Source organism: Dendrobates tinctorius, unplaced genomic scaffold (assembly GCF_039654945.1).
Source record: "Dendrobates tinctorius isolate UK_male_01 unplaced genomic scaffold, ASM3965494v1 ptg000034l, whole genome shotgun sequence".
In the NCBI taxonomy this organism is placed as follows: Eukaryota; Metazoa; Chordata; class Amphibia; order Anura; family Dendrobatidae; genus Dendrobates; species Dendrobates tinctorius.
The window spans coordinates 10,655,254-10,799,432 of record NW_027361702.1 but is presented as its reverse complement, the minus strand read 5'-3'; the positions used below and the strand labels follow the sequence as shown (position 1 = coordinate 10,799,432).

At 44.3% G+C, this 144,179-nt stretch overlaps 1 protein-coding gene across 2 annotated transcripts; it reads left to right on the top strand.

The window, feature by feature from the left end:
- The first annotated feature begins 52,493 nt into the window (after positions 1 to 52,493).
- NOX1 (NADPH oxidase 1) lies at positions 52,494 to 143,940 on the top strand. Of its 2 annotated transcripts, none has more exons than XM_073573097.1 (13): positions 52,494 to 52,591; positions 78,217 to 78,312; positions 80,140 to 80,250; positions 89,898 to 89,982; positions 106,221 to 106,360; positions 109,683 to 109,864; positions 111,908 to 112,064; positions 119,564 to 119,656; positions 127,245 to 127,480; positions 127,564 to 127,726; positions 135,135 to 135,281; positions 138,573 to 138,697; positions 141,441 to 143,940. In XM_073573097.1, exons 1-13 carry the CDS (start codon positions 52,547 to 52,549, stop codon positions 141,565 to 141,567), a joined length of 1,707 nt encoding a protein of 568 aa, XP_073429198.1. In that variant the 5' UTR covers positions 52,494 to 52,546; the 3' UTR covers positions 141,568 to 143,940. The 2 variants fall into 2 exon arrangements, with proteins under 2 accessions (XP_073429198.1, XP_073429199.1); XM_073573098.1 differs by lacking the exon at positions 52,494 to 52,591 and adding an exon at positions 71,276 to 71,352.
- The last annotated feature ends 239 nt before the right edge of the window (positions 143,941 to 144,179 follow it).

Sequence of the window (144,179 nt, the reverse complement as noted above, 5' to 3'; positions counted from 1 at the left end):
CTCTCCTTTCTTTCTCTCTCTGTTTTCTTTTTTCTCTCTCTGTTTTCTCTCTTCCTTAGTGCCAGTCAGTGTGCCCATAATGCCACCCACTGTGCCCTCAGTACCAGTCAGTGTGATCAGCAGTGCTAAATGGGTGCGGTTGGGCATGGACATGGGTGTGACTAGTTGCGAAATGGATGTGGCCGGGGCGTGGCCTAAAATTCACCGCTGTCTTTCTCCCTCCCTTTATAAAAAGTCCTACATGTCCCTCAAACTACTCTGCTAAATCCCCTCTGGCTCTGTGGCGGATGGTTTGGGGTCCCTGATGGTTATTATTCATTTTGCAGCTATAATATAAGGTGAAGCCACAAGACCCCTGCAGCCTAGTGCTAAGACTGGCAGAGACCTCCGGAGCATCAGTGCTGGAGCTGCGGGGGATTTATCATTTCATGCTAGTTATTTTTACATGGCCCTACAGGACCTATATCAGTAAATAAATGACACTACACACTTTAATAATGGAAGAAAAGTGGCCGTGAGTTTATTTTGAGTTAATAATAAATAAATAACCAAACCGTTAAATAAATAATTCCATAAAATTATAAAATATTACCATACCAGAGAAAGAATCCGCCCCTTAACGGGCGATTTTCCCAAAAGCCAGGGCTCACTGAGACATGGCCCCCCCCCCCAAACCACTCAGCCACTTCTCTACCATAGAATGCAAATCCAAATTAAAAATGTCCAGTCCAAATGTCAGACAAATGAACCAAGTCCTGTCTATATAAGCCCGAAATAAAACCCTCAAGCTCTGTGTTCCGAAAAGAAAAACCATTAATCAATGGTAAAAATTTTTGAATGCCCCTGTTAACCCTTATACGTATCTTGTTCATGAAATATAAACCATTCCTCTTCCATAAAAGTCTGGGTATGATCTCCGAGAAAACGAAGTCCGTATTAGGAAAGGATTGTTTCAAAACCAAAGCATCCAATCTCATTAATGCGAGCAGGTCCAAAGTCTTCATTTTCTCTAGATCATTACCACCAATATAAAATATAACTAAATCAGGACATGCAAAAAACATAACATTTCTTAAACTCTAAAACAAAACTTGACCACTTCATTCCTCGAATGCTGTGGCAATAAATCTGAACTGAAGTAGGGCTGAATGATAAGTTCTCGGAATATTAGCGAAGCTTAGCCCTCTTCTGGGCCCAAAACACAAAGGAATGGCCGATGATCCAAACAACGAAAGGGCATAAATTAAATACAGTGTTAGAAATCATAAAACTCATGACGAATGTATAATTTAAATTTTTTTTAATCCCATCTACCCAAACTTTTTATTCTTGAATCTGAAAGGCCAGCCCTGGCCGCTTCTGTAGCGGCCCAAATTCTAAATGAGTGGGAGGTAATTCTTAAGTTCTCTTTTTCCAAAAAACGTAGACATTTCTTTAACAAAAAATTAAATTGGAAAATGGTAGCAGGGGAAAGATCTGAATGTAAAAATAAAGGACCTTCCACTTTAGGACGGATTTCAACCCATTTTTTTAAATTACTGACAGGGCATAGGACCGAGTCAGGGAAAATATCTGTCATGATCTCAGTGCAGGTTTGACTCACACACGTGGGGTTAATGTCTGGAACCAGTGCTGATGACTGGCATTTCTGGGGTTAAAGGTTGTGTTCCCAGTGCAGGCTTACCTGCACACCTGGGGCTATGGATATTGCTTTGGATTCTGCTTGGTACCTTCTATGTCTGTTTGGTTTTGACTTCTGCTTGGCCCTGACTATCCGTTCTGTCTCATCCCTGGTACTTTACTGATATCTCTGTGCATGACCTCCGTTTTGCCTGACTCTGAGTACTTCTGTATAGGGTCCTGCCATCTCTGAAAGCAGGACGCTAAGCCCCGCCCCCTTGCAGTCACATGACCGTAGGTCCTGTGACTGCTTTTTAAACTTCAGCGTCCACAGGTCCTGTGTATCTGTACTTTCTGGCTGTACCTGACCCCGGGCCCCCCTACAGTGTGGGTGAGTCCCTGCTCAGCGGAGGCTGCACACCGGCGCTGACAGGATCCTGACATTATAACTGACCATTAAGTTTTTGGGGTTTGTTTTTTCTTTCTCTACTGAGAAATATGGATCCCATACAATCTCTTGCTGAGCAAAAGAAAAATCTGAGTCAGATGTTTCAGGGTTTATCTCTGGAGCAGCAAGCTCTGGCTCATTCTCAGCAGCATGTTTCTGAGACAGTGCGGGGTGCTTTAGCTGCTGGGTCTCTGGGGGATGGGGCGAGTGATGTAGTTTCGGTGTCCCCAGAACCACCTGTTAAACTGCCTGATTTCTTTTCTGGGAGCAAAAAGGAGTTCAGGGCCTTCATGGAGGGGTGCAAACTCTTCTTTAGTTTGAGGCCACGTTCCTCTGGGGACGAAAGTCAGAAGGTTGGGGTCATTATGTCTCTGTTAATAGGGTCCCCACAAGCTTGGGCTTTCTCCCTTCCTCCCACTGCCCCTGAGAGAGTGTCTGTGAATGCGTTTTTTGAGGTCCTCGGGCACATATATGATGAGCCGGACTGAGTGCGATTGGCAGAGGACATGGTGATGACTGTCTGTCAAGGGAAACACTCGGCTGAGTGGTTTTGTACAGAATTCCGCCGCTGGGTCGCAGAGGTCTCTTGGGACGACGCCGCATTTGAGGACTCTTTCTCAGAGGCTTGTCTGAGCAGTTACAGGATGCCTTGGCATTACATCCCCCACCTAACTCACTCGAGGATGCCATGACCCTGGCCGTCTGGATGGACCGCAGGCTGCGGGCCAGGGGGATGATGCAGGCGGAGACTCCATTGTTCCCTAGTGGAAAAGAGACTGTTTCTGTGCCCATGGACGTAGGGGCTCTCTCCCTGAAGGAAAAGGAGAGACAACGCCAGAGACAAAAGCAGTTATGCTTCTACTGTGGTAAAACGGGACATTGGAAAAGGGAGTGTCCTGATTGTCCATCCTCAACCTGGTCGACGGGAAACGATTAGGTCTGGGTAATCAGCGGGGAGACTACTCAGACCCACAGGTACCCTTTTCCTCGTTTTCTAAGGTGTTGCTTCATGTGGAACTGTTAGTGGACGATTGTTGTTTTCCCTCTACAGCTTTCGTGGACTGCGGATCATCCATCAATCTCATTGACTCCCAATTGGTCACACGCTGTAAGATAGGGTCAGTTAGACTTAAGGTTCCGATTAAAGTGGTGGCCATTGACTCCTCCCCCTCACTAAGGAGGGAATTCTCTTTATGTCTGACTTGTTTTCGCTCAAAGTGGGTGCTACCCATGTGGAAAAATTAAGTTGTTTGGTTCTGGACAATCTACCAGCAGGATTGGTGTAGGGCATGCCCTGGTTACAACGCCATAACCCAGTCATTAACTGGAAAACGGGGGAGATTGTTCAGTGGGGGTTTAATGATTCGATGTTACGTGATAAGTCTGCACTATTGGTTGAACCTGTTAAATCTGTATCTGTGTCATCTGTCGAGCTGGAAGGTATTCCAGAGTACCTGAAAGAATTCGAAGATGTGTTCTCTAAAAGCGAGGCCGAGACGTTGCCGCCACATAGACCCTTTGACTGCGCTATCGAGTTAGTCCCGGGGGCTAAATTGCCTAAAGCCCGTCTGTTTAATTTATCTGGCCCTGAGCACTTGGCCATGAAAGATTACATTGCTGAGAGTCTTCGCAAAGGACACATACGTCCCTCAGGCTCACCTGTGGCGGCAGGTTTTTTTTGTAAAGAAAAAAGATGGTGGTTTACGTCCCTGCCTCGATTTTCGTGAGCTCAACAAGATTACTGTACGAAATACATACCCCCTTCCGTTGATTCCCGATTTGTGTAACCAACTTTCAGGGGCAAAATGGTTCTCCACACTGGATCTTCGGGGGCATATAATTTGATAAGGGTCCGGGAGGGGGATGAATGGAAAACTGCGTTCCTCACGACCGAGGGACTGTTTGAAAATTTAGTCATGCCGTTTGGTCTTACCAATGCCCCAGTCATATTTCAGAATTTCATCAACGTGGTATTCTCGGATCTCATTGGTCGTTTTGTTGTTATTTACTTAGACGATATTCTGATATACTCTCCCGACAGTCACTCATCTGAATCATGTATGAACCATTCTCCAAAGACTGAGGGAAAATCATCTGTATGCCAAATTGGAGAAATGTGTGTTTTTTGTTCAAGAATTGTCCTGTGAGGGTTTTCGCATGGACCCCAAGAAGGTGCAGGCCATTGCGGATTGGGTGCAACCCCGAGACCTTAAGGGTCTTCAGCGCTTCTTGGGGTTCGCCAATTATTACCGCAAATTTATTCAGGGGTTTTCACAGGTGGTCAAACCACTCACAGATCTTTCTTGTAAAGGTGCGGATGTGACGGGTATGACTCCTTTTTTGATCAATTATGGGTTCAGTCCTCATTTTGGTGAGTTTTCTCATCTGGATTCGGGGTGTCCTGGGGCTGAGGGCTCTGTTCAGCGATTACAGAATACGTTGGCAGAAGTTCAGTGGAGTATATCTAGATCTCAGAGCAGGTATAAGTTTTTCGCGGACAGGAAACGAACACCAGGGTCCACGTTTCAGGTTGGAGACAAGGTTTGGCTCTCCACGCGAAACATTAAGTTGAAGGTTCAGCCAAGTTGGGGCCCAAATTCATTGACCCATACAAGATTGTGGAAAAAAATCAATCCAGTGGCGTATAGGCTGTGCCTTCCACCCTCTTTCAAGATTCCTAACGTCTTCCACAAATCTCTACTGAAACCTTTTGAAGCAGTCCGGGGAGATTCCGATTCCGCTGCTCCTCCTGTTTTGGTCGAGAGGCAGGTGGAGTACGAGGTTGGTCATATCGTAGATTCCAGGTTGGTATGGCGGTCGGTACAGTACCTGGTTCATTGGAAGGGGTATGGACCGGAAGACAGGTCCTGGGTACCGGCCCGGTTGATGCATGCTGATCGCCTGGTGCGGGCTTTCCATGCTAAGTACCTGGGCAAGCCTGGGGTCCAGAGGCCCCCCGTTGAGAGGGGGTACTGTCATGATCTCAGTGCGGGTTTGACTCGCACATGTTGGGTTAATGTCTGAAACCAGTGCTGATGACTGGCATTTCTGGGGGTAAAGGTTGTGATCCCAGTGCAGGCTTACCTGCACACCTGGGGCTATGATTGTGGCCTCTCCCTGGTTCTGGAAGAGGCTTCTTATAGCCTCAGGACGCTCCCATCCCCGTCAGTTATACTTTCGCCCTTGGCATAGTGTGGTGACCCCTGAGTGTGTTTGTGCTGTGTTCTGGTTGCTTGATTCTCTGTGTATGACTCGGTCTGTTCTCTGGATATTGCTTTGGATTCTGCTTGGTACCTTCTATGTCTGTTTGGTTTTGACTTCTGCTTGGCCCTGACTATCCATTCTGTCTCATCCCTGGTACTTTACGGATATCTCTGTGTATGACCTCCGTTTTGCTTGACTCTGAGTATTTCTGTATAGGGTCCTGCCATCTCTGAAAGCAGGATACTAAGCCCCGCCCCCCTTGCAGTCACATGACCGTAGGTCCTGTGACTGCTTGCTAAACCTCAGCATCCACAGATCCTGTGTATCTGTACTTTCCGGCTGTACACAGGGTGAGTCCCTGCTCAGCGGAGGCTGCACGCCGGTGCTGACAGGATCCTGACAATATCAATCGTCAATCTAGCCCCCCTTCCCAATTGATCTGTTTTTGATTTTCTTATAAACAAAATTATATACAGCTCGTGAAGCTCAACATCAGAAATCATCAGCCCGGAAGGTTCCGACTTTTTTGAAGAAATTAACTCGCCTATACGCAAAGCACCAAAAAACGCAATTAAAAATGCTGTCGAAAAAAATGATGTTTCGTACGGATTCAAGCAAACTGAAGTAAGGGATAAGCATAGATTTTTTAACAATGGTAAAGAAATTGGACATCTCGCATCCAGCTTGAAATTATTTTTCCTAAATCCTTTCAAAAATTGCTTCAAAGGAAAGAAAGCTGTCAATGGTGGGGAGCCTAAGAGTTTGAGAAAGAATGAAACACCAGTGATCAATTTAGTTACTGCTGAATAGGACAATCCTTTAAGTACTAAATATTCAGCAAATTTTAAACCAGATACTGGATCCGAAGTTTTTGTATCCAAATCATATAAGTTACAAAAATTGTACCATTTTAACCATGCAGCCGAGTAATCGGCCCATGATCTTTCAGATAACGACTGTTGAATGAAATAAGGTATTAGATTGATATCAAGTCCCAAAATTCTTGAGGGCAAGGTGTTGCTTCGACAGCTGCCTCTGGAACCTGTTGGCAAAAAAATTACTCGATGACTTGTCAATGAGGATTCCGTAGCCTCTTTCCAATGACTAGAGCCAACATTTGCCTTAATCTAAATGTTAAATTTTAGGCAGAGGAGTGTCAATTGTCTCAAGATTATTGAAGCCCATCTATTCTTAGATGAAAGGGTGTTGACGGACAACAAAAGACCTTGATTTTCTGAAAGTAAAACAATCCTAGAATTCCGTATAAATCTTCCCCAAAGAAAAATACCTACTAGGACTGAAAATACTTCCAAAACCATGGAATTTTGATTCAAACCTATAGCTATCCATTGAGAGGGCAACCTCTGAACAGTCCATTGAGAGGAGAAAAGAATTGCACAACCCGCCGTGGGTGAACAGAAAAATTGAAAGGAAAAGAATCGGCAGATATAAAATCCAACTGCCAACAAGATTTTCCGTTAAAATCCGATAAAAATTTTTTGCCAAATCCTGGCATCTTCCTTCAACTCCGCACCCACTCAGATATGAGACTTGGGAGACGATAGACCTTTCGTAGCTTCGTAAAGGCGTCTTGAAAACGGCCTGCCTATGGGAATAATTCTGAGTGCAAAGTTCAGCAATCCTAATAAAGATTGCAACTCTTTTAGCGTAACCTTTTTCTTGCTAATAAATTTCAACAAAGCATCATGCAGTTTTGAAACCTTGTCCAAAGGGAGCCTTGATTCCATCATGGTAGAATCTAAAGTAATACCCAAAAATTCGATACATTTGGAAGGTAGTACCGTTTTTTCATGCGCAATTGGAACACCAAAAAATTCACATAGCTCTACAAAACCGGAAAGAGCATGTAAGCAATCTGGGGATGAAGCTGGTCCCACAAACAAAAAATCATCCAAATAATGTAGTATTCCTAAATTGCTAGTAGTAGATTCTAAGACCCTACATTGCTAGTAGTAGATTCTAAGACCCAATGTAAAAAAGAAGAAAATGTTTCAAAGTAAAAGCAAGACAGAGAAAAGCCCATAGGCAAACATTTGTCGAAGAAAAATTCATTATTGAAATAAAACCCTAAAGAGTTAAATCCCACTGGATGCACCGGAAAGAGTCTGAACGCAGATTTAATGTCAGATTTTGACATTAAAGCGTTCCGGCCAAATTTTTTTAGTAGGAGAATGGCTGAATCAAAAGAGGCATATGTATCTGAGTTCGCTGCCTTGTCAATTTGATCATTCAATGAATTACCATGTGGGTACGATAGGTGATGTATTAAACGGAAAGAGCCCTGCTCTTTCTTAGGAACAATGCCTAACGGATAAATCCAAAAATTTTTGAAAGGAGGAGAAGAAAAGGGACCGGCAAATCTACCTAGCGAGATCTCATTCAAAATTTTTTCACTTGCCACCTGTGGGTGCAACCTTATAGAAGGGAGATTGTTAACAATTGAACAGCCAACACCCTCAAAGGGCGGTACGTAAAACCCTTCTGAAAAACCGTCAAACAATAATTTGCTAATCTCCTTGTTTGGATAAATGCTTAGCCAATAGCGCATGTTTTCCACCTTCACCAGAGTCAAGGCCTTTTGTGTTAGCGTCCTTAGCAGTTGACAGCTGGGTTGACTGCTTTTTGAAACACTTTGAGGCGGGATGGGAATTCCCACAAAAAGAGCATTCATGTTTGAATTTACAGTTGTGACTCCACTTACAAAAGGAGTCATTGAATGCAAAACAAAATCCTTTTTTAACACCGGGGGTGGAAAATTGTCTGGAAAAAGCCTGTCTTTGGGGAAGCATCAAATTAATCCACAATCTGACATCCTTAATCCCCCAGTGAACTTCAGGGTGAACGGCCAGTTTCTGTCTAAATGCTTCATCGTAATGAAGCCAAGCTAATCCACCAAAATTTCTATATGCCTCAAGGATTATGTCCAAATGTTGAAAAAGACTACTACATAAATTTGGGTATTTCTCGCCAGCGACAGCAGAATAAATGGAAAATGCTTGGATCCAATTATTGAAGGACTTGACTGAGCCCTTCCTAGAGTCGTCTGACTCAAATTTGTCGTCTTTTTTTTCCAATTTATTTGGCTGTTCTCTGTGAGGAATAAGAGAGAATACATCGAAGCACTGTCCATACCAAATAAGTTCCTTAATAGCGGAACTTAAATGGAATCCAAGTGGTGATAATTCACAAACTAAAGCTTCTTTAAACGTATTCTTATTTGCATTGCCTCTCAAAGGGAGAGGATTATTAATTAAATCAATACTAGCTGGCGGCTGAGGAATTGGAGCGATAGCTCCGCCTAAAGCCTCTTCCAGAACATCTTCACCCTTTCCATGGTTTAAGGATGCTGTAGACTGTTCTGCTGTACAGCCTGCGCCTGAGCCCTCCATGTTGGGCGAGCGCAGCTGAGAGGTGCCTGCAGGTGAATCGTCCTCTTCTTCCTCAGATGATGTCGCTTGCTGCGCTGGGGGCAGTGTGGTAGCCGGCGCCGGGGCAATCTGCTTAGTGGCCGCCGCGGTGCTTTTACGACCGCAGCGCCCATCTGCCCTGCCGACGCAATCAGCTGACATACCCGGCCTTTGATGATGACGATGACCGGTGTCCCGCGTTGGGCTACGGGATTTCGTGGTAGGAGGATGGCGAGACTTCCTGGTTTGCTCCCTGACAGGAAGTCTGGAGTGCCGCGGTGAAGTAGTAGGAGAATAGGCTGCCGGGGGTCTCCTACTTCTCCCTACAGATGGGGGTGCCGCGGTTGAGGCTGGAGGCTGACCCGGAGTCTGGAGCTGGGTTCATGGAGCTGAGGTAGGAGAGGCAGCGTCAGGCCCTGCGGATGAAGGTCTAGTCGCCAGGCAGTTTTTTAGCCATTCCAGACCTCCCTCCTTGCCGACTCTTGCTAAAAGTTGCTGAAGAAGAGCTTCCATCTTTATAAGGAATCTTCTTTCTTCAGGAAAATGTTGTCTGAGGTAAATACTGCCAGTGCAGGTCTTTTTATAAACACAGAAAAACCGCCAAATTTCTCCAGCCAATCCTGGCCCGTTAATGCGTTGCCAAGGAAACCAGTCAGAAACCAGATATGCCCTTCTCCACAAACCATACTGAGGGCGCCCAGCCCACTTTAACCCTTTTTTTTTTTTTAATTAAAATTAAAACAATAAATAAATATTATTACAGCCCGTATGGCCATGGGACCCCCCCTTTATGTATTCCTTTATTGCGGAGGGGGGGCTGACATTCTCAGACAACCCCTATAGAGACTGTTCACAAGCACCATTTTTGCTGCAGATTGATCGTACAGTGTTGGCAGGAAATATTCAGCGTTTTTGCAGACTGTTCATTTGCATTTTTGTGTCCCATTCATTTGCATAGGGAAAAAACGGTGCAGAAACGCTGAAAGACGACAGCAACAGATTTATAAAAAAAAGTGTCTTCTGGCTGACGTCCGTGTCTGGCCTGTGTCTGTGTCTGGCCGGGGTCCATGTCTGGCTGCTGTACTGGGACAGTGCAGAATAGTATAGTAGACTGCTCTATTAAACACAATAGCATATTAAGCCCTGTTCACACTGTGCTTCTGCAGTGCATCCTGGGGCTTTACCTGAATCCCGCTAAAATAGGATTCATGTAAATCTCCAACGGGGCCACAGACGGCACTGACACAAGCAGAGGTCTAATGAATTTGTTTTTTTTCTGAAATTGACTGATTTATTTTCTTAGGCCGGGTGCACATGATCAGGAATTGCAGAAAAGCGGAAGGCTAGCACTCAACCCTCGTGGGTGTGACAGTGCTAGTGAACAGAGCCAAAGGTTCCATAGACAGTAGAGTATATAATCACTGCACTCGTACAATTTGAAAAAGTTTGCTTCAAGTGGATATTTTATTAAAGGTGACAGGTGAAGCGACAGGCAGATTGATAAAATATCCACTTGAAGCAAACTTTTTCAAATTGTACGAGTGCAGTGATTATATACTCCACGATCAGGAATTGGCAGCGCTTTGGACGCAGCACATGTCTGCTGCCGGCTATTGAACGCAGGTGACTCCACATGTGATCACTGAACCGTGCCGATTCCCTGCGTCCAATACATTGTACGGGTGAGATTTATCGCGTCTCCGCAAGATAAATAGACATGTTGCGATCAGGAGAGACGCACCGCATGTCTGTCTCTGCGGGTGAGCCACGGGCGTCTGTGGACACCCAGTGGGCATGGGATTTCTCGAGATCCCATCCACTATGCTGTAACATTTGGACACTGCACAAGTACGCAGCATCTAACCAGCAGCGATTATTGATCATGTGCACATACCCTCAGAGTTTGTGTTTTTTCGTCTAAAAGTGTCCACTTTTCTGTGGCTGTTGGAACACACAGACATATTCAGAAAAAAAACATCACATGTGGGATTCATGTGAGCTCCATTCCTGTCATTGCAGTCTATGGCTCTATACAGGATTCAGGCAGAACACACAGGAAGCAGTAAGGAAAGACAGTGTGAACAGGCCCTAATGTTATACACAGGCATTAGACATAAACTGCTGATCCCTATTTTGGCGACACTACAGTTGCAGAACTATATATGCAGCACATATACACAGATATACACTATACAAGTACATACATTATATATACTGTATAAATATAGAAATATACACTACATATTGTATATACAGACACATTGTGTTCAAGGACACACATAAACATTCAGTTTACATACAGTATATACAGTATGCTCACATACATATACACTTTATACATATATTTCACAATATACTGCACACATGCAGTATACATATATAATATGCACAGACACACATGCTACAGTCATATGTTAAAGTTTGTGCACCCCTATTAATGTTAACCTTTTTTCTTTATAACAATTTTGGTTTTTGCAACAGCTATTTCAGTTTCATATATCTAATAACTGATGGACTCAGTTATATTTTTGGATTCAAATGAGGTTTATTGTACTAACAGAAAATGTGCAATCTGCATTTAAACAAAATTTGACCAGTGCAAAAGTATGGGCACCTCAACATAAAAGTGACATTAATATTTCGTAGATCCTCCTTTTGCAAAAATAACAGCCTCTAGTCGCTTCCTGTAGCTATTAATGAGTTCCTGGATCCTGGATGAAGGTATTTGAGACCATTCCTGTTTACAAAACAATTCCAGTTCAGTTAAGTTTGATGGTCGCGGAGCATGGACAGCCCGCTTCAAATCATCCCACAGATGTTCAATGATATTCAGGTCTGGGGATTGGGATGGCCATTCCAGAACATTGTATTTGTTCCTCTGCATGAATGCCTGAGTAGATTTGGAGCGGTGTTTTGGATCATTGTCTTGCTGAAATATCCATCCCCTGCGTAACTTCAACTTCGTCACTGATTCTTGCACATTATTGTCAAGAATCTGCTGATACTGAGTTGAATCCATGCGACCCTCAATTTTAACAAGATTCCCGGTGCCGGCATTGGCCACACAGCCCCAAAGCATGATGGAACCTCCACCAAATTTTACTGTGGGTAGCAAGTGTTTTTCTTGGAATGCTGTGTTTTTTAGTCTCCATGTATAACGCCTTTTTGTATGACCAAACAACTCAATCTTTGTTTCATTAGTCTACAGGACCTTCTTCCAAAATCTAACTGGCTTGTCCAAATGTGCTTTTGCATACCTCAGGTGACTCTGTTTGTGGCGTGCTTGCAGAAACGGCTTCTTTCGCATCACTCTCCCATACAGCTTCTCCTTGTGCAAAGTGCGCTGTATTGTTGACCAATGCACAGTGACACCATCTGCAGCAAGATGATGCTGCAGGTCTTTGGAGGTGGTCTGTGGATTGTCCTTGACTGTTCTCACCATTCTTCTTCTCTGCCTTTCTGATATTTTTCTTGGCCTGCCACTTCTGGGCTTAACAAGAACTGTACCTGTGTTCTTCCATTTCCTTACTATGTTCCTCACAGTGGAAACTGACAGGTTAAATCTCTGAGACAACTTTTTGTATCCTTCCCCTGAAAAGCTATGTTGAATAATAATCTTTGTTTTCAGATCATTTGAGAGTTGTTTTGAGGAGCCCATGATGCCACTCTTCATAGGAGAATCAAATAGGAGAACTACTTGCAAGTGGCCACCTTAAATACCTTTTCTCATGATTTGATACACCTGGCTATGAAGTTCAAAGCTCAATGAGGTTACAAAACCAATTTAGTGCTTCAGGAAGTCAGTAAAAAGTAGTTAGGAGTGTTCAAATCAAGAAAATGATAAGGGTGCCCATACTTTTGCACCGGTTAAATTTTGTTTAAATGCAGACTGCACATTTTCTGTTAGTACAATAAACCTCATTTAAACTGAGTCCATCAGTTATTAGATATATGAAACTGAAATAGCTGTTGCAAAAACCAAAATTGTTATAAATAATAATAATAATAATACATTTTATTTTTATAGCGCCGACATATTCCGCAGCACTTTACATTTCAGAGGGGATTTGTACAGACAATAGACATTACAGCATAACAATAATCACATACAGTAGATTATAACAAATACCAGGAGGAGTGAGGGCCCTGCTCGCAAGCTTACAGTCTATGAGGAAAGAGGTAGACACGAAAGGTGGGTGGTAACAGTTGCTCTGATTGTATGGACCAGCCAAAATGTTAAGTGTGTAACAGTACAGACACAGAAGGCTAATGGATGCATAAAGCATGTGGGAACATGATGCTGGGAACCTGGTTATGGTAAAACTTTTGGCTCTGCCACACAGGGATAGGTTAGGTTAATGTGTTGAGGCGATAGGCCAGTCTGAATAAATGCGTTTTCAGGATACGCTTAAAATTGTGGGGATTGGGGAATAATCGTATTGACCAGGGAAGTGCATTCCAAAGAATTGGCGCGGCACGTGTAAAGTCTTGGAGACGGGAGTGGGAGGTTCTGACTATTGAGGATACTAACCTTAGGTCATCAGCAGAACGGAGGGCGCGGGTAGGGTGATATACTGAAACAAGGGAGGAGATGTAGGGTGGTGCTGAGCCATGGAGGGCTTTGTGGGTGAGGGTAATAAGTTTATACTGAATTCTGGAGTGGATGGGTAGCCAGTGTAATGACTGGCACAAGGTAGAGGCATCGGTGTAACGATTGGTGAGGAATATGATCCTGGCTGCAGCATTCAAGACAGATTGGAGAGGGGAGAGTTTGGTAAGAGGGAGACCGATTAGAAGAGAGTTACAATAGTCGAGACGAGAATGAATAAGAGAAACAGTAAGAGTTTTTGCAGAGTCAAAAGTAAGAAAAGGTCGAATTCTAGAAATGTTTTTGAGGTGCAGATGACAAGAGCGAGCCAGTGATCGAATGTGGGGGGCAAAGGAAGGCTCGGAATCAAGTATGACCCCAAGACAGCGGGCATGTTGCTGGGGAGTAATAGTGGAACCACACACAGAAATAGCAATGTCGGGTATAGGTACATTAGTAGCGGGAGGAAACACCAGGAGTTCAGTCTTTGACAGGTTCAGTTTCAGATATAGTGAGGACATGATATTAGACACAGCGTTTAGACAATCGCCAGTGTTTTCTAGAAAGGCTGGCGTGATGTCAGGAGAAGAAGTGTATAATTGGGTGTCATCAGCATAGAGATGGTACTGGAAACCAAATCTACTGATTGTTTGACCAATAGGGGCAGTGTACAAGGAGAAGAGGAGGGGGCCTAGAACCGATCCTTGAGGAACCCCAACAGTAAGGGGAAGGTGAGAGGAGGAGGAACCGGCAAAAGAAACAGTAAAGGAGCGGTTGGAGAGATAGGAGGAGAACCAGGAGAGAACGGTGTCCTTGAGGCCAATGGAATGGAGCATAGTGAGGAGGAGCTGATGATCCACAGTGTTGAATGCTGCAGAGAGATCCAAGAGAATTAGCATGGAGTAATGACCATTTGATTTAGCTGTTAGCAGATCATTAGAGACTTTAGTGAGGGCAGTTTCAGTGGAGTGTAAAGAGCGGAAACCGGATTGGAGAGGGTCGAGAAGAGAGTTTTCTGAGAGATAGCGGATAAGACGGGAGTGGACCAGGCGTTCCAGGAGTTTAGAGATGAAGGGAAGATTAGAGACAGGTCTATAGTTAGCGGCACAGTTTTGGTCGAGGGATGGTTTTTTAAGTAGTGGATGTATGATGGCATGCTTAAATGAGGAGGGAAAAATACCAGAAGAGAGAGAGAGGTTAAATATTTTAGTTAGGAGAGGGGTGACAGCAGGGGAAAGGGACTGGAGGAGATGTGACGGAAATGGGTCACTGGTGCAAGTAGTTGGGTGAGAAGATGCAAGGAGCCTGCTTACTTCTTCTTCTGTGACTGGTTCAAAATCAGAGAGTGAGTTAGATGCAGTGGGGGAGGGAGGACAGTGCATGGTATGAGGGGATTTGGAGATAATTTCCTGTCGGATCTGGTCAATTTTTTCTTTGAAGTAATTGGCCAGATCGTCAGCTCGGAGCTCCGTGGTTGGGGCCTGTACTCTTGGATTGAGTAGAGAATGAAAAGTGTCAAAGAGACGTTTCGGGTTATTGGACAGTGAGGTGATGAGGGTGTTGAAATAGGTTTGTTTGGAGAGGTGAAGGGCAGTGTTGTATGTTCTAAGCATAAACTTAAAATGGATGAAATCTTCGTGTAGATTGGATTTTCTCCACAGACGTTCGGCGCACCTCGAGCACCGCTGCAGGAAACGTGTTTGCACCATGTGCCAGGGTTGTCGCCGTCTGTGTTGTGTTGTTCTATTTATAGGGGGTGCAAATTCATCCAGGGCACTTTGAAGTGTTTCATTGTAATGCTTCAATGCAGAATCAGGACATGAGAGGGAGGAGACAGGGGCCAATGAAGACTGCAAGTTCTTCAGAAGTTTCTGGGTGTTAATGGCCTGTATGTTTCTATAAGTCTGGACATTGGGGGTGACCTGAGCAGCCTGGCAGTTCTTTATAGAGAATGAAAGAAGATTGTGGTCAGAGAGCGGGAGAGGGGAGTTTGCAAAATCATCCACTGCACAAAGCCGAGAGAAGACCAAGTCGAGGGAGTTTCCGTCTTCATGCGTTGGAGAATTTGTAAGCTGCGAAAGGCCAAATGAGGAGGTTAGAGATAAAAGGTGAGTAGCAGATGGGGAGAGGGGAAGAGCAATGGGGATGTTGAAATCTCCCATGATGAGGGTAGGGATGTCACAGGAGAGAAAATGTGGAAGCCAAGTGGCAAAATGATCCAGGAACTGATGGGAGGGGCCGGGAGGACGATACACCACCGCCACTCGCATGGAGAAGGGGGTGTAGAGTCTGACGGCATGGACCTCAAAAGAAAGGAAGACAAGTGAGGGTTATAAAGAAAAAAGGTTAACATTAATAGGGGTGCCCAAACTTTAACATATGACTGTATATACTGTATGTACATGCATATATATATATACACACACAAATGCACTACAGATATACACAATCATACTATATACTGTATATATGCACACACATACTATATACACATATACAGACACACACACACTGTATACTACCCATGTAAACACACAGATATACATATATATGTATACTTACCAGGTCCTGATGTCACTTGTGCAGATCTCAACCATGATGAGGAGGAGGTGACACACAGGGCTGCAGACATCCTGTCCTGCCCCAGGTCTGACCTCTGCTGTGCTGTGCCCCTCCCCCTCACTCTCTACTTCTAACCTGACACTGCACGGGAGATAGAGGGCGAACGGAGGGGGGTTAGGGAGAGAAGATCAAGGACTGCAGAGGATACACAGCGTTATTCACTGCAAGTAATGCTGTACAACCTTCTGGGCACTTCATAAAGGGGCTGCAGACACAGAGGGCCCCCTTTGTGGGTGAGAGCCCTAGGCAGCTGCCTTGTCTGCCTGCCCCAAACGCCGGCCCTGCCTATGTTATATGTGAGTGTATATTTTATGTGTGGAGTTTTCATTTTCCCTTGTCTTTGTCATCCTGTCTGTCAAGTTGGTGTACTGCGGGACACAGTAGTGCCTTTCTTCCCTGGATGGAGAAAGGGGACAGACAAAGGGCTGTTGTAGGAGATAAAGCTCATTTCAACGTAAAACCACCAATGGGACAATTTGTGAACAATCTTGTCAAAATACTGGTCCATACTCAGAACGGATCCCATATTATCCAAACATCTCCCCGAACTACCTATGATGACATCTAGGAAAAGCAGAAATCTTAGGGACATTCTTGTCAATAGCCACTATGTAGTAAAATCTTTGGACTGCTTCAGTGTAGGGAAACCAAGACTAGGCTTCTACCCATGTGGTGGTTGCCTAGCCTGCAAAAACCTGATGAGGTTCACATTGTTCACTTCAGTGGACAGCTCCGTGAGTTTAAAGGGAACCTGTCACCTCGTTTTTCCGCAATAAGCTGCGGCCACTGCCTTTCGGGGCTTATCTACAGCATTCTAGAATGCTGTAGATAAGCCCCCGGTTTGACCTGAAAGATAAGAAAAATAAGTTATATTATACTCACCTGGGGGCGGTCCAGTCCAATGGGCATCGCAGGTCCGGGTCCGATGCTCCCATCTTCATGTGATGTCATCATCTTCCTTGCTTCGTGCTGTGGCTCCTGCGCTAGCGTACTGATCTGCCCTGTTTAGGGTAGAGCCAAGTACTGCAGTGCGCAGGTGCCGGGAAAGGTCAGAGAGGCCCAGCGCCTGCGCACTGCAGTACTATGCTCTTCCCTCAACAGGGCCGATCAGTACGCCCGCACAGGAGCCACGACATGAAGCAAGGAAGATGACGACATTGCATGAAGATGGGAGGTGCAAGACCCGGACCTGCGACGCCCATCAGACCGGACCGCCCCCGGGTGAGTATAATATAACTTATTTTTCTTATCTTTCAGGTTAGATCAGGGGCTTATCTACAGCATTCTAGAATGCTGTAGATAAGCGCCAAAAGGCAGTGGCCACAGCTTATTGTGGAATACAAGGTGACAGGTTCCCTTTAAGATTAGAGAATACATCACGAGCAATGCAACTCATGTGCTATACTGCACCAAGTGCATCTGCAATCTGGTCTCTGTAGGACTCACATCACGGGAATTGCATGTCAGAACACGTGAACATGTGAGGGACATTGTAGTCGCCCGTGAAGTGAATGATGTGAGTATCCCGATGCACTTCAGAGATATGCACAATTGTAATCCCAAAGAACTAAGGATATGTGGCAATGACTGGATTTGTACTGGGATAAGAGGGGGCGATAGTAAGCGCCTACTAGCCCAAAGAGAATGTAGATGGATTACAGCTCTGGGAACCATGGCACCGGATTGTCTGAACCAAAAACTAAGCTTTGTCTCATATCTATAGCTATAGCTCTCTGGATTTGGCTTTTAATGTGTGTTATCTATCTGAGTTGTAATTTGTATCAATTATATTTTTTCTTTCATTATCTGTAGTTGTATTTTTGTGATTGATCTGTGACTGACTCTCCACCACTGACGCTGGATCTTTGATTTTAAGTTGAATTATCCTCTAAAAACGGTTTAACATATTCCATTCATTGGATCATCTATATTTGTTGAGAAAAAAGTTAAAGACTAACTATCTCCTCTCCCTAAATAGCAATTAGTAGTGATGGATCAATACATAATTTGTTATATGCAGGGGAATTACGTGTTGACGATATATGTATAGGAATATATGTGACTTATGGTTACTGACACCATGTGTTTGTGTATCTGGTCATTAGTGGTTAATATGGTGTTATTATTCACCACTTGACATTCATACTTCACTTATTGATATTATTCTTTCACTATATCCATGTCAGATCACTCTATTACCTATTATACTATTGTAATATTGCTAATCAATATGATTATATCTATTTCTATTGAGGTGGTCGGCCCTTTCTGGCTAAGCACTCATTGCTTGCACATTGCTCACTTTAAATGCACTTGTCACTTTGTCCTCCCCTTTCACCTTAAATGTCTACTTAAGGTTCTTCTGATTGATCTATTGCACTATGTACTGCATAGCAAAATCCATACGACTTATGTGTACTTGTGCATTAATTGATCCTGGAATGCCTTTCCAAATGGGACATGTGTGCATGCACCACAATCTTTGTCCCGATTCACAACACCTGAAGGGTGTATTTATAAGGTTGTGTAGACACACATGTTGTCATAGCCCCCTGAGGAAGCCCACACAAAACGCGCGTTGGGGCTGTGAACCTGGAGTCACAAAGGGATCTATATGGGTAAGAACTATTATTAAACCATTTAGTTTACAAAGATGCCTTTTACAGGTTAATTTTAGTGTATATGAACATGCATGAAGGTGTATTGCATCACAATGATCGATAGCCCTGACACTTGTCCTAATATATACACTTCTTAACTTTTTAAAGGTGTACACACATATTTACAATCGGGTATAGGAACTCCCTTCCTGATTCAGGAATACCATTTCCTCGATCCTTATATTACTATTTGTTGACCCTAAATTTGTATTACCCGTGTCCTTCATTAATGATATTGATGTTTCTATATTACTATCTATTCTTATTGATGTTTAAAAAGTGTTGTTATATGATGTAATGATGAAAAGATTTTTGTACATTTTATGGGAAAACTGATTTCACTCCATGTTTCTCAGTATTCAATGATATATACTGTATATAGGAGTGTTCTGTTGCTTATACGTTTCTATGTGGCTACTAGGCCCCGATTCACATCTTTTGTGATGATTGTTGTTCTAACATACAATATTTGTTTCAAAAGACTTTTTTAAGTAGTTCTTATTAAGGATTTTTTACATAAATGAAACTGAAACAGAGAAGATACAGATTAGATATTAGAAAACACTTTTTCACAGTGAGGGTTATCAATGAGTGGAAAAGGTTGCCACAAGAGGTGGTGAGTTCTCCTTCAATGGAATTCTTCAAGCAGAGAATGGACAGACATCTGTCTGAGATGGTTTAGTGAGTCCTGCATTGAGCAGGGGGTTGGACACGATGATTCTTGAGGTCCTGATGACTCTGGAGGTCCCGATAACCCTGGAGGTCCCTTCCAACTCTAACATTCTAGGATTCTATGATAAATGACACAGATCTGAAAATGGGACTCAGTCAGGAAAGCCAAAACTGGTTGTGGAAGGAAGGGGCTAACCCAGCAAAACCATAATGAATGAACCAATAACCACACTGGACAACTGCTGACATTGCCAGTAATACCCTTTACAACTCTAGACTACCAGGGTTATTACTTATTAACTTGTAGCCCAAGAGAGATATTACCAGGAAATCTCTGTTCGGCATAGTAAGTTCAATCTGTGCATAAAGCTTATCTTGTTGTCTCTGGCACAGGCCCCAATGAACACAACTGGAAAGTTTAGCAGGCAGAAAAAGGTTTTAAACTGAATTGATATGCAAATTGCTTCTTCAGAGAAAAAGAGGACTTGAACTCTGTAGCGATCCTACAAGTCACAATCAACCCTTTAACGAGTCTTGTAATATGACTTAGGATAAATGCCAAATCAGAATCTCAATTTGCAGACACAGTGTTTCGAGCTATTGGCTCTTGTCAGTGCAAAGTATGAGAACTGATTTGGCTAGGTGAGAGGCTCTGGACTGAATTAATAGTAAAGCAACCATTCTCCTTCTTGTCTTGAACTTGATGATCAATATAACAAAAGAAGTCCTAAAGGGAGTCTGTTCAAACCAAGCACCGCACCTTATAGAGGACATAGCCTGAATAAAAATTATTACCGTTAGTTTCCAAATCCTTTACTGTGATTGCAACAAATATTCAAATATGTTAATGTAGTGAGTAGTACACCCTGGGTCTGGACAAGCAGTTCAGTGTACTATCCGTTGTATTTGTTTTCCATCTATAGTGCTTTGAAAAAGGTTTCACACCCCGTGAACTTTTCCACATTTTTTCACTTTGCACTCTGAAATATAAATGTATTTTATGTGACATACCAACACAAAGTAGCAATTATTTGTGAAGTGCAAAGAAAATAAATTATATTTGGTTTTCTAAATATTTTAAAAATATAAATCTGAAAATTGTGTTGTGCATTTGTGTTCAGCTCCCTGTAGTCTGAATCCCCTAAAAAGTCCTGAGTGACCTATTGTCTCCAGAAGTCATTAGTAGAGTTGAGCGAAACGGGTCGAAAAAATTCAAAAGTCGACGACTTTTGGCAAAGTCGGGTTTCATGAAACGAAACCCGACCCTAGGATGAGGTCGGCCACGAGGTCGGCGACTTACGCGCCAAAGTCGCGTTTCAAAAGTTTGTTTTGCGCTCTTTTTCAGCCAATCAGGATCCACGGACACTGTGGGCAACGTGATGACCTAGGCACGGGTCACCACCATCTTTCAGAAGGGCATGCAAGTGATTGGCTTGCTTTGGTGGGCGTCACAGGGGGTATAAAAGGGCGTGCACGCCGACCGCCATCTTACTTCTGCCGATCTTAGTATAGGGAGAGGTTGCTGCTGATTCTGTAGGGAGAGCGTTAGGCAGGGAAGAAGACAAAAAAACTGCTTCTGCTGCTAGCGATTTGGCCTGCACAACACACAAGTCACTGTGTGTGCAGTGCAAGGGGAGGCTATATTGTGGTGTATCAGTGGTGTTGGTTGTTGGGCTGCATTTTAAGGCTTCCTGACACGCTGGCATTGCTGTTTACCCACTGCTCCGCAAACTGCTTTTTTAAAAGCAATCCAATCTCCCTTATCCTCTAGTCACTTTTGTCACAGCTGTGCCATCGAGCGTGTCACATAGCGCTCAGATATCAGTGGGCCTCACACAATCCACAAGTGTCCATTGTCCAAAAGTGTACGCAGAGATACAAAATCTCCATTATCCTCTCGTCACTTTGGTCACAGGCAGCTGTGCCATCGAGCGTGTCACATAGCGCTCAGATATCAGTGGGCCGCACACAATCCACAAGTGTCCAGTGTCCAAAAGTGTGCGCAGAGATTCAAAATCTCCATTATCCTCTCGTCACTTTGGTCACAGGCAGCTGTGCCATCGAGCGTGTCACATAGCGCTCAGATATCAGTGGGCCTCACACAATCTACAAGTGTCCAGTGTCCAAAAGTGTACGCAGAGATTCAAAATCTCCATTATCCTCTCGTCACTTTGGTCACAGGCAGCTGTGCCATCGAGCGTGTCACATAGCGCTCAGATATCAGTGGGCCTCACACAATCCACAAGTGTCCAGTGTCCAAAAGTGTATGCAGAGATTCAAAATCTCCATTATCCTCTCGTCACTTTGGTCACAGGCAGCTGTGCCATCGAGCGTGTCACATAGCGCTCAGATATCAGTGGGCCTCACACAATCTACAAGTGTCCAGTGTCCAAAAGTGTACGCAGAGATTCAAAATCTCCATTACCCTCTCGTCACTTTGGTCACAGGCAGCTGTGCCATCGAGCGTGTCACATAGCGCTCAGATATCAGTGGGCCTCACACAATCCACAAGTGTCCAGTGTCCAAAAGTGTACGCAGAGATTCAAAATCTCCATTATCCTCTCGTCACTTTGGTCACAGGCAGCTGTGCCATCGAGCGTGTCACATAGCGCTCAGATATCAGTGGGCCTCACACAATCCACAAGTGTCCAGTGTCCAAAAGTGTACGCAGAGATTCAAAATCTCCATTATCCTCTCGTCACTTTGGTCACAGGCAGCTGTGCCATCGAGCGTGTCACATAGCGCTCAGATATCAGTGGGCCTCACACAATCTACAAGTATCCAGTGTCCAAAAGTGTACGCAGAGATTCAAAATCTCCATTATCCTCTCGTCACTTTGGTCACAGGCAGCTGTGCCATCGAGCGTGTCACATAGCGCTCAGATATCAGTGGGCCTCACACAATCCACAAGTGTCCAGTGTCCAAAAGTGTACGCAGAGATTCAAAATCTCCATTATCCTCTCGTCACTTTGGTCACAGGCAGCTGTGCCATCGAGCGTGTCACATAGCGCTCAGATATCAGTGGGCCTCACACAATCTACAAGTGTCCAGTGTCCAAAAGTGTACGCAGAGATTCAAAATCTCCATTATGCTCTCGTCACTTTGGTCACAGGCAGCTGTGCCATCGAGCGTGTCACATAGCGCTCAGATATCAGTGGGCCTCACACAATCTACAAGTGTCCAGTGTCCAAAAGTGTACGCAGAGATTCAAAATCTCCATTATCTTCTCGTCACTTTGGTCACAGGCAGCTGTGCCATCGAGCGTGTCACATAGCGCTCAGATATCAGTGGGCCTCACACAATCCACAAGTGTCCAGTGTCCAAAAGTGTACGCAGAGATTCAAAATCTCCATTATCCTCTCGTCACTTTGGTCACAGGCAGCTGTGCCATCGAGCGTGTCACATAGCGCTCAGATATCAGTGGGCCTCACACAATCTACAAGTATCCAGTGTCCAAAAGTGTACGCAGAGATTCAAAATCTCCATTATCCTCTCGTCACTTTGGTCACAGGCAGCTGTGCCATCGAGCGTGTCACATAGCGCTCAGATATCAGTGGGCCTCACACAATCCACAAGTGTCCAGTGTCCAAAAGTGTACGCAGAGATTCAAAATCTCCATTATCCTCTCGTCACTTTGGTCACAGGCAGCTGTGCCATCGAGCGTGTCACATAGCGCTCAGATATCAGTGGGCCTCACACAATCTACAAGTGTCCAGTGTCCAAAAGTGTACGCAGAGATTCAAAATCTCCATTATGCTCTCGTCACTTTGGTCACAGGCAGCTGTGCCATCGAGCGTGTCACATAGCGCTCAGATATCAGTGGGCCTCACACAATCTACAAGTGTCCAGTGTCCAAAAGTGTACGCAGAGATTCAAAATCTCCATTATCTTCTCGTCACTTTGGTCACAGGCAGCTGTGCCATCGAGCGTGTCACATAGCGCTCAGATATCAGTGGGCCTCACACAATCCACAAGTGTCCAGTGTCCAAAAGTGTACGCAGAGATTCAAAATCTCCATTATCCTCTCGTCACTTTGGTCACAGGCAGCTGTGCCATCGAGCGTGTCACATAGCGCTCAGATATCAGTGGGCCTCACACAATCCACAAGTGTCCAGTGTCCAAAAGTGTACGCAGAGATTCAAAATCTCCATTATCCTCTCGTCACTTTGGTCACAGGCAGCTGTGCCATCGAGCGTGTCACATAGCGCTCAGATATCAGTGGGCCTCACACAATCCACAAGTGTCCAGTGTCCAAAAGTGTACGCAGAGATTCAAAATCTCCATTATCCTCTCGTCACTTTGGTCACAGGCAGCTGTGCCATCGAGCGTGTCACATAGCGCTCAGATATCAGTGGGCCTCACACAATCTACAAGTATCCAGTGTCCAAAAGTGTACGCAGAGATTCAAAATCTCCATTATCCTCTCGTCACTTTGGTCACAGGCAGCTGTGCCATCGAGCGTGTCACATAGCGCTCAGATATCAGTGGGCCTCACACAATCCACAAGTGTCCAGTGTCCAAAAGTGTACGCAGAGATTCAAAATCTCCATTATCCTCTCGTCACTTTGGTCACAGGCAGCTGTGCCATCGAGCGTGTCACATAGCGCTCAGATATCAGTGGGCCTCACACAATCCACAAGTGTCCAGTGTCCAAAAGTGTACGCAGAGATTCAAAATCTCCATTATCCTCTCGTCACTTTGGTCACAGGCAGCTGTGCCATCGAGCGTGTCACATAGCGCTCAGATATCAGTGGGCCTCACACAATCTACAAGTGTCCAGTGTCCAAAAGTGTACACAGAGATTCAAAATCTCCATTATCCTCTCGTCACTTTGGTCACAGGCAGCTGTGCCATCGAGCGTGTCACATAGCGCTCAGATATCAGTGGGCCTCACACAATCCACAAGTGTCCAGTGTCCAAAAGTGTACGCAGAGATTCAAAATCTCCATTATCCTCTCGTCACTTTGGTCACAGGCAGCTGTGCCATCGAGCGTGTCACATAGCGCTCAGATATCAGTGGGCCTCACACAATCCACAAGTGTCCAGTGTCCAAAAGTGTACGCAGAGATTCAAAATCTCCATTATCCTCTCGTCACTTTGGTCACAGGCAGCTGTGCCATCGAGCGTGTCACATAGCGCTCAGATATCAGTGGACCTCACACAATCTACAAGTGTCCAGTGTCCAAAAGTGTACGCAGAGATTCAAAATCTCCATTATCCTCTCGTCACTTTGGTCACAGGCAGCTGTGCCATCGAGCGTGTCACGTAGCGCTCAGATATCAGTGGGCCTCACACAATCCACAAGTGTCCAGTGTCCAAAAGTGTACGCAGAGATTCAAAATCTCCATTATCCTCTCGTCACTTTGGTCACAGGCAGCTGTGCCATCGAGCGTGTCACATAGCGCTCAGATATCAGTGGGCCTCACATAATCCACAAGTGTCCAGTGTCCAAAAGTGTATGCAGAGATTCAAAATCTCCATTATCCTCTCGTCACTTTGGTCACAGGCAGCTGTGCCATCGAGCGTGTCACATAGCGCTCAGATATCAGTGGGCCTCACACAATCCACAAGTGTCCAGTGTCCAAAAGTGTACGCAGAGATTCAAAATCTCCATTATCCTCTCGTCACTTTGGTCACAGGCAGCTGTGCCATCGAGCGTGTCACATAGCGCTCAGATATCAGTGGGCCTCACACAATCCACAAGTGTCCAGTGTCCAAAAGTGTACGCAGAGATTCAAAATCTCCATTATCCTCTCGTCACTTTGGTCACAGGCAGCTGTGCCATCGAGCGTGTCACATAGCGCTCAGATATCAGTGGGCCTCACACAATCTACAAGTGTCCAGTGTCCAAAAGTGTACGCAGAGATTCAAAATCTCCATTATCCTCTCGTCACTTTGGTCACAGGCAGCTGTGCCATCGAGTGTGTCACATAGCGCTCAGATATCAGTGGGCCTCACACAATCTACAAGTGTCCAGTGTCCAAAAGTGTACGCAGAGATTCAAAATCTCGATTATCCTCTCGTCACTTTGGTCACAGGCAGCAGTGCCATCGAGCGTGTCACATAGCGCTCAGATATCAGTGGGCCTCACACAATCTACAAGTGTCCAGTGTCCAAAAGTGTACGCAGAGATTCAAAATCTCGATTATCCTCTCGTCACTTTGGTCACAGGCAGCAGTGCCATCGAGCGTGTCACATAGCGCTCAGATATCAGTGGGCCTCACACAATCCACAAGTGTCCAGTGTCCAAAAGTGTACGCAGAGATTCAAAATCTCCATTATCCTCTCGTCATTTTGGTCACAGGCAGCTGTGCCATCGAGCGTGTCACATAGCGCTCAGATATCAGTGGGCCTCACACAATCCACAAGTGTCCAGTGTCCAAAAGTGTACGCAGAGATTCAAAATCTCCATTATCCTCTCGTCACTTTGGTCACAGGCAGCTGTGCCATCGAGCGTGTCACATAGCGCTCAGATATCAGTGGGCCTCACACAATCTACAAGTGTCCAGTGTCCAAAAGTGTACGCAGAGATTCAAAATCTCCATTATCCTCTCGTCACTTTGGTCACAGGCAGCTGTGCCATCGAGCGTGTCACATAGCGCTCAGATATCAGTGGGCCTCACACAATCTACAAGTGTCCAGTGTCCAAAAGTGTACGCAGAGATTCAAAATCTCCATTATCCTCTCGTCACTATGGTCACAGGCAGCTGTGCCATCGAGCGTGTCACATAGCGCTCAGATATCAGTGGGCCTCACACAATCCACAAGTGTCCAGTGTCCAAAATTGTACGCAGAGATTCAAAATCTCCATTATCCTCTCGTCACTTTGGTCACAGGCAGCTGTGCCATCGAGCGTGTCACATAGCGCTCAGATATCAGTGGGCCTCACACAATCCACAAGTGTCCAGTGTCCAAAAGTGTACGCAGAGATTCAAAATCTCCATTATCCTCTCGTCACTTTGGTCACAGGCAGCTGTGCCATCGAGCGTGTCACATAGCGCTCAGATATCAGTGGACCTCACACAATCTACAAGTGTCCAGTGTCCAAAAGTGTACGCAGAGATTCAAAATCTCCATTATCCTCTCGTCACTTTGGTCACAGGCAGCTGTGCCATCGAGCGTGTCACATAGCGCTCAGATATCAGTGGGCCTCACACAATCCACAAGTGTCCAGTGTCCAAAAGTGTACGCAGAGATTCAAAATCTCCATTATCCTCTCGTCACTTTGGTCACAGGCAGCTGTGCCATCGAGCGTGTCACATAGCGCTCAGATATCAGTGGGCCTCACACAATCTACAAGTGTCCAGTGTCCAAAAGTGTACGCAGAGATTCAAAATCTCGATTATCCTCTCGTCACTTTGGTCACAGGCAGCTGTGCCATCGAGCGTGTCACATAGCGCTCAGATATCAGTGGGCCTCACACAATCCACAAGTGTCCAGTGTCCAAAAGTGTACGCAGAGATTCAAAATCTCCATTATCCTCTCGTCACTTTGGTCACAGGCAGCTGTGCCATCGAGCGTGTCACATAGCGCTCAGATATCAGTGGGCCTCACACAATCCACAAGTGTCCAGTGTCCAAAAGTGTACGCAGAGATTCAAAATCTCCATTATCCTCTCGTCATTTTGGTCACAGGCAGCTGTGCCATCGAGCGTGTCACATAGCGCTCAGATATCAGTGGGCCTCACACAATCCACAAGTGTCCAGTGTCCAAAAGTGTACGCAGAGATTCAAAATCTCCATTATCCTCTCGTCACTTTGGTCACAGGCAGCTGTGCCATCGAGCGTGTCACATAGCGCTCAGATATCAGTGGGCCTCACACAATCTACAAGTGTCCAGTGTCCAAAAGTGTACGCAGAGATTCAAAATCTCCATTATCCTCTCGTCACTTTGGTCACAGGCAGCTGTGCCATCGAGCGTGTCACATAGTGCTCAGATATCAGTGGGCCTCACACAATCTACAAGTGTCCAGTGTCCAAAAGTGTACGCAGAGATTCAAAATCTCCATTATCCTCTCGTCACTATGGTCACAGGCAGCTGTGCCATCGAGCGTGTCACATAGCGCTCAGATATCAGTGGGCCTCACACAATCCACAAGTGTCCAGTGTCCAAAATTGTACGCAGAGATTCAAAATCTCCATTATCCTCTCGTCACTTTGGTCACAGGCAGCTGTGCCATCGAGCGTGTCACATAGCGCTCAGATATCAGTGGGCCTCACACAATCCACAAGTGTCCAGTGTCCAAAAGTGTACGCAGAGATTCAAAATCTCCATTATCCTCTCGTCACTTTGGTCACAGGCAGCTGTGCCATCGAGCGTGTCACATAGCGCTCAGATATCAGTGGACCTCACACAATCTACAAGTGTCCAGTGTCCAAAAGTGTACGCAGAGATTCAAAATCTCCATTATCCTCTCGTCACTTTGGTCACAGGCAGCTGTGCCATCGAGCGTGTCACATAGCGCTCAGATATCAGTGGGCCTCACACAATCCACAAGTGTCCAGTGTCCAAAAGTGTACGCAGAGATTCAAAATCTCCATTATCCTCTCGTCACTTTGGTCACAGGCAGCTGTGCCATCGAGCGTGTCACATAGCGCTCAGATATCAGTGGGCCTCACACAATCTACAAGTGTCCAGTGTCCAAAAGTGTACGCAGAGATTCAAAATCTCGATTATCCTCTCGTCACTTTGGTCACAGGCAGCTGTGCCATCGAGCGTGTCACATAGCGCTCAGATATCAGTGGGCCTCACACAATCCACAAGTGTCCAGTGTCCAAAAGTGTACGCAGAGATTCAAAATCTCCATTATCCTCTCGTCACTTTGGTCACAGGCAGCTGTGCCATCGAGCGTGTCACATAGCGCTCAGATATCAGTGGGCCTCACACAATCCACAAGTGTCCAGTGTCCAAAAGTGTACGCAGAGATTCAAAATCTCCATTATCCTCTCGTCACTTTGGTCACAGGCAGCTGTGCCATCGAGCGTGTCACATAGCGCTCAGATATCAGTGGGCCTCACACAATCTACAAGTGTCCAGTGTCCAAAAGTGTACGCAGAGATTCAAAATCTCCATTATCCTCTCGTCACTTTGGTCACAGGCAGCTGTGCCATCGAGCGTGTCACATAGCGCTCAGATATCAGTGGGCCTCACACAATCTACAAGTGTCCAGTGTCCAAAAGTGTACGCAGAGATTCAAAATCTCCATTATCCTCTCGTCACTTTGGTCACAGGCAGCTGTGCCATCGAGCGTGTCACATAGCGCTCAGATATCAGTGGGCCTCACACAATCTACAAGTGTCCAGTGTCCAAAAGTGTACGCAGAGATTCAAAATCTCCATTATCCTCTCGTCACTTTGGTCACAGGCAGCTGTGCCATCGAGCGTGTCACATAGCGCTCAGATATCAGTGGGCCTCACACAATCTACAAGTGTCCAGTGTCCAAAAGTGTACGCAGAGATTCAAAATCTCCATTATCCTCTCGTCACTTTGGTCACAGGCAGCTGTGCCATCGAGCGTGTCACATAGCGCTCAGATATCAGTGGGCCTCACACAATCTACAAGTGTCCAGTGTCCAAAAGTGTACGCAGAGATTCAAAATCTCCATTATCCTCTCGTCACTATGGTCACAGGCAGCTGTGCCATCGAGCGTGTCACATAGCGCTCAGATATCAGTGGGCCTCACACAATCCACAAGTGTCCAGTGTCCAAAATTGTACGCAGAGATTCAAAATCTCCATTATCCTCTCGTCACTTTGGTCACAGGCAGCTGTGCCATCGAGCGTGTCACATAGCGCTCAGATATCAGTGGGCCTCACACAATCCACAAGTGTCCAGTGTCCAAAAGTGTACGCAGAGATTCAAAATCTCCATTATCCTCTCGTCACTTTGGTCACAGGCAGCTGTGCCATCGAGCGTGTCACATAGCGCTCAGATATCAGTGGACCTCACACAATCTACAAGTGTCCAGTGTCCAAAAGTGTACGCAGAGATTCAAAATCTCCATTATCCTCTCGTCACTTTGGTCACAGGCAGCTGTGCCATCGAGCGTGTCACATAGCGCTCAGATATCAGTGGGCCTCACACAATCCACAAGTGTCCAGTGTCCAAAAGTGTACGCAGAGATTCAAAATCTCCATTATCCTCTCGTCACTTTGGTCACAGGCAGCTGTGCCATCGAGCGTGTCACATAGCGCTCAGATATCAGTGGGCCTCACACAATCTACAAGTGTCCAGTGTCCAAAAGTGTACGCAGAGATTCAAAATCTCCATTATCCTCTCGTCACTTTGGTCACAGGCAGCTGTGCCATCGAGCGTGTCACATAGCGCTCAGATATCAGTGGGCCTCACACAATCCACAAGTGTCCAGTGTCCAAAAGTGTACGCAGAGATTCAAAATCTCCATTATCCTCTCGTCACTTTGGTCACAGGCAGCTGTGCCATCGAGCGTGTCACATAGCGCTCAGATATCAGTGGGCCTCACACAATCCACAAGTGTCCAGTGTCCAAAAGTGTACGCAGAGATTCAAAATCTCCATTATCCTCTCGTCATTTTGGTCACAGGCAGCTGTGCCATCGAGCGTGTCACATAGCGCTCAGATATCAGTGGGCCTCACACAATCCACAAGTGTCCAGTGTCCAAAAGTGTACGCAGAGATTCAAAATCTCCATTATCCTCTCGTCACTTTGGTCACAGGCAGCTGTGCCATCGAGCGTGTCACATAGCGCTCAGATATCAGTGGGCCTCACACAATCTACAAGTGTCCAGTGTCCAAAAGTGTACGCAGAGATTCAAAATCTCCATTATCCTCTCGTCACTTTGGTCACAGGCAGCTGTGCCATCGAGCGTGTCACATAGCGCTCAGATATCAGTGGGCCTCACACAATCTACAAGTGTCCAGTGTCCAAAAGTGTACGCAGAGATTCAAAATCTCCATTATCCTCTTGTCACTTTGGTCACAGGCAGCTGTGCCATCGAGCGTGTCACATAGCGCTCAGATATCAGTGGGCCTCACACAATCTACAAGTATCCAGTGTCCAAAAGTGTACGCAGAGATTCAAAATCTCCATTATCCTCTCGTCACTTTGGTCACAGGCAGCTGTGCCATCGAGCGTGTCACATAGCGCTCAGATATCAGTGGGCCTCACACAATCCACAAGTGTCCAGTGTCCAAAAGTGTACGCAGAGATTCAAAATCTCCATTATCCTCTCGTCACTTTGGTCACAGGCAGCTGTGCCATCGAGCGTGTCACATAGCGCTCAGATATCAGTGGGCCTCACACAATCTACAAGTGTCCAGTGTCCAAAAGTGTACGCAGAGATTCAAAATCTCCATTATGCTCTCGTCACTTTGGTCACAGGCAGCTGTGCCATCGAGCATGTCACATAGCGCTCAGATATCAGTGGGCCTCACACAATCTACAAGTGTCCAGTGTCCAAAAGTGTACGCAGAGATTCAAAATCTCCATTATCCTCTCGTCACTTTGGTCACAGGCAGCTGTGCCATCGAGCGTGTCACATAGCGCTCAGATATCAGTGGGCCTCACACAATCCACAAGTGTCCAGTGTCCAAAAGTGTACGCAGAGATTCAAAATCTCCATTATCCTCTCGTCACTTTGGTCACAGGCAGCTGTGCCATCGAGCGTGTCACATAGCGCTCAGATATCAGTGGGCCTCACACAATCCACAAGTGTCCAGTGTCCAAAAGTGTACGCAGAGATTCAAAATCTCCATTATCCTCTCGTCACTTTGGTCACAGGCAGCTGTGCCATCGAGCGTGTCACATAGCGCTCAGATATCAGTGGGCCTTACACAATCCACAAGTGTCCAGTGTCCAAAAGTGTACGCAGAGATTCAAAATCTCCATTATCCTCTCGTCACTTTGGTCACAGGCAGCTGTGCCATCGAGCGTGTCACATAGCGCTCAGATATCAGTGGGCCTCACACAATCTACAAGTGTCCAGTGTCCAAAAGTGTACGCAGAGATTCAAAATCTCGATTATCCTCTCGTCACTTTGGTCACAGGCAGCAGTGCCATCGAGCGTGTCACATAGCGCTCAGATATCAGTGGGCCTCACACAACCTACAAGTGTCCAGTGTCCAAAAGTGTACGCAGAGATTCAAAATCTCGATTATCCTCTCGTCACTTTGGTCACAGGCAGCAGTGCCATCGAGCGTGTCACATAGCGCTCAGATATCAGTGGGCCTCACACAATCTACAAGTGTCCAGTGTCCAAAAGTGTACGCAGAGATTCAAAATCTCGATTATCCTCTCGTCACTTTGGTCACAGGCAGCAGTGCCATCGAGCGTGTCACATAGCGCTCAGATATCAGTGGGCCTCACACAATCCACAAGTGTCCAGTGTCCAAAAGTGTACGCAGAGATTCAAAATCTCCATTATCCTCTCGTCACTTTGGTCACAGGCAGCTGTGCCATCGAGCGTGTCACATAGCGCTCAGATATCAGTGGGCCTCACACAATCTACAAGTGTCCAGTGTCCAAAAGTGTACGCAGAGATTCAAAATCTCCATTATCCTCTCGTCACTATGGTCACAGGCAGCTGTGCCATCGAGCGTGTCACATAGCGCTCAGATATCAGTGGGCCTCACACAATCCACAAGTGTCCAGTGTCCAAAATTGTACGCAGAGATTCAAAATCTCCATTATCCTCTCGTCACTTTGGTCACAGGCAGCTGTGCCATCGAGCGTGTCACATAGCGCTCAGATATCAGTGGGCCTCACACAATCCACAAGTGTCCAGTGTCCAAAAGTGTACGCAGAGATTCAAAATCTCCATTATCCTCTCGTCACTTTGGTCACAGGCAGCTGTGCCATCGAGCGTGTCACATAGCGCTCAGATATCAGTGGACCTCACACAATCTACAAGTGTCCAGTGTCCAAAAGTGTACGCAGAGATTCAAAATCTCCATTATCCTCTCGTCACTTTGGTCACAGGCAGCTGTGCCATCGAGCGTGTCACATAGCGCTCAGATATCAGTGGGCCTCACACAATCCACAAGTGTCCAGTGTCCAAAAGTGTACGCAGAGATTCAAAATCTCCATTATCCTCTCGTCACTTTGGTCACAGGCAGCTGTGCCATCGAGCGTGTCACATAGCGCTCAGATATCAGTGGGCCTCACACAATCTACAAGTGTCCAGTGTCCAAAAGTGTACGCAGAGATTCAAAATCTCGATTATCCTCTCGTCACTTTGGTCACAGGCAGCTGTGCCATCGAGCGTGTCACATAGCGCTCAGATATCAGTGGGCCTCACACAATCCACAAGTGTCCAGTGTCCAAAAGTGTACGCAGAGATTCAAAATCTCCATTATCCTCTCGTCACTTTGGTCACAGGCAGCTGTGCCATCGAGCGTGTCACATAGCGCTCAGATATCAGTGGGCCTCACACAATCCACAAGTGTCCAGTGTCCAAAAGTGTACGCAGAGATTCAAAATCTCCATTATCCTCTCGTCATTTTGGTCACAGGCAGCTGTGCCATCGAGCGTGTCACATAGCGCTCAGATATCAGTGGGCCTCACACAATCCACAAGTGTCCAGTGTCCAAAAGTGTACGCAGAGATTCAAAATCTCCATTATCCTCTCGTCACTTTGGTCACAGGCAGCTGTGCCATCGAGCGTGTCACATAGCGCTCAGATATCAGTGGGCCTCACACAATCTACAAGTGTCCAGTGTCCAAAAGTGTACGCAGAGATTCAAAATCTCCATTATCCTCCCGTCACTTTGGTCACAGGCAGCTGTGCCATCGAGCGTGTCACATAGCGCTCAGATATCAGTGGGCCTCACACAATCTACAAGTGTCCAGTGTCCAAAAGTGTACGCAGAGATTCAAAATCTCCATTATCCTCTCGTCACTATGGTCACAGGCAGCTGTGCCATCGAGCGTGTCACATATCGCTCAGATATCAGTGGGCCTCACACAATCCACAAGTGTCCAGTGTCCAAAATTGTACGCAGAGATTCAAAATCTCCATTATCCTCTCGTCACTTTGGTCACAGGCAGCTGTGCCATCGAGCGTGTCACATAGCGCTCAGATATCAGTGGGCCTCACACAATCCACAAGTGTCCAGTGTCCAAAAGTGTACGCAGAGATTCAAAATCTCCATTATCCTCTCGTCACTTTGGTCACAGGCAGCTGTGCCATCGAGCGTGTCACATAGCGCTCAGATATCAGTGGACCTCACACAATCTACAAGTGTCCAGTGTCCAAAAGTGTACGCAGAGATTCAAAATCTCCATTATCCTCTCGTCACTTTGGTCACAGGCAGCTGTGCCATCGAGCGTGTCACATAGCGCTCAGATATCAGTGGGCCTCACACAATCCACAAGTGTCCAGTGTCCAAAAGTGTACGCAGAGATTCAAAATCTCCATTATCCTCTCGTCACTTTGGTCACAGGCAGCTGTGCCATCGAGCGTGTCACATAGCGCTCAGATATCAGTGGGCCTCACACAATCTACAAGTGTCCAGTGTCCAAAAGTGTACGCAGAGATTCAAAATCTCGATTATCCTCTCGTCACTTTGGTCACAGGCAGCTGTGCCATCGAGCGTGTCACATAGCGCTCAGATATCAGTGGGCCTCACACAATCCACAAGTGTCCAGTGTCCAAAAGTGTACGCAGAGATTCAAAATCTCCATTATCCTCTCGTCACTTTGGTCACAGGCAGCTGTGCCATCGAGCGTGTCACATAGCGCTCAGATATCAGTGGGCCTCACACAATCCACAAGTGTCCAGTGTCCAAAAGTGTACGCAGAGATTCAAAATCTCCATTATCCTCTCGTCACTTTGGTCACAGGCAGCTGTGCCATCGAGCGTGTCACATAGCGCTCAGATATCAGTGGGCCTCACACAATCTACAAGTGTCCAGTGTCCAAAAGTGTACGCAGAGATTCAAAATCTCCATTATCCTCTCGTCACTTTGGTCACAGGCAGCTGTGCCATCGAGCGTGTCACATAGCGCTCAGATATCAGTGGGCCTCACACAATCTACAAGTGTCCAGTGTCCAAAAGTGTACGCAGAGATTCAAAATCTCCATTATCCTCTCGTCACTTTGGTCACAGGCAGCTGTGCCATCGAGCGTGTCACATAGCGCTCAGATATCAGTGGGCCTCACACAATCTACAAGTGTCCAGTGTCCAAAAGTGTACGCAGAGATTCAAAATCTCCATTATCCTCTCGTCACTTTGGTCACAGGCAGCTGTGCCATCGAGCGTGTCACATAGCGCTCAGATATCAGTGGGCCTCACACAATCTACAAGTGTCCAGTGTCCAAAAGTGTACGCAGAGATTCAAAATCTCCATTATCCTCTCGTCACTTTGGTCACAGGCAGCTGTGCCATCGAGCGTGTCACATAGCGCTCAGATATCAGTGGGCCTCACACAATCTACAAGTGTCCAGTGTCCAAAAGTGTACGCAGAGATTCAAAATCTCCATTATCCTCTCGTCACTATGGTCACAGGCAGCTGTGCCATCGAGCGTGTCACATAGCGCTCAGATATCAGTGGGCCTCACACAATCCACAAGTGTCCAGTGTCCAAAATTGTACGCAGAGATTCAAAATCTCCATTATCCTCTCGTCACTTTGGTCACAGGCAGCTGTGCCATCGAGCGTGTCACATAGCGCTCAGATATCAGTGGGCCTCACACAATCCACAAGTGTCCAGTGTCCAAAAGTGTACGCAGAGATTCAAAATCTCCATTATCCTCTCATCACTTTGGTCACAGGCAGCTGTGCCATCGAGCGTGTCACATAGCGCTCAGATATCAGTGGACCTCACACAATCTACAAGTGTCCAGTGTCCAAAAGTGTACGCAGAGATTCAAAATCTCCATTATCCTCTCGTCACTTTGGTCACAGGCAGCTGTGCCATCGAGCGTGTCACATAGCGCTCAGATATCAGTGGGCCTCACACAATCCACAAGTGTCCAGTGTCCAAAAGTGTACGCAGAGATTCAAAATCTCGATTATCCTCTCGTCACTTTGGTCACAGGCAGCAGTGCCATCGAGCGTGTCACATAGCGCTCAGATATCAGTGGGCCTCACACAATCCACAAGTGTCCAGTGTCCAAAAGTGTACGCAGAGATTCAAAATCTCCATTATCCTCTCGTCACTTTGGTCACAGGCAGCTGTGCCATCGAGCGTGTCACATAGCGCTCAGATATCAGTGGGCCTCACACAATCTACAAGTGTCCAGTGTCCAAAAGTGTACGCAGAGATTCAAAATCTCCATTATCCTCTCGTCACTTTGGTCACAGGCAGCTGTGCCATCGAGCGTGTCACATAGCGCTCAGATATCAGTGGGCCTCACACAATCTACAAGTGTCCAGTGTCCAAAAGTGTACGCAGAGATTCAAAATCTCCATTATCCTCTCGTCACTATGGTCACAGGCAGCTGTGCCATCGAGCGTGTCACATAGCGCTCAGATATCAGTGGGCCTCACACAATCCACAAGTGTCCAGTGTCCAAAATTGTACGCAGAGATTCAAAATCTCCATTATCCTCTCGTCACTTTGGTCACAGGCAGCTGTGCCATCGAGCGTGTCACATAGCGCTCAGATATCAGTGGGCCTCACACAATCCACAAGTGTCCAGTGTCCAAAAGTGTACGCAGAGATTCAAAATCTCCATTATCCTCTCGTCACTTTGGTCACAGGCAGCTGTGCCATCGAGCGTGTCACATAGCGCTCAGATATCAGTGGGCCTCACACAATCCACAAGTGTCCAGTGTCCAAAAGTGTACGCAGAGATTCAAAATCTCCATTATCCTCTCGTCATTTTGGTCACAGGCAGCTGTGCCATCGAGCGTGTCACATAGCGCTCAGATATCAGTGGGCCTCACACAATCCACAAGTGTCCAGTGTCCAAAAGTGTACGCAGAGATTCAAAATCTCCATTATCCTCTCGTCACTTTGGTCACAGGCAGCTGTGCCATCGAGCGTGTCACATAGCGCTCAGATATCAGTGGGCCTCACACAATCTACAAGTGTCCAGTGTCCAAAAGTGTACGCAGAGATTCAAAATCTCCATTATCCTCCCGTCACTTTGGTCACAGGCAGCTGTGCCATCGAGCGTGTCACATAGCGCTCAGATATCAGTGGGCCTCACACAATCTACAAGTGTCCAGTGTCCAAAAGTGTACGCAGAGATTCAAAATCTCCATTATCCTCTCGTCACTATGGTCACAGGCAGCTGTGCCATCGAGCGTGTCACATAGCGCTCAGATATCAGTGGGCCTCACACAATCCACAAGTGTCCAGTGTCCAAAATTGTACGCAGAGATTCAAAATCTCCATTATCCTCTCGTCACTTTGGTCACAGGCAGCTGTGCCATCGAGCGTGTCACATAGCGCTCAGATATCAGTGGGCCTCACACAATCCACAAGTGTCCAGTGTCCAAAAGTGTACGCAGAGATTCAAAATCTCCATTATCCTCTCGTCACTTTGGTCACAGGCAGCTGTGCCATCGAGCGTGTCACATAGCGCTCAGATATCAGTGGACCTCACACAATCTACAAGTGTCCAGTGTCCAAAAGTGTACGCAGAGATTCAAAATCTCCATTATCCTCTCGTCACTTTGGTCACAGGCAGCTGTGCCATCGAGCGTGTCACATAGCGCTCAGATATCAGTGGGCCTCACACAATCCACAAGTGTCCAGTGTCCAAAAGTGTACGCAGAGATTCAAAATCTCCATTATCCTCTCGTCACTTTGGTCACAGGCAGCTGTGCCATCGAGCGTGTCACATAGCGCTCAGATATCAGTGGGCCTCACACAATCTACAAGTGTCCAGTGTCCAAAAGTGTACGCAGAGATTCAAAATCTCGATTATCCTCTCGTCACTTTGGTCACAGGCAGCTGTGCCATCGAGCGTGTCACATAGCGCTCAGATATCAGTGGGCCTCACACAATCCACAAGTGTCCAGTGTCCAAAAGTGTACGCAGAGATTCAAAATCTCCATTATCCTCTCGTCACTTTGGTCACAGGCAGCTGTGCCATCGAGCGTGTCACATAGCGCTCAGATATCAGTGGGCCTCACACAATCCACAAGTGTCCAGTGTCCAAAAGTGTACGCAGAGATTCAAAATCTCCATTATCCTCTCGTCACTTTGGTCACAGGCAGCTGTGCCATCGAGCGTGTCACATAGCGCTCAGATATCAGTGGGCCTCACACAATCTACAAGTGTCCAGTGTCCAAAAGTGTACGCAGAGATTCAAAATCTCCATTATCCTCTCGTCACTTTGGTCACAGGCAGCTGTGCCATCGAGCGTGTCACATAGCGCTCAGATATCAGTGGGCCTCACACAATCTACAAGTGTCCAGTGTCCAAAAGTGTACGCAGAGATTCAAAATCTCCATTATCCTCTCGTCACTTTGGTCACAGGCAGCTGTGCCATCGAGCGTGTCACATAGCGCTCAGATATCAGTGGGCCTCACACAATCTACAAGTGTCCAGTGTCCAAAAGTGTACGCAGAGATTCAAAATCTCCATTATCCTCTCGTCACTTTGGTCACAGGCAGCTGTGCCATCGAGCGTGTCACATAGCGCTCAGATATCAGTGGGCCTCACACAATCTACAAGTGTCCAGTGTCCAAAAGTGTACGCAGAGATTCAAAATCTCCATTATCCTCTCGTCACTTTGGTCACAGGCAGCTGTGCCATCGAGCGTGTCACATAGCGCTCAGATATCAGTGGGCCTCACACAATCTACAAGTGTCCAGTGTCCAAAAGTGTACGCAGAGATTCAAAATCTCCATTATCCTCTCGTCACTATGGTCACAGGCAGCTGTGCCATCGAGCGTGTCACATAGCGCTCAGATATCAGTGGGCCTCACACAATCCACAAGTGTCCAGTGTCCAAAATTGTACGCAGAGATTCAAAATCTCCATTATCCTCTCGTCACTTTGCTCACAGGCAGCTGTGCCATCGAGCGTGTCACATAGCGCTCAGATATCAGTGGGCCTCACACAATCCACAAGTGTCCAGTGTCCAAAAGTGTACGCAGAGATTCAAAATCTCCATTATCCTCTCATCACTTTGGTCACAGGCAGCTGTGCCATCGAGCGTGTCACATAGCGCTCAGATATCAGTGGACCTCACACAATCTACAAGTGTCCAGTGTCCAAAAGTGTACGCAGAGATTCAAAATCTCCATTATCCTCTCGTCACTTTGGTCACAGGCAGCTGTGCCATCGAGCGTGTCACATAGCGCTCAGATATCAGTGGGCCTCACACAATCCACAAGTGTCCAGTGTCCAAAAGTGTACGCAGAGATTCAAAATCTCCATTATCCTCTCGTCACTTTGGTCACAGGCAGCTGTGCCATCGAGCGTGTCACATAGCGCTCAGATATCAGTGGGCCTCACACAATCTACAAGTGTCCAGTGTCCAAAAGTGTACGCAGAGATTCAAAATCTCGATTATCCTCTCGTCACTTTGGTCACAGGCAGCTGTGCCATCGAGCGTGTCACATAGCGCTCAGATATCAGTGGGCCTCACACAATCCACAAGTGTCCAGTGTCCAAAAGTGTACGCAGAGATTCAAAATCTCCATTATCCTCTCGTCACTTTGGTCACAGGCAGCTGTGCCATCGAGCGTGTCACATAGCGCTCAGATATCAGTGGGCCTCACACAATCCACAAGTGTCCAGTGTCCAAAAGTGTACGCAGAGATTCAAAATCTCCATTATCCTCTCGTCACTTTGGTCACAGGCAGCTGTGCCATCGAGCGTGTCACATAGCGCTCAGATATCAGTGGACCTCACACAATCTACAAGTGTCCAGTGTCCAAAAGTGTACGCAGAGATTCAAAATCTCCATTATCCTCTCGTCACTTTGGTCACAGGCAGCTGTGCCATCGAGCGTGTCACATAGCGCTCAGATATCAGTGGGCCTCACACAATCTACAAGTGTCCAGTGTCCAAAAGTGTACGCAGAGATTCAAAATCTCCATTATCCTCTCGTCACTTTGGTCACAGGCAGCTGTGCCATCGAGCGTGTCACATAGCGCTCAGATATCAGTGGGCCTCACACAATCTACAAGTGTCCAGTGTCCAAAAGTGTACGCAGAGATTCAAAATCTCCATTATCCTCTCGTCACTTTGGTCACAGGCAGCTGTGCCATCGAGCGTGTCACATAGCGCTCAGATATCAGTGGGCCTCACACAATCTACAAGTGTCCAGTGTCCAAAAGTGTACGCAGAGATTCAAAATCTCCATTATCCTCTCGTCACTTTGGTCACAGGCAGCTGTGCCATCGAGCGTGTCACATAGCGCTCAGATATCAGTGGGCCTCACACAATCTACAAGTGTCCAGTGTCCAAAAGTGTACGCAGAGATTCAAAATCTCCATTATCCTCTCGTCACTATGGTCACAGGCAGCTGTGCCATCGAGCGTGTCACATAGCGCTCAGATATCAGTGGGCCTCACACAATCCACAAGTGTCCAGTGTCCAAAATTGTACGCAGAGATTCAAAATCTCCATTATCCTCTCGTCACTTTGGTCACAGGCAGCTGTGCCATCGAGCGTGTCACATAGCGCTCAGATATCAGTGGGCCTCACACAATCCACAAGTGTCCAGTGTCCAAAAGTGTACGCAGAGATTCAAAATCTCCATTATCCTCTCGTCACTTTGGTCACAGGCAGCTGTGCCATCGAGCGTGTCACATAGCGCTCAGATATCAGTGGACCTCACACAATCTACAAGTGTCCAGTGTCCAAAAGTGTACGCAGAGATTCAAAATCTCCATTATCCTCTCGTCACTTTGGTCACAGGCAGCTGTGCCATCGAGCGTGTCACATAGCGCTCAGATATCAGTGGGCCTCACACAATCCACAAGTGTCCAGTGTCCAAAAGTGTACGCAGAGATTCAAAATCTCCATTATCCTCTCGTCACTTTGGTCACAGGCAGCTGTGCCATCGAGCGTGTCACATAGCGCTCAGATATCAGTGGGCCTCACACAATCTACAAGTGTCCAGTGTCCAAAAGTGTACGCAGAGATTCAAAATCTCGATTATCCTCTCGTCACTTTGGTCACAGGCAGCTGTGCCATCGAGCGTGTCACATAGCGCTCAGATATCAGTGGGCCTCACACAATCCACAAGTGTCCAGTGTCCAAAAGTGTACGCAGAGATTCAAAATCTCCATTATCCTCTTGTCACTTTGGTCACAGGCAGCTGTGCCATCGAGCGTGTCACATAGCGCTCAGATATCAGTGGGCCTCACACAATCCACAAGTGTCCAGTGTCCAAAAGTGTACGCAGAGATTCAAAATCTCCATTATCCTCTCGTCATTTTGGTCACAGGCAGCTGTGCCATCGAGCGTGTCACATAGCGCTCAGATATCAGTGGGCCTCACACAATCCACAAGTGTCCAGTGTCCAAAAGTGTACGCAGAGATTCAAAATCTCCATTATCCTCTCGTCACTTTGGTCACAGGCAGCTGTGCCATCGAGCGTGTCACATAGCGCTCAGATATCAGTGGGCCTCACACAATCTACAAGTGTCCAGTGTCCAAAAGTGTACGCAGAGATTCAAAATCTCCATTATCCTCTCGTCACTTTGGTCACAGGCAGCTGTGCCATCGAGCGTGTCACATAGCGCTCAGATATCAGTGGGCCTCACACAATCTACAAGTGTCCAGTGTCCAAAAGTGTACGCAGAGATTCAAAATCTCCATTATCCTCTCGTCACTATGGTCACAGGCAGCTGTGCCATCGAGCGTGTCACATAGCGCTCAGATATCAGTGGGCCTCACACAATCCACAAGTGTCCAGTGTCCAAAATTGTACGCAGAGATTCAAAATCTCCATTATCCTCTCGTCACTTTGGTCACAGGCAGCTGTGCCATCGAGCGTGTCACATAGCGCTCAGATATCAGTGGGCCTCACACAATCCACAAGTGTCCAGTGTCCAAAAGTGTACGCAGAGATTCAAAATCTCCATTATCCTCTCGTCACTTTGGTCACAGGCAGCTGTGCCATCGAGCGTGTCACATAGCGCTCAGATATCAGTGGACCTCACACAATCTACAAGTGTCCAGTGTCCAAAAGTGTACGCAGAGATTCAAAATCTCCATTATCCTCTCGTCACTTTGGTCACAGGCAGCTGTGCCATCGAGCGTGTCACATAGCGCTCAGATATCAGTGGGCCTCACACAATCCACAAGTGTCCAGTGTCCAAAAGTGTACGCAGAGATTCAAAATCTCCATTATCCTCTCGTCACTTTGGTCACAGGCAGCTGTGCCATCGAGCGTGTCACATAGCGCTCAGATATCAGTGGGCCTCACACAATCTACAAGTGTCCAGTGTCCAAAAGTGTACGCAGAGATTCAAAATCTCGATTATCCTCTCGTCACTTTGGTCACAGGCAGCTGTGCCATCGAGCGTGTCACATAGCGCTCAGATATCAGTGGGCCTCACACAATCCACAAGTGTCCAGTGTCCAAAAGTGTACGCAGAGATTCAAAATCTCCATTATCCTCTCGTCACTTTGGTCACAGGCAGCTGTGCCATCGAGCGTGTCACATAGCGCTCAGATATCAGTGGGCCTCACACAATCCACAAGTGTCCAGTGTCCAAAAGTGTACGCAGAGATTCAAAATCTCCATTATCCTCTCGTCACTTTGGTCACAGGCAGCTGTGCCATCGAGCGTGTCACATAGCGCTCAGATATCAGTGGGCCTCACACAATCTACAAGTGTCCAGTGTCCAAAAGTGTACGCAGAGATTCAAAATCTCCATTATCCTCTCGTCACTTTGGTCACAGGCAGCTGTGCCATCGAGCGTGTCACATAGCGCTCAGATATCAGTGGGCCTCACACAATCTACAAGTGTCCAGTGTCCAAAAGTGTACGCAGAGATTCAAAATCTCCATTATCCTCTCGTCACTTTGGTCACAGGCAGCTGTGCCATCGAGCGTGTCACATAGCGCTCAGATATCAGTGGGCCTCACACAATCCTCAAGTGTCCAGTGTCCAAAAGTGTACGCAGAGATTCAAAATCTCCATTATCCTCTCGTCACTTTGGTCACAGGCAGCTGTGCCATCGAGCGTGTCACATAGCGCTCAGATATCAGTGGGCCTCACACAATCCACAAGTGTCCAGTGTCCAAAAGTGTACGCAGAGATTCAAAATCTCCATTATCCTCTCGTCACTTTGGTCACAGGCAGCTGTGCCATCGAGCGTGTCACATAGCGCTCAGATATCAGTGGGCCTCACACAATCTACAAGTGTCCAGTGTCCAAAATTGTACGCAGAGATTCAAAATCTCCATTATCCTCTCGTCACTTTGGTCACAGGCAGCTGTGCCATCGAACGTGTCACATAGCGCTCAGATATCAGTGGGCCTCACACAATCTACAAGTGTCCAGTGTCCAAAAGTGTACGCAGAGATTCAAAATCTCCATTATCCTCTCGTCACTTTGGTCACAGGCAGCTGTGCCATCGAGCGTGTCACATAGCGCTCAGATATCAGTGGGCCTCACACAATCCAAAAGTGTCCACTGTCCACAAGTGTGTGCAGAAATTCTAAATATCCCCTGTCCTATAGACACCTTGTACCTTGTTTTACATTACTATATAGTTTGTTGGATTTTGTCTACATTTCTACCAAAAATGAGGAAGGCTGGTGGAAGAGGCCGTGGAATTGGGCGGGGGTTGGCAGCTGGTAATGATGGTGTTGGTGGTGGATCTGATGGTAGTGGCAAGAGCAAAATAGGACCGAATGCAGGAGGTGCTGACCCTGCGTCATCGTCTGGCTACATAAGGCCTCGAACGCTTAGTTTTCTAGGAGTTGGCAAACCGCTTTTAAAGGCAGAGCATGAGGAAAAAGTTTTGTCTTACATTGCTGACTCAGCCTCCAGCTCTATCGCCTCCTCTTCTTCAGTTGTAAAAAGTAAAAGCACTGAGTCGTCATTGGAGGCTCATGTTCATGAACCACACCTTTCCTTGTGTCCTTCACCCCAACCAAGATTGAAGGATGAAGCAGGCCATACTACTGATTACTCCATGGAGCTGTTTTCACATACCATGCCTGGATTATCAAGTCAAATGGTGAATTACCCAGGCCAAGATGAATCTGACATGGAGTGCACTGATGCACAGCCGCTGATGGATGATTCTGCTGGTACATTCACTCAGAGCACTACATTGTCCTCGCAGTGTACAGAGCCAGATTTTGACCCTGATGAGACTCAGGTGCCCCTTCCCACACACTATACCACCATACACGGTGACACAGAGAAAGGTGCACATGACATAGAAGAGGAGGTGATGGATGACCCAGTTGTTGACCCAGATTGGCATCCATTGGGGGAAGAGGGTGCTGCTTCCAATAGCTCAGATGAGGAGCATCCACAGCAGACATCGACATCGCAACAGCTGTTATCTGGCAGGCCCGGAGCACTCCAAAGACAGGTTCCAAACATCAAAAGAGTTGCTGGACAGCTTGTCCAGAGGGTCAAAAGATCACAGCGTGCTAGGCCGCAAAATGTCTGCCAAAGTAGGAAGAGTGCAGTGTGGCACTTTTTTGAACAAAATCCTCATGATCAGGCCAAGGTTATCTGTAAGAAGTGCGCAAAGACCTTTAGCCGAGGGAAAAATCTGAAAAATTTGAATACCAGTTGCATGCTTAGACATTTAACCAGCATGCACTTGCAAGCGTGGACACAACACCAAACCTCAAGTGCCACATGTGCAACTGATCACAACTAAGGTAGTCAGCAACGCTACATTGTTTCCCCCACTGTAAGCCCACCGGTTAGCACAGCAGCAAATGTTGAGGTGTCGTTGCAAGGCCACAGCAGTCAGGGAATCCCACTGTTATATCAACGAAAGACTGATTCTAGGCCATCAGAAAGAACACCAACTCCATCACCATCATCAACCCTCTCTCAGTCCGCCCTGTCCACCGCTACTTCCACCATATGCAGCTCTCAAGTCCAACTCACCCTCCCAGACACTAAGAGTAGGTCAAGAAAGTACTCAGTCTCTCATCCGCGCACACTGGGTTTGAACGCCCACATTGCCAAACTAATCTCGTTTGAGATGATGCCCTTTCGGTTGGTGGAAAGCACAGCTTTCCGCGAACTCATGGCCTATGCAGTACCACGCTATGACCTACCCAGTCGCCACTTCTTCTCTCGCAAAGCCATCCCAGCCCTCCACCATCATGTGAAAGACCGCATTGTCCATGCACTCAAGCAGTCAGTGAGCGGAAAGGTGCACCTCACAACTGATGCATGGTCCAGTCGGCATGGCCAGGGCCGTTACGTGTCCATCACTGCGCACTGGGTTAATGTGGTGGATGCAGGGTCCACAGGGGACAGTGGTGGTGGGACAGTGCTGCCTAGCCCACGGTATAGGAAACAGTTGGCTGTAGGTGTTCGACCCTCCTCCTCCTCCTCCTCCTCCAGAAGCGAAAGCTCGTCCACAGAGCGCAGTCGTACGAGCACTCCATCTGCAGCTGCCACTGTTGCACACGATGTGTCCCCCTATCGAGCAGCTAGTGGAAAGCATCAGCAGGCTGTGTTGCAGATGATGTGTTTGGGCGACAGACACACCGCCGAGGTGCTGGCCGAGTACTTGAAGCGACAAACTGAGTCATGGCTGGGCAGTGTACATCTTGAGGCAGGCAAGGTAGTTAGTGATAACGGCCGTAATTTTGTGGCAGCCATAGCCCTTTCAAAACTCAGCCACATACCTTGCTTGGCTCACACCTTGAACCTGGTGGTGCAGTGCTTCCTCAAAAATTATCCGGAGTTAACAGCCCTGCTCCAGAAGGTGCGAAGACTGTGCGCGCACATCCGCCGGTCGCCTGTACACTCCGTTCGTATGCAGAAGCTGCAGAGATTGCTCCACCTTCCCAACCACCGCCTCATTATCGACATTGCAACAAGGTGGAACTCCACCCTGCACATGGTGGAGCGGCTGTGCGAGCAGAGGCAGGCCATAATGCATTTGTGGGAGGATACACGGCCAGGCACTTTGAGAGCAGACATGGAGTTGACAGGCGTGCAGTGGTCGAAGCTGAAAGACCTTTGTAAAGTCCTTCAGTGTTTTGAGGAATGCACACGGCTGGAAAGCGCAGACGACGCCATCCTAAGCATGAGCATCCCACTTATGCGTCTGCTCATGCAAACTTTGACGCACCTTAAGGAGCAGGCGTCTGCAGCCAATGTTGATGAGGAGGAAGAGGAGGAGGGAATCCTTGATGACATTCAGCCATTGTCTGCTCAGGGACCTCTCCTGGACGAGGTGGAGGAAGAAGAGGAGGAGGAGGAGGAGGATGATGGGGATGATTACTTAGGGGAGGAGGATGCATCTCGTGGGGCAAGTGAAAATGTTGGCGTGGCAAGGTCTGGTACAGGGTTTGTGCGTGACTGGAGGGATGTGGATTTGCCAGAAAGTGCTCCTCCACCCAGCACTCGCAGTGCATCATTGACACCGGGAACATTGGCCCACATGTCAGATTATGCCTTGCGGATCCTAAAAAGGGACCCCCGCATTGCCAAAATGATGAACGATGACGACTACTGGTTGGCCAGCATCCTGGATCCACGCTATAAAGGCAAATTACAAAACATCATGCCACAGGAGAACCTTGACCTAATATTGGCTAATAAACAAGCAACTCTGGTAAATCGGTTGCTTGAGGCATTCCCAGCACACAGCAGCGGTGATGGTTCTCACACGAGCCGTACGGGCCGGGGGCAGCTTGGCAGAGGTGTTCGTGGTGCACACAGCAGAAGTGGCGTTGGAGACAGGGGTTTCATGACAATGTTGTGGACTGATTTTTCAAATACCGCTCACACAACTGGTAATACTGCATCGATGGAAAGTGACAGGAGACAGCAGTTGTCAACTATGGTTACAAACTACTTTTCCTCCCATATCGATGTTCTCCCACACAGGTCATTCCCCTTTGACTATTGGGCCGCTAAACTGGACACCTGGCCTGAATTGGCCCAATATGCCTTACAGGAGCTCGCTTGCCCAGCTGCAAGTGTGCTATCGGAAAGAGTCTTCAGTGCAGCTGGATCAATCCTGACAGAAAAAAGGACCCGTCTGTCAACCCAAAATGTGGATGATCTAACCTTCATTAAAATGAACCACGCATGGGTTTCCAAGGATTTTGTCCCACCTTCCCCTGATGACACATAGGGTGACAGAAAAATGGCTTGCTTTGGTCCACCTCTTCCTGGTACTTCACCTATTTCGCCTTTTGCATCAGCTGAATGTCCAACATCAACATATGCCACTTTCTAAAACTCCCTAACTGTGCTGCCTCCCCCCCATGGCCGGGGTAACCACCTAGCGCACGACACCGTGCGAGTGCCGTTGCCCTGGACAGGTGGGTAGGCCGACTCTTGGGCGCGGGCACTGGCACAGGGTCCCTCATAGTGCAATCAAGTATCTCTGACGGTGGTGGTGCACACCCGCCGTCAGACACACCGCTGTACTATGAGGGGCCCAGTGCCAGTACCGACGCCCAAGAGTGGGACCCCTTGCTTGGGCAGGGCCCCAGCATTTGCAATCTTTACCTCTCCCTGCTCCTCCGCTGTGTAATCTGGGCCATCAAATCCATACTGTGCCTGACACCGTCTGAGCCTGCCTCCTGAGACATATATTTTGAATGTGTACGCTATCCATACATGTTATCCAGGGATACGGTACCCTTTCTAACCTTTGTGCAATGACGTGCAATCCATACTGGGCCTAACACCGTCTGAGCCTGCCTCATGCTGTATAGACATATATTTTGAATGTGTACGCTATCCATACATGTTATCCGGGGATACGGTACCCTTTCTAACCTTTGTGCAATGACGTGCAATCCATACTGGGCCTAACACCGTCTGAGCCTGCCTCATGCTGTATAGACATATATTTTGAATGTGTACGCTATCCATACATGTTATCCGGGGATACAGTACCCTTTCTAACCTTTGTGCAATGACGTGCAATCCATACTGGGCCTAACACCGTCTGAGCCTGCCTCATGCTGTATAGACATATATTTTGAATGTGTACGCTATCCATACATGTTATCCGGGGATACGGTACCCTTTCTAACCTTTGTGCAATGACGTGCAATCCATACTGGGCCTAACACCGTCTGAGCCTGCCTCATGCTGTATAGACATATATTTTGAATGTGTACGCTATCCATACATGTTATCCAGGGATACGGTACCCTTTCTAACCTTTGTGCAATGACGTGCAATCCATACTGGGCCTAGCACCGTCTGAGCCTGCCTCATGCTGTATAGACATATATTTTGAATGTGTACGCTATCCATACATGTTATCCGGGGATACGGTACCCTTTCTAACCTTTGTGCAATCACGTGCAATCCATACTGGGCCTAACACCGTCTGAGCCTGCCTCATGCTGTATAGACATATATTTTGAATGTGTACGCTATCCATACATGTTATCCGGGGATACGGTACCCTTTCTAACCTTTGTGCAATGACGTGCAATCCATACTGGGCCTAACACCGTCTGAGCATTCCTCATGCTGTATAGACATATATTTTGAATGTGTACGCTATCCATACATGTTATCCAGGGATACGGTACCCTTTCTAACCTTTGTGCAATGACGTGCAATCCATACTGGGCCTAACACCGTCTGAGCCTGCCTCATGCTGTATAGACATATATTTTGAATGTGTACGCTATCCATACATGTTATCCAGGGATACGGTACCCTTTCTAACCTTTGTGCAATCACGTGCAATCCATACTGGGCGTGAGAACGGCTGGCGAGCTGTTAAGCAAGCTACAGCACCTGTCCAGACAAGTACAGGGATTCCCTAGCGAGGAGACTTATTTCATTGTTTTCAATGTTGGGACAGCAATTTTTGGGGAGCACTATACTCTGGAGAATGATAGATGGGGCCCACCATACACTGGAACATTCCAAAGGTGGACATCAGACACTGGAGCAGCATTTACAGGGCCCATTATACACTAGAGCATTAGAAATGGGGCCCATTATGTTTGGAGCATTATTTGGGCCCATAAGACAGTGGAGCTTCATCCATGGGGACCATCATATACTGTAGCATTATGTGGAGCTCATCATATACTGTTTCAAACATTATATGGGACCAATGATTCTGTATGGAGAAATAGATGGGCCTCGTCATGAGATGTAAAAAGTGAGGTATTTTTCATTGTACTATACCGCTATTTCTCTGCCGTATCGGAGCATGATGAGTTGTGGTATGTGTTAAAGGGGCGCTCTTTCGCCCAGGGCACATGAAAACCTGCAGCCAGCCCTCCCCCCCCACAACTTTAGCCAAATAACTTCCATTTTTCAGTGCGTAACTTATATTATGAAGTTAGTTAAGGTTGACAAGCTTAAGTAAGAAGAATTGATGCTTTTGGCATTCAAATGGGCACTGTTGGTGTGTTTCCTGTCCTCCTCTCACTGCCGACTTTTATTCCCCATTGACTTACATTGGGTTTCGTGTTTCGGGACGACCCCGACTTTTCCCTATAATCGGACGATCTAGCTCGACCCGACTTTTGGAAAAGTCGGGTTTCACGAAACGAAACGCGACCCTAAAAAACCAAAAAGTCGCTCAACTCTAGTCATTAGTAAACTGAGTCCACCTGTGTGTAATTTCTTCTAAGTATAACTGCAGCTGTACTGTGAAGATTGTGAACAATAAGGATCAAACAGCATCATGAAAACCAAGGAGCCCAACAGACAGGTCAGGCATAAAGTTGTGGAGAAAAGTAAAGCGAGGTTAGATTTAAAAAAAAATAGCCCAAGCTCGGAACATCTCACGGAGCACTGTTCAATACATCATCCAAAACTGGAAGGAGTATGGCACAACTGCAAACCTATCAAGACATAGCTGTCCACCTAAACTGACATCCCAAGCAAGGAGAGCACTAGTTAGAGAAGTAGCCAAGAGACATATGGACACTAGAGGAGCTACAGAGATCCACAGCTCAGGTGGTAAAATTTGTCCTCAGAACTACTATTAATCGCATACTCCACAAATATGGCATTTATGGAATAGTGGCAAGAAGAAACACATTTTTGAAAGCAAACCATAAGAAGTCCTGTTCGCAGTTTACAAAAAGCCATATCGAGGATACAGTTAGAATGTGGAAGATGGTGCTGTGGTAAGATAAGACTAAAGGAGAAGTTTCGGGGCTAAATGCAAAAAGCTATGTGAGTGAGAAATCTAATACTACATATCCCCTTAAAAACACCATTCCCATCATCATCACCACCATGGTGGTGGCAGCTTCATGCTATGGGGATGTTTTTCTTCAGCAGGGACAGGAAAGTTGATGGGCAGATGGATGGTTCTAGATACAGGCAGTCCTTGAGGAAAACTTGCTAGATGCTGCAAAAGACTTGAGACTGTAGTGTAAGTTCACATTCCAGGAGGACAACAACTCTAAACATCCTGCCAGAGCTACAATGGATGGTTTACACCAAAGCATATACATGTGTGTGAATGGTGCAGTCTGGTGTCACGAACTACTGCACTGGTTAGAAGTACTTCACCATCTGCTAGCAGTGCAAGAGTTAATCTGTTCAGCTGAAACTCCTGGAGTTTTCCTACCTGGATTGTCTCAGCTGTTCAGTGTTGGCCACTCCCCTCTCTATATATTCACCTCTGGCACTTGGGAATTTCCAGTGTTAGTTCTTGCTACTTGGTATGGTATAGGAGGTGTAGTTTCTGGTTGTAGTTGGCGTTTGTAGATTTATTCAGGAGTTTTGTGCATATCCTCATCCTGTCCTATTTTGTTTCTCCTTTTTTTACTTCCTGTGTTCCACTATGTTGTTTGGTGAGTATATTTTGTATGATTGTTATTTTCATTTATCCTTGTCCATCTTATCTTGTTTGGTATACTATATACTTTGTCTTCCCATGTCCTTGGGTGGGAGAGGGGACAGATCAGGGTTAATATAGGAGTATAGCAAGGCACTTGAACCTGGTGTCTCTACCTTCAGGAGTAATCCGGGAGACAGGGATAGACTAGGGCACCCCTATTTCTAGGGACCTGGTGGTGCCCACAGTTCCTAGGCACTGCATGACAGTGGTTCTACAAAGTGTGGACTCGGGGAGCCGAATATAAATGCATGTCACAATTTTCAGATTTATATTTAAAATATCTAGAAAACCATGTATCATTTCATTTACACTTCTCAAATACTTGTTACGTTGTGTTGGTATCACACAAAATGGCAATAACATACATTTAAGTTTGTGGGTGTAACATGAAAAAATGTGGAAAAGTTCACGGGAATGAAGACTGTGGAAAAGTTCACGGGGTATGAAGACTTTTCCAATGCACTGTGTTTTCATCCTCGTCTAGCGCCTCCAAAGCCAGAGCTGTCAATCAAGGAAGATGAGGGTGGAAATAAATGGAAAGCTAGTAGATGGGAAGGTGCAATGAACTGCTCAACCTTAACAAGGGGTTCCTCATTATCATATATAAATAAACAAGGATTTCTGGCGAATGCTGAAACAGATTTGGACACTGAAGGTACAATATTTCATTAGTACTTGCTGTATGTCCACTAGATGCAGGGGCGGACACTGACAGCTTGGGGCCCCTGTGCAAGAAATGTGTCTGGGCCCCCTTCCTTTTACGGCGTCAAATATCTATCTATCTATCTATCTATATATATATATATATGTATATATATATATATATATATACACATTGCCACGGAAGGTTCAGATATCGGTCAGGTGTCGGAGAAGGCCTGGGCTGTGAGGAAGAGTTGTTCTCTGTGCCAGTAGAAGACTGCAAGCAGCTCCAGGCTTGGTAGACAGTCCGGCTGTAGCAGAGGACCATTCCTGTGGGCCATTTCTTCCACTGCAGGCGTACGGTACAGAGTATGGGCTGGGGCTGTGCCTCATGGTACGGCGATGGCCAGTGTATATCCTGTGACTCGCATATCTAGGACTTGGGGCCTAGCGGGAAATACCGGTGACCCCCACTAGGGCCAGTGTAACGATCACAGGAGCTCATGGAGACTGATGGGGACAGGCCTAGTACTGAGAGTGACACCCGTCAACACGTAAAGGCATAAACAGCCATTTAACTGCTAGAAAATAAGACCATTCAGAACAGTGTATATAATAGAACACAGTGTCGGACTGGGGTGCTAAGGGCCCACCAGTAACATTGACTTTGGGGGCCCACTTTTTACCTGCATACAAATATTACATGACCTTGGTTCACAAATTTACCTATATCTCTAAATAATAATAAACTGGGCAGTTTGGTTAATGTATGATGAGATGCTGCTTTTTTCTGAACAGAGTCAATAAAGTGAATTATGACAAGTCCAGCCCATACAGTAAGGTTGGGGGCCCTGATTTGCACAGGGGCCCCTGTTACCCTATGGGCCAGTCCGAGCCTGATAGAACGTGTCATAGATGTTATAGTGCTGTGCAATAATATACATACATACACATACACACACACATCCATACATACACACACATACATACACACACATCCATACACACATACAGTACATACACACATCCATACACACACACATCCATACATACATACAGACACACATACATACATACACACACACACATACATACACACACACATACATACATACACACACACAGTGACAGCACCTGTCCCCAGCATCTCCGCCTCCGACTGCTTCGGCTTCCTCGCTCTCGCACAGTGGCCGCTGAATGATGACGTCATTCAGCGGCGCTGCTCTCAGAGACAGGAAGCACTGGCTCCTGCTTCCTGCCCGCCGCACATGAGGGCAATCTGGCCAGGGGCCCCCCGGAGCCTTAGGCCCAGAGAAACCGGCCAGATTGCCCTCATCATTAGCCACCCTGCAGGGGCCCCCTAGAGCCTCTGGGCCCCAGTGCACTGTATCAGTTGAACCGGCAGTATGTCCGCCCATGTCTAGATGTGCTTGTTTTGAACACTGATTTTTTTGTGCAGAAAAACTTGCGAGATCGAAGGGGTTACATTTTTCAAGTTTAAAGTATTTTTGCTGAAGCTCCAAATCATTTCTCAAGCTATGAAACGAGGAAAGGCTGGGTTTTGGGAATATCAGATTCATGCAATACTGGGTTGATTGTTTCCTCATTCCTATGAGATACACTGGGAATTTACCTGTTACAGACAAAGGAGTGACTAATATATACAACGTAATAAAGACAGAGCCCAACAAATGCAAATATTCTGAGTGCAACTGAAGGAGAGGAAAGGATACGACAGTTACAACCACAAAGACAGGCACTAAAATGGGAAACTGGGTGGCTAATCACTGGTTCTCCGCCGTAGTTCTGGTAAGACGCTTTATTTACATGATTCTTAGGTGAATAGATGTTAGTTAAATTGAAAATCTGTCACTTGTCTTCTTGAAATCGCAATATTTTTAGCAATACAGACAATAATACAATATATACAGCATGTAAAAAATGCATTCCAAATACAATGTTTTTTGTAGTTAGTCTAAACCATTAATTAATTAAAACTTATCAATTCTTTTAAGTTGCTACATATTAGGAAAAACCTGAGTAAATACAGTATACTGCCAATGAATCAAATATTGCATTTGTAGCAGGACAAATCTACAATAAAATCATAGGATAGAACTGAATTAAAAAAGCTGCAGGTGTGAATGAGAAAGTTGTAATCAATTCTATATGTAAATTCATTAGTATGCAAAAAATGCAAATCAAGTGTTTGATTCTAAAGATTGTAACATAGGTCTCGTTCTAGAGGTAAACAATTTGTTGGCGGCTACAATGTAAGGCTGGAGTCACACATCTGTCTATTATCATGTGAGATCAACGTGGTTTCTTTCTCAGGGGTCTTCCTATCGCTTCAGTATTTTTGTCACTGTCAGTAGACTAAACTTTTATTATTCATTGATTCTTATCAATGAATCAGTTAAAAATGGATGAGACTTGGGTGGAAGTGCAAAGTCTGTCCTCCTAGCTAGAGATGAGCGAATTTGTTTGGATTCGGTTCCAAATACAATTGTACTCGAAAATTGCTTTTGCAATGTTCATCGAACACAGCCGAATGTCATTAGAGTCAATGGGAGTAGAAATCGAATATGTTCGTAACCAATCATAAGACAAACATTTGGCACAAATAGTGTTCGGATATTGCTCGAATGTGTCAAAATCAGATTTGGGGCCAAAATCTGATCAAATTTGCTCATCTCTGCTCATAGGTACATCCGTGTCTCACAGATCCTCATAGGTGTTAATGGCCGAGTCTGAGCAGCAAAACGGATGAGGATAGGACTTGCTCGGAGTCTCACGGACCGGAGACATTGACTGATGCATGATGTATGTATGGCTCAATGAGACTCTATGGATCAGAGTGCTGTTTGGGAAAAGGACAGCACAACGAATAGAGGATTGTAGCCTGACTCTGAACCTTTTAGCAAAAAAAATTGATGAAAAAAATGAACCTTTTGTGATGACTCTGGAGAGGCTGAGTATCAATGGTAATGATGTGTGGTTTTCCTCTTTTAATCTAAAGTAACACACTGTAGTGATGATGATGAGCCTGATATAATCATGAGATGGTCATAGTATTCACCCCCTGCCTGTGATTGACAGGTGGAACTGATAGATGGTCCCTAACTATGATATGTCCCCCTCTCCATGTGCCAAACCAGCCTCATGTGAATAATAAGGAAACCAGTCATAGCTCGAAATTACTGGTATAAAGATTGGTGGATGAGGGCGCTGAGCCCTGGTTTCCTTTCCACTCCCCATTGCTGGGGAATTGAAGAGCCAGAACTATGGTGATCACCGGATCAGCTGTCATATTAAAAGTTCTTTATTTGAAACAGAACTTTTAAATTAAGATGTCCTGAAATAATTACTAGATATAACCATCATTTACCTATGACCAAGCTCTAAAATTATTATTATTATTATTATTTATTGTTATAGCGCCATTTATTCCATGGCGCTTTACATGTGAGGGGGGTATACATAAAAACAAGTACAATAATCTTAAACAATACAAGTCATAACTGGTACAGGAGGAGAGAGGACCCTGCCCGCGAGGGCTCACAATCTTCAAGGGATGGGTGATAATACAGTAGGCGAGGGTAGAGCTGGTCGTGCAGCGGTTTGGTCGATCGGTGGTTACTGCAGGTTATAGGCTTGTCGGAAGAGGTGGGTCTTCAGGCTCTTTTTGAAGGTTTCGATGGTAGGTGAGAGTCTGATATGTTGTGGTAGAGAGTTCCAGAGTAGGGGTGATGCACGAGAGAAATCTTGTATGCGATTGTGGGAAGAGGAGATAAGAGGGGAGTAGAGAAGGAGATCTTGTGAGGATCGGAGGTTGCGTGCAGGAAAGTACCGGGAGACGAGGTCACAGATGTATGGAGGAGACAAGTTGTGGATGGCTTTGTATGTCATGGTTAGGGTTTTGTAATGGAGTCTCTGGGCAATTGGGAGCCAGTGAAGGGATTGACAGAGGGGAGAAGCTGGGGAATAGTGGGGGGACAGGTGGATTAGCCGGGCAGCAGAGTTTAGAATAGATTGGAGGGGTGCGAGAGTGTTTGAGGGGAGGCCGCAGAGCATGAGGTTGCAGTAGTCAAGGCGAGAGATGATGAGGGCATGGACTAGGGTTTTTGCAGATTCTTGGGTGAGGAATGAACGGATGCGTGAAATATTTTTGAGTTGAAGTCGGCAGGAAGTGGAAAGGGTTTGGATATGTGGTTTGAAGGAGAGATCAGCATCAAGGATTACTCCGAGGCAGCGAGCTTGTGGGACTGGGGAGAGTGGGCAGTCATTTACTGTAATTGATAGGTTCGTAGGGGGGGTCACGTGAGATGGGGGAAAGATGATGAATTCTGTTTTGTCCATGTTGAGTTTCAGATATCTAGTGGAGAAGAAGGATGAAATAGTGGACAGACATTGAGGGATTCTGGTTAGTAGGGAGGTGATATCTGGTCCAGAGATGTAGATCTGTGTGTCATCAGCATAAAGATGATACTGAAAGCCATGAGATTCTATGAGCTGTCCCAGGCCAAAGGTGTAAATAGAGAACAGCAGGGGCCCTAGGACTGAACCTTGTGGGACTCTGACAGATAGGGGGCGAGGTGAGGAGGTGGTGTGTGAGTGGGAGACGCTGAATGTCCGGTCTGTTAGGTATGATGAGATCCAGGAGAGGGCCAAGTCTGTGATGCCGAGGGATGAGAGGGTCTGTAATAATAGGGAATGGTCCACTGTGTCAAAGGCAGCCGACAGGTCCAGGAGGAGGAGGACAGAGTAGTGTCGCTTGCTCTTGGCAGTTAAGAGGTCGTTGGTGACCTTAGTAAGGGCAGTTTCAGTGGAGTGGTGTGACCGGAAGCCAGATTGTAAGCGGTCGAAGAGGGAGCAAGAAGAGAGATGGGAGGACAGTTCAAGGTAGACGTGTTGTTCCAGTAGCTTGGAGGCGTATGGGAGAAGTGATATAGGGCGATAGCTAGATGCAGAGGATGGGTCAAGAGAGGGCTTTTTGAGGATAGGTGTGATGGAGGCATGTTTAAAGCTTGAGGGGAAAACACCAGTTGTTAGTGATAGGTTGAAGAGATAGGTTAGGGTTGGGATGAAGACTGTGGTGAGGTTTGGGATGAAGTGGGATGGGATCGGGTCGAGTGCACAGGTGGTGAGATGTGATCTTGAGAGTAGAGTGGAGAGTCGATCTTCTGTAATGGTGGAGAAGTTGGTTTTGAAGGTGGAGGGCTGGGAAGTCGGGAGGAAGGGCTCTGGGGGTTGTTGACCAAAACTGTCCCTGATGTTATCAATTTTCTGCTTGAAAAATGAGGCAAAGTCTTCAGCTGAGATGAGTGGGGAGGGAGGAGGTGCTGGGGGGCGGAGGAGAGAATTGAAGGTGTTGAATAACTGTTTAGGGTTGTGAGACAGGGAGGATATGAGAGATGAGAAGTAGGTTTGTTTAGCTGTGGCGAGTGTGGTCTTGAAAGTAGTGAGGGACTGTTTGAATGCGATGAAATGCTCGTTGGAGTGGGATCTTTTCCATCTGCGCTCAGCAGCCCTGGAAGCTCGCCTCAGCTCTTTGGTCAGGCTGGTGTGCCAGGGCTGTCTGTTGATTTTGCGAGTTTTGGTATGTGTAAGTGGGGCAGCGGATTCCAAAGCTACAGCTATTGTGGTGTTATATAGAGCGGCAGCGTCATCCGCATTGTGTAAGGAACTTATATCTGTAAGAGGGAGGAGGGATTCGGAGAATGAGTGTAGGTCAAGGTGTTTAAGATTCCTGCGAGGGTGTGAAAGTTTGTGGGGTGGGGATTGTAGACATGGAGTGAAGAGGGAAGAGAATGTGAGCAGGTTGTGGTCAGAGAGAGGAAGAGGTGAGTTAGAGAGGTTAGATAGGGAGCAGAGGCGGGTGAAGATGAGGTCCAGTGTGTGGCCATCTTTGTGGGTGGCTGTAGAAGACCATTGAGTGAGGCCGAAGGAGGAAGTGAGAGATAGAAGTTTAGTGGCAGCTGAGAGGGAAGTGTCAATGGGGATGTTGAAGTCGCCCATGATGATAGTAGGGATGTCCGCGGAAAGGAAATGAAGTAACCAGGTGGTGAAGTGGTCAAAGAAGGTGGTGGCTGGTCCTGGGGGGCGGTAGATGACAGCCAGTTGGAGGTTGGAGGGGGAGTAGATGCGCACAGAGTGCACCTCAAAGGAAGGGAGGGTAACAGAGGGTGGCAGTGGGATTGGGGTGAAGGAGCAGGTATCTGACAGGAGAAAACCAACTCCTCCACCATGTTTGCTGCTGGGGCGGGGGGTGTGAGAAAGGTGGAAGCCGCCATACGAAAGTGCAGCAGGAGAGGCTGTGTCAGAAGGGGTGAGCCAGGTTTCGGTGATGGCGAGGAAGGAGAGTTTGGTAGTAACAAAAAGATCATGGATGTAGGAAAGCTTGTTGCAGACAGAGCGAGCGTTCCACAGAGCTCCTGTTAGTGGGACTGGGGAAGCGGGGGCTGGGTGAATGGGTATAAGGTTGGAGAGGTTACGGAAGGTTGTGATAGAGCGTGGATGGGAGGTAGAAATGACTGTGGGAATATGGTGAGGAGGACCAGGATTTGGAGAGATATCACCAGCAGTGAGAAGGAGCAGAGAAAGTGTTAGCAGGTGGGAGCAGGAGAGGGCATGAGGGGGCTGTCTGTGTTTGGAGACAGAGGATTGTATGTTAAGGAACAGTTTTGAGGCGGAGGTGAGGTGGATGGGGAGGATTGAAGAAGAGATGAACAGTTCCTTACTAGGAGTAGGGATTAGGGGAATTAGCAGAAAGTGAAGGATTATTGGGGTGAAAGTGAAAACAAACAGAAACATTGTTTACAGTGACTGTGTCCAGTTACCTTCAGTTCCCTTCTGGTTCCATTCTGGTTTTAATTCTTAAATTAATCTTCACACTTCTAGCACACACTTATAGCAATCACAATGCAGACTGAAGTCTATGCAGACTTGTACTCTGCAATATATGTACAACTAAGTGCAGTCAGGTGTGAAGCAGAGAGGAGTGGTCTCTGCTCATCTTGGCCAGACAATTAAGAGTGGACCAGATGTATATGATCAAGCCAGAGTAAACAAGGTCATAAATAACACTGGGGTAAGCTGGGGTTAGCTGAAAGGCATACCATGTGAATGCTAGGTGCAGAGGCAAGTCTATGTGCAAAGCTGGGTGACGCACTGTGTGTCCTTCATAGACAGACAGCAGGAGAGCAGGAGAGCTGGGTGGATGGACATACCATGTGAATGCTAGGTGCAGAGGCAAGTCTATGTGCAAAGCTGGGTGACGCACTGTGTGTCCTTCATAGACAGACAGCAGGAGAGCAGGAGAGCTGGGTGGATGGACATACCATGTGAATGCTAGGTGCAGAGGCAAGTCTATGTGCAAAGCTGGGTGACGCACTGTGTGTCCTTCATAGACAGACAGCAGGAGAGCAGGAGAGCTGGGTGGATGGACATACCTGTCGGAAGAATAGAGATGCTTGTTAGAGTGCGATGGTGGCAGGTAGCAGGGCACAGTCTGTATTCATCCTTCTGGTTTTAATTCTTAAATTAATCTTCACACTTCTAGCACACACTTATAGCAATCACAATGCAGACTGAAGTCTATGCAGACTTGTACTCTGCAATATATGTACAACTAAGTGCAGTCAGGTGTGAAGCAGAGAGGAGTGGTCTCTGCTCATCTTGGCCAGACAATTAAGAGTGGACCAGATGTATATGATCAAGCCAGAGTAAACAAGGTCATAAATAACACTGGGGTAAGCTGGGGTTAGCTGAAAGGCATACCATGTGAATGCTAGGTGCAGAGGCAAGTCTATGTGCAAAGCTGGGTGACGCACTGTGTGTCCTTCATAGACAGACAGCAGGAGAGCAGGAGAGCTGGGTGGATGGACATACCTGTCGGAAGAATAGAGATGCTTGTTAGAGTGCGATGGTGGCAGGTAGCAGGGCACAGTCTGTATTCATCCTTCTGGTTTTAATTCTTAAATTAATCTTCACACTTCTAGCACACACTTATAGCAATCACAATGCAGACATGAAAGCTGACCACGCACATCAGACTGCCGTTGGCCAATTGCTCATTCGTCCAACAACCTTGTCATTACGGAGCTCCTCTGAAACCATGTCGGTTTCCGGGCTGCAAAGGGAAAGCGTGATTTTTTATTATATGCAGCGATGTTGGGATATTGCTGTATATAGCATAATTGATAAGACGATTGCAGCATTAAATTCCCTAAGGGGACAGTCAAAAGGTTAAAAAAAAGTTTTCAAAAAATAAAAAAAATATAAAAACTCAAATCACCCACTTTTCCCCCCATTAAAAATAAAGATATTAAAAAAATAAAAAAATACACATATATGATATCGAGTTCAGAATAGTCCGATCTATCAAAATAAAAAAATAATTAACCCGATCTGTAAACACCATAAATAAAAAAAAAAATCAAGAATAACCAAATTACGTTTTTCCACAAAAAAATGCTATAACAAGCAATCATAAAGTCACATCTATCCCAAAATGGTATCAATAAAAACGCTGTCTCGCCCCACAAAAAAATAAGCCATCACACAGCTCCATTGGCTGAAAAATAAAAACTCAGGTCTCGGAAAATGGAGACACAATCCACCAATTTTTTGTTGCAAATTTCAGTTGTTTTTTTCACCACTAAAATAATAAAAAAGTGGACATGTTGGGTATCGCCATAATCGTACTGATGAGCATCATCTTATTTCAAGATCTTTTTTACCACTAAAAGTACACCTTAAAAAACATTCCCAAAAAACAATGTCAGAATTATATTTTTTTTTTACAATTGCACCCCACTTGGAATTTTTTTTTAGTTTTCCAGTGCACTATTTGGTAAAAGTAAATGACGTCATTCAATAGTACATCTCATCCCGCAAAAAAAACTTGTATACAAAATTTCCCATGTTTTCAGTTGTGCACATTACTACAAATTCCCCTTTAAAACTCATGCATGCTCAGTGAAGCCAAGCATGCACGTGTATGGGGGAGTCAGCAAAGATTGCTGTCGGCCAACCACTAGCTACAGTTATTGGCATCTTGAGGCTATGTGCACACTTGCAGAATTGCCACGGAAATTTCCACGGCAATTCCGCAACTCCCTGCCGCGGGAAATACACATGCGGAATTCCAGCAAAATACTAGCGTTTTGCAAGTGTAATTAGCTTGCAGAATGCTAGCCTTTTCCAAGCGATCTGTAGCATCGCTTGGAAAACTGATTGACAGGTTGGTCACACTCGTCAAACATAGTACTTGACAAGTGTGACCAACTTTTTACCTATGCGGCATCAATAGTAAAAGATAGAATGTTAAAAATAATAAAAAAAATAAAAAATCGTGATATTCTCACCTTTCGGCGGCCCCTGCACCCTTCCCCATCCATCACGCGAGACCGCTACGTCATCACAGGTCATTGTCGCAAGGCATCACTGGGGAACGGGAGTTGGCAGGAGCATCGGTAAGGACCGGGATGGGTGCGGGGGCCGCTGGAAGGTGAGAATATCACAATTTTTTATTTTAATTCTTTTTTTAACAGGGATATGGTACCCAGGGCCTGGAGGAGAATCTCCTCTCCTCCAGACCCTGGGTACCATCCGCACATTTTCCGCTTACTTTGCGCATGGTGGGCATAGTCACATGCGGAAAGTAAGCGGATCAATGCATTCCTATGTGTGTGGAATTCCCGCGATTTCGCAAAAAGAATGAGTATGCTGCGTATTTCTCCGTGATGTGATTCCGACACAGAAAAATAAGCAGCATTAGCACAGCATTGCGGAATGCCATTAAATTCAATGGGTTGCATTATGCAAGCGTTTTTGCGGCGAAAAAGCGGCAAAAGCGCTAAAAATCCGCAACGTGTGCACATAGCCTGAGTCATGCCTCCTTATTACAGTCTGACAGGTCATGAACGGAAGGGACTTGCAAATTAACTTGTTTCCAAATCTGTACACACCCATTACGTCAATGAAAAAAACTACATAAGTTACCAAACTAGTTTCACTATAAAGTGCAGAATAAGTCGTCGTTATACAAAGCTGCAAATATTTGTTCTTTGATTTATAGTATAACTAGGTTTGAATAGGCAAAGTGTATAATTCTAATAAAATGCTGAAATTCTCCATTTTAAATGCTGAATTGATATTGAACACACATTTTATTGAAAGTACCAGAAACATAAGTAGCTACACGTTCTGCATGTGTGGTGGGTGCAGGGGTGAGGTGGGTATGGAACACATGAGTAGGGCCCCAAACGTACAGATGACAATAGAGCAGTGGGCAGCTCAGCAGATACCCCTGAATACCGTACTTATGAAAAAATTATTGTCATTACTTAAATTAACCCAAAAATATACTACAAAACAGACAAAAACCCTGAAAAGGAAAGTGTCCACTGAGTGAACACCAGAAAGTAAGAAAGCAATAGTACCAACTTTTTGCCCTTATGCAACCCTAAGTTCTCTTCATTGAAAGTAATAATGCCCCCTTTAACAAAGTAATTATGGCCCTTTAGAAAGTAATGCCCACTTATTGCTCTTCTAAAAAAGTTAAAATGCCACATTAGTGCCCACTATTGATGAGCGAGCATGCTCGGATAATGCGTTACCTGAACATGTTTGGGTGCATGTCTTGCGGTTGTTAGACAGCCGCAACACATGCAGTAATTGCCAGGGAAGGAGCGCCGTTTGACTTTTTAGTGCAAAATTGGCTGGAATTGAGATCAGACGCCATGTCGCTTTTGGAGAGCCCCTGATGTGCCTAAACAGTGGAAATCCACCACAAATGACACCATTTTGGAAACTAGACCCCCTAAGGAACTTATATAGATGTGTGGTGAGCACTTTGAACCACCAAGGGCTTCGCAGACGTTTATAACGTAGAGCCGTAAAATTAAAATATCATATTTTTTCCAAAAAAATGATCTTTTCACCCTCAATTTTGTATTTTCCCAAGCATAACAGGATAAATTGGACCCAAAAGCAATTGTGGAGTAAACCAAAAGTTGTCCAATTTGTCCTGAGTATGCAGGTACCCCATATGTGGGAGAAAACTACTGTTTGGGCGCATAGCAGAGCTCGTAAGGGATGTAGTGATGTTTTGGAATGTAGACTTTGATGGAATGGTCTGGGCCCTGGGGGTGTCATGTAGTTTTTGGAGAGCCCCTAATGTGCCTAAACAGTGTCAATACCCAACAAGGGCCCCCTTTTTGGAACTAATCTACTGTTTCCTGGTATGTGAATTTTATAAGTGACCCTGGATCTCACCGCAGCTCAGCCTGGCTGGGAACAGAGCTCAGTGAGATCCCTGCTAGCGCCGTGAGCGCTCACGGTTCTAGCAGGGATATTACCGGATCTCACCGTAGCTCAGTCCGGATGGCAACGGAGCCCAGTGACCGGAGGTAACCTCTATGATGTCACCCCTGGTTACTGATGGTGCATTCCCAGCAGCTCATTCACCAGTGATTCTCAGCGTGGACGTCCGCATCTTGTCACCGTCCAGGTTGAAAACTAATGTTTTTATGCTTGGCTGCTGTCACACGCTAAAAGACGCTTTCTATTGCAAAAAATACCGTATATTCTATCTCTAAATAAATATTTGAATGAAAAAAAAATAAAAGTACACATAGTTGGTATTAGAGTTGAGCTAAACGGGTCGGCCAAATTCAGAATCCGACGACTTTTGCTAAAGTCGGGTTTCGCCGATCGAAACCCAACCATAGCATGAGGTCGGCCATGAGGTCGCCGACGAGCGCCAAAGTCGCATTTCAAATAATGCTTCCAGCACCTTTTCTCTGCCAATCATCAAGGACACACACTGTGGGCAACGCGATTACGTTTGCAGCGGCCCCCACCATGTTAGAGAAGGGCATGCAAGTGATTGGCTGGCTTTGTGTGGCGTCACAGTGCCTATAAAAGGCCGTGACCGCCAACCGCCATCTTACTTCTGCCGATCTTAGAATAGGGAGAGGTGCTGATGATTATTCTGAACAGGGAGAGTAAAAAAAAAAAGCACTCCAACTTTTATTATTTTGTTCTGCTCAGTTACCGAGCATTCATTTTTTCACACACCGTATAGCGGTGTACGCTCCTCACACACTGCCATGTACCGGCTAGTATCACGGACAAATACAAGCTATCTGTGTGTGACTCTGGAAAAACAAACAGAGGAGATTTTCCATTTTTCCAGACCTACACCGCATAGAGCTGTCCGCTTTTCAAACAGTGAAGCTATCTGTGTGTGACTCTGGAAAAACAAACAGAGGAGATTTTCCATTTTTCCAGACCTACACCGTATAGAGCTGTCCGCTTTTCAAACAGTATCGTATATCTGATGTTTGATTACGGTCAAATCTATACAGAGACAGCGTGTGTCACTCCGTATAAAAATAGATGGAGATTTACAATTGTCCATACAGACACTGTATAGAGCTGTCCGATTCTCAAACAGTATTGTATATCTGCCATTCGCATTTCGGTCACATCTATACAGAGTCAGCGTGTGTGTGTGACACTCCGTAAATACATATACGGACATTTCCATTTCTCCATACACCGTATTGAGCTGTCCGATTCTCAAACAGTGTTGTATATCTGCTGTTCGCATTAAAGTCACATCTATACAGAGTCAGCGTGTGTTTGTGACACTCCGTAAATACATATACGGACATTTCCATCTCTCCATACACCGTATTGAGCTGTCCGATTCTCAAACAGTATTGTATATCTGCTGTTCGCATTACAGTCACATCTATACAGAGTCAGCGTGTGTGACACTCCGTAAATACATATACAGATATTGCTAGTTTCACTAAAATCGTATAGAGCTGTACACTTCTGATACAGTACCGTATATCTGCTTGTTGGATTACGGTCAAATACATACTGGTGGAGGGTCTGTGACTAACAAAACATATACGGAGATTTAGTTTTTTTAATACACCTTACACAGCTGTACGCTCCTCATACAGTACCATCTCTCTTCTGGTATTTTTTGGTACATTTTCCCAAACATGAGGAAGTATGGTGGAAGAGGCCGCGGATGTGGGCAGGGGGGCACAGCTGGTACTGATGGTAGTGGTGCATCGGTTGCTTCTGGCAAAAGCACAATAGCAGCTAAGGCAGGAGGTGTTGAGCCTGTGTCATCGTCTGGCACAAGAAGGCCTTTAAGGTTCCCTTTTCTGGGAGTAGGTAAACCACTTTTAAAGCCGGAGCATCAGGAACAGGTTTTGGCTTACATTGCCGAAACAGCCTCCAGCTCTATTGCTTCCTCTTCTGAAGTTACAAAAACTGCAAGCGCAGAGTCGTCAGTGCAGGCCTCTGGTCAGGAACAACACCTTTTGTTGCATCCTTCACCCACACCAAAAGTGAAGGATGCTGCAGCACACACTTCAGATTACTCCATGGAGCTCTTTTCACATACCATTCCTGGGTTATCAAGTCAAATCCTGAATTCCCCAGTCCAAGATGAATCTGACATGGAGTGCACTGATGCACAGCCACTGCTAGATGAATCTGCTGGTACATTCACCCACAGCACTACATTGCCCTCGCAGTCTACTGAGCCCGAATCAGACCCTGATGAAACTCAGGTGCCCCTTCCCACATACTATACTACCTTACACGGTGACACAGAGGAAGGTACAGATGACATTGAAAACGAGGTCATGGATGACCCAGTTGTTGACCCGGATTGGCATCCATTGGGGGAAGAGGGTGCTGGTGACAATAGGTCAGAACAGGAGAAGGATCCGCAGCAGGCATCGTCATCGCAGCAACGGTTATCCGGCAGGCCCGTAGCTGTCAAAAAACTTGGCAAGAAAACTAAAAGAGTTGCAGGACAGCTTGGCCAGACTGTAAAATTAGCGCAGCGTGCAAGCCCTGAAAATTTGTACCATAGTAGGAAGAGTGCAGTGTGGCACTTTTTTGAACAAAATCCTATTGATGACGCAAAGGTTATCTGTAATAAGTGCCAAAGGACCTTTAGCAGAGGGAAAAAAGAAATTTGAATACCAGTTGCATGCTTAGACATTTAACCAACATACCAACATGCACTTGCAAGCGTGGACGGACTACAAAGCTCAGGTAGCACATGTGCACCTGCTCCGACTGAAGTTAGCCAGCAACGCTCCATCGCTTCCCCCACTGTAAGGCCACCACTAAGCACACCACCATCAAGAAATGTTGAGGTGTCGTCGCTAGGCCAAACCAGTCAGGCAATCACAATATTTTCGCGAGGAAACACTGAATCAAGGCCATCAACAACCTCACCATCACCAACCCCTTCTCGGTCCGTCATGTCCAATGCTAGTTCCCCCATATGCAGCTCTCAAGTCCAGCTCACCCTACCAGACACTCTAAGTAGGGCAAGAAAGTACTCATCCTCTCATCCGCATACACTGGCTTTGAACGCCTACATTGCCAAACTGATCTCATTAGAGATGATGCCCTTCTGTTTGGTAGAAAACGAAGCTTTCTGAAAGCTCATGGCCTACGCTGTCCCACGCTATGACCTACCCATTCGGCACTTCTTTTCTCGAAAAGCCATCCCTGCCATCCACCGGCATGTGAAAGACCGCATTGTCCATGCACTAAAACAATCAGTGAGTGGAAAGGTGCACCTCACAACAGATGCATAGACCAGTAGGCATGGCCAGGGCCATTACGTGTCCATCACTGCGCACTGGGTTAATGTGGTGGATGCAGGCTCCACAGGGGACAGCGGCGGTGGAACAGTGCTGCCTAGCCCATGGTATAGGAAACAGTTGGCTGTAGGCATTCGACCCTCCTCCTCCTCCAGAAGCGAAAGCTAGTCGACAGAGCGCAGTCGCACAAGCACGCCATCCACATCTGTCAGTGTTGCACACGAGGTGTCCCACTTCCCATGCCCCAAGGACTCCTTCCTTCCAGTCTATGAGCTTGGACAAGATTTTTCTCTCTCTTCTCTGACCCTCAGCCCTCTCACAGCAATCCTGCTCTTACTCTGTCCTGTCACGACTGACAACTCTCTAGAAAGATCCATTTACCTCTGACTAGCTACACCCATCAACTGTCAGCTTGCTCTCTCTAATTGGATGCCCACAATCACTCCACTACCTAAGCTCCTCCCACTGTACCTACCTTCCACACTAACGCCCAACACCCTTTCCTAGTCAGTCTGGGATGAGGCCATCCTCCCGCCGGGTACACCCAGAAAGCACTGACTAATTAGTGTGTGTGTTGAGTGCAGGGTTTAGAGTCCTGAGTGGCCCTGAGTGGTGATCCCTCCTTACCTGAGGGTGGGATACCACACCTTTGGATGAGGTGCAGTACCTCTGTGGTGACCGTACCCTCAGGGGCGCCATAGTACCCTTTCTCAACTTTCGATATAGTTATCAGATCCATACTGGGCCTGAGAGCGTCTGTGTTTGCCTCCTGAAATGTATATGGAGATTCAGTATGTTTAAACTATACTATGTATACCTTGTATCTAGTGATACTGTACCCTTTTGCAAATTTTTAGATTATTGTCTAATCCATACTGAGCCTGTGACCATCAGTGTCTGACTATGAAATATATACAGAGATTTGCAATTATCCCTAGACTGTATAGAGCTGTCCACTTCTGAAACAGTACCATATATCTGCTGGTATTTTTAGTCCATTTTCACAAAAATTATTACGTATGATGGAAGAGGCAGCGGACGTGGGTGTGGGGGGGCCAGCTGGTACTTGTGGTGGAGGTGGTGCATCTGCTGGTATTACCAAAAGCACAATAGCAGCTAAGGCAGGAGGTGTTGAGCCTGCATCATCAGCTGGCACAAGAAGGCCTTTAAGGCTCCCTTTTCTGGGATTAGGTAAACTGCTTTTAAAGCCGGAGCATCAGGAACAGGTTTTGGCTTACATTGCAGAAACAGCCTCCAGCTCTATTGCCTCCTCTTCTGAAGTTACAAAAACTGCAAGCACAGAGTCGTCAGTGCAGGCTTCTGGTCAGGAACCACCCCTTTCCTTGTCTCCTTCACCCCCACAAAAAGTGAAGGATGCGGCAGCCCACACTTCAGATTACTCCATGGAGCTCTTTTCACAGGCCATGCCTGTGTTATCAAGTGAAATTCTGAATTCCCCAGTCCAACATGAATCGGAGATGGAGTGCACTGATGAACAGCCTCTGCTAGATGATTCCTCTGGTACATTCACCCACAGCACTACATTCCTCTCGCACTCTATAGAGCCAGAATGTGACACTGATGAAACTCAGGTGCCCCTTCCCGCATACTATACCAATTTACACGGTGACACAGAGGAAGGTGCAGATGAAAGTGCCGGTTCCCTGAGCAGGTGGGGGGGTCCTACTCGTGGACGACGACAGTGGCACAGGGTCCCTCATAGTAAGCAAAAGTGTCTCTGCCGGTGGGAGGGCCCACTTGCCGTCAGACATACCATCGTACTATGAGGGGCCCTGTGCCAGTGTCGTCGCCCATGAGTGGGGACCCCCCATGCTTGGTCAGGGCCACAGCACTTGCAATACTTACCTCTCCCTACTCCACCACCGTGACGTCTTCCGCCTTTCGTGACAGTGACATTCAGGTTACAGAGCGCGATGACATCACGTCTGTATGCCCTCTACCGAAACAGTACAAGTGCAGAGAGCTTTAAAGTGGCAATGCTGAGGAGTCCAGAGTAAAGCAGTGCCCAGCGAGGAGAGGTATCATCCATTTGGCCCATCATATACTGGAGCATTCCAAATGGGGGACATCAGACACTGGAGCAGCATTTAAGGGGCCCATTATACACTGGATGATTAGAAATGGGACCCATTATATATGAGCATAATTTGTGCCCATAACACACTGGAGCATCGTCCATGGGGACCAACATATACTGGAGCATTCCAAATGGGGGACATCAGACACTGGAGCAGCATTTACGGGGCCCATTATACACTGGAGCATTAAAAATGGGGCCCATTATATATGGAGCATTATTTGGGCCCATAACACACTGGAGCATCGTCCATGGGGACCAACATATACTGGAGCATTCCAAATGGGGGACATCAGACACTGGAGCAGCATTTACGGGGCCCATTATACACTAGAGCATTAGAAATGGGGCCCATTATATATGGACTCTATGGAGCATTATTTGGGCCCATAAGACAATGGACCATCATCCATGGGGACCAACATATACTGTAGCATTATGTGGAGCTCATCATATACTGTATGGAACATTATGTGGGACCAATTACGGTATTCTGTATGGAGAAATATATGGGGCTCATTATTCTGTATGGTGCACTAGGTGGTGTCCAAAATACTGTATGGAGTAATATACTGTCCGTTTTTTGAGCTATTGTAGAATTTAAAATAGATAATATCAGTCATGTCATGTAAGCAGTGAAGTATTTTTCATTGTACTATACCTATATTTCTGTGCCGTATCGGAGCATTATGAATTGCTGTTTGTGTTAAAAGGGCGCACTTTAACTCTTTGGCCCGGGGCACACGAAAACCTGTAGCCAGCCCTACCCCCCCACAACTTTAGCCAAATAACCCCCAGTTTCAATGCGTAAACTATTATTATAAAGTATATTAAGGTTGCCAAGCTTAAGTAATAAGAATTGATGTCGGTGGCTTTGAAATGGGCACAGTAGGTGTGTTTACTGTACTCCACTCCCTGCCGACTTTGCTTCTCCATTGACTTGCATTGGGTTTCGTGTTTCAGTCGGACCCCGACTTTTCCCTATAGTCGGCCGATTTCATTCGACCCGACTTTTTAGAAAGTCGGATTTCATGAAACCCGACTGGACCCAAAAAAGGGCAAAGTCGCTCATCTCTCTTTGGTATCGCCATGTCCATAACGTCCCGAACAATTAAAGTGTTCCATTAGTTAACCCCTTTATGAAAACACCATAAAAAAACAAGGCAAAAAACGATACTTTACCATCATAACACTGAACAAAAAGTGGAATAACACGCAATGAAAAAGACGGATATAAATAAACATGGTACCGTTGAAAACATCAAACAAAATACAAGCCACTATACAGCTTCATAAGCGGAAAAATAAAAAAGATTTAGCTCTCAGAATAAAGTGATGCAAAAACAATAATTTTTTTTTTAAAAATCGTTTTTATTGTATGAAATGCCAAAACATAAAAAAGATATAAATGAGGTATCGCTGTAATCGTACTGACGCTAAGTATAAAACTGCCTTATCAATTTGACCACACACGGAACAGTATTAAACCACCCCAAAAAGAAATTCATGAATTGCAGGTTTTTGTTCGTTCTGTCTCCCAAAAATCGGAATAGAAAGCGATCAAAAAATATCATGTGCCCGAAGATGGTACCAATAAAAACGTCAGCTTGTCCCACAAAAAACAAGCCCTCACATGACTCTAGGGGCCAAAATATGGAAAAATTGTAGCTCTCAAAATGTGGTGATGCAAAAGCTAGGGTATATTGTATTTTATTATTATTTTTAATTTTGTTATATATTTTTACAATTATTTAACTTTTTTTATACTTTTTTTCTAAATTTTACACTTTGTCTCACTATGGGACAATCATTTTGTGCAGGTTGACTGCTTCAATGGCAGGCAGATGAAGCAGCATCTGCATGCCATATAAGCTGTCAGCGCTACACTGACAGAGAGAGATTTGCTGATCATGCACTGCACATGAGCAGCAAGTTTACTTAGCTCTGGTGACCCGGATGTCGTCATGACAACATCCGTCTTACCATGGCAACGATCGGGACCCAGCGTCACACCGCAGGGTCTCCGATCCAAAGGCAGAGGGGCTGTCAGCCCCTGTGCTGGCTCCTGAATGCTGTGATCTTGTTAGATCGCAGTATTTTGGGGATCAAAGTGTCAAGAGCGATCTGTGACCGCTCCTGACACCTAGTGACGGGTGTCAGCTGTCAGAATCAGCTGACACCCAGGCACGATCGGCCATGCTCCCCCCGTGAGCGCAGCCGATCACTTAAACCTACTATTCCGTCCATGGTCAAATTGTGACAGGTCACATGGACAGAATAGTACGTCTGATGTCAGAAAGGGGTTGATATAGTTATGTTTTCATCATGAAATGTTCTCTGTGCCATTGGCTGCAACACAACTCCAAAGCATGATTGATTCACCCCCATGATTAATGGTTGGCGAGATGTTCTTTTCCAGAAATTCTGTGCCTTTTTTTCTTCACAAATTGTGATCAAAGAGTCCTATTTTAACCTTATCGGTCCACAGGACTTGTTTTCAAAATGCAATGCTTGTTTAGATGTTCTTTAGCATAATTCTGACCCTGAATTTTGTGGCGAGGATGCAGGAGAAGTTTTCTTCTGATAACTCTTCCAAGAAGGCCATATTTGTGCAGGTGTCTCTGAACAGTAGAACAATGTACCACAACTACAGAGTCAGATAAATATTTCTGAAGATCTTTTGGAGTCAAGCAGGGGATCTGATTTAACTCTCCAACAATCCTATGAGCACCTCTCACTGAAATTTTGCTTGGTCTTCTAGACCTCCACCATTCATGTTAACTACCATTTCTTACATTTCAAACAGGAAAAGGCAGCTAGCCTTCTCATTTTTTCTGGGCCTCCACCATTTTCATTTTCAGAGTGCTAGGCAGCTGGTTAGAAGAACCCCTGACTGCTGTTTTTTGGAACAATGTTAAATGAGCTTTTTTTTTTATAAAGCTGGGAAATGTCCATCACCTGACCTTTCCTAACGATGATCGTGATCAAGCCATAACCCGAACAGGCTAATTAAGGTCTGAAAACTTGGTAAAGCAATTTTCTTTTTTGTAATTTTTAAAATGTAAAATGTAGAAAACGACAATTGTCCTAGAAAACATTAAGATCCATAAAACATCTCAAGTGAGGGGGCATCCCCCCTCTTCTCTAGCACAAAATTTAAAGGAGGAAGAGCTGGCAATCTAAGAGACTCTATGAAATAGAATTGCACAGTTGACATATGGGAAGTGAGGAAATTACATATAGCTGAGAAGTGACAAAGCTAATTAAAACTTTTTTTGAAGCTCATACTCCTTGCAGTGCACAGGTAACTGGAAAAGGATATCTATTGTAGGGAAACGGCCATTGAGTCTAAGATTTGAACAGAAGGGAAGCAAATATCTAACAACTTTAGAAGTAACTAGGATGTCTGCAACTAATCGGTTCAGTGCTGATTATAGGAATATTGGGGTGTGTATCGACCCGATATTTATGAGATATAGATTTTCAGTGTCATTGCGAGAGTTCACTAAAATCATTCCAATTAATTAAATGCCTGATACATGTTGTAAACTGGGTCATGTTTGGTCTCTGTTTGACGATAAAATTATGATAAAATATATTATGGTAATATATCCTGCCTGTGATCTTCAGGGACGGAAATATACTGACCAGCCCTGTTTTGAGTCATCAAGGGGAGGTGTGAGGTGTAGCTTAGGTGCTGATAAAAGGACAAGGCAAATTATGATCTGTGTTCTCGCAAAGAGATACATAATAGTGTACTCATGATTTCCATTCATTGGACATTTCCAATCAAAGTGCTCTCCTTCACTAGCTAGGTGAGCCATCTCTGTGACCAGTGTAGTAAGTTTCTTTTGTACTCCTTTTATTTTATGCTATTGTATATGCTGCATTGTTTTGTCCCCTTTGTAAATGTTTTTCTATATTTTTTTATAAATACTGCCTATTGTTCTGGATTAAATATAGAATTTAATAGTTCTGTACCTTTTGTTCTGTAAACCACACTCCTGAAAGCTATACTTTACCAGTCACCAGGTGTCTGATCGGCCTGTAAAAAAGATTGGTGGTGGTATTGAGTTGTTGTTGGGTTATCGTGGAATTAGCGTTGACCGTACCATGTGTGGTATGGCGACTGGTCATGTGGTTAATGGGCGGTATGTATCACAGAGGTGTATGGCCCTGTGATGGAAGCCTGAGCTTGTTTTCTCAGCAGATCTACTGCTGAGGGTTTATTATACATTGGGACGGCTTCCAGGTGACTCGGAGAGATGGGTGGATCCAGTCACCTACATTCCTCACCCCAAGGGGTGTTTCTCAACACCCAAGATGGATCCTGTGTGTTTGTGCACGGGCGGCAGTGCTGGCTAGTCTGAGCTAGAGTGAGGAGTGTTTTGGAGGATGCTTCTGAGGATAAGAGGTATCCAGGGACCTGTGCGGACATCGCTGACAGTTAACGAACATTAATCCGTATTAGGTATTTATGTTAGAGTAAGACTTGCAAAAGTGGGGACCATTGACGTGGGTTGCAAGCTTACAGATTTTGGCCAGAATATTAACTAATACCTCACATATATTGCTATGTGTTTTTTGCACTTTATATTTTTCGGGGTACAATTGGGCCCAGATGGCTCTGTAAACTGCGTAAGTGAAAAAACGTTGGCACAACTCAAGGATAGGTGGTGCACAAGTAGGGGCCCAATCCGTAATCACTGATATATAAACTTGGCACACACACGTCTGTTGTGGACACGAGAAGTGGTATTTTAATAAGGTATAGTACATACAGTTAATGACGTTTCGGTCTTATGACCTTCATCAAAGTACTGAAAGTAAATAGATATCGATTGTTTACCAAAAAATAAAGTATATACAACAGAATACTGGGTACATGAACAGATATAGTAATGTATGCCGTAAAACATCATACAACAACATAGCACGCGGGCAGTGAAAAACCATATAATGCTGAGGATTACAATGAAAAGAGCAGGTAATAAGAAAAATGCACATACCCCTGTATTGTACTGAACGCCTTGAGTGTGTGAGCAAAAGCCTGTGAGGACAGATCAGTGAAGCTGTGGTAAATATCATCACTAGTGCCAGAATATGTGAAAAGGTAATGTGCAAGCCTTACCACAAAAATATGCAATGGAATGCTTATAGCCACTCTCCTGAGGGTATAAAAAAGGACCACATTGTTACATGCAGTGCCCCTGGAATTGTGAAAAATGCCGCAAAGGAATGAAGCGGTGTCTTACCGATCCTTAGGTGCACAGTGCGTGTCTGAGCTGTGAACGAGGCGTCCGCCGTTTGTTCTATGTGCTGGCTGAAGCATGGTCCGTGGTTTCTTATATAGAGAGAGGCAGGGCGGCAGGTGAGGTCGGGCGTGCGTGTCACCGCCGCCATCTTGCGTTCCACCAGCCCTAGAGTGTTATGGGAACGGGGCGATGCAATGAGCGTCATGTGTGTGAGTCGGATGACACCCTAGTGGGCGTGTCTATACCTGCCTCTGTGCCGTCCTATTTAGTGATGGGAGAGGGGAGGAGATCCTCTAAGAGGCAGAGCCACAGTGTCATGCATAATATCAGCTAGTGCTCAAGTGAAGGCAGCGGCATTCAAGGTTGCGGATTCTGAAATGGAGAATATATGCATAAGTATCATATACATACATGAGGGCATATTGCCTAGAGAAGGAAAGAGGGGTATGTTAGTACATCATAAAAGATTGGATGTCATAATCTCTGTTTAACCCCTTGGGTGTCATAGTATTCAGTTCATGGATCCAATACGCCTCTCTCTTTTTGAGGAGGTAAACACGATTGCCCCCTCTACGGGGAGGGTGGACCTGTTCGATTATTTGGAATTTTAATTGAGCAATGGTGTGTCCTGCACTAACAAAATGGAAAGGGATTGGCAGCAATGTTGCGACCTATTTTCTATTATCCTAACCAAAAATTTTTTTCTATTTGAGGATAAATACTATTTGCAAATAAAAGGGACCGCTATGGGCTCAAATGCCGCATGCCCATACGCAAATTGTTATGTATCGGATTTTGAGGAGAGCCTCATTTATCACAATGACCTCTTCCGCACACACGTCTTACTGTGGAAGAGGTATATTGATGATGTTTTCTGCATCTGGGGGGGCCCCTTAGACACTCTGGATAAGTTTTTCTCCTTCCTGAGATCCTCCTGGCCAGGTTTGGATTTTACAATGACACATGACACTAAACAAATCAATTTCCTTGACACCCTCGTTTATCAAGGATGATGAGGGACATTTGAGGACTGACATCTATACAAAACCTACGGACCGTAACAGCCTATTGCACTATGAGAGCTTTCATCCCACAAGGATGAAGGATTCTATTCCAAAATCCCAAATGAAGAGAGTAGAAAGAATAGTCTCAGACATTGGAACTAGGGATATACGTATGGAAGAGATGCGCAAGAAATTTAAGGAAAGGGGCTATCCCCCCCATACATTGAAGGTACCTAGAGCAACTGTCCCCTCCATACCTAAAGTAAGTAAGCGAATCCCTTTTGTCCATAACTACCACCCATTGGCTTATAGATTACACACTACCATACGCCGACACTGGCAGATTTTACAGACAGCGCACCCACACATTGAAGAATTTACAGTACCATTCCTCCCTTGCTTTAGACGACCACGGAATATCAGGGATCTCTTGGTGAAAGCAGATATCGGCCCTTCTCGGCCCTCTACATCTCAACGTTTTCTTTCAACCCCCAAATTTGGGACATTCCCCTGTCTACAGTGTGTGCAATGCAATAATGTCCAAAAGGGCAGTTCTTTCAGTCACCCCTATACGGGAAAGAAATATACCATTAAGGATTACTTTACTTGCAATACATCCTTTGTAGTATATTTAATCAAATGCCCATGCGGATTACTTTACGTAGGGGAGACTACGCAACCAATACGTGATCGCATTTCGAAACATAAATCTACTATAAGATGCAAAAACTTGTTGGTATTAATTATTTGGAGTGTTGAAACCATTAAAAATAAATCATAGTATACAGTGGCCTAAGCTCCAGAGAGTTAGGAGCTGAAGGAACACTCTTAGAAAGGTAACTACGGGACAAAGTTACCAAGGGGCATAGACAGGGACATAAACCAGATCAGGTCGGGGTCAAAACATGAGATAGCACAACAATAAACAATACCAAAGGATTGGACAGAACGGATAGTCAGGACATAGCAAGAGATCAGTAAACCAGAACAGGCAATAGACGGTACAATAGGGACAAACTGTAACGGATTAACAATAGCCAAGCCAGGAGGTCAGAACCGGAGAAGAGAATAATACCAAAACGTGAGACAGAGAACAGAGTGAGCAGACAGAACAGGTCATAAATGGGAGGCAAACAAGCAATGCAGTATACGTGCACACCAGGGGGTCAGACACACAGCCAGAACAACAGTATAACTGACAGGGAATCCTAGTCTGGAGTGAGTATAAATACCCCTCTCAGTTAACCCTGAGAGAGCAGGACATTAACCATGTCCTATACCATGACACCAGATGCTCTGCATCCTTTGTGTGTGAACAGTGCCGCATACAGATTGTATTTGTTTGCACTGGTGTACCAAGCGGCCAATCCCTGATTGTACACTGGCTGTCTCATCGGCATTACTGCGCCTGTGTATTCGCCATCTTTATTTGGGTCCGCTGCACCCTGATAGTGCATTTGTCTTGAGGCCTAGACAGGTAAGCATCTTTGCCTGTTTTTTGGTGTGTTTTTTTTCTAGATTATTGGAGGATTTTCTAGTCCTCTTTTTGTGGCTTTGTTGTTAGTTTTAAACCACTCTGCATGTTTAAAAAAAAAGGGGGAGCACAACTTTAGTGAATACTAGCTGAAGAGCCTGGCGCTGCCGGGCATAGTAACTAACTACGGTTAGTTATAACAAATTATAATGATTATATCTATATATATAAAGCTGAGTGCAGAGCCCCGCCCACTCCGCATAGCCACATTCACTATAATATCCCACATCATCCTGTCAGCCAGAGCCAACGGACTAGTACCCCTAATATACCACATCATCCTGTCAGCCAGAGCCACCGGACTACTACTCCTAATATCCCACATATTCCCATCAGCCAGAGACACCGGACTACTGCCCCTAATATCCCACATCATCCCGTCAGAGTCACCAGACTACTCCCCCTAATATCCCACATCATCCCTTCAGCCAGAGCCACCGGACTACTACCACTAATATCCCACATCATCCTGTCAGCCAGAGCCACCGGACTACTACCACTAATATCCCACATCATCCCGTCACAGACACCGGACTACTCCCCCTAATATCCCACATCATCCCTTCAGCCAGGGCCACCGGACTACTACCACTAATATCCCACATCATCCCGTCAGCCAGAGCCACCGGACTACTACCACTAATATCCCACATCATCCCATCAGCCAGTGCCACCGGACTACTCCCCCTAATATCCCACATCATCCCGTCAGCCAAAGATACCGGACTACTACCACTAATATCCCACATCATTCCATCAGTCAGAACCACCGGACTACTACCCCTAATATCCCACATCATCCCATCAGCCAGAGCCACCGGACTACTACCCCTAATATCTCACATCATCCCGTCAGCCTGGGGTCAGAACCAGAGCTCTGAGTGGAACGGTCCTAACTTCCATACTGGGGATCCCTTTAAGAGAGGTCTGGGGTCAGAACAAGAGTGCTGAGTGGATTTGTCCTGACTTCCATACCAATGATCCCTTTAATAGAAGCCTGGGGTGAGAATCAGAGCGTTGAGGAATTTACCCCAACTTCCTTTCCGGAGATCCCTTTAAGAGAGGCCTGGGGTCAGTACCAAAGCGCAGAGTGGATTTGCCCTCACTTCCATACTGGGGACCCCTTTAAGAGAGACTGGGAACAGAACCAGAGCGCTGAGTGGATTTGCCTTGACTTGCATACCAGTGATCCCTTTAATAGAACCCTGGGGTCAGAATCAGAGCGTTGAGGGATTTGCCCTAACTTCCAAACAGGAGATCTCTTTAAGAGAACCTGGGGTCAGAACCAAAGCGCTGGATGGATTTGCCCTGACTTCCATACCGGAGATCCCTTTAAAAAAGGCCTGGGGTCAGTACCAAAGCACAGAGTGGATTTGCCCTAACTTCCATACCAATGATCCCTTTAAGAGACCCTAGGGTCATAACCACAGAGCTGAGTGGAACGGTCCTAACTTCCATACCAGGGATCCCTTTAAGAGAGGCCTGGGGTCAAAACCAAAGCCCTGGATGGATTTGATCTGACTTCCATACCAATGATCCTTTAAGAGGGAAGATGTGCCTACGGGATGGAGGATGTGTGATGGGGAAATGGGCAGGGAGGGGGGGATTTATTTCTGTCATGTGCTCTCTGCTCCTTTTAGGGGGGCAGACAATGACTGGGAGCTTATGTTCCCAGGGATGCTAGATTTCTCCCACCATGTCAATGTCTGCTGAGGTGTTGTCAAGTGGGAAAACTTGCTCATAGCAACCAATCACAGCTCAGCTACTTTTAACCAGCTCTGGTGAAATGAGAGATGCTTAGTGATTGGTTGCAAGGAAAACTGTTGCTCATAGCAACCAATCACAGCTCAGCTTCTTTTGAACAGCTCTGGTAAAATGAAAGATACTTCGTGATTGGTTGGTGATACACACATACATACATACATTCACTTTTATATATAGAGATGGTATAATTTACAAATACACGTAATCACACACCCCTTCTTAGACACTTTGTAAAAATATGAAATCAGGAAGTAAAAAGTATTTAAAACTATTGCAAATTTTCAAGAAATATCTGAGGTTGCACTGTTTTAGTCATTTGGCTGCCTCAGCCAATCACAGACTTCTGGTGTTGGCGCTGACCTCTGGAGTGGCCTGCGTTGGATCCCCGGAGGTTATAGTAGGACAGTATGGCTCTATTTGTTATTTTCACTACATTCATGTCCCCTGTAATGTTTTTATTTATCCTGGAAAACCTCTTTAATGTCCAGTTTACTGTGTCCATTAATCAGTTTATAAGCTGCACCAAGATTCACAAGATTCCAGTTTCAGCACTGATATCATGCTGGTGTAAAATGTTCATACCGGTAAGTCTTTTGCCAAAGATGGAGAAGGCTGTAAAGTTGTTGTTTCTAAAACTTCCTGAAAATGTGGACATTTAAAGTGAACATTTTATGTATATATGTATCAGTCTTTTTTTATATAATGATCCTATTACGCAAGTCTCTCGCCTCAATACCCAGCACTGCCGCCAGCGGTTCGGACAGGAACGTTCAGCTGCATAGAAAGACATGCAGCCACACACTCTAGTCCCGAGTGCCAGTGGCAGTGTCGGGTAATGATGCGAGAGACTCACGTGAGTTTCTCGCATTGAATTTGCCTAATAATGTGTCGGGTTTTCCACTCTTTTCTTGTATTTTGGTCATCTTTTATTTCACATTTATATCCACAGATGGTTTTAAACTGCAGTTTCCTTTTAAAAATATATGTAACTGGGGAACTTTTGTGTTCTATATTTTTTATGTAATTTAGGTTCTTTTTTTTAACGTTTTGTTTCATTTTTACACCTTATGAGATTTTTATCTCTTCGCCTTTATCTAAAACTTTTTTCTTGATGTCTTTCAGATTGCCTGGCTTGGACTAAACATTTTCTTATTTATTTATTACTTTATGTTTTATCAAAACCAGAAACAATATGCCTATACGAGAGTTCTATTGGGAGTAAGTATTCACCAATACTATGTATATTAAAGAAATATAGCACATCGCTTACTGTATACATTGTATACTGGTGACCCAATGTTTGCTATGTATGATCCCATATGACACTGCTGACATACTTATCTCTCACATGTAAATCCTATGGACTCTGTATGCCACCATGCTCCACTGTGTGTTCAATATGGAAGACATTGTCACTTAGAAGCAGTCTTCATAATATGAAACATGATGGAGCATGGCTCAATTTCCTTCAATTTAACATTTTTAGATTTCAAAAGTAACAAAAAACATAAAATATAATAATCAATTTCACAATCCAAACTCCGTAGATTATTAAATAGATCTCTTAGACCAGAGGAGGATGGTGTACCTACTTTGGAAAGCCATGTTAGGCCGGGTCACACTAACGTATGTCATCCGATGCTAGCGCATCGGATGCGATATGCTAATGACCCTCGGCTCTTGCTCTGCTGCGAGCGGGAGTCAAGTGTCATGCATTGAAAATTTCATCCGATCCCTCTCACCCGGGACACTCCTCATTCCAACTGCTCCCTTCAGGACGTCGCTTCAGAGTCCCCAAATGCAGCACCAACCGCCATATGAACAGCTTCTATCCACTCTCTGTTCAACAATTAAATCGTCATGTGTAGACTATATACTGTATCTGTCTTGTTAGATGTTACTTGTTGTATCTGTTGTTATATATTATGTTGCCTCTTTGCCACAAAGAATTCCTTGTATATATGTAATATGTACTTGGCGATAATAAATTTGATTGATTGATTGATTGATGCAAATGGCCTCCGAGCCTCTCGCAGAGAGAGGATCAGAGCATCGTTGCGGAGGAGGCGGAGAAACTAATTTCTCCATCCCCTCCATTGCCGGGGTCAGCATATATCGCACAGCACTTTCTCCGAGTGATGTGCGGTGTGTCACTCGCACCCATAGACTTATATGGGTGCGAGTGAGCAGAGACTCGGCCGACTGTCGGTGACAATCAAAGCATGCTGCAAATTCACTTGCACATAGAATATGGCCGAGGAAAAAACGCTGATGGGAGCCGCCCCATAGATGAATACTGGTCCGAGTGCGATGCAATGTTTTATCGCATAACACTCGTCCTTTTTCATTGCTAGTGTGACCCCGGCCTTAGAATGATTGTATAATCCCCATGAATTTTATGAGTCCAGCTAAGTGAGGACTCATAAAATGCTCATTTTTATTTTAGGCAGAGATATTTTCACAAATGGTTATACAGCCTTTTTTTAAGGGCTTTAATTGTGGAACCCACCTGAAAATCAGCCGCAAAAAGTAAGCATAATGTGCAGCAATATAAAAGTGATATTGCTGTGTGCATGCTCAGTCTTTTATTGCTTCAGGGTTCAGAAACCGAATGTTCATTTTTTGTGCGGCTTCGGCTAGGAGGGTTTAAAATGTAGAAAAAAGGCACCGGCAAATCTAAAGCAAAAGCGACGGGAAAGCTGTCTGTTCAGGAAAACGACCACCAGCTTTGTTCTGAAGAGGCTTCACCTATGAAGCCTCGTCCAAAAAAGTCGCTGTGTGCAGATACCCTAAAGCTACCGGATAGGCAAAGTTATCATGAAATTTAAAAAAAAAGACTTAAAAAGGAAGACAACTTAAAAAGTGATGCAAACAATGATGGAGACTACAAAAAGCCACTAATACTGAGCAAATTACTCCAGAAAACTACAGAAAAAACAATGATGAATTGGGGCCATAGTATTTTTGATGCCGACTTTTCACTATTTACCTGAACTGTAGGTATCTGTTTAAACTGAACTTTCATTTTTTTCTGTTTCCTTTCAGCCAGCACTTGCCTGGGCCCGAGGATCTGCTGCTTGCCTTAATTTTAATTGCTTGTTAATTTTGTTACCTGTCTGTCGAAACCTTCTGTCCTTTTTACGTGGAACCTGTTCAGTAAGTGAAACTGTTATTTTTACTAAGTGAGAAACTAATGAAAATACCCTAAGTCTGCATTTCATGTGGATTCTGTAACTTTGTTGAAAACTTTTTAATATATATTTGATGAAGAAAAAAAGGAAAAATAGGTGTGGTGGAGTATAGTTGGCAAAGAATACCAGTTTTATATACAAGAAGTGAACCACTTTGTACAGCGAGGGATGAAACTCAGAAACAGAGGATCATAATTTAATTAGGGATCTAATTTTAACCAGATTGACATTTATTTAGTGATAAAAAAGAGAGAACCAATATTGAAAAGGAAATGGAAAAATTTACAAATCCTAGGTATCATAATATATTATGAGTAGAGGAGGGGTAGTTGGAGAAAAAAGTATACCCTATAATTTCCTTAAACAGAAGTGGGTGAATAGAAAATTGAGTATTCCTTATAATTTCATTAAATAATGAACTGGTACTTGTAGAAAAAAATTGAGTTAAATACCATGTAAAGATCCATGAGCTTCCCTGATTCTGCCGCTCTTTTCCGTTTTTTGTTGCGTCGTTCCATTGCAGAGATATTCACATTTGTTTCTTCTGGAGCACAATATGTGGAATCTCTACTTTCAGTACAACTGGGCGTTTATTCAGAGCCTTCTCAGGGGTGTGCGCTGTCACCTCTCCCTCCCAGATGCTGCCAATCACACCTCAGCAGCTGATCTTGCGGTATAGCAGTCTCAGACAATGCCGAGCTGTGATTGGCAGCATAGAGGTTAAAGCACACGCCCAAGAGAAGACTCTGAAGAAACGACCAGTTTCACTGCAAGAAGAGATTTCACATACCGCGCTCCAAAAGGAACAAATGTGAATATCTCTGTAATGGAGCGACGAAGCCAAAACAGAATAAAGCGGTAGAATTAGGGGAGCTCGGTGATTTTTACAAAGCCTCTAACATTTGTTTCTGCAGGAGACCGACCTTCTTTAGACAAAGAGATACCATATTACAAGTAGGATTTACAGTTGTGATCTTGATTTCTTTCAACAAGTATTGTAAATTCAATTTATTAGCAAAATTTACAAACTTACTATCGTTTCCAAAAATCTAATTAACCCCTTCCTGCCATCCGACGTACTATCCTGTCCATGGGACCTGGGCCCCTATGCCCATGGATGGGATAGTACATCTCAGCGATCAGCAGTGCCCACGTGGTGAGCGCCGCTGATCGCGGCCGGGTGTCAGCTGATTATCACAGCTGACACCTGGCACAATGTGTCAGGAGCGGTCACGGACCGCCCCGACACGTTAACCCCTTGCACAACGCGATCAAACATGATCGCGGTGTACCGGGAGTTAAAGGGAAGCATCGGCAGGGAAGGGGCTCCCTCCATGCTTCCCTGAGCCCCCCACGGCAGCGCAATGTGCAGCGCTGCAGCGGGGGGCTCCTTTCCTGCAGGCCCCCGAATCCAAGATGGTGACGGGGGCCTTCGGGGGCCTGCAGGAAGCTGGCTTCCTCAGTGCCTGCAAAGCGCAGGCATGAGGAAGCCTTCGGAACTGCCTGTGACAGATCGCTGAACTGTCACAGTGATCTGTGATGTGAGAGATCAGCGATCTGTCACAGGACAGTGATGTCCCACCTGGGACTATGTAATAAAGTAAAATAAAATAAAAAAAAGTGTAAAAATAATTTTTAAAAAATCGCCAAATAAATTAGTAAAAAGAAAAAAAATATTCCCCAATAAATTCATTTTTTGAAAAAAAAAAACAATAAAAGTACACATATTAGGTATCGCCGCGTCCGTAACGACCCGCCCTATAAAACTGTCCCATTAGTTAACCCCTTTAGCAAACCCCTTAAAAAAAAAAAAAAAAACGAAGCAAAAAATAATGATTTATTATCATACCGCCAAACAAAAAGTGTAATAACGCGCAATCAAAAAGACGCATATAAATATCCATGGTACCGCTGAAAACGTCAACTTGTCCCGCAAAAAACGAGCCACCACACAGCATCATCAGCGAAAAAATAACAAAGTTATAGCTCGCAGAATAAAGCGATGCAAAAATAATAATTTTTTTATATAAAATAGTTTTCATTGCATAAAACCGACAAAACATAAAAAAACGACCTAAATGAGGTATCGCTGTAACCGTACTGACCCGAAGAAAAAAACCGCTTTATCAATTTTACCGCACGCGGAACGGTGTAAACGCACTCCCCCAAAAGAAATTCATGAAATGCTGGTTTTTGTTCATTCTGCGTCCCAAAAATCGGAATAAAAAGCGATCAAAAAATGTCACGTGCCCGAAAATGGTACCGATAAAAACGTCAACTCGTCCCGCAAAAAATAAGACCTCACATGACTTGGTGGGTCAAAATACGGAAAAATTATAGCTCTCAATATGTGGTGATGCAAAAACTATTTTTACAATAAAAAGCGTCTTTTAGCGTGCGACAGCTGCCAAACATATAAACCGCCATAAATAGTAAATCAAACCCCCCATTATCACCCCCCTTAGTTAGGGAAAAATAATAAAATAAAAAAAAATGTATTTATTTCCATTTTTCCATTAGGGTTAGGGTTAGGGCTAGGGTTAGGGCTAGGGTTAGGGCTAGGGTTAGGGCTAGGGTTAGGGTTAGGGCTAGGGTTAGGGTTAGGGCTAGGGTTAGGGCTTGGGTTAGGGTTAGGGCTGAGATTAGGGTTAGGGTTAGGGCTGAGATTAGGGTTAGGGGTGTGTTGGGGTTCGGGTTGGAGTTAGAATTGGGGGTTTCCACTGTTTGGGCACATCAGAGGCTCTCCGAATGCAACATTGTGTCTGATCTCAATTCCAGCCAATTCTGAGTTGAAAAAGTCATATGGTGCTCCTTCCCTTCCAATCTCTGCCATGCGCCCAAACAGTGTTTTACCCCCACATGTAGGGTATCAGCCTACTCAGGACAAATTGCAAAACAATTTTTGGGGTCCAATTTCTCCTGTTACCCTTAAGAAAATAAAAAATTGGGGGCAAAAATATCATTTTTGTGGAAAAAAATGATTTTTTTATTTTCACGTCCGAGCGTTATAAACTTCTGTGAAGCACTTGGGGGTTCAAAGTGCTCACCACACATCTAGATAAGTTCTGTGGGGGGGTCTAGTGTCCAAAATGGGGTCACTTGTGGGGAGTTTCAATAGTTTAGGTACATCAGGGGCTCTCCAAACGCACATGACACCCGCAGACCATTCCATCAAAGTCTGCATTCCAAAACGTCACTGCTTCCCTTCCGAGCCCCGACGTGTGTCCATACAGTAGTTTTCTCCCACATATGGGGTGTCAGCGTACTCATGACAAATTGGACAACAACTTTTGGGGTCCAATTTCTCCTGTTACCCTTGGGAAAATGAAAAAATTGGGGACTAATTGATCATGTTTGTGGAAAAAATACGATTTTTTTATTTTCATGCCAGGGCATTATAAACTTCTGTGAAGCCCTTGGGGGTTCAAAGTGCTCACCACACATCTAGATAAGTTCCTTAGGGGTTCTCGTTTCCAAAATGGGGTCATTTGTGGGTTTTTCCACTGTTTAGGTACATTAGGGGCTCTACAAAGGCAACATGACACCCGCAGACCATTCCATCAATGTCTGCATTCCAAAACGTCACTACTTCCCTTCCGTACCCTGACGTGTGTCCATACAGTAGTTTTCTCCCACATATGGGGTGTCAGCGTACTCAGGACAAATTGGACAACAACTTTTGGGGTTCAATTTCTCCTGTTACCCTTGGGAAAATAAAAAAATTGGGGACTAATTGATCATGTTTGTGGAAAAAATACAATTTTTTTATTTTCATGCCCAGACATTATAAACTTCTGTGAAGCCCTTGGGGGTTCAAAGTGCTCACCTCACATCTAGATAAGTTCCTTGGGGGGTCTAGTTTTCAAAATGGGGTTACTTGTGGGGGGTTTCCGCTGTTTAGGTACATTAGGGGCTCTCCAAAGGCAACATGACACCCGCAGACCATTCCATCAATGTCTGCATTCCAAAACGTCACTACTTCCCTTCCGAGCCCCGACGTGTGCCCATACAGTAGTTTTCTCCCACATATGGGGAATCAGGATACTCAGGACAAATTGGACAACAACTTTTGGGGTCCAATTTCTCCTGTTACCCTTGGGAAAATAAAAAAAATGGTGACAAAAAGATCATGTTTGTGGAAAAAATACGAATTTTTTATTTTCACGCCCGGGCGTTATAAACTTCTGTGAAGCACTGGGGGGTTCAAAGTGCTCACCACACATCTAGATAAGTTCCTTGGGGGGTCTAGTTTACAAAATGGTGTCATTTGTGGGGGGTTTCCACTGTTTAGGTACATCAGGGGTTTTCCAATTGCGACATGGTGCCCGATCTCAATTCCAGCCAAAAACGTCAAATGGCGCTGCTTCCCTTCCGAGCTCTGCCATGCGCCCAAATAGTGGTTTACCCCCACATGTGGGGTGTCAGCGTACTCAGGACAAATTGCACAATAACTTTTAGGGTGCTGTTACCCTTGGAAAAATAAGAATTGAGGGTGAAAAGATCATTTTTGTGGAAAAAATATGATTTTTTAATTGTACGGCTTTATGTTATAAACTTCTGTGAAGCCCTTGGGGGTTCAAAGTTCTCACCACACATCTAGATAAGTTCCTTAGGGGGTCTAGTTTCCAAAATGGTGTCATTTGTGGGGGGTTTCCACTGTTTAGGTACATCAGGGGTTTTCCAATCGCGACATGATGTCCGATCTCAATTCCAGCCAAAAACGTCAAATGGCGCTGCTTCCCTTCCGAGCTCTGCCATGCGCCCAAATAGTGGTTTACCCCCACATGTGGGGTATCAGCATACTCAGGACAAATTGCACAATAACTTTTAGGGTCCTGTTACCCTTGGAAAATAAAAATTGGGGTGAAAAGATCATTTTTGTGGAAAAAATATGATTTTTTAATTGTACCGCTGTACGTTATAAACTTCTGTAAAGCCCTTGTGGGTTCAAAGTTCTCACCACATATCTAGATAAGTTCCTTAGGGGGTCTAGTTTCCAAAATGGTGTCATTTGTCGGGGGTTTCCACTGTTTAGGTACATCAGGGGTTTTCCAATCGTGACATGGTGTCCGATCTCAATTCCAGCCAAAAACGTCAAATGGCGCTGCTTCCCTTCCGAGCTCTGCCATGCGCCCAAATAGTGGTTTACCCCCACATGTGGGGTATCAGCGTACTCAGGACAAATTGCACAATAACTTTTAGGGTGCTGTTACCCTTGGAAAAATAAGAATCGAGGGTGAAAAGATCATCTTTGTGGAAAAAATATGATTTTTTAATTGTACGGCTTTATGTTATAAACTTCTGTGAAGCCCTTGGGGGTTCAAAGTTCTCACCACACATCTAGATAAGTTCCTTAGGGGGTCTAGTTTCCAAAATGGTGTCATTTGTGGGGGGTTTCCACTGTTTAGGTACATCAGGGGTTTTCCAATCGCGACATGATGTCCGATCTCAATTCCAGCCAAAAACGTCAAATGGCGCTGCTTCCCTTCCGAGCTCTGCCATGCGCCCAAATAGTGGTTTACCCCCACATGTGGGGTATCAGCATACTCAGGACAAATTGCACAATAACTTTTAGGGTCCTGTTACCCTTGGAAAATAAAAATTGGGGTGAAAAGATCATTTTTGTGGAAAAAATATGATTTTTTAATTGTACCGCTGTACGTTATAAACTTCTGTAAAGCCCTTGTGGGTTCAAAGTTCTCACCACATATCTAGATAAGTTCCTTAGGGGGTCTAGTTTCCAAAATGGTGTCATTTGTCGGGGGTTTCCACTGTTTAGGTACATCAGGGGTTTTCCAATCGTGACATGGTGTCCGATCTCAATTCCAGCCAAAAACGTCAAATGGCGCTGCTTCCCTTCCGAGCTCTGCCATGCGCCCAAATAGTGGTTTACCCCCACATGTGGGGTATCAGCGTACTCAGGACAAATTGCACAATAACTTTTAGGGTGCTGTTACCCTTGGAAAAATAAGAATTGAGGGTGAAAAGATCATCTTTGTGGAAAAAATATGATTTTTTAATTGTACGGCTTTATGTTATAAACTTCTGTGAAGCCCTTGGGGGTTCAAAGTTCTCACCACACATCTAGATAAGTTCCTTAGGGGGTCTAGTTTCCAAAATGGTGTCATTTGTGGGGGGTTTCCACTGTTTTGGTACATCAGGGGTTTTCCAATCGTGACATGGTGTCCGATCTCAATTCCAGCCAAAAACGTCAAATGACGCTTCTTCCCTTCCGAGCTCTGCCATGCGCCCAAATAGTGGTTTACCCCCACATGTGGGGTATCAGCATACTCAGGACAAATTGCACAATAACTTTTAGGGTCCTGTTATCATTTTTGTGGAAAAAATATGATTTTTTAATTGTACCGCTGTACGTTATAAACTTCTGTAAATCCCTTGTGGGTTCAAAGTTCTCACCACATATCTAGATAAGTTCCTTGGGGGGTCTATTTTCCAAAATGGGGTCACTTGTAGGGGGTTTCCACTGTATAGGTACATCAGGGACTCTCCAAACGTGACATGGCGTCCGATCTGAATTCCAGCCAATTTTGCATTGAAAAAGTCAAACGGCGCTCCTTCCATTCTGAGCTCTGCCATGCGCCGAAACAGTCATTCCCCCCCACATATCAGGTATCAGCGTACTCAGGACAAATTGCACAATAACTTTTGCAGTCCAATTTCTCCTGTTACCCTTGGTAAAATAAAAAAAATTGAACCTGAAGTATTTTCTTTGTGAAAAAAAGTTAGATGTTCATTTTTTTTAAATATTCAAAAAAATTCCTGTGCTGCACCTAAAGGGTTAATAAACTTCTTGAATGTTGTTTTGAGCACCTTAAGGGGTGCAGTTTTTAGAATGGTGTCACTTTTGGGTAGTTTCTATCATATAGACCCCTCAAAGTGACCTCAAATGTGATGTGGTCCTAAAAATAAAATGGTGTTGTAAAAATGAGAAATCGCTGGTCAACTTTTAACCCTTATAACTTCCTAACAAAAAAAAATTTTTGGTTCCAAAATTGTGCTGATGTAAAGTAAACATGTGGGAAATGTTAGTTATCAAGTTTTTTGTGTGCCGTATCTCTGTGATTTAAGGGCATAAAAATTCAAAGTTGGAAAATTGCGAAATTTTCAAAATTTTTGCCAAATTTTCATTTTTTTCACAAATAAACGCAAGTTATTTGAATGAAATGTTACCACTAACATGAAGTACAATATGTCACGAGAAAACAATGTCAGAATCACCAGGATTCATGGAAGCGTTCCAGAGTTATGACCTCATAAAGGTACAGTGGTCAGAATTGTAAAAATTGGCCCGGTCATGAACGTGCAAACCACCCTTGGGGGTGAAGGGGTTAAACAATAATAATTCAAACTAAGTGACACAACTAAACTGGAAACAGGTTTTTGCTCAATCCATCATGAAGTGCCACTTTTACTCATTGTAGAATTATTCAACCCCTTTGTGACAAGTATCTTTAGTACTTATCAGGGGACTGCTAGCTGTTATGACCTGCTGTAAAAGTGATGCGTAGCCAGACACCAGACACCTGGTGCCTTTTCCTCGTGGACAGTGTTCTTTGGTTCACTATTCTTAGGTTTGTGTACAGCTACCGTCTTCTCCACCAATTTCTACTGGGTAAAAACAGGCAGCTGTGAACCTATCAGCCACTCCAGAATCTATTCCACATTTCCAGCAGCACAAATTCCCAACCTATACAAACTCCCCATCATACGGCTACTTCCAGTTTCTGCCCACTTCTGCCCCATTTTCTCAATCACTGCAGCTTTTGTTTGCCACTGTGATCATAATATTTGCAAAATTTCATCATTATTATAATTACCCCCTTATAATTATTACCATATATACTCGAGTAAAAGCCGACCCGAGTATAAGTCGATCCCCCTAATTTTGCCACAAAAAACTGGGAAAACTTATTGACTCGAGTATAAGCTTAGGGTGGAAAATGCAGCAGCTACTGGTAAATTTCAAAAATAAAAATAGATACCAATAAAAGTAAAATTAATTGAGACATCAGTAGGATAAATGTTTTTGAATAGCCATATTGAATCAGGAGCCCCATATAATGCTCCATACAGTTCATGATCGCCCCGTAAGATGCTCCATACAAAATACACCCCATATAATGCTGCACAAAGGTTAATAATGGCCCCATAAGATGCTTCATAGATTATGCCCCATATGCTGCTCCATAAAGGTTATGGCCCCATAAAATGCCCCATAGAATATGCCCCCATATGCTGCTCCATAAGATGATCCATAGATTATGCCCCCATATGCTGCTCCCATATGCTGCTCCATGGATTATGCCCCCATATGTTCCTCCATTTATTATGCCCCATATGGTGCCCCCATAAGATGCTCCATACATTATACCCCCATATGCTGCTCCATAGATTATGCCCCCATATGCTGCTCATTATATTATGCCCCCATATGCTGCTCCATGGATTATGCTCCCATATGTTGCTCCATTTATTATGCCCCCATATGGTGCCCCCATAAGATGCTCCATAGATTATGCCCCCATATGCTGCTCCATAGATTATGCCCCCATATGCTGCCCCCATAAGATGCTCCATATATCATGCCCCCATATGCTGCCCCCATAAGATGCTCCATATATCATGCCCCCATATGCTACCCCCATAAGATGCTCCACACATTATGCCCCCATATGTTGCCACTGCTGGTGCTGCAAATAAAAATAAAAAAATGACATACTGTCGGTGTCATCGCTGGCTCAGGACCCGGCACCTGACATATTCACCTGTCCTGCGTCCATCGCTGCTGCTCACTGCTATCTGTCATGTCATCTGTCAGTGACGTTCAGGCAGCATGGGGCACGGCACGCACTAACAACGTCACCGCGCCCTCTGCTGTCTGAATGTCACTGAGCGGGGACAGGTCAATATAGCCATCCTGGCGTGATCTCTGCAGCTCCATTCTCCCACTGTCTCCCTTCCTGTCTTCAGCGGTCACGTGGTAACGCTCATTAAACTCATGAATATGCGCATATTCATGAGTTTAAAGAGCAGTACCACGTAACCGCTGAAGGAAGGAAGAGAGACCGTGGGACAAGCAGGGGGGCTGTAGAGACCGCGCCAGGAGGGGTAAGTATGACCTGACACCCCCGCTCCTCCTCCCCCTCCGACCCCCTGGCGTATATGATTCGAATATAAGCCGAGAGGGCGACTTTCAGCCCCAAAAAATGGGCTGAAAATCTCGGCTTATATTCGAGTGTATACGGTACTTTATCAACAAAGTTTTCTTCTCGGCCAAACAGACATGTTATTTCTGTGGAATGACAGTGCACACCTGATCTTGGGTGAAAAAAAGGGTGTATTTAAATATGCAAATTTAGTGAGATTTTCTAATGTTCAAAACATTCTTGAACCACAGCATGTAGGACTTGAATCTTGGATTACTCCATAGGCGAAAACAAAAGACAATCAACAAGTCCCTATCAAATCAATGTGGCTAAATTACGAATAACTAATTTTAGGTCCATAATTCTGTGCTGACTAACCACATCATTAGTCTACATATAAAATGTTTATCATTTATGTAAATAATTGCAATTTGTTTTCTTACAGTGTTGTCGGCGCTCAGTTAGGAAACAGCTTGATCACAATCTGGCCTTTCACAAGATTCTGGGTTATACAATCGCCTTATTGACAAGTAACATTACAGTCTTTTTTATATTTTTTCTTTCATTTCATGTTTCCTTAAAAAATGTATCTTTTATGAACCTATTGTCAAAAAGCATTCCTATGAGGCAGGATTCCTCCTGTAACTGGGGTTAGTATACCAGCCCCAGTTACAGAAGCAATCTGGTAAAAAATTTTTTACTTAAATGTTGAATTGACAACGAGCACAAATTATGAGAAAAATGGAATTTAAAAAGATAAAGAAAATAAAAAAATGAAAAGCAGGAAAAAAATAAAAATAAATTAAAAGAAGCGGCTGACATTCTAAATGGTTGTTACTAGCCTCGCCATCATTTTAAAAAGAAACATGTCCGATCTATAAAATAAACTTGAACAAATTTTAAAATGCATTTCAGTGGCCCTATGTGAAATAAAATGTGAAAAACATATACATTTATTTATCCACTGATATTGCGCAGTACTTGAAAAAAATTAGAATTAGCCGAAGACAAGACACCTGATTAGCACATGAGCATGCTCCGATAACACCTTATTCACAAATTCACTCATCACTACAGGTTAACCAGTTCAATATCGGGCAATTTACGCTCGTCAATATTAACCAGGTATTCTACTTCCGCTATGGTGATGTTATATTTTTTATACGCTGCTGTTTATCCACCAGTATTTCGACCTCCCCATCCCATTACTATCTTTTTCACATTTCTTTTTGTTCTTGTGCCATCACCTTTAATCCCTTGCATTTGGCATTCTCTTGTCACTGGCCTATCCGCCCCCTCACATTGTTGTTTTGGCTCCTTGTCATGTCATTCTTGTGCACATTTGGTTGAATATTTCGCATACTTCCACGCTCTCACATCCACTTCCCACACACTTCTCACCTCACAACCTTCTTTCAGCGCATTCCCTTGTGCTAGATACAATAACATTACTTATACCACCACTCAGAGGCGTATCTAGGCTTTCTGGCACCCGGGGCAAGAATTTGGTTCGGCGTCCCCCCCAAGTACATATGTGACTTGCACAGTTAGTCATGTACCCACGAGCTGCTCTCCTTTATCCTCTCAATGTTCAGTAAAAAACTGAAAGCAGGAAGAGAAGCTCGTTGTCACAGGACCATAACTATGAAAATCGCATATGAGTGAAGTGTCCATGTGATGACTACTGGAACCTGCAGAGCTGAATCCTGACACTGCAGCTTCTGAATTCTCACAACGAATGCCCTGCACACTTTTAGGATTCTCCCTTGCCGGTGTACAGTCATGTCAGCACAAGTATGTGATTTTTATACTTCTGGCCACATTCCGACTAGACGTGCCTGGCCTCGCTCCGTTCATTTTCATTGAGTGAGGTCACACATGTCTAGTCAGCATGTGACCGCATGTATGTAAATTACCGGCACGAGAGAATCCTGACAGCGTTCAGTGAGCACTGTGAGAATTCAGACGTCTGCAGTCACATAGAATGACTGCAGACTCATCACAGACCTGGACAACCCCTTTAATGTTCCTAATAAAAACATGAGAATTAGTTAGTATCACAAATAATATTTACATCCAGGTACCTTATAGATGATGTTGTCTCTGCAGTCGGTCTCCTTTTCTTCTTCTTGTCCACACCCCATGATGAGTTTTCTCATCCACAGCTGTCTCTGTAGACGTCCATCTTCTCCGGTCTTCTGCAGCAAATCTCCACACGATGCCCTTAAAGATAGAAGTGTCATTATAATGCTCCTAAATAAAAATGTCTGCAATATACTGTCGCCTCACACTATTCCCCTCCCTCCTCATACTGTCTCCTCTAACATCCCACCTGTTAACCATACTGTCTCCTCATATATTTACCCCCTCACTCTCTATACTGTCTGCTCACACATACCCCCGACTCCCCATACTGTGTCTGCACACATCCCATCACCCTCACTCCCCAAACTGTGTCCACATACATTAACCCGTTCGCTCCCTATACTGTCTGCACCCATCCCCCATACTGTTTCCTCATACATACTCTTCATTTTGTGTCCTCAAATCTCCCCACACACATTAAATCCCCCATCCCTCACACACATTAAAACCCCCCCATCCCCACTCCAAATCCCCACACACACATTAAATCCCCATCCCCACTCCAAATCCCTCACACATTAAATAACCCCCCATCCCCACTCCAAATCCCCCCACACATTAAATAACCCCCCATCCCCACTCCAAATCCCTCACACACATTAAATAACCCCCCATCCCCACTCCAAATCCCTTATACACATTAAATAACCCCCCATCCCCACTCCAAATCCCCCACACACATTAAATAACCCCCATCCCCACTCCAAATCCCCCACACACACATAAAATAACCCCCCATCCCCACTCCAAATCCCCCCCACATTAAATAACCCCCCAACCCCACTCCAAATCCCCCCACATATTAAATAACCCCCCATCCCTATTCAAAACCCCCCCATCCCTACTCCCAAATCCCCCCACACATTATGTACCCCCCACTCCAAATCCCCCCACACATTAACCCCATCCCCTCTCCAAATCCCCCCACACATTAAGTATCCCCCATCCCCACTCATTAACCCCCCACACATTAACCCCCCACACATTAGCCCCCATCCCCACTCATTAACCCCCCATCCCTACTCCCAAATCCCCCCACACATTATGTACCCCCACTCCAAATCCCCCCACATTAACCCCAACCCCACTCCAAATCCCCCCACACATTAAGTATCCCCCATCCCCACTCATTAACCCCCCACACATTAACCCCCATCCCCACTCATTAACCCCCGAACATTAACCCTCATCCCCACTCATTAACCCCCCACACATTAACCCCCATCCCCACTCATTAACCCCCCACACACATTAACCCCCATCCCCACTCAATAACCCTCCATCCCTACTCCCAAATCCCCCCACACATTATGTACCCCCCACTCCAAATCCCCCCACACATTAACCCCATCCCCACTCCAAATCCCCCACACATTAAGTATCCCCCATCCCCACTCATTAACCCCCCACACATTAACCCCATCCCCACTCATTAACCCCCCACACATTAACCCCCATCCCCACTCATTAACCCCCCACACACTAACCCCCATCCCCACTCATTAACCCCCCATTCATTAACCCCCATCCCCACTCATTAACCCCCATCCCCACTCATTAACTCCCCCACACACATTAACCCCCTCACACACATTAACCCCCACACACATTAACCCCATCCTCACTCAACCCCCCCACACATTAACCCCCATCCCCACTCATTAACCCCCTTCCCCACATTAACCCCCATCCCTACTCATTAACACCCCCCATCTTCGGTGTCTTCAGCTCCACAGTGGAGCACTTACCACCAGCGTTCGCTCTGGGCGCCGGGAGTGACGTCAGCAGCGTGATCACATGACCTGATCATGCTGCTGACGTCACTTTGGCCCAGCGGTCAGAGCTTCAATTGTACTGGCGTCTGTATAGACGCCAGTACAATTGTTCTCTGGGAACCGGCACATGCACCTTCTCTGCGCCAGCTGTCATCTTGACAGCTGACATAGAGAACCGCTGACTCTCAGGCCGGGGGGCGGCAGAACACAGCAGTCAGGGAGGACACTGTGGACCGCTGCGTTAGGCGGCCCGACTGCGCCCCCAGCCGGCTGCGCCCGGGGCAACTGCCCCCCCTAGATACGCCCCTGCCACCACTGTACTTACACATAATACTTCTCAGTCCTTTATTCTTAGGAAGTTTACAAGATAGTGACTTTTTATGTTGATAGTATGAATTATTTTTGCATTATAAGTAATGGTGATATTTCCAAATATGATACCGTAGTGACTTGGTGATTTTTGTTGTAACTTGCTACTGTGTTATCAATCAATGATTTTTATGAATTACTGTCATATTATCATACAGGAAAGATATATATCTTGGTACCGGGTTAGCCAGTAGATAGAAGAATATTTAGAATTGAGAGTCCTGAGTGGTTGATACCTTTAAATGGCTAACTGAAAAGATGGTAACACATTGCAAGCTTTCCAGACAACTCAGGTCTCTTCATCAGGCATAGACTAATACAAAATCTGAAGAATCACTCAGTGCAGGAATGAATGTGTTGCCTGGATTTATGTCTTTTTACATTAATTAAGGAATTTGCTCCTAGGACCTTGTGAGGGCATCTCAACACAGAACCAGACCCCAATCAGAGTACAATAACACTTTCACACTCCTTATCTATGAACTGTTCCAATATCTATGGCCCCAACTGTTTATCACTCTCCCATAATGATAGTTCTGCTTCACGTCACTTGTCTTATCTATTACATTATTTCTGTGCTGTGTTGTGTATAAATATGTGACTCTTCAGATTTTGTATTAGTCAATGCCTGATTAAGAGACCTGAGTAGTCTGGAAAGCTTGCAATTTGTTACCATCTTTTCATTTAGCCATTAAAAGGTATCAACCACTGAGGACTCTCAATTCTGAATATTTTTCTCATATTATCATTCATGTCTTTACATGTGCTGTATATTTCCTTTTCATTTTTCTATTTATATTTTCCTACATTATTTCTTTTTGGGTTATTCTCACTGCGCCCTTTTCTTTATTCTGTACTTCCTGTGATCATTACATCTTTTTTGCAGGCCCGACTCTTTGAAGAATCACATTTTACATACTATTGATGTTTTCTATAGCAGTAGGTACCATACAATCCACCTCTTTTTAGGGTGTAGGCTCATTTATTTGTTATTTTTGTGTTTTTGAAGTTTTTTATATAGACTTTTAATAACTATCATATTTTTATAGTGTCTTTCTGTTCTTGTGTTCATGCTTTGTAGATAGATGCGGTATGCTCAGTAGTGGACACATATAGAAGAGGCTCCCATGGAAGAGCAATATGGGGATCCTTTGCAGTCCAATAGCTCTTTATAATACACAGTTCCATCTGCTTTGGAGGTGATAGTGGCCCCCTTATCTCTTGGGCCCTGTGCAGCCACACAGGTTTCACCAATATTATGTCCACCCTAGGTATATTGGTTATAGATTAGACCAGTGTATAGCTTTCTGGACATGGTTGGCATTACTGTCCACTGATAGACAAAAATGGAAAAGCTAATTTCAAGGCTGGACTTGCCAAAGAAGAAATCACAACTGGCGGACGAATCATCGACAATCTTAAATACGCAGACGATGCAACATTGACGGCAACAAGCGTAGATGGAATGAAGACCTTATTATGGAGTGTCAAGATGGAAAGCTCGAAGATGGGACTGCTACTCAACGCAAATATATTGACTACTGCTAGGTGCATCTGGGGCACATCTTAGATGGACGGTGATGAACTGGAAGCTGTAAAGGACATCAACCTACTCGGATCAATAATCACTCATGATGCAGCAAAGACACCGGACGTCAGTAGGAGAATAGCTATGAGCTAATCTACAATGATATCACTGGACAAGGTCTTCAAATGGAGAAACATTTCACTAGCGAAGAATTCATAGCTCCTACATAGCTTAGTCTTTTCTGTAGTAACATATGGATGTGAAGCCTGGACAATAAAGAAACAAGACAGAAGAAGAATCTATGCCTCAAAATGTAATGTTGGAGAAGGATGCTATGAATACCATGGATGGCAAGAAGAGCAAACAAATCACTTTTGGAACAAATCTAGCCAGACGTCACTGGAAGCAAGGATCACCAAGCTACGACTTGTCTACTTTGGACACGAGGAGAGCAATCACTGGAGAAGGACATCATGGCTGGAAGAACGGAAGGAACAAGACGAAGAGAAAGACCAGCAACCCGATAGCTTGATACTATCAGGATAACGGTGGAGAAGACCCTAGTGGACCTATCTAGGCTAGTGTAAGGAGATGGACATATTGCCTTGCTCCCCCTCGAAGACATCACCGCTGTATATAATGTGATGTATAATCTGAGTAATGTCCTGACGACCTGAGGATTGAGCCGGGTCAGGACTGTGTTAATTGCACCCTTGTCTTAAAAGACAGATGAGGGACTGTATGGACTGTGCTCCAAAACTACTGTAGCTGTTGCTGTGTTGGCCAGTGGGCCTGTGATTAAAAGGAATTTAGACATGTGGTATCAGTCTCGACACTGGCGAAACCAGGGCCAATGTTAACCCGAAGGATTGTTGCCAGGTTAAAGAGACTTGGGCAGTTGTAGTTCCATGGTCCTAATTGAGTAGGGCGGTTCCATGTCACTACGGAAGAAAGAAGGACAAAGACATCATGTTGGCTAAAATGTTATGCTATGTGTGGTATAGTGCATTGGTGTTTTCCAGGTGTTTTGGATGGTCAAGGACAACCATCATTAAAGATGGGAGGTGGATGTAGGGAGATGGACATATTGCCCTGCTCCCCCTTGACGACATCACCACTCTATATAATGTGATGTGTAATCTGAGTAATGTCCTGTGTCTTGTATATATCTTATGTCATGTGAAGTGTAAGGTATTTGCCTATGTAATGTGCTAATATAAGGTATTATAATGCATAGTGATGTGATGCATGAAAGACATAAGTTAGGACATAAGGTAGTGTTTGCATAGACTGTAGGGGAAGGGGTTTCCCCAGCAACAGACACAGGTGGAGGGCTTAGTGCTAGGACAAGTGACCTGCTTCCTGATGTTAGTCAGAGCAGAGTTAGAGTCTAAAGAGACAGAGCGCAGAGCTGCCGAGTGGGTGAACTACAGCAAAGGAGATGACGAGATGATGAGGCAGCGTGACTAGGAACTGACGGAAGAGGCAGAGTGGCCTTCTACCTTAAAGGGGTTCTTGAATAGGACGACGTGTCACGAGAAACCCTGGTCTTAATAAACACCGAAGGTACGGACCTAAAGAGGACTGAGACTGTGGGACTAGTGAGGGTCGATCCAGGGCATCCATAGCGATAGGATGCAGAACCGCTGAGCAGGTGAAGAGACCTCGCTAAACTGTACTGTCGTGACAAGCTAGGCTGTGATGAAGTATAGCCCTGGAGTAGACTACAGTGGAAGGATGATGTCAGTGAGAAGGCTTCTTGCTGTGGATGAAAAATGCTTAAGACTGTGTACCTGCTATCCCCTGTATATAACCCTCATCAAGTTCAGTAAAGTTCCCATGTTTGAACAGATGTCTCCTTTGCTAATTTGTGGAACTCGTGGTCCTGGCCAGCCAATACTATCAGCTACCGGTGGCCTGCACGGGCACAAGGCTCTCACAACACTAACACCCAACCAGGACCCACAATTGTCTGTAGGATGCTAAAGCAAGTGGGGACAGAAGCTCGCCTACGACTACCTCGCTTGGGCATCTTACACTAGCACAAGATCGATCTTCCTACAGAGTGTTCATGTATCAAGGCGCCATGGCTCGAGATCAAGATGAATACCATTAAAAAAAAGACGAATAAGAGTTGTGTTGGACTTTGCTCATGACACCAGTGACAGGTTCTGATGGGATTGCCTTGAGTCCTTATTTACTATAGACGTCAAAATAGGTTGAAGGTGATATGTGATCATGTAAACTTTAAGGTTCATTAAAGGGATTGTCCTTGCAAAAGGTTCTTATTACCTGGAATTTGGATTCTGTCCACATAATAAAATAAATCATACTCACCTGCTGTCACCCTCCGTGGACTGCGCTGCCACCAGAACCGAAGACTGAACATTCAACCAACCACAAGACTACTGCGGCTTGTGATACTGCAGCGGTCAGGTAACTTAAACAGCACGTCATCAAAAAAAACATCCAATGAAGTGTGGCACAAATCACCTTACCTTATAGTCAACAGTTTTTTGCCTTGTTTATCGGTGCCTTGATTGCTTCTGCTGTCGGGGTAGAGAAAGTGGCAGTCTCTACTGGATCAAGGAGGCTGACAGCAAAAGAGTATAATTTATTTAGTATTTTTTACACAATCAACTTTAAAGAAATGACCGCACTGGGTTTGGTCCTTCACTAGTTTTGGAAGTGCTTAAATTGAATCTGTCAGCGGGTTTTTGTTATATAATCTGAGGGCAGCCTGAGATAGGGGCTGAGGCATTAATTTCAGCAATGTGGCACTTATTAGGCTGTGTTCTGTTGTTTCAAAATAATGAGTGTTTTATCAGCAGGAGATTATCACTGCCCTGACTAGTTCCTCTGTCCAACTCCGCCGCCTCCTCTGATTAGCAGCTCACTCACTCATTAGCATCCGGTTTTGAGATATACAGTGGGGGAAATAAATATTTGATCCCTTGCTGATTTTGTAAGATTGCCTGCTGACAAACACATGAACAGTCTATCATTTTAAGGGTAGGTTAATTTTAACATTTAGAGGTAGCATATCAAAAATAATATCCAGAAAATCACCTTGTATAGATTATATAAATTTATTTGCATTTTGCAGTGAGAAATAAGTATTTGATCCCTCTGGCAAACAAGACTTAATACTTGGTGGCAAAACCCTTGTTGGCAAGCCCAGCAGTCAGACATTTTTTGTAGTTGATGATGAGGTTTGCACACATGTTAGGAGGAATTTTGGTCCACTCCTCTGCAGATCATCTCTAAATCATTAAGATTTTGACGCTGTCGCTTGACAACTTGGAGCTTCAACTCCCTCCATAAGTTTTCTATGAGATTAAGGTCTGGAGATTAGCTAGGCCACTCCATGACCTTAATGTGCTTCTTTTTGAGCCACTCCTTTATTGCCTTGGCTGTTTTGGGTCATTGTTTTGCTGTAAGATCCAGCCTTGACCCATGTTTAACGTCCTGGTGGAGGGAAGGATGTTATCACTCAGGATTTTACAGTACATGGCTCCATCTGACCTGTCGCAAAATGTCGGCAGAGCCCCAGGCAGCCCCGAACACACATGCAGCACCACTGGACACTGGAGACACCCGCAGCACTAGCCAGCAACTGCCGGACACCCGGACACCCCCTGATCGCGGCCTATGGTAAGGCATGTACACTTTGTAAGACGCAACCTCATTTTCCCCCCAAATTTGGGGGGAAGAGTGCATCTAACAAAGCGAAAAATACATAGTTATTCTAAGGTGAAAGGGATAAATTTTATGACTGGACTTGTTTCTCGTTGGGGCTAACAATCTGCCATCAATAAATTAATATAAATCTCTGCAAAGTTTAATGTAAGGTGAATCTGTCACCAGATTTCACAATAGAAACTTTGCACTATATGAAATAAATCTATTAGACCTGACGAGGCTGATGTACTTACTCTGAAAACATGTCAAAACAGCTTTATAATTTGAGTTTTTTTTAAGTTTGCAAATGAAAATGAACAGAGCTGAACTCATAAAATGTTCACTTTAATATCAGGATTTTGGAAACATTTTGAAATAATGTAAAATTACCACAGAATAATCTATATATATAAAAATGAATGTATATATGTGTGTATCACCAACCAATCACAAAGCATCTTTCATTTCACCAGAGATGTTCAAAAGAAACTGAGCTGTGATTGGTTGCTATGAGCAACAGTTTTCCTTGCAACCAATCACTAAGCATCTTTCATTTCATCAGAGCTGGTTAAAAGAAGCTGAGCTGTGACTGGTTGCTATGAGCAACAGTTTTCCCACTCGACATCACCTCAGCAGACACTGACATGGTGGGAGAAATCTAGCATCCCTGGGAACATAAGTTCTCAGCCATTGTCTGCCCACCAAGAAAGGAGCAGAGAGCATATGACAGAAATGAATGCCCCCTCCCGTGCCCATATACACATCACACATCCTCCATACTATAGGGACATCTTCCCTCTTAAAGGGATTTTCGGTATGGAAGTTAGGGCAAATCCTCCTGCACTCTGATTCTGACCCCAGGCCTCTATAAATGGATCATTGGTATGGAAGTCAGGGCAAATCCATCCAGTGCTTTGGTTTTGACCCCAGGCCTTTCTTAAAGGGATCCCCGGTATGGAAGTTAGGACCGTTCCACTCAGCTCTGTGGTTCTGACAACAGGGTCTCTTAAATCATTGGTATGGAAGTTAGGGCAAATCCACTCTGTGCTTTGTTTCTGACCTCAGGCCTTTCTTAAAGGGATCTCCGGTATGGAAGTCAGGGCAAATCCAACCAGCGCTTTGGTTCTGACCCCAGGCCTCTCTTAAAGGGATCTCCGGTATGGAAGTCAGGGTAATTGCCTTGAAGTGCTCTGGTACTGACCCCAGGCTCTCTTAAAAGTATCTCCTGTATGGAAGTTAGGGCAAATCCCTCAGCACTCTGATTCTGACCCCAGGATTCTATTAAAGGGGTCATTGGTATGCAAGTCAGGGCAAATCCACTGAATGCTGTGGTTCTGATCCCAGGCCTCTCTTAAAGGGATCCCGGTATGGAAGTTAGGGCAGTTCTACTCAGCGCTCTGGTTCTAACAACAGGACCCTCTTAAAAAGATCCCCGGTATGGAAGTGAGGGCAAATCCACTCTGCGCTTTGGTTCTGACACCAGGCTGATGGGATGATGTGGGATATTAGGGGTAGTAGTCCGGTGGCTCTGGCTGACGGGATGATGTGGGATATTAGTGGTAGTAGTCCGGTGGCTCTGGCTGATGGGATGATGTGGGATATTAGAGGTAGTAGTCCGGTGGCTCTGGCGGACGGGATAATGTGGGATATTAGGGGGAGTAGTCCGGTGGCTCTGGCTGATGGGATGATGTGGGATTTTAGGGTTAGTAGTCCAGTGGCTCTGGCTTCTTGAGGATGTGGGATATTAGGGGTTGTAGTCTGGTAGCTCTGGCTGACGGGATGATGTGGGAACATAGGGGTAGTAGTCCAGTGGCTCTGGCTGACGGGACGATGTGGGATATTATAGTGAATGTGGCAATGTGGAGTGGGCGGGGCTATACACTCAGCTTTATATACTGTATATAGATATAATCATTAAAAAACAAATCTGAACTGAGAAAAGTAAGTTAATGTGTATGCACAATGTAAGTGCATATTAACACATGACCATTAACCAGAGAAAACAAAAAACACAAATATCCTGAACTAAAAAGTAAAAAATATACTGCAAATAATGCATAAAGGTAATAATAATAATAATAATAAGGGTATTTAGTAAACATAATTTTGATCAAAATAATGTACAAGCCATCCCGCCACGTCACAGCAACCCTTGTGGGACAGTTCCTACTCTAGTATTTAAAACCTTTTCACTTGCCAAGTGGCGTGAATGTGAACAAGGGTCGAGCGGCTGAACCACTAGTAACAGCTTAGGCCAGACTGGATGGCTTTCCCAGCTCAGAAAGAGGGCGGTCACACCCATATATAATCATTATAATTTGTTATAACTAACCGTAGTTAGATACTATGCCCAGGCAGCGCCGGGCTCTTCAGCTAGTATATACAGTGGGGCAAAAAAGTATTTAGTCAGTCAGCAATAGTGCAAGTTCCACCACTTAAAAAGATGAGAGGCGTCTGTAATTTACATCATAGGTAGACCTCAACTATGGGAGACAAACTGAGAAAAAAAAATCCAGAAAATCACATTGTCTGTTTTTTTTTCATTTTATTTGCATATTATGGTGGAAAATAAGTATTTGGTCAGAAACAAGCAATCAAGATTTCTGGCTCTCACAGACCTGTAACTTCTTCTTTAAGAGTCTCCTCTTTCCTCCACTCATTACCTGTAGTAATGGCACCTGTTTAAACTTGTTATCAGTATAAAAAGACACCTGTGCACACCCTCAAACAGTCTGACTCCAAACTCCACTATGGTGAAGACCAAAGAGCTGTCAAAGGACACCAGAAACAAAATTGTAGCCCTGCACCAGGCTGGGAAGACTGAATCTGCAATAGCCAACCAGCTTGGAGTGAAGAAATCAACTGTGGGAGCAATAATTAGAAAATGGATGACAAACAAGACCACTGATAATCACCCTCGATCTGGTGCTCCACGCAAATTCCACCCCGTGGGGTCAGAATGATCACAAGAACGGTGAGCAAAAATCCCAGAACCACGCGGGGGGACCTAGTGAATGAACTGCAGAGAGCTGGGAACAATGTAACAAGGCCTACCATAAGTAACACACTAAGCCACCATGGACTCAGATCCTGCAGTGCCAGACGTGTCCCACTGCTTAAGCCTGTACATGTCCGGGCCCGTCTGAAGTTTGCTAGAGAGCATTTGGATGATCCAGAGGAGTTTTGGGAGAATGTCCTATGGTCTGATGAAACCAAACTGGAACTGTTTGGTAGAAACACAACTTGTCGTGTTTGGAGGAAAAAGCATACTGAGTTGCATCCATCAAACACCATACCTACTGTAAAGCATGGTGGTGGAAACATCATGCTTTGGGGCTGTTTCTCTGCAAAGGGGCCAGGACGACTGATCCGGGTACATGAAAGAATGAATGGGGCCATGTATCGTGAGATTTTGAGTGCAAACCTCCTTCCATCAGCAAGGGCATTGAAGATGAAACGTGGCTGGGTCTTTCAACATGACAATGATCCAAAGCACACCGCCAGGGCAACGAAGGAGTGGCTTCGTAAGAAGCATTTCAAGGTCCTGGAGTGGCCTAGCCAGTCTCCAGATCTCAACCCTATAGAAAACCTTTGGAGGGAGTTGAAAGTCCGTGTTGCCAAGCGAAAAGCCAAAAACATCACTGCTCTAGAGGAGATCTGCATGGAGGAATGGGCCAACATACCAACAACAGTGTGTGGCAACCTTGTGAAGACTTACAGAAAATGTTTGACCTCTGTCATTGCCAACAAAGGATATATCACAAAGTATTGAGATGAAATTTTGTTTCTGACCAAATACTTATTTTCCACCATAATATGCAAATAAAATGAAAAAAAAACAGACAATGTGATTTTCTGGATTTTTTTTTCTCAGTTTGTCTCCCATAGTTGAGGTCTACCTATGATGTAAATTACAGACGCCTCTCATCTTTTTAAGTGGTGGAACTTGCACTATTGCTGACTGACTAAATACTTTTTTGCCCCACTGTATATAAATGAGTGTATATATATGTGTGTGTATCAGCCACGCCCACTCCACATAGCAACCAATCACGAAGCATCTTTCATTTCACCAGAGCTGTTTAAAAGAAGCTGAGCTGTTATTGGTTACTAAGAGCAACAGTTTTCCTTGTAGTCAGTTGTGGTAACTGAGGCCTATTATTCTTATCATTTCTACTAGATGGTGGCCCGATTCGAATGCATCGGGTATTCTAGAGTGTCTCTCTCTCTCCCTCCCCCTCCCTTGCCGCAAATCTCCCAATGGAGGCGTGCCTTGTTCGAATGCGCTGATTGGTGGCGGCCGGGCACGACCAATCAAAGCCGCGGGATTTCCATTACAGACAGACAGACAGAATTAGACGATCATATGGTAGATGTTATTATCGTCCTTCTGTAAAGCTGGAAATAACACAATTTATTACCATGCCGACATAGACCACCCTCTGACACAGACTGCAGGGGGAGCCCAGTATCACACAGGATAGGATTAGATACACGGCTCAGCAGATAGTATCACAGAGGATAGGATTAGATACACAGCTCAGCAGTCAGTATTACACAGGATAGGATTAAATGCATGGCTCAGCAGACAGTATCACACAGGATAGGATTAGATACACAGCTCAGCAGACAGTATCACACAGGATAGGATTAGATACACTGCTCAGCAGATAGTATAACACAGGATAGGATTAGATACACAGCTCAGTAGACAGTATCACACAGGATATGATTAGATACACAGTTCAGCAGACAGTATCACACAGGATAGGATTAGATACATGGCTCAGCAGACAGTATTACACAGGATAGGATTAGATACATGGCTCAGCAGACAGTATCACACAGGATAGGATTAGATACACGGCTCAGCAGTCAGTATCACATAGGATAGGATTAGACACATGGCTCAGCAGTCAGTATCACACAGGATAGGATTAGATACATGGCTTAGCAGACTGTATCACACAGGATAGGATTAGATACATGGCTCAGCAGATAGTATCACAGAGGATAGGATTAGATACACAGCTCAGCAGTCAGTATTACACAGGATAGGATTAGATACACAGCTCAGCAGACAGTATCACACAGGATAGGATTAGATACACAGCTCAGCAGACAGTATGACACAGGATAAGATTAGATACACTGCTCAGCAGACATTATTACACAGGATAGTGATACACAGTTCAGCAGAGAGTATCACACAGGAGAGGATTAGATACACAGCTCAGCAGACATTATCACACAGGATAGGATTAGATACACAGCTCAGTAGACAGTATCACACAGGACAAGATTAGATACACAGCTCAGCAGACAGTATCACAAAGGATAGGATTAGATACATGGCTCAGCAGACAGTATTACACAGGATAGTATTAGATACATGGCTCAGCAGACAGTATCACACAGGATAGGATTAGATACACAGGTCAGCAGAATGTATCGCACAGGATAGGATTAGATACACAGCTCAGCAGACAGTATCACACAGGATAGGATTAGATACACCGATCAGCAGACAGTATTACACAGGATAGGATTAGATACATGGCTCAGCAGACGGTATCACACAGGATAGGATTAGATACACAGCTCAGCAGACAGTATCACAAAGGATAGGATTAGATACACAGCTCAGCAGACAGTATCACACAGGATAGGATTAGATACATGGCTCAGCAGACAGTATTACACAGGATAGGATTAGATACATGGCTCAGCAGACAGTATCACACAGGATAAGATTAGATACACCGGTCAGCAGTCAGTATCACAGAGGATAGGATTAGATACACCGATCAGCAGACAATAACACACAGGAGAGTATTAGCTACACAGCTCGGCAGACAGTATCACACAGGATAGGATTAGGTACACAGCTCAGGAGACAGTAGCCCACAGGATATAGTTAGATACACAGCTCAGCAAACAGTATCACACAGGACAGGACTAGATACACAGCTCAGCAGATGGTATCATGCAGGATAGGATTAGATACACAGCTCAGCAACAGGATGTGCCAAAAGAGAGGACATTATCATTCCAAGAATTCCACTCATTCCATCTTATTTGCCTTTTGATTTTAAACGCCTCCAGTTTCCACTTCGACTGGCATTTGCAATGTCCATTAACAAGGCTCAGTGACAGTCCTTGAAAGTAGTAGGGATCGATTTGCAATCTCCATGCTTTTCTCATGGTCAACTTTATGTGGCCTGTTCAAGAGTTGGAACTGCCAAAAATCTGTTCATCTTTGCACAGAAAGTAAAAATCAAAAATGTCGTTTATCAAAAGGCTCTTGAATGAGTTAACTTGGGTAATCGTTTAGTTTAATTTGTGTTGCAAATCTGTAGTGTTGAGTATATGATGTGAAATGTTTTTATGTGCAATATAATCATTATAATTTGTTATAACTAACCACAGTTAGTCATAATGCCTCGGCATTAAAATAAAATAATAAATAATAACTTAAAATAATGTAGAAAACAAAATAATATAAATATAATATAAACATAATATAAAATTAATACAGTCTAATATAATGTATTATTAATAAAAATAATATCATGAAAAATATATAAATAATATAAATATAATATAACATTTATACAGTAAAGGTAATATAATATTCATAAAATAATATAATGTAAAAAATAACTGAAAATAAATATAGTATAAAATAATATAATGTAAAAATAACATAAATATAATATAAAATTAATACAGTATAATATATTAATAAAAATAATATAATGTAAATATCTAAAAATAGTATAAATACAATATAAAATTAATACAGTGTAATGTAATATTTATAAAAATAATATAATGTAAAATAAATAACAATAATATAAAATTAATGCAGTATAATACAATATAATATTAATAATATAAATATAACATAATATAAAAATAATACATTTAATATGCAGTTTGTACTGCAAAATCTTGTGCGAGATCGGCTTTGGTGTGTTATTGATGAATAAGGTTTTCATTCCTGGTTGAATTGCAAATATGAGTAGAAAACTTTCTCTGCAGCCAGGCAATGGGTCTTATAATAAGAATTAGAAGCCATTGTTATTTGTTATGACGCCTCCAAACCTATGGTATAGTTAATCCTATAGGAGCAAGAAAAATATTACTGCTGCTCACAAAGGGCTGTAGAACCATCAGGAGTGCCGCAATGGAAGCCAGACTGGTCCCTGAGCTTCTCTAGGCTTCCTGGTGGTGTTTGATGTGATACATTGCATCTCGTCTCTTTCAGCCATCCACACCATTGCACACTTAGTTAATGTTGAAAGATATTATGATGGCGCGCAGTCCGCAAATAACACTCTAAAAGGAATCTTATCAAGCATGGGTGACGATGGAGATTGGGTCAACCCAATAAGATCCAAAAGTGAGGTAAGACATTGTGACAGTGTTACAAGTATAGTCAAAGTGAAAGCCGTTTTCTTTATTATTATTTTTATTGTTCTGTTGGTTTTGTGGACACCTGAGATATATGGGGTATACTGCTTACTCCAGCTGCCGCTATGTTCTTTCAAAGACAGCAAAACAATTGTCTATTGAATTGTGTCCAGTATTATAACTCGGCTCCAATGAAATAAATGGTGTTAACCTGAAGTACCACACACTACCTGAAGACCTGTTGGGCGCTGTTTTAAAAAAACTAGCAGCCATGTTTTTCGAATTGTGGACAACTCTATTAAAGAAAAGCTGTCATCAGGTTTTTGCTCCTCTATCTTAGAGCAGTATAATTTAGAGGCAGAGACCCTGATTACAATGATGTATCACTTACTGGGCAGCTAGCTGTAATTTAGATAAAATCCCTGTTTTATCTGCTGCAGATCTAGCAGATCTTTGAATGCTGAGCTCTGTATAACCCCGCCCACACCACTGATTGGCTGCTTTCTGTGTATACTGAGCATAGGCTGAAAGCAGCCAATCAGTGATGGGGGCGTGGTTGGACTACATGGCAGCAAGTCTACTAGTCCTCTATTGATAATCTCCTGCCGATAAAACAATGATTTTATTAAAACTACAGGAAGCAGCCCAGTAAGTGACACATTGCAGGAATATGTTTCTTTCTCTCTACATAATGCTGTTCTCAGCTTAGGTGGCAAAAATCTGTTGACAGATTCACCTTAAGGTTATTATTATTTTACAGTGAAACCAAGACTATGCTCCCGAGGACTGTTCTTCAGTTACACAATTAGTTATTTTGCATGCTGTGGGTATACTAATCACAAAAAGGAAATAATTGGAATTCTGTAATTGACAGAACAAATGTAGCAATAAAAGATACACAAAAATATTTTCATACTGACTATTATAATACAGTTTACACGAAACTAGGTCAAAACATAAGTATAACCAGTAGTCCAACCACAAACTAGACCGCCTTCTCTTGGCTCATGCAGTCCGCTTAGAGTTTGGACTCCCCGTACGGAGCCAATCTCATTCTTTCTGCACATGGCCATGAATAGATTGATGGCCGCTGTGTAATACTTGATCCCCTTGTGTGGGCCAGATGAAATCCCAACATTAACAAGTGATAGAACCGCAACTGGACCCCATCGATCAGACGATTGCTAGAAGCCTTAGAAGCTACCAAGGATGCCCTCCGCCACCTAAAAGTAACTCCTTAGCTGCTGCAGAACCTCTTTTTGAAGACTAAGTGGGAAACTACTGTCCACTAACTGATTCAAAGAGTGAAGCAAAAATCCTCATTTTTATATTTACATTTGATGTAATTCATTTGGGGCAAAAAAACAAAATTTCAATGTGTAAATTTAAGTTGCTTTATGAAACCCCCATATGTTCTCCATCTGAGAAAAAACGCTCATGTATGATCATCAGACTGGGATCCAATTTTCTCAGATGTGGAGAATAAAAAAAAATATTCTCCATGCTGTCAGTCTTTGGAAATCAGATGTCACCCAGGTGTGATCCAGTTTTTTTCCTGGATCCATAGACATGAATGGCGGCGTGTGATACGATTATTAGTGGAAAACTGTACATGAACTGGTGTAAAAACACTTTAATAAGTTGCAATATTTTGCACAAAAATATAGCAACTTTTGGGCAACTAAGTAAAAATGGATGGAGCCGAGTATGAGCCAGGGCAGGATGGGGTGTGACATTGCCTGCCCTTCAAATTCAATAATAGTGGCGCCAAAAATGGTACTGCGGTACCTGACTGGAGTAGCATCTCTGGTGAGACGCAAACCACTGAGAAGATGCACCATGGGTCTCTTAATGGATTCACAGCATCCTACCCCAGCATGCCCGTTCATGAAGACCGGCGTGTAGATGTCACATGTAATGAGTGCTGAAGGATGAGTGCAGTCTACAGCTGAATATTTACAGAGATGAGGACTCTCTTCCAAGGTGTCCTGCTAGTCGCTATCTGGAAGGGACATGTGATCCCACTGTCCCTGACAAGACTTTTTGGGTGAGAGGCTCCACTATGCAAAGGGCAATCATCATATAATGCCAGCAGTTTTAACATCCTCGTTAGATAATGCAGGAGCCTAAAAGTGGTATAGTGACAATTTAGGAATCATAATTCTCGGCAATATATGAAAAAAGTGAACTCAGGTTCTTTATAGGGCTACGTTCACATGAGCATTAAAAATCTGTTTTTCTGTTCAAGAAATATAGAATTCATGATTTGGACTTATCCATCAAAGGATGAACACAAACATAATCTGAGCCACCCAATTGACCATGATGCGATTGGGTTTGACCATGACGCAATTGGGTTTGACCATGACGTAATTGGGTTTGATCATGATGCAATTGGGTTTGACCATGACGCAATTGGGTTTGACCATGATGCAATTGGGTTTGACCATGATGCGATTGGGTTTGACCTTGACGCAATTGGGTTTCACCATGACGCAATTGGGTTTGATCATGATGCAATTGGGTTTGACCATGATGCAATTGGGTTTGACCATGACGTAATTGGGTTTGATCATGATGCAATTGGGTTTGACCATGACGCAATTGGGTTTGACCATGATGCAATTGGGTTTGACCATGATGCAATTGGGTTTGACCATGATGCGATTGGGTTTGACCTTGACGCAATTGGGTTTCACCATGACGCAATTGGGTTTGATCATGATGCGATTGGGTTTGACCATGACGCAATTGGGTTTGACCATGACGTAATTGGGTTTGATCATGATGCAATTGGGTTTGACCATGACGCAATTGGGTTTGACCATGATGCAATTGGGTTTGACCATGATGCGATTGGGTTTGACCTTGACGCAATTGGGTTTCACCATGACGCAATTGGGTTTGATCATGATGCAATTGGGTTTGACCAAGACGCAATTGGGTTTGACCATGATGCAATTGGGTTTAACCATGGTGCTATTGGGTTTGACCATAACGCAGTTGGGTTTGACCATGACGTGACTGGATTTCCGGAAAAGGTTTTCGACATTTTACCAGAAAAAAAATAGTGCAGCATGCCTTGTTATTTATTCCAATAAAATTCAGAATATTTGAGACGGAGGCTCAAATGGAGAAGTCGATAGAGATTAAACTGTGCAAGATCTGCCTTTACGAAGGCTACACCCCCAGGGACAATAATGGTTTTGAATCTTATTTCACTGTGGCATTGCCGGTCAAGCATAGTCTTGGGATACTTCCAAATATTTTACATGTAGAAGCTGCAATAAATATTTCTTATCTCTTTCCTTTTCAGACACAATCTTATCTTTGCTTCACCACCATTGCTGGTGTAACAGGCGTGGTGATCACACTTGCACTGATATTAATGATCACGTCATCTACGGAGTTTATCCGCCGGTGCTATTTTGAGGTTTTCTGGTACACCCACCACCTATTTATTATCTTCTTTGCTGGCCTCCTGATTCATGGCGCTGGGTGAGTTTGCTTTTAGTAATTAGCATAATTCTCTAATAATCTTTTCTTTGAGATTACATTTGCAATATGACAACATCCAATAATATTTTTCTCTTGGTCTTCATGAATAACCCAAACATATTGTCCCCCTCTGAAGCCATCATTATTATTATTGCAAATATTTTTCCCATCGCTCATGACTTATCACGTGGTTGCTAAGAACAAAATCTTTTTTACAACCCCAATTCCCAAAAAGTTGAGACTCTGTGTAAAATGTTAAGAAAAAACAAGAATCAGTGATCTGGAAATCTCTTATAGCTATATTTTATTCCCAACAGAACAGAAGTTGAAAGTTATACATTTTTCAATTTCATTCGAAAACATTAGAAACTGTTGGCAGCAACACATTTCAAATTAGTGGAGACAGGGTTAACAAAAGGCTGGAAAAGTAAGTGTTAGGGCCCCGTTACACATATCAATGTCCCAGCGATCCCAACAACGATCCGACATGGATGGGATCACTGGGACATAGTTAGCTGATCGCTGGTGAGCTGTCACATAGACAGCCCCTCCAGCGATCAGGACCAGCAAGCAAGCTGGTTTCCAAAGTAAACAGCGGGTAACTAAGAGCCGCGTGGCTCTTAGATACCCGCTGTTTACATTGGAAACCAGCTCCCAGCGTCGCTGATCGCTGGTCTCTCGCTGCCACACGCAGAGATGCGCGCTTCCCAGCGGGAGACCAACGATCAAAAAATGGCCCAGGGCGTTCGAGGGGGATCAGCGATACCAGGCAGGGGGGCCCGTCGCTGATACATGTCACACACAGCGATATCGCTGTGGCATCACAAAATCAGCGATCTCGCTGGCGATATCGCTGTGTGTGACGGGGCCTTTAGTAATGAAAAACAGCTGGAGGGTAAATTATCAACTGTCACATGACTGTGTAAAAAGAGGATGTTAGAGAGGCAGAGTCTCTCAGAAGCAAAGAAGGTCAGTGGTCTCCAATCTGTGAACGACTGCGTCTGAAAATTGTGAAACAATTTCAGAAAAATATTCCTTAACCTACATTACATTTGCAAATACTTTGAATATCCAATTATTTACAATACATAATATCATCAAAATATTCTGGGATTCTGGAGAAATTCAAATGCACTCGGAAAAGGCCAACGGTCAATATTAGATTACGTAATCTATCGGCCCTCAGGTGGCACTGCATTAAGAACAGGCATCATTTGGTCATGCAAATCACTGCATGGGCTCAGGAATACTTCCAGAAATCATTGACTGTGATCACTGTTTGCCATGTAATACACAATTGCAATTTAATGCTCCATCATGCAAATAAGAAGTCAAGTATCAACACAATTCGGAATCGCTGCCATCTTCTCTGGGCCAAATTCACTTAAAATGGAAAACTGTTCTGTGGTCAGATGACTCAGCCTCAAGAGGAGAGGGACCATCCAGCTTGTTATCGGTGCACAGGTCTGGCATCGCTGATGGTAAGGGGCAGGAGTAGTGTATATGGCATGGGCAGCGCACACATCATGAAAGGTGCTATCAATGCTGAGCATTATATAGAGGTTTTAGAACGTCGGAAAAAGGGGTTGGCTAGGAACTCCCCACGTCCATAGAACAAATGCACTTATGATTCTCCGGGGAGTGCCTGGATCCAGCTCACAGAGCACAGGCGAGAAGCAATCAAGAGCAGGAGGAGTATACGGCACATTCATCTGGTAAAACATCGGGTAATCGATTGACCATTAAAAACAGGATCCAGAGGGGGGAATTTTAAAACGGATGTGTTTCTGGCGCATAGGAGCTCCCTTGATCATATGATCTTAAGATAAAGGGCACTCCTTGTTGCATCCCATAGCCCATTACTTCTCTTAAGTCCTCTGGCTTAATTACGCAGGTCATATTTGTTGTTACCATGACCTCCTTTTTGCATATTTGATATTTTTATGTAAATACAACCTTTTTAGCAGTATCTTGGTGTTTGTAGAATGGACAAACTTTAGTACTACTGGTTATTACTTTGTCCCCTTTCCCTAACATTTGCAGTCGCCTAGTCAGAGGCCAGACCTCCGGCAGCCTAGAAAGTAACAGTTATGAAAGTTGTCATGATAAATACTCGATTTGGAAGAAAAAAAGTGGAGATGATGATGATCATGATCATGATGACTGTTACATGCCCAGTTTCCAAGGAAATGAACCTGCGGTAAGCAAACTTGTTACATTTCACAATTTGTCTTTTTTTTGCAATGTTAATAATATATGCTTATAATATCTGCATAATAAGGAATATTAAATAAATACATTTTTTATGAATATGAATTAAAACTTTGGATAATTTTGTTTTCAGAATTGTATACAAATATGGCTATTATAACCCTGCCCTAAACATTCCCATACACAGCATCGTATATATTGATGTAGATATCTATGTTATATAGTAATATAGTCTGAAACCATATGTTACAGCTTTAGGTTTGAATTCATTTAAAAGGAATTTATCACAATGTTTATACTTCCCAATCTGAGGGCAGCATGCAATAGAGAAAGAGAACCCGATTCCAGGGATGTGTCACTTACTGGGCTACCTGCTGTAGTTTTAATAAAATTCCAATTTTATCTGCTGCAGATCTAGCAGTTCTCTGAATGCTGAGCTCTGTAAAACCCCGCCCACAGCACTGATTGGCAGATTTCTATGTACACTGTGCATAGGCAGAAAGCGGCCAATTAATAATGAGGGTAAAGATGAGCAGAGCTTATGATTATGAAGGACTACATAACAGGAGCTTATAATTAAGAGGGCCAGCAAAGCTGCTGCAGATAGAACAGTGCTTTATCAAAACTACAACAAAGAGACAGGTAAGTGCAGCAGCACTGCAAGTCTAATGAGTGAGGCCAGACACTTCTAGTTGGACAGTGATAGGAGTACGGAAATAACATACTTGCAGTCACATCACCACCGCTCCCAGGGCCGACACCACAGAATCCTGACAGAACGCACTGCACACTGTGAGGATTGAATGACTGCAGACTTCTGCCCCAAGCCTGGACAACCCCTTTAAGGAGTTATAGAGTGATGTCTCCAACAAGCTCTGCAAAGTCAGAAATTACCTGATCTAACAGAGCGCAATCTCTTGTCGGGTCTTCCAGAATCATGACCCCAGTCAATATCTGGGTCATTAATATCTCCCATGATCTCTCCAGTTGCAGCCAGTGCCACCTCATTATGCATCTGACCTCCCATCTCCTCAGTGATGTTGGGGGGTCTATAGATTGCACTAAAATTATTTGTTACTGTCTATTGGTAAGAGTATGGCAATACTACATGTTACCATTATTGCTCCCCCCCCAAGCCCTTGGCCATCAGGAGGTATCCACCATACTCTTAAGTGGTAAGTTTTTTGTAGTAGGTCATCAATTTCAGATTGTTGGGGTACAACTCCCGGCATCCCCACCAATCAACAGTTATAAGCGCTTGCAGCCAGAAGTATATCTGAAGATCACAGCCCCAACAATCCCTTGAAATAGAAGTTATAATCAGAAAATGACCTATGTTTAAATCAGGTTTTTGCATTCCAAGTATTTTTAAGTATTTTAGCAATATTTGTTTTTTTTTCATATTCTAATTTTTGGTAAAAAAAAATAGTAATTTAGCAATTTTTACAGTAGCCACTGGGGCTTTTTTTAGACTCATACTCCCGGTTAATTTAGGAAGAGTTTACAGGAATTTTATTACCAGCAGAGGCAGGATCACAAATGACAGCAAGTAACCCCTCTATGCACAGGTGATAACACAGGATCCACCAGTCACAATAGGTGATGTCACACCTTACACTGCTTCTCTCCCTTCACAATGACCTGTCCACATGCTCGCTAGACATTTCAGTTCACAAGATAGTGTCAAGACCTTAGCAATCTGGCTGTGTGCATGTGTTGTTTCCTTAACCCCTTCCTGACATGAGACGTACTATCCCGTCCATGGGACCCGGGCCCCTATGCCCATGGACGGGATAGTACGTCTACGTGGTGAGCGCCGCTGATCGCGGCCGGGTGTCAGCTGATTATCACAGCTGACACCCGGCACAATGTGTCAGGGGCGGTCACGGACCGCCCCCGACACGTTAACCCCTTGCACACCGCGATCAAACATGATCGCGGTGTACCCGGGGTTAAAGGGAAGCATCGGCAGGGAGGGGGCTCCCTCCGTGCTTCCCTGAGCCCCCCACGGCAGCGCAATGTGCAGCGCTGCTGCGGGGGGCTACTTTCCTCCAGGCCCCCGAATCCAAGATGGCGACGGGGGCCTTCGGGGGCCTGAGGAAGCTGGCTTCCTCAGTGCCTGGAAAGCGCAGGCATGAGGAAGCCTTCTGCAGTGCCTGTGTCAGATCGCTGATCTGTCACAGTGATCTGTGATGTGACAGATCAGCGATCTGTCACAGGACAGTGAAGTCCCACCTGGGACTATTTAATAAAGTAAAAAAAAAAATAAAAAAAAGTGTTAAAATAATTAAAAAAAATCGCCAAATAAATTAGAAAAAAAAAAAATATTCCCCCAATAAATTCATTTTTTGGAAATAATAATAAAAAAAAACAATAAAAGTACACATATTAGGTATCGCCGCGTCTGTAATGACCCGCCCTATAAAACTGTCCCATTAGTTAACCCCTTTAGCGAACCCCTTAAAAAATAAAAATAAAAATAAAAAACGAAGCAAAAAATAATGATTTATTATCATACCGCCAAACAAAAAGTGTAATAACGCGCGATCAAAAAGACGCATATAAATATCCATGGTACTGCTGAAAACGTCATCTTGTCCCGCAAAAAACGAGCTGCCACACAGCATCATCAGCGAAAAAATAAAAAAGTTATAGCTCACAGAATAAATCGATGCAAAAATAATTATTTTTTATATAAAATAGTTTTCATTGCATAAAACTGACAAAAACATATAAAAACGACCTAAATGAGGTATCGCTGTAACCGTACTGACCCGAAGAATAAAGCCGCTTTATCAATTTTACCGCACGCAGAACGGTGTAAACGCACCCCCCCAAAAGAAATTCATGAAACGCTGGTTTTTGTTCATTCTGTGTCCCAAAAATAGGAATAAAAAGCGATCAAAAAATGTCACGTGCCAGAAAATGGTACCAATGAAAACGTCAACTCGTCCCGCAAAAAATAAGACCTCACATGACTCGGTGGGTCAAAATACGGAAAAATTATAGCTCTCAATATGTGGTGATGCAAAAACTATTTTTACAATAAGAAGCGTCTTTTAGCGTGCGACAGCTGCCAAATATAAAAACCGCCATAAATAGTAAATCAAACCCCCCGTGATCACCCCCTTAGTTAGGGAAAAATAATAAAATTTAAAAAAAGGTATTTATCTCCATTTTCCCATTAGGGTTAGGGTTAGGGCTAGGGCTAGGGTTAGGGCTAGGGTTAGGGCTAGGGTTAGGGTTAGGGCTAGGGTTAAGGCTCAGATTAGGGGTGTGTTGGGGTTAGGGTTGGAGTTATAATTGGGGGGTTTCCACTGTTTGGGCACATCAGGGGCTCTCCAAATGCAACATGGCGTCTGATCTCAATTCCAGCCAATTCTGAGTTGAAAAAGTCAAATGTTGCTCCTTCCCTTCCAAGCTCTGCCATGCGCCCAAACAGTGTTTTACCCCACATGTAGGGTATCAACCTACTCAGGACAAATTGCAAAACAATTTTTGGGGTCCAATTTCTCCTGTTACCCTTAGGAAAACAAAAAATTGGGGGCAAAAATATCATTTTTGTGGAAAAAAATGATTTTTTTATTTTCACGTCCGAGTGTTATAAACTTCTGTGAAGCACTTGGGGGTTCAAAGTGCTCACCACACATCTAGATAAGTTCCGTGGGGGGTCTAGTGTCCAAAATGGGGTCACTTGTGGGGAGTTTCAATAGTTTAGGTATATCAGGGGCTCTCCAAACGCACATGGCACCCGCAGACCATTCCATCAAAGTCTGCATTCCAAAACGTCACTGCTTCCCTTCCGAGCCCCGACGTGTGTCCATACAGTAGTTTTCTCCCACATATGGGGTGTCAGCGTACTCAGGCCAAATTGGACAACAACTTTTGGGGGTCCAATTTCTCCTGTTACCCTTGGGAAAATGAAAAAATTGGGGACTAATTGATCATGTTTCTGGAAAAAATACGATTTATTTATTTTCATGCCCTGGCATTATAAACTTCTGTGAAGCTCTTGGGGGTTAAAAGTGCTCACCTCACATCTAGATAAGTTCCTTAGTGGGTCTAGTTTTCAAAATGGGGTCATTTGTGGGGGGTTTCCACTGTTTAGGTACATTAGGGGCTCTCCAAAGGCAACATGACACCCGCAGACCATTCCATCAAAGTCTGCATTGCAAAACGTCACTACTTCCCTTCCGAGCCCCGACGTGTGCCCATACAGTAGTTTTCTCCCACATATGGGGTATCAGCAAACTCAGGACAAATTGGACAACAACTTTTGGGGTCCAATTTCTCCTGGTACCCTTGGGAAAATAAAAAAAATGGTGACTAAAAGATCATGTTTGTTGAAAAAATACGAATTTTTTATTTTCACGCCCGGGCGTTATAAACTTCTGTGAAGCACTGGGGGGTTCAAAGTGCTCACCACACATCTAGATAAGTTCCTTGGGGGGTCTAGTTTACAAAATGGTGTCATTTGTGGGGGGTTTCCACTGTTTAGGTACATTAGGGGCTCTCCAAAGGCAACATGACACCCGCAGACCATTCCATCAAAGTCTGCATTCCAAAACGTCACTACTTCCCTTCCGAGCCCCGACGTGTGCCCATACAGTAGTTTTCTCCCACATATGGGGTATCAGCATACTCAGGACAAATTGGACAACAACTTTTGGGGGCCAATTTCTCCTGGTACTCTTGGGAAAATAAAAAAATGGTGACTAAAAGATCATGTTTGTGGAAAAAATACGAATTTTTTATTTTCACGCCCGGGCATTATAAACTTCTGTGAAGCACTGGGGGGGGTCAAAGTGCTCACCACACATCTAGATAAGTTCCTTAGGGGGTCTAGTTTCCAAAATGGTGTCATTTGTGGGGGGTTTCCACTGTTTTGGTACATCAGGAGTTTTCCAAACGCGACATGGTGTCCGATCTCAATTCCAGCCAAAAACGTCAAATGGCGCTGCTTCCCTTCCGAGCTCTGCCATGCGCCCAAATAGTGGTTTACCCCCACATGTGGGGTATCAGCGTACTCAGGACAAATTGCACAATAACTTTTAGGGTCCTGTTACCCTTGGAAAAATAAGAATTGAGGGTGAAAAGATCATTTTTGTGGAAAAAATATGATTTTTTAATTGTATGGCTTTATGTTATAAACTTCTGTGAAGCCCATGGGGGTTCAAAGTTCTCACCACACATCTAGATAAGTTCCTTAGGGGGTCTAGTTTCCAAAATGGTGTCATTTGTGGGGGGTTTCCACTGTTTTGGTACATCAGGGGTTTTCCAAACGCGACATGGTGTCCGATCTCAATTCCAGCCAAAAACGTCAAATGGCGCTGCTTCCCTTCCGAGCTCTGCCATGCGCCCAAATAGTGGTTTACCCCCACATGTGGGGTATCAGCGTACTCAGGACAAATTGCACAATAACTTTTAGGGTCCTGTTACCCTTGGAAAAATAAGAATTGAGGGTGAAAAGATCATTTTTGTGGAAAAAATATGATTTTTTAATTGTATGGCTTTATGTTATAAACTTCTGTGAAGCCCATGGGGGTTCAAAGTTCTCACCACACATCTAGATAAGTTTCTTAGGGGGTCTAGTTTCCAAAATGGTGTCATTTGTGGGGGGTTTCCACTGTTTTGGTACATCAGGGGTTTTCCAAACGCGACATGGTGTCCGATCTCAATTCCAGGCAAAAACGTCAAATGGCGCTGCTTCCCTTCCGAGCTCTGCCATGCGCCCAAATAGTGGTTTAACCCCACATGTGGGGTATCAGCGTACTCAGGACAAATTGCACAATAACTTTTAGGGTCCTGTTACCCTTGGGAAAATAAAAATTGGGGTGAAAAGATCATTTTTGTGGAAAAAATATGATTTTTTAATTGTACCGCTGTACGTTATAAACTTCTGTAAAGCCCTTGTGGGTTCAAAGTTCTCACCACATATCTAGATAAGTTCCTTGTGGGGTCTAGTTTCCAAAATGGGGTCACTTGTAGGGGGTTTCCACTGTTTAGGTAAATCAGGGACTCTCCAAACGTGACATGGCGTCCAATCTGAATTCCATCCAATTTTGCATTGAAAAAGTCAAACGGCGCTCCTTCCATTCTGAGCTCTGCCATGCACCGAAACAGTGGTTCCCCCCCACATATCAGGTATCTGCGTACTCAGGACAAATTGCACAATAACTTTTGCAGTCCAATTTCTCCTGTTACCCTTGGTAAAATAAAAAAAATTGAACCTGAAGTATTTTTTTTATGAAAAAAAGTTAGATGTTCATTTTTTTTAAATATTCAAAAAAATTCCTGTGACGCACCTAAATGGTTAATAAACTTCTTGAATGTGGTTTTGAGCACCTTAAGGGGTGCAGTTTTTAGAATGGTGTCACTTTTGGGTATTTTCTATCATATAGACCCCTCAAAGTGGCTTCAAATGTGATGTGGTCCTAAAAATAAAATGGTGTTGTAAAAATGAGAAATCGCTGGTCAACTTTTAACCCTTATAACTTCCTAACAAAAAAAAATTTTGGTTCCAAAATTGTGCTGATGTAAAGTAAACATGTGGGAAATATTAGTTATCAAGTTTTTTGTGTGCCGTATCTCTGTGATTTAAGGGCATAAAAATTCAAAGTTGGAAAATTGCGAAATTTTCAAAATTTTCGCCAAATTTCCGTTTTTCTCACAAATAAACGCAAGTTATTTGAATGAAATTTTACCACTAACATGAAGTACAATATGTCACGAGAAAACAATGTCAGAATCACCGGGATCCATGGAAGCGTTCCAGAGTTATGACCTCATAAAGGTACAGTGGTCAGAATTGTAAAAATTGGCCCGGTCATGAACGTGCAAACCACCCTTGGGGGTGAAGGGGTTAAACAATAAGAAGTTATATTCTAAAAAAGCCCCAGTGGTCAGTGTGAAAATTACAAGATTTCTACTTTTAATTTGTATTACAAATTGTACAAATTGTGTCATGCAAAAAGAAAAAAAATTGCCCAAAATGTTTAAAAATACATACACTGTAACATAAAAACCTGATTTAAACAATTGGTCTTTTTTCTGATGATAATTTACCCTTAAAGGGAATCTGTCAGCAGGATCATTCCTCCTAAGCCATCTTTATGGTTACAGAGGTCATAGGAAGTTGAATAAAATGATACCTTGATAGCTGTGATCCAATGTCTTATTGCAGGGAAATACACTTTTTTCTTACTATGTAAATGAGCTGTTAAGATCTCTGGGCTGGACATAGATCTCCAGGAGAATCTGCCTCCAGAGCTTATTATAAATGAAAGGGCTGTTACCAGGGTGAGACATGTCATGACTAACAGTCTGCTCTCTTGATATACATGTACTACACTATATGAACTGAACTGGACTATAATAAGTATAATATGTATGTTTTTATAGATTGTATCACTCACTCTACACTCAGATGTCACAAAACCTGTAAAATAACAAAAATTACAATTTGAAAACGCTTTTTTTTTCATCTAGACCTGGAAATGGATTATAGCCCCAATTATATTATATGTACTTGAAAGGCTCTTGAGGTTTTATCGCTCACAGCAGAGAGTTGTTGTTATAAAGGTGGGTATAACTGCATTTGCAAACATTGCTATTACCCTTACTATATCTATAAGCTCCTATACGCTGTACAAGCTTTCTGGTAGCGGTTTGTGTACAAAATGATTTTGGTATAAAAACGGTCTTAGGTTTATTTGTCCGTCATAAACCGTTAATACAGTTTACATGAAGGAAAAATAGTTTCTCCTCAGCTTAAACAAATAACAACACAAGAAGAACACAGTCCCTTCTCTGGGTAAGCAAACCATTCACAACTGTCTCAATTGTGCAGCAATTCAGGCACTGATTCTACGTAATTTTGGTCAGCAGTAATGAACACACTGCAGCTCCCCACACATCACACACATCTCAGCCACTTAAGCTGCCTTTTGTGGGACCTGAAAAGCTTGGACTGGAGGTATGGGAGCAACCTTTCCCATCCGGACTCTTTTGGTCACTCCTAAAACCTGGACCCAAAATTCGGTCGCAATAAAAATCTTCTCAGCAACCTTCCGTTGCTGGAGCCTTCAATTCCAGTGACACATACCCAGTGGCGTAACTACAAAGTTATGGGCCCCAGTGCGAACTTTCAAATGGTGCCCCCCATGCCAAATTACATGCATATCTCCGCTCCGTACACCTCGTACACACATGGCTCCGCTCCGTACACCTCATACACACACAGCTCTGCACACTTTGTACACCCGGCTCTGCTTCATCCACCCTGTAAACCCCTCCTGACCCCACACAGAAACTTTACCTCATCCAGCACCATGACAACCAGCACAGCAGAGTCCTGCAGACACCGAAGCCCCTGATCATGTGACCCCTGACTTCTCCCCTCCTGTGACCTCATCACAGGTCCTGTGCGGACATTGGAGAAAACAGCTTAGCGACGGGCTGCTGTCAGTGCGGTGGGTCTCTGAGGGAGGGCGAGGATGGGGTGCATGGGGGGCGTGGCGGCTCAGTGCAGTGCAGGACACGGGTGGGGGGGTCAAAAATGAGACTGTCCCGCGAGAATCGGGATGATTGGGAGATATGGCATTGGGCCCCTGACTCCCCCCGGGCCCGGTCACAGTGGCGACTTCTGCGACCATGGTAGTTACGCCCCTGCACATACCTTTCATTCTGGACTTTTCCTCCTGCTCCTTTACAACATCTAAAAGGACTAATAGCCAATCAGGGAATGGCATACATTTCTGTCGCAATTTACACCACTTTTCTAGAGTGAATTACGATGAACTGGCAAGCGTGGTCAGCTATGTCCCTTCCTCTCTGAGTTTGACCCTCTTTTCCAAAGATGAGCTGGTTTAGAGACTCCAACATTTGTTAAACTGATTTTACTCTATAGAGTTTAAAGGGGTCTAGTAAATACTTTTATTCTAAAGGCCGGGAATACATTAAAATAAGCAGCTAATAAATACTGACCCATTTAATTCTCACAAATTCAGCACCACCACTCTGGTCCTTAGTTCTATGTATGTGACAACTGTGGTGATTGAAAAAAAAAATGTGAAGTGCAACTGTCGTTTCAGGAGAACTTGCAGCAGGAAGTCTGTATCTGTCTCCAGTTCCTCCTCTTCTCTATAGAACTTTATTAGCACCAACTGTCATCTACTATCTCAGCAATGGGAAAATCTGTCTTCAATGAATACAGATTTTACCTTGGAATTAAGAGTGAAAGATCACTGGTTCTGGAAAAGGAAACACTGTCAGCACTTCCTAATATGGATACACAAGTGCTGGTGTATACAGAGATCGGGAAGGTCAACCATGCCTATGTTCTGTCTGGATAGTCTGGCTGTCTTATAGCCGGCTTCCTTCTAAGGCTACTTTCACACATCAGGTTTTCGGCGGCAGGCGCGATCCGGCGTCGTGCCGGAACGCCGGATCCGGCAAATGTTTCGTAAAACCGGATGTGACGGATCCGGTTTTCTGCCAGATCCGTCTTTTTCTTGACAGACAAAACCGGATCCGTCTCATCCGGTTCATCCGTTTTTCTATCCGTTTTTCGACGGATTACGCCGGATCCGGTTTTTAAAATTGACCCTTGTGGCCTTCCGAACGGGATTGGCTACTGGAAAACTATATATAGCATGTTCCTACAGCCCTTCTTTGACAGGTTGTAGAGGAGAAAGTGCAGGTTGGAGAGAAGAGCAAGTTACTGGCGAAGATGGATGTTGTCATTGGAAATATTTTGAAGAATTTGGCGGATTTTATAGCGGAGGCGAATCGTTTGAGGGTGATTGTTCTGGAGAAGGAGAGAGCGAGACAGCAGCGCATCAGGCATCGTAGACGACGTTTGTGGATCCACCCCATCACAGCCAAGAGAATGACGCGTGGGGTCTATTCTACACTCTGCATGGACCTTCGACGAAACCCGGATAAATTTTTTGGATATGTTAGGATGAAAATGGAGAATTTTGATTACTTGGTGGAGCGCATTGCACACCTCATAAGAAAAGCGGACACCTATTGCCGCTTCTCTGTTTCACCCGCAGAGCGTCTGATGGTGACTTTAAGGTAAGCCACATTTATTGGATATGCTCGCATCAGAGCACACTTTCACTGCAATCTTGTTGGTGGTAGTTTGTATCTCCAAGTGTTATAGGTCAGTTTTGGTATGTAATGCTGTGATTTAAAACTAATTTATTGTTTTTTAATTCCCCACAGATTTCTTGCAACTGGAGAATCCCTTTCGTCACTGCATTTCCAGTACAGACTCGGGATTTCCACCATATCTGGAATTGTGAAGTACACATGCCGTGCACTGTGGGACTCCTTAGCTGAAGAGTTTTTACCAGAGCCCACAACAGAGAGGTGGATTGAAATTGCTGACAAGTTTCAACAGATATGTCAGTTTCCCAACTGCTTGGGCGCTGTGGACGGGAAACATATCCGCATTGTAAAGCCAGCTGGATCGGGATCGGAATATTTCAATTACAAGAAATATTTTTCAATTGTCCTCATGGCCATCGCTGACGCGGAATACAAATTTATTGCGGTTGTTTTCAAACTGTCTGCCATGGGGCGTAAACTGTATGGAAACACCTTCCAGTTCCCACCCCCTAGACCGCTGCCGCAAACATCTGGTCCACCTATGCCATTTGTCTGTGTAGGGGATGAAGCCTTCCAGCTGTCAGAACACCTTTTGAAACCGTACTCTAGCAGAGGATTGACAAGACCAAAACGCATTTTTAATTACCGCCTCACAAGAGCAAGAAGAATGGTTGAATGTACCTTTGGTATTCTGACAGCCAAATGGCAGGTCCTATTGACTGCGATCAATCTCAAGACAGAAACTGTGGACGAGGTGATCAAAGCGTGCGTGGTACTCCACAATTTTGTTATCTGCAAGGAACCCATTTCCATTGAGGACACCTCTGAAGAAACCACCTTGCAAGATTACCATGACATTACCACTAGAAGTTCTGTGACGGTTTCAGTAATGAGGGACAATTTTGCAATATACTTTATGTCACCTCAAGGCAGAGTACACTGGCAGGATGACAGAGTGTGAAAGATTTGTGCCCTAAACTTGTGTACCTTCTGTACCAACATTATATACCTTTGCCAACCAAAGTTGGCTATCTTGTCATGGTCTTACTATTTTTAGCTTTAGGCCACAGGTGTGTACCTAGTTGTGTTTTATGCAAAGTATTTCACCTTTTAACAAAAGTTGTGTACATTGTTAGGAAATCACCAACAATAAACACAACTTTTTAGGTGAAATACTTTGCTTCAAACACAACCAGGAACACAACTGTGGCAAAAAGCTAAAATTTACCCACAGTTATATACCTAGTTTTGAATACCATTTCACCTTTTAAATACCCTGTATTTAACCTTTTTCGCCGCAGAAAGAAATGACAGACAACCAGTGTAAAATAATTTAACTTTTATTGAAAAATGTTTTTTTTAGTAAACTTTTTTAAAATTTTAATAAACTTGTTTAATAAAGCTTTGAAACCATAAAACTGGTCATTTTTATTTAAATACACACATTATAAATCTGTGTAGTGTGTGGTGGAAATACTGCTGGAGGGGCTGCGGGACACTTCGACACTGGGAGTGTGGAGAGAGGACTGGGATCGTGGTGCGGAAGGAACAGTTAGAGGTGAAGGTGTGGAAAAAACTACAGAATGGGTGGACATGTGGGAAGCAGAAGAGGTGGTGGGTGGTGGAGTGGAGGGTTGGGCAGGGACTGTAGGAGCAGATGATGTTGATGGAAAGTTGTATGGGGAAGGAGTTTGGTACGGGGCAGGTTGCTGGAAGTGGGGAGATGTCTGGTACGGGGCAGGTTGCTGGAAGTGGGGAGATGTCTGGTACGGGGCAGGTTGCTGGAAGTGGGGAGATGTCTGGTACTGGGGAGGTTGCTGGTACTGGGGAGTTTGCAGGTACTGGGGAGGTTGCTGGTACTGGGGAGGTTGCTGGTACTGGGGAGGTTGCTGGTACTGGGGAGGTTGCTGGTACTGGGGAGGTTGCTGGTGCTGGGGAGGTTGCTGGTGCTGGGGAGGTGGATGGTGCTGGGGAGGTGGATGGTATGTAATAGGAGGGGGAGGATGGAAAGTGGCTGGAGGGGATGTAGATGTAATAGGAGGGGGAGGATGGAAAGTGGCTGGAGGGGGTGTAGATGTAATAGGAGGGGGAGGATGGAAATTGGCTGGAGGGGGTGCAGGTGGAGGAACTACTGTGGTGGGAGGAGGAGGTTGGGAGGTAACTTGCTGGAGAGCAGCGTGGCATGAATGCATTACATGCATCTGCTGGGCAGGAGAGAGCGTTTCCATGCGCTCCACAGCAGACCTGAAAAAGGTGTGGTTTGGCGAAGATCTTGCTTCTGAATGCATGGTTTGCAGAAGTGTCTTCACCTCCAGAATGCTGGAGTTGATCTGCTGATAGCCTGCGGAGATTTGCTCTGACAAGACTTTTAGACAGTTCTGGAAAGATGCATTCAGATGCAAGAACTCTGGCGCATAAGTCTTTTCCTGACCCCTCTGCCGCTGCCGCCCAGTACGCGCAGGTGTACTAGCAGGGGCAGAAGGGTGGGGTAAAGGGAAAGCGATCTCCTCACCAGCAGCTTCATGTAATGTAGGCGGCCACGATGCTCCTGTGCTGGTGGATGGGACAGATGGGTCGAATGTGTGGGAAGGCTGGGAAGGTGCAGATGTACCGGGGCGGTCGAAGTGTCCCTCGGTGCCGGTCTCCTCAGGGATCGCCTCAGAAGGGTCCAATCGTGCAGGCTCCCGAGTGCTGCTCACCGTGCTGTGGAATAAAGAGAAAAAAAAACAATTAAAATACTGACATGGTATGGCCCTGGCTGAAAAAAAAAATTTACATCTAACATTTTTTTTCACATGTGGTGTGTAATATTTACCTTCTAGTGACCATTGTTTCCCGGAGGAACGACAGGGCTTCTGCGTACTTGTACTTGCTCCTGCGTCCTCCAGATCCACTCGGGGCCCGCATCTCTTTATTGAACTCCTTCTTGAAACGATCCCTCACAGACCGCCACCGATTCACAATTCTGTTCCCTGAAACGAGAAAGGAGTGGTTAGTATACAACATCAGTGTTTCCCAAACTCCAGTCCTCATGGTCCCCAGGGGTCATGTTTTCAGGATTTCCATAGTAAATAGAAATCCTGAACACATGATCCGTGGGGACCACGAGGACTGGAGTTCGGGAAACACTGGTTTACATCAAGCAACCGGTACTGTATATACTTACGCTCTTTAATCTGGGCCCGAACATCGAGGTCCTCCCAGCGGCCCACAAGGAGCGAACAGAATTCCTCCCAGAGTCGTCGGGTAACGATAAGGTCAGCGTGGCGGCGGTCAGCCATATTGCAGAGCGGCTCCCTTTCTCTGACGAGATCGATGAGGTGGTCCACATCGAGTCCTCCATCCTCACCGTCAGAGTCGGGAGCACGCTGTGAAGGCTGTTAAAGAAAAAGACAAAAATAACATAATTAGCCTCCACAAAAGAAATGAAATAAAAAGTGCAAAAAAACAAAGCAAAAATATTTATACTTACACGCTGGTGACCGCCGCGTTGCTGTCGCCGACGACCCTGGGAGGCACTGCGAGGACCTCTTGGCCGAGCACCAGATTGGGAAGACTAGAGAAGAAAACAAAAAATGTTATGTCTTTGGATGTAGGCATTTGTTTGCTGTGTGTGGTCTGCAGAACATTGTTTTCTATGTGTTGTGTGTAGTGTGATGTTGTGTTTCTGCGTTTGATGCAAAAAACTTACCAATTGTGAGCCCACTCCAAGTGTCTGTCCACCCCTTCCTTCTTCTTCTGGGAGCTCCTCTTCATCTTGTGAATCCTGTTTTGAAATAAAAGGCAATGAATAGACATATATTACAGAGATGATGGATTTTGGAAATAAAAACTTACCGTCAAACGCTGACGATGCGAGGGAGGGCTCCCAGAAGATGATGTGCTGTCTTCCTGGTGGCCACACTCCATGCCTGTGGGTGGTGTTCCATCTGCTGCCATTGCTGCTGCTGCTGCTGCTGCATCTATTGGGTGGCTGTTGAATAAAGAGAAACAAAGGGCCAATGAATATCTTGATATTCCATGGCCCTAGTTTGGAGGAATGGGGGATTTGATAATTACCGTCTCTCATCTGCTGCTGGCCTCCCCTCCTCAGCATGTTCCATTTGCTGCTCCATTTGGGGTGGTGGTGGTGCTGATGTTGCTGCAGTGGTCTCCTGCCTTCTCCTGCTGCGCTTGGTTGCTTTCTTGGGTGGCATGTTGGGTGTGGCTGTGGGTCCCACTGTCTTGCTTTTATATATGTCTTGTGGGCAGAGCTACTGAGCATGCTCAGACCAAAAAAAACGGATCCGGCGCATTGCGGCGCTCATAGGCTTTCATTGTGTGAAAAAGCCGGACGCGCCGGATCCGGCGTGTCCGGCTTTTACGCCGGAGACAAAAAACGTTACAGTAGCCGTTTTTTCCAGACGCCGGATCGCGACACATTGCCGGATCCGGCGAAAACCGGATGAAACGCATGGCCATCCGGCGCGATCCGGCGCAAATGCAAGTCAATGGGGGGGAAACCGGATCCGGCATTGCATTTCGCCGGATCCGGTTTCTGTCAAAAGCGCCGGATCGCGCCTGACGGCGAAAACCTGATGTGTGAAAGAGGCCTTACACGCCTGCATAATTTCGGGTAATATTTGATATCCAAATAATTATCACCGAAAAAAGAAAATAATATTATAATAATATACTTTGAGATAATGTCACATAAATTTAAACTTTATTGTTATGGACAAAAAATCTACATATATTTAGAGTGTTACTAAAATGAGTCTATATATTGTTATTGTTGTAATAAAAAATTTTTGGAAGCTGCTTACTCTGCATTGATATTTTAGAGTGTCAGTGCAGAGTAAAGTGTGGACTGCTCGTACATTTACTGCCTATTGGCACTACAGAAATATTTAAGAATACTAAGGGATTATTTTCTGTGGAGAAAAGGCTCAGTAATCTTGTTAAGATGCATATCAGAGCTTACCTCTTTCTCTAGAATGATGACAGCCTTCAGCTGTATTACAGCCATTTTATGTCATTGCCAGCCTATATATATGATTGTTAATTTTTCTAGACTGTAAGTCATCCATCAAAAGCCCTTGAAATTCAAATGCAAAAAAGAGGATTCAAGATGGAAGTTGGTCAGTACATCTTCATTAATTGTCCTTTGGTCTCCCGGCTGGAGTGGCACCCTTTTACTCTCACATCTGCTCCGGAAGAAGACATGTTTTCCGTGCACATTCGATCTGCAGGGGACTGGACGGATAGTCTCATTAAGGTCTTCCAGGAGAAAGCGGACAACCCACCATGGTAAACTAGTTTTGTTTAACATTTTATTTGATAGTCATGTTTTTCTCCTTGGTTAAGTCAATATTTTGCATTTTTTTAAACAGCCTTCAGGTAGATGGCCCATTTGGAACAGCGAGTGAGGATGTTTTTAAGTATGACGTTAGCATGCTAGTTGGTGCCGGTATTGGTGTCACACCATTTGCCTCAATCCTAAAATCCATCTGGTACAAATTTCAAAATGATGATCATCGTTTAAAAACGAAAAAGGTAAGAATAATCTGAACTTTAGTATTTCACTAATAATACCCCCATATTGCTGAGGTGCATGCACTGATTATAGGTCTAGTTCGTCTCTACCATTCAGTACAGTGCAGTCATGGCCAAAAGTTTTCACACTGACACGAATCTTGGTTTTCACAAACCTGTTGAGTCTGTGTTTTTACATATTTAAGTCAAATGTTTCTATGGCTACTGAAGTACAATTAGGCTATGTGCCCACGTAGCGTTTTAAACCGGACACTCAAAACCGGACTCCTTCCCAGAAAACGCGCGTTTTTTCCCGCGCGATTTTACCACGATTATGTTCGCATTTTTGCCGCGATTTTCGCGTGCTGAATTCAAGCACTTTCCAAGCGATTTGAAGCATCCCTTGGAAAGTGATTGACAGGTTGGTCACACTCGTCAAACATAGTGTTTGACAAGTGTGACCAGGTTTTTACTATTGAGGCTGCCTATGCGGCATCAATAGTAAAAGATAGGATGTTAAAAATGATTAAAAAATAAAAATCGGGGTATATTTTACCTTACGACGTCCCGCGCAGCCTCAGCGATGCTCCCGTTCCCAGCGATGCCTTGCGAGACCTGTGATGACGTTGGTCTCGCGTTGCTATAGCGATCTCATGAGACCGCTAGAGTAACGCGAGACTACGTCATCACAGGTCCTTGCCGCAAGGCATTACTGGGAACGCTGAGGCTCGGGAAGGGTGCGCGGGACGTCGGAAGGTAAATATACCCCGATTTTTTATTTAGGTTTTTTTTTACAGGGGTATGGTACCCAGGGCCTGGAGGACAGTCTCCTCTCATCCACACCGTGGGTACCATCCGCACATGAGACGCTTAACTTTGCGCATGGTGGGCATAGTCACATGCGGGAAGTAAGCGGTTCTCATGCATTCCTATGGGTGCTGAATCGCGGCAATTCTTTGCGATTCCGCACAAAAGAATGAGCATGCTGCGTCTTTTTCCGCGATGCGATTCTGCCGTGGAAAAAAGCGCAGCATTAGCACAGCATGTGCGGAATGCCATAGGAATGCATGGGGTGCGTTCTGTACGAGTTTTTTAAACGTTTTTGCAGCGTTTTCGCGCCGAAAATCGCCGCAAAAACGCTTAAAAATCGCATCATGGGCACACAGCCTTATCAGCATTTCATAAGTTCTTACACTTTTATTGACAAATACATCAAGTTTCTGGTGACCCTCAGTTTTCCAGATTTCTGCCCTTCTCCCGGGCAGCTGGTTATCAGCTTCTGGGCCAAATCTTGACTGATGGCAACCTGTTTTTACCTAATTAGTGCTTGGAGTTTCTCAAATTTCTGCGTTTTATTTCTCCACCCACTTTTTGAGGATTGACATTTTCTTTTTGAGATTGAGATCTCGAGTTTCCATGTCATCGAGCTAAAATTTGGATGTTTTGCAATGTAAATAATCACTTTTGCCTTATGACACGGTCCATCACCCTGAAAAATTGTTTATGACCAAATTGCTCCTGGATCATTGGGAGTAGTTGTTCTTTGAGGAGGTTTGAATCCCATTCTTCTTTTATGGCAGTGTTCTAAGGCAAAATTGTGTGTGAGCCCCTCCATGGAGATATAGCCCCAACACTTGAATGGTCTCAGGATGCTTTACTTTTGGCAGACACAGGACCCATATTAGAGTTCACCTTTTCTTCTCTGGACAATCATTCTTCCAGATGTCCCAAAGAGTCTAAAGTGCTTCATCAGAGAAAATAACTTTATCCCAGTGTTCTGTGGTCCAATCCCTGTACTTCCGGCAGAATGTCAGTCTGTCCTTAATGTTTTTCTTGGAGAGAAGTGGCTTCTTTACTGCTCTTTCTTGACACCAGCCCAACCTCCAAAAAGTTTTCACCTCACTGAATCATAGAATCGTAGAGTTGGACTGGACCTCCTGGGCCATCTGGTCCAACCCCCTGCTCAAAGCAGGATTTGCTAAATCAGGGTTCCCCAACTCCAGTCCCCAAGGCCCACCAACAGACCACGTCCCCAGGACCTCCCCAACACTGCCCAGGTGATAATTGCTTCACCTGTGCAATACAAAGGAAATCTTGAAAACATGATCCGCCGGTGTTCCCCGAGGACTGGAGCTGGGGAACCCTGCACTAAATCATCCCAGACAGATATCTGTCCAGCCTCTGTTTGAAGACTTCTATTGAAGGAGAACTCACCACCTCTCGTGGCAGCCTGTTCCACTCATTGATCACTCTAACTGTCAAAAAGTTTTTTTCTAATATCTAATCTGTGTCTCCTCCCATTCAGTTTCATCCCATTGCTTCTAGTCTTTCCTTGTGCATATGAGAATAAAGATGATCCTTCTGCAATGTGACAGCCCTTGAGATATTTGTAGACAGTTATTAAGTCTCCTCTCAGTCTTCTCTTTTGCAAGCTAAACATTCCCAAATCCTGGAACCTTTCCTCATAAGACAGGGTTTGCAGACCGGTCACCATTCTGGTCCCTCTTTTCTGAACTTGCTCCAGTTTGTTGATGTCTTTTTTAAAATGTGGTGCCCAAACCTGGACGCAGTATTCCAGATGAGGTCTGACCAAAGAGGAGTAGAGGGCAATAATGACTTCACCTGATCTAGACTGTATGCTTCTGTTAATACATCCTAGAATTGCATTTGCCTTTTTTGCTGCTGCATCACACTGTTACTCATATTCATCTGAGTGCAGATGTACTGACACCTGCCTGCTGCCATTCCAGAGCAAGCTCTGCACTAGTGGTGAACTGATCCTGTTGCTGAATCTTCCTTAGAAAATGGTCCTGGCACTTGCTGAAATTTGTTAGGGCCCTGGAAACCTTCACAGCAATCAAACCTCTCTCTTTGAAGTTCTGGATGATCGATAAATGGATGATCTCTGGTGAATTTTTTGCAAGCATCAATTTACTTGCCTGTAAAGCCATTTTGATGCAAAACAATGATGACTGCATGTGTTTCCTTGAAGGTAACCATGGTTAACAGAAGAAGACAATGTTTTCAATCACCAGCCCCATTTAAAAGCAACAAGTCTGGTCTTGTTATTCAATCAGCCTGATAGTTATATCAACTGCCTTGTCCTTGTTAACGCTTATGAGCTAATGAGAAGATCACTGAAATGATGTAAGCAGGTCAATTTGTAGTAAGGTTGAATATCAGTGTAAATAGGGTTTTTGGAACTAAGTTAATTTTCATGATGGATGTGGTGATGGTTATTTTTTTATGTATATTTTATTTATTTTTTTTTAAAAAAGGCAAAAAAGGCGGTGATTCAATTTTATTTACTTTTTATTTTTCTTAAAAATCCTCCAATAACGACCAGACGTTTCATCACTTGTACTAGAATACTTCATTCAGGGTTGAGTAATAAATATCATGGTCTTTTATAAAGTATGCATATATTGAGTGGGAAAGGATAAATTATCTTTTTCTTCTATTTGGGGTCTTCAGTTACAAGATTTTCAACTACAATGGTTGTTCTATAGTAAATAACTATTGCACTTTGAGGGACCACTTTTTCCTTGGAGGTCAGGACCCATCAGTACAGTAACTAGACCTGGTCACAGTATGGAAGATCTAAAAGTTCTCATATATTGAAAGGTCATTTTAATAGTGACAGAGAAAGAAAAATCTGGGAGTTCAAGTTGATAAATATGTTTCAATCTCTAACAATAGGACTGAATTTGACACCTGGATTCATGAATCATTACATGGACACAGTTCACACCTCCACAAGAAAGCCTTCAGATCTACAATAGAACACTTCCACCTCATCTGCATACATAACAAAACCCTTAATTTGATCTACTTGACCTATATCTAGCAAGCTGATCACCTCATGTCCTTGTGTAATTCCTATTTAAATGTTGCCATCTTTTCTCAGTAATTCACTTGTAATAAGCCTGTTGAAGGGGTCTTTTGAGCTCTGAAAGCTTCCAAAATATAATTTCTCTGGTTAGTCAATAAAGGTATCACTCCTTGAATACTTTTCTCTTTTTTTTTGAGACATAAGTATTTGCATCAATCTTTCAGTAAATGAAATGTCGTGCTTTAGTGGAAGTTCACAGTTTGTACCTGATCACTAGTGGTCCCAGCTGCTGGGAAACTTAGCTACGTTACTTGTTGATGAGGTTCTTCTAATAAAAAAATCTTGGAAAAAGTGAACAACATCAAAACATAAACTACAAGATATAAAGTCTAAGGCTATGTGCACACGCTGTGGATTGGTCTGCGGATTTTTTATCTGCGGAACCGCAGGTAAAACCGCAGGTGGAAGTGATCTGCCGATTAGCCTGCGGTTTCCCCTGCAGTTTATCACCTCTACAATGGAGGAGATGGTAAACCGCAGCAGAATCCACAGAAAAGAATTGACATGTCATTTCTTTCTGCGGATTCAAAACCGCAGCTTTTCCGCAGATAAAAATCCGCAGCATGTGCACAGCAGAATGTAAATCACATAGATTTACATGCTATTGTACACTGTCTGCAGAACTGCTGCAGATCCGCAGCGGCCAAAACTGCAGCAAAAAAAGCAGATAGCCTAAGGGTTCTTTGTATTGATACAGTGTTCACATGGCCATTAGTTAACCACTGTGTCATTAATGATGTAAGATCCAATTGTGGCCTCAAATACCATAAATAACAGGGAAGTGATATGTCAATGTACAGTTGTGTGCAAACTTGGTGAGACCGACACAAATATTGGATTTCCTAATGTTTGCTTCTTCTGAGTTTTCAGATCTTTTCCTCAAATGTTTCTCTGGTCACCGAAGTGCAATTATTTACATTTAATAAGTTGTTATAGTTTTATTGACAAATACATCAAAGACTCCTAATTGCCTAATCAGTGCTCGGAGTTTATCACAATTTCTTTGCTCTTTGTTCTTTTGATTATTGAGCCACTTAGTTATCACTTTTGCTTTGTCCAAGAGTCTGTCTCAGGCACCACTGGTGGCTCCATGCTGACCTGGGTAGACCCCCCCACAAGGTCCCTTTTGGGCAGAAACATTGCTTCACTTGTCTACCTCAATTGTACTTCAACATGTGACTTTTAAGGATGGAATAATGGTAATGTTTTATCCCCAAATTTTCTGATGCCTCAGAATCTTGGCTTTTCTATCACTTTTGCTTTGTGACATGGTCTCCATCATGCTGGAAAGAGTATTGATCATCCCAAAGTTGTGCCTGGATCATTATGAGAAGTTGCTCATGGAGGATGATTAGATCCCATTCTTTATTCATGGTCGTGTTCTCAGGCAAAAATCAAGTGTGCCCCCTCCATGGATGAAAAGCCCTCCTACATGAATTGTCTCCAGATACTTTATTGTTAGCAGACAAAAGAACTCATGGCAGCACTCACCTTTTCTTGTCCAGACAATCATTCTTTCAGATGTCCAAAAAATATCAAGAACAGACAATGTTTTGCAGGAAATACAGTGTGTACCACAGAGTACTGGGTTAAAATAATTTTTGCCCCATTCAAATTGTTTGGATCATCTGGAATAATGATTGTCTGGAGAAGTAGAGGTGAGCACATCCTTGAGTTTGTGTCATACCAACGTAAAACATCCTCAGACCATTCATGTATGAGGCAGTTATTCATTCAAGAAAGTGACATCACCCACAATTTTGCCTTGAGAAATAAGAGTCAACGCTGTAAATGTTGAGACTTTGCATCAACTTCCTGTATTTGTCACTGTCACTCTTTGATGGTCTTCAGTGAGGAAGGGGGGGCCTGAAACTGTTTCTGGAACTGGGTCCCTAGCAATCCCTGTCCCGGGGGTACTCTTGAAGGTAGAGAGGCCGGAGTCTCCGACCTTACTATGCTCCTGTTAAGCCCTGATCTGTTCCCACCCCCATCCCAGGTTGCATGTGGCAGTAAAGTGAGGTTAGCAAGACACAAAGACAAAACAGGGATACCAGAAAGCAACAAGCATCCAAACACTCATCAAAGGTAAGAGGTATATAGGGAATGATAGGAATGTACCAACAAAATGGGAATAGGGACCAGGAGATAATCACACACGTACTACAGCAAACCACAGAACACTACTACAACAACTCCACTCCAGCCACTTTGCTTTAGCATTTAGCACAGGAAGATGAATCTACAATAGCAACAACGATTTCCTATTCAGCACAACGTCTCCAAGGAGATAGGAAGCAGAGCTTTCACTGGCAAGACAGAGAGGGTCTTTCCAGGTTTTATAGTGAGAGGTAATGACCAGATCAGAAGCAGCTGAAAATGGAGCTTCACGTTTCTGAACAGCAAAGAAAGGGTCGTTAACGTCTTCAGCACCAAAGGAAAACAAATCCATTTAATATGGAACACAAATAAATAGGCTAAATGAATGATCTGTGATTCACAATATGTAGTGAACTTCTACCTCCAGATCTCTCAGGAGGATTTGACACACTCATGATAGTCTCTAACTGTTTAAAAATTTATGAAATCCTTATAATTGTACTACAGTAACTATAGAAACATTGGACTATAAGAGCTAAAAAATCCTAAATCTATAAGCTTTATGAAAACCAAAATTTGTGTCCGTTTTCAACATTTGGTCACGACTTTATAATATTGCTAAGTGTTTTTTAAAGAAAGGCTGTAGTGATGAGCAAATGTGCTCAGATGACGTCTTATCCGAGCACGCTCAAGTGTTATCCGAATATCTTGAGCATGCTTGTATGTTATGTTCATGCCCCTTTGGCTGCATAATTTCCGGTTGTTAGACAGCCTGAACACGTGGGGATTGCCTAACAAACAGGCAATCCCCATATGTGTTCAGGCGGTCTAACAGCCATAAATCATACAGCCACAGGGACTCGAACATAATATACGAGCACGCCCAAGATACTCGGATAACACTCGAGTACGCCCATCACTAGATGACTGTACTTACAAGTAACTTTTCAGGGAGTACATGAAAAATAACACTATTTCTGGACATGATATGACTTGTATACTGCATTTTCACGAGTTTTCTCTCTTTGCATCCTCTAATGTAGATAGGAATCTAAGTCTGAAGAAAGGAAAAAATTCAGCACTATCCTTCTGTGTCTTCCTCTGCTTGTTTCTTCCCTCTGCTCCTTACTCCTTCGCCCTCTCTTCTCCTTAGAGTATAATGGGCTGTGTCAGACGACATCATAGTGAACTGGTAGTCCATCTTGTGTGAAATAAACAGCTTATTTCTATTTTGCTCAGAGTGGATGACAAGTTCAGCATGCAGGAAGGAAGAGTTGACTGATAAGTGGTTAAGGAAGCAGATTTCCCCGATAAGATATATTACAAACTTTCTTACTGTATATTTGCCTGTATTATTAATGTATGCAAAGTTTGCTTCATGTGACAAAAAGAAAAAATCATTTGACTTAATAAGTGTCAATTTAAACTTTACATCTGCAGATTTATTTCTACTGGATCTGTCGGGAGACTGGCGCTTTTGCCTGGTTTGCTGATCTACTGCGCTCTCTGGAACAGGAGATGATCAGCTCTGGAAAAGATGGATTTCTTAATTATCGACTCTTTTTGACCAGTTGGGACAGCAGCATAGTATGTGTCATGTGAAATCTCATAGTTTTTACCAAATTGTGACCAATTTTTTTAAACATAAACAAACAATACATGCAAACATTGCTCAACCAACGATAACATTTCATTGAACTCTGCCCAATTGTAAATTTACAGCGCAGGGTTAAAGCTCCTGCTCATGCAGTCTAGGACAAGCAGATTGGGTCTCAGACGGTCAGAAACAGCCACGGACCCTGTGAAGAAAACAGAAGTGGTTTATTACCGCTTCTGTCTACTGTTTCATCAGCTGCGCAGTGCTCAATTAGCACTATGTGGTGTATAGAATCATTGGCGTGGAAAAACCTTCCGTAGGACCTGGCAATCACATTGGCCTTGTGGCTTCTGTCACTATTGGGAACTGTTTTCCTCTGTAACTGGGGCTACCCTGAATGTCCAACTTACAGTGAAAGAAAAATTATGAGGAAGACTTTGATGACCTCTTTGGGGTCTAATTATGTAAATATAATACACATATAAAACATCTGCAAAAAAAGTTATAAAAAGTCCAAACTGCAAAATATTTTAAAATACAAAAGAAAATATTTTTTTCATATAAAATAAGTTTTGCATGACAGTAAAAATACTGATTAAGTATCGACATGATCATAGCCTAAAAAATTGATTTACAATGGGTTCGTAAAGTATTTAGACCCCTTTAAAGGGAATCTGTAACCTATTTTTTCGTATATTAGCTGTTGCCACCGCTATCAGGGGCTTATCTACAGCATTCTGTAATGCTGTAGATAAGCTCCCATTGTAACGTGAAAGATAAGAAAAACAAGTTATATTATACTCACCCGGGGGTCCGGTCCCCAATGGGTGTTGCGGTTCGGGTCCGGTGCCTCCCATCTTCTCGCGATGACATCCTCCTCCTTGCTTCTGTTGCGCTCCTGTGCAAGCGTACTTTCTCTGCCCTGTTGAGGGCAGAGCAAAGTACTGCAGTGCGCAGGCGCCGGGAAAGGTCAGAGAGGCCCAGCGTCTGCGCACTGCAGTACTTTGCTGTGCCCTCAACAGGGTAGATATAGTACGCCTGCGCAGGAGTGCTACAGAAGCAAGGAGGAGGACGTCATCGCTAGAAGATGGGAGGCACCGGACCGCAACACCCATCGGACCGGACCCCCGGGTGAGTATAATATAACTTGTTTTTCTTATCTTTCAGGTTACATCGGGGGCTTATCTACAGCATTACAGAATGCTGTAGATAAGCTGCAGCCACCACCATTAGGGGCTTATATACGAAAAAATAGGTAATAGATTCTCTTTAAACTTTTCACTCTTTGTTTCATTGCAGCCATTTTGTAAATTCAAAAAAGTTCATTTTTTTCATTACTGTACACTCTGCACCCCATCTTGACTGTAAAAAAACAGAAATGTAGACATTTTTGCAAATTTATTAAAAAAGAAAAACTGAAATATCACATGGTCATAAGTATTCAGACCCTTTGCTCAATATTGAGTAGAAGCACCCTTTTGAGCTAGTACAGCCATGAATCTTCTTGGAAATGATGCACCTGAATTTGGGGATCCTCTGCCATTCTTCCTTGCAGATCCTCTCCAGTTCCGTCAGGTTGGATGGTGAACGTTGGTGGACAGCCATTTTCAGGTCTCTCTAGAAATGCTCAATTGGGTTTAGGTCAGGGCTGTGGCTGGGCCAGCCAAGAATGGTCACAGAGTTGTTCTGAAGCCACTCCTTTGTTATTTTAGCTGTGTGCTTAGGGTCATTGTCTTGTTGGAAGGTGAACCTTCGGCCAATTCTGAGGTCCAGAACACTCTGGAAGAGGTTTTCATCCAGGATATCTCTGTACTTGGCCGTATTTATGTTTCCTTCAATTGCAACCAGTCGTCCTGTCCCTGCAGCTGAAAAACACCCCCATAGCATGATGCTGCCACCACCATGTTTCACTGTTGGGAATGTATTGGGCAGGTGATGAGCAGTGCCTGGTTTTCCCAACACATACCGCTTTGAATTATCACCAAAAGTTCTATCTTCATCTCACTAGACCAGAGAATATTATTTCTCATAGTCTGGGAGTCCTTCATGTGTTTTTTAGCAAACTCTATGCGGGCTTTCATATGTCTTGCACTGCGGAGAGGCTTCCGTCGGGCCACTCTGCCATAAAGGCCCAATTGTTGGAGGGTTGCAATGATAGTTGACTTTGTGGAACATTCTCCTATCTCCCTACTGCATCTCTGGAAATCAGCCACAGTGATCTCGGGGGTTCTTCTTTACCTCTCACCAAGGCTCTTCACCCACGATTGCTCAGTTTGGCTGGACGGCCAGGTCTAGGAAGACTTCTAATGGTCCCAAACTTCTTCTATTTAAGGATTATGGAGGCCACTGTGCTCTTAGGACCCTTGAGTACTGGAGAAATTCTTTTGTAACCTTGGCCAGATCTGTGTCTTTCCGCAATTCTGTGTCTGAGCTCCTTGGCCAGATCCTTTGACCTCATGATTCTTATTTGGTCTGACATGCACTGAGAGCTGTGAGGTCTTATATAGACAGGTGTGTGCCTTTACAAATCAAGTCCTATCAGTTGAATTAAACACAGCTGGACTCCAATGAAGGAGTATAACCATCTCAAGGAGGATCACAAGGAAATGGACAGCATGTGCCTTAAATATGAGTTTCTGAGCAAAGGGTCTGAATACTTATGACCATGTGATATTTCAGTTTTTCTTTTTTAATAAATTTGCAAACACTTCTACATTTCTGACTTTTTTTTCAGTCAAGATGGGGTGCAGAATGTACATTAATGAGAAAAAAAATGATTTTTTTTTAATTTACCAAATGGCTGCAATGAAACAAAGAGTGAAAAATTTAAAGGGGTCTGAGTACTTTCCGTACCCACTGTAAGACATTATTTGGTGTTAAACATGAACAGAAAATTAATGAATTCAGCAATTGCTAAGCCACATAAAGGGGCTTACTAGATTTTGGGGGTTGTGTGAAATTATGTCAAATTTGCCTTTTTTTCTGTGTTTTTTTGTGTTGTTCCAATACACACAAATTCAATAAACACATGGAATTGCAATAATTTTCTGGGAGAAATACTTAATTTTCTGGAGCAACGTCAAGGGTGCCAACACTTTCGGCCATGAATGTACATGGTGGCCTTTTAAGGGGGCTGTCAGGTTTCTTTTATTCAGACCATGGACTGAAGACCCATTGTCTTGTGTGATTGCTGGGGGTCCAACCCCTAGGATGGTGGATAAGTTGAAATCTTAATACAACCTTTTCACTCTCTTCACCTGCTATCACGCTTTTCTTCGCAGGCCGGCCACGCCATTATTAACTTTGATGTGGCAATCGATACAGTTACAGGATTAAAGCAAAAAACCAGTTATGGACGACCCAACTGGGAGAATGAGTTTACACAAGTGGCGGAGACACATCCCTGGTATGTAGAGCGGTGTTGGAGATGAAGACTGTATGTCTGTAAAGTGAACCTCTTAGGCTACTTTCACACATCTGTCGGACACTGTCCGGCAGCGTGCGGCGAAAAGCCGGACTGCCATATCCGGCCTGAAACGGAGACATCGGAAGCATATGCGACGCGATTTACGGCGGCTGACACGGCTTTGAAAAGAAGAAGCCGCTGCAGAACGGGGGAGGACAGAGAAGGTACAGAGGAGAGAGAGAGAGGACAGAGAAGGTACAGAGGAGAGAGAGAGAGGACAGAGAAGGTGCGGAGGAGGGAGAGAGAGGACAGAGAAGGTACGGAGGAGGGAGGGAGAGAGAGAGAGAGAGACTGAGACTATCTCCGGGCATGCGCAGAGTGCAAAAACCTGAATGCGGTGGCCGGATCAGGAAGGAAACTGATCCGGTGGCCGGATTTCATCATTGACTTTCATTCAAACACAGAGACGAGAGCGCCGCATCCGCGCATGTCCGTTTTTTTTCGCCGGACAAAAAAACGTTGTTGCATGCGTTGTGTCCAGCTGCCGGAAAGGAGTTTTCAGCCGGATCCGGTAAAAACCAGAACAAACGGAAGCAAATGCGGCGCAATCCGGCGCATGTGATAATCAATGAGAAAAAATCGCATCCGGCAGAACTAAAAACGGATCCATTTTTTTACACACATGCTGGATCACGCCTGACGGCAAAAACCGGATGTGTGAAAGAGGCCTTATTTTTAAAAAGTTCCCCCGCAGCAGCATTTCTTCATTATGTTTAATTAAAAGGTGTTTTCAGCCCACTATATACACTCACTGGCCACTTTATTAGGTACACCATGCTAGTAACGGGTTGGACCCCCTTTTGCCTTCAGAACTGCCTCAATTCTTCGTGGCAGAGATTCAACAAGGTGCTGGAAGCATTCCTCAGAGATTTTGGACCATATTGACATGATGGCATCACACAGTTGGCGCAGATTTGTCGGCTGCACATCCCTGATGCGAATCTCCCGTTCCACCACATCCCAAAGATGCTCTATTGGATTGAGATCTGGTGACTGAGGAGGCCATTTGAGTACAGTGAACTCATTGTCATGTTCAAGAAACCAATCTGAGATGATTCGAGCTTTATGACATGGCGCATTATCCTGCTGAAAGTAGCCATCAGATGCCTGTTCTTAGCTGAGAGGAGTGGTACCCAGTGTGGTCTTCTGCTGCTGTAGCCCATCTGCCTCAAAGTTCGACGCACTGTGCGTTCAGAGATGCTCTTCTGCCTACCTTGGTTGTAACGGGTGGCAATTTGAGTCACTGTTGCCTTTCTATCAGCTCGAACCAGTATGCCCATTCTCCTCTGACCTCTGGCATCAACAAGGCATTTCTGGCCACAGAACTGCCGCTCACTGGATTTTTTTTCTTTTTCGGACCATTCTCTGTAAACCCTAGAGATGGTTGTGCGTGAAAATCCCAGTAGATCAGCAGTTTCTGAAATTCTCAGACCAGCCCTTCTGGCACCAACAATCATGCCACGTTCAAAGGCACTCAAATCACCTTTCTTCCCCATACTGATGCTCGGTTTGAACTGCAGGAGATTGTCTTGACCATGTCTACATGCCTAAATGCACTGAGTTGCCGCCATGTGATTGGCTGATTAGAAATTAAGTCTTAACACACAGTTGGACAGGTGTACCTAATAAAGTGGCCAGTGAGTGTATGTCGCCCATTAAAAAAAAATCTGTGCTGTATTGTATGAGAAATGTTGAAATAGGAGTGGGAATGAGCATTATGTGAGGGGATGTGCACTCGACACTCAGCTGAAAGGATGAGTAGCCAGGTGTCTATGTCTGGGGGCCACAATTCAAGGTGTTCCAGAAAAGCAATGGAGCACAGATCATCGGGGTAATAGGAATACACAGAAGACCCCACTATATATTTGGTGACAGTAGATCAAACCCGCTGATTTTGTCTACCTGACCCAGATCCAAAATGTAATATTATTGGTTATACAATATAACACTTTCATGTAGCTGCTTTTGTACTTTACCTCCTGATTTACCAATAGAGATAAAACACTGGTCGAATATTATGAATGACCATTCCTAGGAACACTCAGCTCCAATAATCAGCCAGTGTAAACCGGCTGCCGATCACCCAAAGAATAAGCAAAAGGCTGACATAAAAGCCATAGTTCTCGGCAGCACGTTTTCTTGTGCAAGGCCGGGGTCACACTGTGTTTTAGCAGTCTGTTACACAGACTGTGTTACACCGCGGCATAACGCAGTCCGTTAATGCTGCCATTGCCCTCCATTAACGGGCGCATCGTGACACATGCCGTAAAGCATTGTGGAATTTCAATTTTTTTGCAATTTCAACGCATTTGTAGTATTTTTCCCAATTTCCAGTGCTCTATATGGTAAAATGAATGATGTCATTCAAACCTGCAACAAATCACACACAAAAAACAAGCCCTCATATAGTTATGGGGATGGAAAAATAAAAAAAAGGTTTGGCTCTTGGAAAAAGGGGAGGAAACAGTGAAGACGAAAAAAAAAGCGTAAAATCGCCAAGACGTAAAGGGGCTAACATGTATTTCTTTAGTGATACATCAGAAGAATAAGAGCGCACACGTTGGCAGCTCCTCTCCCCAGTCTCTGGGATCTGATAATATTGTAGGCAGTCTGAATGGTTTGACGCTTATGACCATTGCCGGGAATTTTACCAATAAAGCAATATTTTTTTTGCATTTTACAGGTCTACTGTGGGGGTTTTTCTTTGTGGTCCTCAAGCTCTTGGTAAGACCCTTCAACAATGCTGCCATCAGCACTCCAGCATGGACCCCCGGAAAGTGCAGTTCTACTTTAATAAGGAGAATTTTTGAGGTGCAGCAATACTGATCAGGACAATGAAAGGTTTCGCCCGTCACAAGGAAAACATTACATTTTATCATTGGTGAAACTACACGCTGTAAAGATGCTGGCAGACTGAGATTATGCTCATCTAGTAGCATTCATAAGTGCCATCGTTATAACTCCGTTTATGACGGGAAGGGTTTCCTGTTACGACAGCTAATGATTGGAATCTGGACTGATAAACATTGTTTCTTATAGAAGCATAAACTAAAATATCAGACAGATGCTAAATAATACGCTAAACTTTTCTTTCAAAATATGCATTTTTAGGCATAGGGTTATGAGATTATTCAGGGCATCAAATAGTGAAAATCTGGAGGTGTCTAACCGATAAATGGATTAACGTAGCACTCTCCTATAAATGTTAACATTTAGTTCAGGGAAGGTCCTGCAGGTCTCAATGCGCTTTCCTATCGGTGTATATTTAAGACCAGAAGCCAGTTTTGTAATGCAATCCTGTAAGATCTGTGATTAGAATCTCATAGGCTTATACTGATAAAGGGATTGGTCCACACAAAACCAATGATAACATTAAGCAGTTCAGGACTGTGACATTTTCCCTTGTTCCTGTTCAGGCACACTTTAGGGATTTTATCATACAGCTCTAAAAATGTTTCTCTTTTCGTAGAAATTATTTTTATATATTGGACATATTTTTTTTCCGACACTAAAAAGAGTCATTCAGACTGGCAATGCTTATTTCACCTGTAACTGGGAATGATATATTACCCCCAGTTACAAGGTAATTTCAGTCTCCTGCCAGCATAGTAGTTCCTGCTCCCTCTTTAGACCCACATCAAATGTTCACTGGGTTTGGAGGAGAAAGCACAGTCAGTGTTTCCTAATCTGAATACACAAGTGCCTCTTCAGCATTGCGTATATAGCAAGAAAGTAAACCTGTCAATAAAGCATGTTAAGCCCCCGTTACACACTGCGATATCGCTAGCAATATCGCTATAAAGTCACCGATTTCGCTGCATGTGATACTTACCTCCGACCGGCTCCCCCGCTGGTTATCGCTGATCGCGCGAGAAGCTGCTGGACCATTCCTCGTCGGCCACTTCCTGCGGCGCTTCCTGCTGTGACGGTGAGCGACGCCTGGAGCCGGGCGGGAGGACGCAGGATTGCCGCGTCTGACAGGTAAGCAGCGATCCCCGTCCCCAGCGATGTCGCTAGTGAGATCTGCCTGTGTGGCAGCTCACTAGCGACCACCTAGCGATGCACCAGCGATCCTGACCGCGTCATATCGCTGGTCGGGATCGCTGGTGCATCGCTAGGTGTAACGGTACCCTTATTTTCTTTGGTTGGAGCCTGGTTGTATCTGACAGTTGACTCCCCAGCCCCACAGCTACACAATCTCCTCCAAGCTGCTTACTCTGCAATGACATTTTAAAATGTCAGTGCAGAGTAAGGTGTGGATCACACAGGTGTTTATAGTCTGTGGGCAATCCAGAAGAAGGTAGCATACTTACTGATCACTATCTTTATGATCTACTATGTTTACATTATATACACCTAATGGGAATCTGTCAACACATTTTTTTCATATGAAAGTTGTGGTTTGGCTGTATAGATACTTACAAAAATGATGTATTTTTTAGTAGAGATCAGAAGTACTAGACATGAGACATATAGTGGAGAAGCCATATGCAAATCAGCATGGAAGTGCATTGGGGGAGTGTTGTTGCATTTGAGCTTCTTTTTCCAGGTTCACTGACATGCCCCCAGTGCACTACTAGTACTTTTTGTGGCATAGCAGGTTACACCATTCAGTAGCTATAAAAATATTTGCCAAATGGATATTCACATCACATACATTTGCCACAAAGGAACCTATGGGAATGTAATTGTGTACCTGTGTGTAATTATTACATATGTACAGATATATGTCACTTATAAGGCCAGTAGTTGATGTCAATAAAAGGAGAGTTCCAGATTCAGCAAAGTCATCTTTTCTTTTTATAATGTAACGTTTTAATGGATTTAAAATTTCTACTTGCTGTAATTAAATGGGACCGGGGAATAAAGTGGTACAAAATATTATTTTTTAGTGGCTAAATATCAGAGCCGGACACATGATGGGCACAGCGGTGCCAGGACTGATATCCCCGTATGTCTGTATATGTGATAAAGTATCAGGCTGTGAATGCGATGAACAATGTAATTTATTTTGTACTTTTTCCACTTATTTCTAAGCTTCCCAACATTGCTCTGTCCATACCGATCACCATCCTTTGTGTTCATTATTATATTGTATTATTTATTCATCCTCATGTGTAAAAAATAAAAAATCCTTAATTATTGTAGATTTTTGTAGAATTCAAATAAATTGTAAATAAATATGCCTGACCATAATTGTTTCAACGAGTTATATCCTCTTCTTCCTATTCTATATTCATGTATCAGACACTACTAATACAGCAAAATTATATTTCTTTTAATGGCAAAATAAGTGCCCGAGTCCCTGGGTGTGGGGCCCATGCTCAACCACCACTACACTCACTTCTTGATGGAATGGCTTAGGCCTCTTTCACACATCAGGTTTTCGCCGTCAGGCGCGATCCGGCGCTTTTGACAGAAA

What these genes read in the sequence shown, in the direction of transcription:
- NOX1 (XM_073573097.1), top strand. Translation starts at nt 52,547, where the DNA reads ATGGGAAACTGGGTGGCTAATCACTGGTTCTCCGCCGTAGTTCTG. An exon ending in CTCCTGATTCATGGCGCTGG is followed by an intron (nt 109,865 to 111,907) that starts GTGAGTTTGCTT and finishes TAACATTTGCAG; the next exon opens with TCGCCTAGTCAGAGGCCAGA. An exon ending in AGAGAGTTGTTGTTATAAAG is followed by an intron (nt 119,657 to 127,244) that starts GTGGGTATAACT and finishes TAATTTTTCTAG; the next exon opens with ACTGTAAGTCATCCATCAAA.